At 46.3% G+C, this 144179-nt stretch overlaps 1 protein-coding gene across 1 annotated transcript; it reads right to left on the bottom strand.

Annotated features, from left to right (window-relative positions):
- Positions 1–23784: 23784 nt before the first annotated feature.
- Positions 23785–121764, bottom strand: NOC4L (nucleolar complex associated 4 homolog). The gene is made up of 15 exons (XM_078667887.1): positions 121544–121764; positions 110008–110131; positions 89151–89257; positions 88591–88698; positions 85528–85677; positions 84311–84410; positions 79542–79576; positions 73430–73480; positions 72541–72652; positions 61235–61295; positions 60448–60558; positions 46391–46554; positions 40915–40997; positions 40668–40781; positions 23785–24046 (listed from the first exon to the last, which is right to left on the bottom strand). Exons 1-15 carry the CDS (start codon positions 121691–121693, stop codon positions 23930–23932), a joined length of 1587 nt encoding a protein of 528 aa, XP_078524013.1. The 5' UTR covers positions 121694–121764; the 3' UTR covers positions 23785–23929.
- Between the last annotated feature and the right edge of the window lie 22415 nt (positions 121765–144179).

Here is a 144179-nt window from a genome sequence, read left to right as displayed (position 1 = left end):
TCCACTCTACCATACATCTCTCTTCTCTGTGCCACTTTACACTACTCAATCTACTCTACTCTACTGCACTCTGTCTCACTCCACTCTCTGCCACTAAAACAGATGTTGCACCATTCCACTCTGCCATACTCTGCACCACTCTAATCTATGCCACTGCAATCTACTCTAACCACCGAACTCTATGCACTCTACACCACTTTACTCAAAACAAATGCACTCTATGCCAATCTACTCTGCACCACTGTACTTTACACCACTACTCTCCAAGATACTTCACTACATGACACTCTACTCTATAAAACTGTACTCCACTCTATGCCACTCTATGACGCTACTCAACTCTAGGACGCTCTAGACACATCCCTCTACGCTACTCCATGCCACTTTACTCCAGTCTACTCCACAATTCCACTTTATGCCAGTTCACTAAATGTAACTCTATGCCACTCAACGTCATGCTACTCTACGCCATTCCACTCTACTACACATTATCCCACTCCACAACACACTACTCCAATCTATGTCATTCCAATCTACTACGCTACTACCCTCTATAGCACACCCCTCTATGACAATCTACTACGCTCCGTGACACTCTACTCTAAAATACTCTACGCCACTCTATGCAATATCCTCTATGCCACTGCACTCTGCTCTACGCCACTCCAAGACACTGTATGCCACTCTACGACACTCCACTGCATTTCACTCCACTCCCCGGCACTCTACACCACTGCTCTGTATGACACTATATTCCACTCTATAGCCCTCAACTCTATGACACTCTATGCCCTCCCGCTCTATGACACTCTACTCTCACCAAGACACTCCACTCCACTCCATGCCTCTTAACTCCACTCTATGCCACTCCATGACACTCTACAACACTTCACTCCACTCTCCTTTACGCCACTAAACTTTTAACAATGCTGAGCAGCAGCCATGTTGGTGTACAACGTGGCTAAAATATATTGACTGGCAAAGCCAATAGCTCTTGCGTAGGCAAGACCTTTTGTCTTTGCCAATTCTTGTTTCTTTTCTTTCTTTTTTGTAGTTTTATAAATCAGAAACTCGACCCAAAGGAATTGGAGCACTTTACATGAGCAGCACTAATGTTACACAATGTCCCATTCATTTTTTGACACACAGGTGAACTGATTTGCCCAGAATTACAGGATGTTGAGTGACACCAAGACTCAAAACTGGTTCACCAGGGCTAAAGTTGGCAGTTCTTGCCTCCCACATTCTGTTACAACTTTAAACATTACTGGCAAAGCCAACAGGTACTGGCAATCTGTGAGCTATTGGAAATGTCAATTTCTTTCAGCCATGTTGAATAGCAGCGAGTCGAGCAATACAACGGGGGTGCACTTCAAGCAACACAACGGAGGGTGAGTAAAGCCACACAACACAGTATGGGGTAGAGGGTGGTTGGGGAGAAGATAAACAAGCAAAATAATGGGGGGGGGGGGCAAGTCAAGCAACACAGCAGGGGGTGTAGGCCAGTTGGGATCTTAGAGCCGATGCACAAGTTGAGCCCTGAAAATATTTGCAATGTAAATCATACAACACACATCATGTAAAATATGAAAATTGTCTTTAAAATTCAAAAAAGTGTCTTTGCTTTTACCATGTGGAATGTACGATTTACATGCCTAGATATGTGCTGCATTTACAGGAAGTAAAAAAATGTAGCAGACATGAAATAATGCAATGATTTAATTTAGATACTCGGATAAAGTAAAGTTGCTGAAGTTTAAATACTGTGGACATTAATACTACCATCGCAAGAAGCCACTTTAATTTATATGGAGTTCGGGAAAGAAAAAAAGGCATTTATTTTCTAAGCGAGCCACTGTATTACTATGAAAACGAAGGGCAAACAGCTCAGCAGCAGAAGGATGAAGGATCTACTATTTGCTAGATGGCTGCCGACCCCGGGACCAAAAACGCAGATGCCCCCTATGTATCCGAAAATGACCTGGTTTTGCAAGGGCGTTCACATGAGTTTTTGGTCCCGGGCTTGGCGGCCATCTAGGGAAACCTACTGAGCCCACACATTTCTGAAAACTAGAGACCCAGGGGATTCCAGGGAGGTATGGCTTGCATGGATCCCCCAACGTTTCCGTACCCAGAATCCGCTGCAAACATCACATTTTGATTAAAAAATCTACTTTTTCTCATATTTCTGTGTGGAAAAGTTGTAGGATCACCAGGCTGACACAAATTTCCTACATACCAGCATTCCCCAGGTCTCCCGATAAAAATGGTATCTTACTCTTGTGGGTGGGTAAAGAACCCGGGACAGGCAAGGGCCCAAAACGTACTCTGGCAACATCAAAATTACCTATCACAAAACAATCTGCTTTTGCAAGGGGGGGTCACATGAGTTTTTGGTTCAGGGTGTGAGAAGGTGGCCTGGTATATGCTGGCCACTAAATAAAGTGGGCACCTTGTACCAGTCCAAACAACCCTTATTGATGAAAAGGTTAAAGACAACCTTTATAGAAAGCTATCCTAGTGGTAGCTATGGAGAGCAGCCATCAGGCTAAGTCTCGAAGGAATGTAAAGCAGCTTGTTTTACCAGATCAGAACCTCCTGAATTACCAAATGAAAGGAGAACTACACAAGTGGAATATAAAGTATATGTATTTATTACTAGACACTCTCTCCTAACCTCTTTATGAGATTAGAGCACAAGGCACACAATACTGAATCAATAGAACGGAACTAAATAGCACAATACACAGCGGGCTCCAGGGGAAGACAGAACCATATACTAAAAAAATGGAATAACAACAACAACTTCTCTAGACACAGTGCCTAGAGCACATAGAATCACTGGGATCCCAAAGAACCACCCAAAGGAGTGACACAGAGACCCCACGGAGGATGGGTGCCGTGTGAGAACACAGACGCAAGCTCCGTACAACTCTATGGCTATCGTCCATAAAAAATCAATCCACATCTCTACCAGCTCTGACGTCAACCTCGCCAACTCTGAACACCTTCACTTCCAGATCCACATCGACCCCAAGACCACACTCAGAGGCACCCTCCTCTACAGACCACCAGGACCCCGCGCAAAATTCAGTGAAGACATCACGGACTTCATCACTCCTCACGCGCTCCCCTCCAAAGATTACATCCTTCTGGGAGACCTCAACTTTCACCTTGAAAAGAACAACGACCGCAACACCGCCACCCTCCTGGACAACCTCGCAAACCTCGGACTTAAACAACTGGTCACTTCCCCCACCCACATCGCAGGTCACACACTCGACCCCATCTTCACCTCCAGCAATCATGTCTCCTTCAGCCATACAACGGATCTCCTCTGGACTGACCACAGCTGCGTTCACTTCACCTACAACAAGCCTAAACCCATCATCCACCCCCAACCAACTCTACAAAGAAACTGGAACAAAATCACCATCGACCAGATCTCCTCATCACTCCTCCTAAACACCCCAGCCCACTCTTCTAACCCAGACCAAGCCGCCGCCAACTTCACCCTATGGTTATCCAACACCGCCGACACCTTAGCACCACTGAAAAAACGTCAAAGCAAACCTGGCAGCAAGAAAGCCTCATGGTTCAACGATGATCTTAAGAAATCCAAGAAACTCTGCCGCTCCCTTGAAAAGACCTGGAAAAAAGACCCAACTACTAGCACCAAGGACGCCTTCAAAAACGCCACCCGCTCACACCACCAACTAATCCGAAAGGCCAAGAAAACAGCATTCAAGGATCGACTAGACAACAACGCCCACAACAGCAAGGAACTATTCAACATCGTCAAGGAATTTACCAATCCCTCGGCCAACTCCAACGACATCACCCCCTCCCAAGCCCTCTGCGACTCCCTAGCCTCATTCTTCCACAACAAAATTGCAGACATCCACAACAGCTTCGACAACCAACCCGGAGACCATCCCACCCAACCATATGATGAACATTCTCCCTCCTTGAACATCCTTAACGACTGGAACCCAATCTCCACTAGGACACCATCCGCCTGATGAACTCCATCCACTCAGGATCCCCCACAGACCCATGTCCTCACCACATCTTCAACAAAGCAGACTCCGTCATAGCACCGCACCTCCACGACGTCATCAACTGCTCCTTCAACTCCGCCACCTTCCCGGAAAGCTGGAAACACGCTGAACTCACCGCCCTTCTGAAAAAACCCACAGCGGACCCCACCGAACTCAAAAATTACCGCCCAATATCACTCCTTCCTTTCCCGGCCAAAGTCATCGAGAAAGCTGTCAACAACCAGCTCGCCGCATTCCTCGAAGCCAACAAATCCCTCGACTCCTCACAGTCTGGATTCCGAGCAAAACACAGCACTGAGACCGCCCTCATCGCAGCAACAGACGACATTCGAACTCTACTGGACAATGGAGACACAGTCGCCCTCATCCTCCTCGACCTCTCTGCAGCCTTCGACACAGTCTGCCACAGCACCCTCTTACAACGCCTCAGAAACATCGGAATACAAGGAAAAGCACTTGAATGGATCACCTCGTTCCTCACCGGAAGAACCCAGAGAGTCCGCCTTCCACCATTCAAGTCCGAGGCCACTGAAGTCATTTGTGGCATACCACAAGGATCCTCACTCAGTCCCACCCTCTTCAACGTATACATGAGCCCCCTCGCGGCCATCGCACGCCAACACAACCTCAACATCATCTCTTACGCGGATGACACTCAACTTATCCTATCTCTCACCAATGACCCCAGCACCGCCAAAACTAACCTACAGGAAGGAATGAAAGAAGTTGCCGAATGGATGAAACACAGCCGTCTGAAACTGAACTCAGATAAAACAGAAGTCCTCATCTTAGGTTCATCCCCCTCTGCATGGGACGACTCTTGGTGGCCGGAAGCTCTTGGAAAAGCACCCATCCCGACAGACCACGCACGAAACCTAGGCGTTATCCTGGATTCTTCACTTTCAATGAACAGACAAGTCAGCGCCGTATCCTCATCCTGCTTCAACATTCTTCGCATGCTCAAAAAAACATTTCGCTGGATCCCCACCGAAACCAGAAAAACAGTCACCCATGCTCTGGTCACGAGCCGACTGGACTACGGAAACACCCTCTACGCAGGTACTACCGCTAAACTCCAGAAGAAACTCCAACGAATCCAAAACGCCTCAGCCAGAATCATATTAGACATCCCGCGTAACGAACACATCTCTGGTCACCTGAAAGACCTCCACTGGCTACCCGTCAACAAGAGAATCACGTTCCGAATGCTAACCCACGCACACAAATCACCAGACCAGAATGCCTCAACTCACGACTGTCCTTCTACACCCCCTCCCGCCAACTACGTTCTTCCAGCCAAGCCCTCGCCACTGTACCTCGCATCAACAAGTCAACCATGGGAGGCAGATCCTTCTCATACCTGGCTGCTAAAACGTGGAACTCACTCCCCACCTACCTTCGCCTTACCCAGAACCACCTAGCATTCAGAAAGCAACTTAAAACGTGGATATTTGACAAGTAACCCTCCTCCCCTCCCTAAGCGCCTTGAGACCCTATGGGTATGTAGTGCGCTATATAAATTCTTTGACTTGACTTGACTATGGGAAAGTCCCAGTTGGGAAAATTACAGTTTAAGGTCACTTCGGAGAGGACTTCAAGCAAACCCGTTGGAACATAGAAGGTTCTAAGGCCAGCACCCTTGTGAGTACAGAGGTACCCGTGATTCTATCCCAGAGAAGCCGGGTGCATAGGGGTCAAGTGGTGTCGAAAACCCTCATCGTTTTCACTGGCGTGATGCGAAGAAGTGCTGCTGCCGGGAAGATGAAAAGTGTCCGGTGGAATCCAAGCCTGGATCCGAGGTGAGAAGAACCTGAAAGCAGAGAAGACAGAGTCTGGGTCACTTCCGGCCGACTAGGGGCTCGGTAGACGAATGCCCACCAATGTTGGGTGCTTCAGGTGCGAAGATAGGATGCTTGACTCTGCAGCCACAGGGACCAGGAGACGTTGACGATGACCAAAGTCCAGAGGTGAGCTCTCCCACGAAGGATGTCAAGTGCTGGGGGGGTCAGTGTCCGGATTGAACACCAACAAGCCTTGGCAATGGCAACCCACGCGGGCCGAGGAAGGAGTAGTTTCTTACTTGCAACTCCAATTCTGTAGTAGGGGTTTCTCTGTTAAAGTCATAATCTTGTGAATAGTCCCGCCCATGTGCGTGGACCCCAGAGCTATCGAAATAGTCTCTTAAGTTGTCTTCTTCTGCAGCCCTGCATAGACACTTAAGAGAAAATCAAAGACAAATAATGCAGCCTAAAACTATAAGGCTACATTGGCCAGCACTTCATCTTGAAGTGAAAAGGATAGCCAAATAATATTAAATTTTACACATTTTGTAAAGTTTCACATCTAGAGAAACTCCCCTTCACAAAAATCCTTTGTCATGATAGAGAGGAAGGGTTGGACAGACAAGCCCCATAGGCTGCCATTATGTGTCTGGAAAAGGGATACCGTGCCTTTAAGGAACTCTCCAGAGACCCTCGGTATCCCAGGATGCACAGCCAAAGGCCTTTTACTTTCAGTTCTTTTTGAAGGTGTATAAAGCTAGGCCTGTAGCATTCAGTACATTATAGTTTCATCCACTGGGGAGGAGGGCGGGCGCTTATAACCATAACAGACATACCCCTACTACAGAACTGGAGTTACAGGTAAGAAACTACTCCTTCTGTAGTAGGGGATCTCTGTGTATAGTCATAATCTTGTGAATAGAATGGCAAGCCCATCCAAACAAACCAAACCAGCGGTGGAGGAAACAGATAACACCACTACTATGCAAACAGATTTCTCAACGAAGCCTGCCCAACCTGAGCATCTGCTCTGGCATCAGAGTCCAGACAGTAGTGTTTAGCAAAGGTATGGACCGACTTCCAAGTGGCAGCCCTACAGATATCTGCAAAGGGAACATTACGCAGCAAAGCCGTTGTAGCTGCTTTGCCCCTGGTGCATTGAGCCTTAGGCTTTCCCCCCAAGGTTTTGTTAGCCTTTTGGTAACATAACTGGATACAGGACACAATCCACCTAGAGATGGACTGTTTTGAGGTGGTAAGACCCGTCCTGACCGATCCGTAATTGACAAACAATTGGTCTGACCTACGAATGTCCTTGGTCTTATCCAAGTAGAATTTCAACACTCTTCTTACATCCAGGGAATGAAGAGACTGCTCCGCTGGAGTGGAAGGATGATGAAAAAACGTAGGCAAAGTTATCGTCTGATTGACATGGAAATCAGAAATCACTTTAGGAAGGAACTTAGGGTGAGTTCGCATCACGACCTTAGAAGCATGAAATACAGTGTAAGGTTCTTGGCAACACATGGCCTGGATTTCACTCACCCTGCGGGCCGATGTAATAGCCACAAGGAAGGCCACCTTCCAGGATAAATACTGTAGTGAAGCCTTATGAATAGGTTCAAAAGGTTCCTTCATCAAGCAAGACAGCACCACATTCAGCTCCAATGAAGGCGACGGACGCCTAACAGGGGGATACACTTTCTTCAATCCTTCCAAAAAATCTTTAATTACAGGAATCTGGAAGAAGGATGTTTGTGAAGGGCACTTCCTATACGCAGTTAATGCTGCGAGGTGAACCTTAATAGAATGGAAATTAAGGCCAGATTGAGCCAAATGCAAGAGGTTTGGAGGGATGACATCTTCCTTGCAGGAGGTAGGATCATAGTTCTTGGACGTGCACCAGATGCAGAACCTCTTCCACTTGTAGGCAAAGGAAGTCCTAGTGGAAGGTCTCCTTGAGTATTTCTATGCAATTGTCCGGCAAGTTCAAGTGTCCATATTGCTTTATCTCAGGAACCATGCCACCAAACTCAACGATGAGAGGTTTGGGTGCACCATCTGCCCCCCCCGAACTTCGTGAGAAGGTCCGGCCGACATGGCAGCCGCAGGTGGGGTTGGAGAGACCGTTGGAGCAGGTCCATGAGCCACCACTGTCAAGGCCACTCCGGAGCAATGAGGATCATTCATGCTCTGGATTGAAACAGCTTGATGAGTACTGCTGGAATCAGGGGAATGGGTGGAAAAGCGTACAGAAAGCTGTTCGACCAGCTGATCCATAGCGCATTCCCCAGAGTCCCGGTTGATAAAACCTGGAGTCGAAGTCTCGGCATTTTCTGTTTTCGGCGGTGGCGAACAGATCTATTTCTGGAGTGCCCCATCTTTCGAAGATGCTTCCTAGCACCTCGTCGTTTAGGACCCACTCGTGGTTTTCCTGGACCAGCCTGCTGAGTGCGTCCGCCTGAGCATTCTGCACACCTGGCAGATGGGTAGCTGTTATCATCAGTCCTCTGGTTAGCAGCCAGTGCCAGATCGCCTGCGCTTCCTGTGACAGTGTGCGCGATCTCTTGCCCCCCCTGCTTGTTGAGGTAATACATTGTGGTTGTATTGTCCGTCTGTACAAGCAAGGAGTTGGTCTGGAAGGACAGATGAAAGGCTTTCAGTGCCAAGTGAACAGCCCTGAGTTCCAGAAAATTGATGTGATACGTGGATTCCGCCTGGGACCATGTTCCTTGGATCTGTAGATGGTCTGAATGCTCTCCCCAGCCGTGGAGAGAAGCATCCGTCACAATAGTCTGTATGGGAATGTCCTTGTGGAATGGAACCCCCTTGAGGAGATTCTCTGCTGAACACCACCATCTCAGGGACTGTTGAGCATGTAGAGACAGTTGGTTCCTGTCATCCCAGCTCCCTCGTTTCTGGTCCCATTGATCCTCCAGACATTCCTGCAGCGGTCTCATGTGGAGGCGTGCATGTGGTGTGAGGAAGATGCAAGAGGCCATCGACCCCAGAAGAGAAGACACCGTCCTCACTGTTGTTGATGGAACGGACATGAGAGCCTGAGCCTTCCGAAGGATCAATAAGCCTCGCTCCTCCGAAGGAGACACGCTTGCCCAGAGAGTACTGATGGAGGCTCTCAAGTACTGCAGGCACTGAACAGGAGTCGGAACGGACTTGGACATGTTGATGTGCAACCCCAGCTGGTTCAACAGAATGGCCTTTCTATTGGAATGCAATTGCACTTCCTGGAAGGTGGAGGCTTTGATCAACCAGTCGTCCAGGTACGGGTAGGCAAACACCTTCTTCTTTCTCAGGAGCGCTGCCACCACTGCCATGCATTTTGAAAAAGTCCTGGGTGCAGACATCAGTACAAACGGTAGTACGGTGTACTGATAGTGATTGGTGCCGACTAGGAAGCGCAGGAACTTCCGGTGTTTCCGTGCAATGGGCACATGGAAGTACGCATCCTGCAGAGGATGAATCTGGTGCAAAGACAGCACGCAAAATTTCTCCCGGCGAATCCATTTGTTTGCTTCTCGCAAATCCAGAATGGGCCTCAACTCTATTTTGTTCTTTTTGCGTACCAGAAAGGACCTTGAGTATAGACCCTTTCCCCTTTGAGACGGAGGGACGTCTTCTATCACCCTTTTTCTTAACAAGGTATCGTCCTCCACTTGAAGTTCGCGCAGCTGGTAATGCGAACAAACCGGTGGAATTGCTGGATGAGGGCTTACAAAACGAAGACTGTATCCATTGCAAACAATATTCAGCACCCACTTGTCCTGAGTAATTTTTCTCCACTCTGCCAAGTAATTTTGTATGCTTCCCCCCACCGGAGCGGGTAAAGGACGAGGGGGAAGTAACTCCTCAGGGCTTAGACCCAGCTGGGCCCTTGTTCGCGGAGGAGGCCTGCCGGCCGCCTCTGCGCCTCTGACGCTTCTGGAAGGGCTGTCGCTGGTATTGCTGCTGCTGTTGATGCTGGCCAGCCTGGCGACCTTGCCCACGCCTCTGGGAAGAGTAACGCCTCTGGAAAGGACGGAAGGACTTCCGCTGTTCCTTTGGTTTCTCCAAACCAACAGCCTTCAGCGTCTCTACTTCCGCCTTCATGCGGGCCATTTCTTTATCCGCATGAGTCCCGAAGAGGGTAGATCCCGAGAAGGGCAAGTTAGCGATCCTCTGTGGTTTACTTTTGGCTTGAGAGGTAAGGCGCAACCATGAATGGCGTCTTAAGTTGATGCCATGGCAGTACCCATGAGCAGCCAGGAGAAAGGCGTCTGCCGCCGAACTGATGATCTGATTTGAGACATCATGCCCTCATTCAATATCTCTTGGAAGTCTTCTCTCCTATCCCTCGGGAGGAGCTCAATGAACTGCTGCAGGGACTCCCACAAGGAGCGGTCATAGCCACCTAAGAGCGCTGAAGCACTCGCCGCTTTCATAGAGGTGGCAGCAGTACTGCAGACTTTCCTTCCTGCTGAGTCTATTTGACGGCTCCCCTTGTCTGGAGGGACTGTAGATGAAGGGGCAGTAGAATGCTGCTTCTTGGCCGCTGTCACAGAATCCATGACAGGATCTGACCTTAAAAACGCCGGATCAGAATCCAGGGGCCTATACTTCTTCTGAAGTCGAGATGGCGCTGACTTCACCGAGGCCGGCGTCAGAAACAGCTCCATGGCTGGTTCCTCCAGTCCTGGCACCAAAGGCAGCAGAGGACGAGAGAGGTGTCTGCACTGCAACGTTTCAAAGATCACAGAGGTGGAATGAGTGGGCACCGTCAATGTGATCCCCAACTTCGCTGCCCCCCTCAGCAGCACATCCTGGAATGTCACAATGTCATCCACGGGCGACACTCTCGTAGGAGGAGAGTCAGACAAAGTGGGAGAATACCTCCTGTCACTGGATGAGTCCGTGTACCTGGACCGTGACCTTTCCCTCCGACGACGATGACGTGACCTCGTCGAAGATCTACGCTCACTACGAGAGCGATGCCTCCCTCTGGATCTTGACCTTGGCTTTCTGGGCCTTGCAGGAACCGCCGGCCCAGGAGACTGCGGAAGTGGAAGAGGCTGAGCCAGAACCCCAGGCTGTGGATGTGGAGGCTGGGGCGGCGGTGGAGGAGGAGGCTGAGGTGGTGGAGGCGGAGGAGGATTAGGCGGAGGAGGAGGAGGCGGAGGTGGTTTTTGAGGAGGAAGTGGCGAAAGAGTAGGAGGCGTAGGTGTCCTGGGACTTGAGGGCGAAAAGATACGTGAATAATCAGATCCCGGTGATCCAAGCAAGCACTCTCCTCTTCTTACGAGCAGGCCTCGGGGAGGATGCTCTGGAGGCAGACCTCTCTTGGATGAGTGCCGGCACCGCTGCGACCGGGGACTCTCCGATCAAGATATGAGACTAACCAGAGAGGCACAAGACACTGACCTGGGCCTCGACTTCCTCTTCGACATCGACTTTTCCCTCCTCGACGTCGACCTCTTTGACTTCTCTTTCCTAGACGTCGACCTTCCAGACGTCGACGAACTCCTCGACGTAGAGTATCTTCGCCTTGACGTCGATTTACTTCTCCTCGACGTCGATCTTCACGTCGACGGAGAACGGCGGTATCGCCTCGACAGCAAGCGCCTTCATCTTCGGGGCACATCACGACGTCGATGTTGTGTCGACGCCAGTGAAATCCTCGACGTCGTCCTACTCTCGACGCCGACGTCGCTTCGACCCAGAGCCCTGGGTCGACGGGGAAAATATGGTGGTCATACCTTTCGACACCAAAGCCATCGACGTCGACCGGGACCGGTGCCTTTTCTGGGCCTTTTCTTGACTGGGGAGCCCCCCAGAGGCCGATGCACGGGCAGAGGATGATGACAGAGTCCCTCCATGCCCAGAAGTCTCACCTGGTTCTTGATGTCTCCTCTGCTCCGGGCCTTGGAGATGAATCTTCTCCGTCACGCAGGGTCCTCCTGTAGAAAGAGTGCTGTCACTCTTTCTACAGGAGGACCCTGCGTGACGGAGAAGATTCACAGGAGTCAGGGACATGGGTAGAAGGGAGACAGAGTATGCACACTCTGTGGGGGTCAGATTTTGCCGTCTTCCCACCACACTCACACTTGTCGAATAAAGCTGGCACTTCGACAATATAGAGGTGGCAAAACTGGTCAAAAAAGACAGCAAATGGAAGAGGAAGACCCCAGACGTCGAGTGAAACACACAGAACACTGGAAAGGCTCCAGAAATTGAAGTTATACCCAAAAAGGTAGAGCTCAATGCTCCAGGGTCCTGCTAGCAGGAGCGGAAAAAAAGAACTGAAAGTAAAAGGCCTTTGGCGGTGCATCCTGGGATACCGAGGGTCTCTGGAGAGTTCCTTAAAGGCACGGTATCCCTTTTCCAGACACATAATGGCAGCCTAAGGGGCTTGTCTGTCCAACCCTTCCTCTCTATCATGACAAAGGATTTTTGTGAAGGGCAGTTTCTCTAGATGTGAAACTTTACAAAATGTGTAAAATGTAATATTATTTGGCTATCCTTTTCACTTCAAGATGAAGTGCTGGCCAATGTAGCCTTGTAGTTTTAGGCTGCATTATTGGTCTTTGATTTTCTCTTAAGTGTCTATGCAGGCCTGCAGAAGAAGACAACTTAAGAGACTATTTTGATTGCTCCGGGGTCCACGCACATGGGCGGGACTATTCACAAGACTATACACAGAGATCCCCTACTACAGAAACAAGTTACGGTGGGGACCAGCAAGGTCCTGGGGCCTCTCCAAGTAATGGAGAGTCAGGGCACATCTTGAGCAACCAGGGAAGCCCACGGGAAATCAAACTTACCTTCACAGAGATCAACAGGCCAACGGACCAGGGATCGCAAAGGGACCTTGAGCTGAATCACGAAATACCAGCCCACGGAACACTTGTGGCGTGTAGGCCGGAAATCTTCAGTGGAAATACTGCTCAGGGTCAGGACTACACGTAGCCCAAAGCACAGCCTCAGGGATTGCCAAAAAGCATATGCTGCTGCAAAAGTACACGGTGCACAGGGGTTCGGGTTGCACGGTCCCCACGAGGGATACTGGTGTCAGGATTGCTGAGAGGTCAGATCAACCTCAGGGACCCTCGGGAACCCACCTCCTGTGTTGCAGAAATCTTCAGAGTCCTCAGGAGCTTGGAAGATGCGAACCGGTCAGATGCGTTAAGGTGCCTGCTGCAGCAGGGGAATAACTCCTTTACTCCAAGGGAGATTCTTCTGTCATCCAGCGGAGTGTAGACCGTCTAAGTACGTGGTTTCTGCTTACAGAGTTTAGTCCAGGTAAAATCTGATGTCCTGTAGTCAGGGTTCCTACTTTATACCCAAGGAAGGGGTTGGACAAACTCTGGGGACCCACCTATGGGAGGGTCAGGACAGCAGGGTGGCTACACCCATGTCCTTTGTCCAGTTTCATGCCAAAGCAGGAGCAAATGGCTCCTTCAACTGGTTTGAGCTGGACTATGCACAGGGACACCAAATGTGCCCCCAGTACAGACTTTCTGGCACTCAGAGTGCACCCACCCAGCCGCAATACACTAAAGCCTGTCTGGGAGGTGGTCACACCTCCCTGTGACAGGAAACCTATTGTCAGGCCTTCCTCTGCTCGAGCTTGGCTCAGCCGTAGGAGAGCAGACTCGTGTCTGTGGCTGGTAGCATCCATTTTGTGATGCCCAGGTCGAGAAAGCTGGTACCGGGTGTACCGGTGTTTCACATAAGTCACTCTAGAAGGGTTGAATCATACCTCTCCCCCACCAGTTGCTGGCGGGGAGGTATGATTCCAAGGTGTTTGACACCAAACATGACATGTTTCTAAGCAGCTGTTTTAAAGTTAGCATTTACCACGCAGTTATAATGCACTTAAATATATATGGGTGGCTGCATCACAGACAACCCCGGAAAATAGGTTCAGAAGGCTGCAGAGGGGCTCTGCTCATGCAGGGGCACCCTCTCACATAAAACTCAGCATCCTGCCTTCAGTATTGATAAGGCCCGTCATAGGGGTGACTGATAGGTTTATACGTGCAGTGATCTAGAATAGATATAGGTAACCTATATCTAAGTAAGGGGTGCATGCACCACCTTACACAGGCCCTAGTAGCAGACCAGTGGTGCCATTTTGAATGATCTGTCAGGGGTGGCACAATACAGGCTACAGCCCCTGAGAGGCCTCTAGGATACCTATGCCCTGGGTACATGGTGTACTATATACTAGGGACTAGTAAGGGTACTACAGTATCCAATCTGGAGTGTACCTAAAGTACATGCATTGCAATTTAAGGGAGAAAGCAGATAGACTGGGGTAGTGGATAGCAGGATCCCAGTCGGACTAGTCAAAAACCAGCAAAACACCAGGAAAAAAGTAGGGGTAACCATGCAGTCAGATTCCACCTTCCTACACAGTGCTTGGCGGCCATCTAGTGAAACCTACCAAACCCACACATTTCTTAGAGACCAGGGGGAGTCCAAGTAGGTATGGCTTGTGTGGATCCCCCAAAGTTTCCCTACCCAGAATCCCCTGCAAACCTCAAATATTGATGAAAAAAAAAACCTTTTCTCAAATTTCTGTGTGGGAAAGTGGTAGGATCACTGGGCTGACACAAATTTCCTATTACCCAGCCTTCCCCAAGTCTCCCGATAAAAATGGTACCTCACTCTTGTGGGTGGGTCAAGTACCCGTGACAGGCAATGGCCCCAAACGTATTGTGGAGACATCAAAATGACTTATCACAAAACTATCTGCTTTTGCAAGGGGGGGTTCACATGGGTTTTTGGTCCCGGGCTTGGCGGCCATCTAGGGAAACCTACCAAACCCACACATTTCTAAAAACTAGAGACCCGGGGGAGTCCAGGCTGGTATGACTTTTGATTCCCCCAACGTTTCCCTATCCAGAATCCCCTGCAAACCTCAAATTTTGAAGAAAAAAAATCAAATTTTCCCAAATTTCTGTGTAGGAAAGTACTGGAATCTGTATGGGTCCACAAATTTCCTACCACCCTGCGCTCCCCCAAGTCTCCCGATAAAAATGGTACCTTACTCACGTGGGTGGGTCAAGTACATGCGACAGGCAAGGGCCCAAAACCTAATGAGGAGACATCAAAATTACCTATCACATAACAGCCTGGCTTTGCAAGGGGGTCACCTTGGTTTTCGGCCCCGGGCTCGGCGGCCATCTTGGGAAACTACCGAACTCACATTTCTGAAAACTAGACACCAGGGCGAGTCCAGCAAGGTATGGCTTGCGTGGATCTCCCATCATTTTCCTACCCAGAATCCCCTTCAAACCTCAAATGTTGCTGAAAAAAATTACTTGTATAGGTTTGCTAGGGTTCAAAATCAACAGCTAGGGTCTGGGGAGTGGTGATTCGGCCAGAAGCCAAGAGGTGCCTTTTAAACGTGTGGGAACCCACGGATCTCAACAGCAAGGGCAAACTCTGGGCGACCCTTGGTCAAATGGTGGCCAAACGAAATATTGCCCGTTTATGGGGAGCGACTGCGCTGTCAGGACTAGGTGCCTGGAAGGCAGACATGGACTGGAGTATTTTTAGGGTAAAAACTATGTTGCACGGGACTGCCTCCAAATATGATGGCTGTATGGGATAAATGGAATGCATATCATGGCAATATTTGTGAACCCCCTCTTGTCCCCTCCCTCGACGAACAATTATCGCCTTGATTTTCGCGTTATGAAGCTATTCTTCACTGCTGTGTATAACATCCAATGACCTGTATTTCTTTGAATTTTCAGAACTGTACTATTGCAACCAATCTCTTACTGTAATGTCGTGACCCGAATTTTTTGTTAATAAAAATAGATGTAACATTTTTTTTAAAAAATCAACAGCTATGTACTTTGCAAAAAAAAGGTCAGTTTTCTCAGTGAAAATGTGGTGTGTCCACGTTACGTTTTGGTCCGTTTCCTATCGCGGCCACTACACCTACCCACACAAGTGAGGTATCATTTTTATCGGGAGACTTAGGGAAACACAAAATTGTAGAGCAACTGTTATTACCTATTGACTTTTCAATGGATTTCTGTCTTCCAAAAGTAAGACAATGTGTAAAAAAAGAAGTCAATTTGATAAATGACCACAATTTTGGAGATGTGCAAATAGCTACTGTTTCTAAACTCAATATTTTGTTCCCATTTCAGAAATACATAGGTGACTTTCATACCAATTTTTTCCTGTTTATATTTTTCCAAATAAATTGCTATATACCCGGTACACAATAAAAAAAAACATTGCAAGACGCTGCTCAGTTATTGGCTCTGGGTTCCTAGGGTTCTTGGTGAACCTACAAGTCCTATGTATCCCCACAACCAGAAGGGTCCAGCAAATATTGCTTTCAAACATCTGTCATACTTAGTAGAAGGTACAGGTGAAAACTTTGGCACAAATGGCTGTTTTCTTTTCAACTCATTTTCAATTTTTCTATATATTCAACTGTTAATGTCTATACGAAAACCTTGAAGGATCTACACAAATGACCCCATGCTGAATTCAAAATGTTGTCTACTTTTCAGAAATGTATAGCTTTCCAGGATCCATCATTGTTTTCATACCCATTTTTACCATTAACTGGAAGGAGGTTGAAAGCACAAAAAATAGCAAAAATAGGCTATATCCCAGAAAAATGCCAAAACGGTATGCAAAGTTTGGGGTTTCTTATAAAAGTCTGCTTGTCCCTGAAAGCTGGGAAGATGGTGATTTCAGCACCATAACCCCTTTGTTGATATTATTTGCAGGGGAAAAACAGACACTTTCTTCTGTAGCCCTTTTTTTCCCCAAAAATTTAAATTTTGCTGTATTTTGGCTAATTTCTGGGTCCCCTGCAGGGGACTCAACAAATCCTGGGTACCTTTAAAATCCTCATGATGGTGGAAGAAAAGGACGCAAATTTGACGTGGATACCTTATGTGGTCAATAAGTTACAGGGGCCTAAGCGTGAACCACCCCAAATAGCCAAAAAAACAGGCTTAGCACAGGGGGGGGAAGGTCTAGCAGCGAAGGGGTTAAGGAATCGCCCACCTATAGTCAGTGGTAGTATGCTATTATGAAACCGCTAGTCTCATGGCTTAAATTGGCACGGCCTCTATCTTTTTATAAAGTTGCAGTAATATCCAGCTGCAATCACTAGGTGGCAGTATTTCCACAAAATTTGAAACCTAAAGCAATTGCGCAAATGTATGGCAGACGGTTCTCTGCACATCACAAAATTACATGGACTTCAGACTTTCCAGTTGTTCTGTAAAATGTATTTGTACTCTTATGAGAAGATACATGTATTTGTTCAAAAATATGATTATTGTTTAATCATTGATTGTAAATTCTTATTTACAGCCTAATCATGTCCAGTTTTGGAGGAGACTGCAGTCATTCTTCACTTTTCCAGGCCCTCTATTATATATTTTGTTCCTTCTTCATTATAACGGACTCTTTCATAGTGCAGATTATTATTTACTCTGGCGTGTAAATTGTGCGTTTTTGGTATGCTCACAACGGAGGCCGCCATCTTGGATGCACCTCTTTGAGTCCGGCTCACCAGCTTTCTGTTCATGCTACACAAGCGCGGTTACTTCTCCTGACTTGGGTGCGTTTTAACCTCTATGGTATGAGCACTCCATTGGGGAGAGGGTAAAACAAAGGGTACAGGAGCAGGGAGGGACTAACCAGTCCACACTAAGGGGGCCTATTCCGATGTCGGACAGACCCATCGGTCAGGAGCCGTAACCGACCGACCTGCTGTCGTCGGTTACGGCCCCGCTAATATGATGCAACCAAACAGGGTTCGGTCGCACTCGTATACTTCACAATGCAGGGATGCATTCCGATACTGTTGGTGGTTTTCATATTAAGGGAGGCTGTGATTCCTACCCATACACCTACAATGCTCAACAAAATAAACTGCACATTAGATTGTTTTTTTGACTTAAAGGTAAGAGCTCACATGCCCAAGGTAAAGTTAAGAATATATGGGGAATACACACGTGCCATGACCAGGGAGGTGAAAACAGTGAATGTGAATCTACAGAACGTAAAGCCGCAAACTGTCAAGTAAAGAGCGATTGGTTTGTCATTGTTATCAGAGTCTTCAGTCTTGAAGAGTAGAGCAGTTAGGCCCAAAAAGCTGCGAGGAGCATGTCGCTCTTGGAGCCCTGGCTGAAGACTGCTGGAACAGATGGCAGAAAAGAATCTACGGTGGGATCAGTGCGCATGCCCATTGTGGACTAAGGGTGGAGTCACAGAACATCCTGTGACTTGACGCGTCTGATGAAAAACTATTTGTAATGTCCAATGGATGGCTGGATGAATAAACACACAAGAAGAAAGTGACTCAAACTTACTAAAGAACAAACATCTATTTATGCTACAAGGTTTCTGCCTTCCTCAGGAAGTAAAAGATTGTTTTCTCAGTGGCGGCACAGCTGACGCTGCTGGATTTTCAAAAAGTATAATGAGTAAAGTTTCTATTTGGAATGTGGAATAAATGCAGTCCTGAGACCTCTTGAGATACGGAGTAGTCAGGTGGGATTGACGGATGTTCAGCCCACCTGGAAACAATGATTTTAACCGTAGTTTATACATACAAATGCTACTTACCCTCTAAGCAGCTGTTCATAGAGTAATGCTGTAGATTCACATGCTCTGCATACTCCGGACATTTTCAGTTTTCAGATAAGACGTTTGCAGGTTGTTTTTCTTTGAAGAATTGTTTCAAGTCATGAGAGTCAGTGTGACTTCTTCCTTAGGGGGCAATGCTATGGGCACTGATTTGAAGATACTGTTTTTCAACAGTGAGTTAGATCAGTAGGGAGTGGTGAGTAAATGATGTATGGTGTACATAAGTATTGCTAAAGGAAGGTAGCTAATAAAGAAGAGTTCAGTGATCAGAGCCACATGCTTCCGGGAAGGAGAGTTGGTGCGTGGGAATCTTCAGCACTTCATGCTACAAACAGATGCTTGCAGGGTGAAGTAGCATTTTCAATTCCTAGCATGTGTTGCTGTAGTTACACATGCTCTGCACAGCCTGTAATGCAGTACCTCTACCCAACATCCCCGTCAAGCAGTGTTTTTTTTTAAATGTTTTTTTTTTAACTTTATTTAGCATTTTCTTAAAGACAAAAGCAATGCACTGAGTTCAATCAAGTATCGACACAAGTACGATCACATGGTATAACTGACGTATTTTCTCACAAGCACAGTTATGGACACGAAGTATGATTTACAATGCAATTCGTTCCCGTCAAGCAGTGTTTAGCGAGTGAATGATACAGATGTATAAAATAAGGTCTTTAAAATCATTTGGCCAACCAACCGCTGCGGTCTGGCTAGGATATGTACACAATAATACTTAGTGTATGTGTGTGAGGTTGACCAAGCAGCTGCTTTATGTTGGCATGGGGAATATATCCGAAGGCGGCTACGGTTATGGACCGCGTGAGTGTTGTGGTAGCAAGTTTTGACTCGCTGGACTATCCATCTGGCAATGCCTGCTTTAGATATGGGATGGCTGTTGTGAGATTTAGCAACGGCTACGAACAGTTGGTCCACTTTGTGAACCGGTTTGGTCCTATCGATGTAGTATAATAAAGTGCGCTTGACATCTAAGGTTTGGAGGGCTCTCTCTGCTGTGGAGTCTGGATGTCGGGAAAAGACTGGGAGCTCTATAGTCTGGTTGAGATGAAAAGGGGAGGCCACTTTAGGGAGGAATTTAGGATTAGTTCTGAGTACCACCCTATCTTTATGAACCTGAATGGGGGGTTACAGTATTGTGAGGGCTTGCAACACACTTATACATCTGACAGACATTAGAGCAACAAGGAAGGCCACTTTCCAGGAGCGGTACAGGAGAGGGAATGCATGCAAGTACTCAAGGGGGCGTATCAGTCTAGGTAAAGACTACATTAAGATTCCACTTCAAAGGAGGGGGAACTCTGCGAGGAAAGACTATTTTAAGGCCTTCCTTGAAAGCTTCAACAACTGGAATGCTAAAGATGGAAGAATGTTCCTTGTTTTGTATGTAGCTGCTTTGGAGGCTAAATGGAGCCTTGAGGAGGTGTAGGCTGGGACTGATTTTTAGAGATGGAGCCAACAGCAGATGATATCCTGGACTGCAGGCTTTTGGTTTGACAGACGACCACGAAGGAAAATTAAATACTTTAATTTCCCCCTCGTTGTCGACTATCAAACTCCCAGGCCCCACCACTCTTACCTGCACAGGACGCGGATGGAGTCTCCGCCGACACATTTTCTGTAGGTAGTTCATGGCAGTCTGTCCTGATGAAGACTTATTTGCCGTGATTGAGTGGAAGGAAGGCTTTGAGGGTGAGAATTATGGCGCGAAGCTCAGGCTAGGTGATGTAGTACCCCTGCTAATGAGGGGCCCACACTCCCTGCACAGAGGTACGGTCGAAAGACACCCCCTCACTCAACCTGCTTGACAGGCATCCGTGACTAATGGTAACTTGGAATTACCACAAGGAATGGCCTACCCTTCAACAGGTTGTTCCACCACTACAGAGGGGAAGTAGTGTGTAGTAGTGAAGTAGTGTGGCTCACTGGTTAGAGGCGGCAGACCCGAGAGCAGAGGACGGCCCGGGACCAGGGTTCGATTCCCGGCGCGGCAGGTTTCTGGACCAGGGTCAGCGGACTCGATAATTCTCTCGCCTCGGTGCCCACTCTGATCAGCGTTCACACTCGGCAACTCTGGGCATTAGCTTGCCTCATCTTCACTAACGGCCCCACCAGACCGCAGGGGATGCCTGGTCTCACCCTGGAGATACCCATTAAGGGACCATCTCTCAGGGAAGCCAGGAAGGGTTTCGCAGCGGTCGAAGCGCCTTGGGACCCTACGGGTAAGTAGTGCGCTATATAAATGCCTATACATTTACAATGTGCAGTGGCCTTTATCATCACTATATCCTCTGTCTGTGACCACTGAGCTGAAAGGCAGTGCTGCAGCAGCTGCATGGTCAGTCGAGATGGAGGCAGCATGAGAATGCATGAGGCCACCATGCCTAGGAGGCGCATAAAGGCGCTCTCTCTCTCCTAGATGACAATTCGGCTGAGACACAAGAAAAAGATGCTGGAATGACATGACCCTCCTTGATCCTTCCTAGGGGAAGACATGGCTGCCCTCTCCCCCACCCTGACCCCCCTCCCCCACCCCCACCCCTAAGTGGGCAGTGACCACTGCTAGGTACTTGGTGAAGACCCTTGGGGCAGTGGTGACGCCGAATGGAAGTACTTTGAACTGATAGTGATGGCCCTTTACCACAAAACATAAGCCGCATCGGTGGGCAGGATGAATGGGGATTTAAAAGTAGACGCTTTGGCGGCCCAACGCTGCTATTTACGTGTCTTGTTGAACAAGAGGGATGACATCCGGCAGAGTTATCACATTGAAGTGTTCGGAGAGGATGTACCAGTTGAGGGACCAGAGGTCCAGAATAGGCCTGAGGGAACCACCTTAAGGGATCACAAAGTTGAGAGTGTAAACCCCCTTACGCCACTGGTTGTATGACTTTTTTTGTATCCCTTACTCTAGAAGGTTGAGATGTTCTTTGCTGAAGGTGTGCTTGAGTGACTGGATGTTGGGAGCGTGTGTGAGAGACGTTCTAGGCAGTATCTGTGGTGAACCACTGCTAATACTCACTGTCTGGCAGGATTTCCTGCAAACAAGGGAGGAAATCTCGTAGTCTGCCCCGACAGGTGATGTATGATCAGGGGGAGTCCACGTTTTGAGGTAGATCTTCTGGAACCTCTTATGCCCCTCTTCTTCTTGTTGTCACCCCTATAGGCATCCATGGTGTACCATTGTGGTGTCTACTCGTGGTGCGACTGCTGCTGACACTGGTAGGGGGGAGAAGGGACTAGGAGGCGGCTTTGGAACCGGCCCTACACTGGTGTCTGAAAGGAGCCTCTACGGGATGAAACCTAGAGGACACTCATGGTTTTGGCAGTATCCAGGTCTATCTTGATTTTTTTCTGCAGTCTGCTCTTAGCCGAAGTGATGTTCGTCATCGTAAGGCAGGATGAGCAGATGTTGTTGGACTTCAGGTTTACAGCCCAAGATATGGTGCACAGCGTCTGAGAAGGATGATAGTGTTGAACCCTCGAGATGCTGTGCCAGCAGTGTCTAGAGAAAAGGAGATAGTGACACTGGAGAAGGTCTTCCATTCTGCGACTGTTTCCTACCCCCTCTTTCTGGACTCCTCTGTGAGATGCTTAACCACTTCCTGCATCTTGTCCCACTGAGCCCTAGCATGACAGGAGAGGAAGCAGACTGAGTTGGCTGTACTCCAGTGAGTGGTGGCTTCTATGGCTCTTCCCAGCAGCATCAAGCTTCTTCCTCCGCTTGTCCGGAAGGGGGATGTCACCTGTGGCCCGAACAGAAGCCTATTTGCGTGCGGCATGGATTACCTGTGAGTTGGAGGGGCTGATGTAGACTGGGTCACTGGGAGTGATCTTATATGTCTTTTCTCAACCCAAGAGGTTACCATGCTCTCCCTGACAGGGCAAATTCTAACATGCCACTTAGCACGGGGAAGAATTGTCCCGTCCTCGCTCACCTAGACAACATTTCCACTGAGAAATTGTGTTCCTCCTGTAGGACATACATGTCCACCTGATATCTTTACCAGATGGTGATCCATGACTGGATTTCCCGGAGACAGACAACACAGTTGTCCCTCGTGTCATGGTTGGGCACCAGATCAAATGATGCATCAATGGGTCAGCGAGATTCAAAGGGGCTCCTGTGCAGGGTTTTTTGTTTTTTTTGGCAGAGTTTTTTATATAGCGCGAACTTGACTCGAATGGGGTATCAGAGTGCTTTACATAGCACCAATTACGTTACATGAGGACACATTCATTTTTTTTGTTGGGCACGGGGCGATTAAGTGATTTGCCCAGAATCACAGGATGTTTGGCGTCGTTACCAAGACTCGAACCCAGATCCTCAGGTCCGAGGTCGAGCGCCCTAGCCATTAGGGCGCTCGACCAACAGTCAAACTTGTGTTACAAGGAACTTTCTGCGTACAGTCCAAGAGCTTAATTTTAATGTGGCAATGTTCCAGGCGAAGTACTTGGGCAAAATCTTCTTTGCCCATGGATGTTACAGTGACACCTTACTGGCGCATTAAACGGACTCTGACTTCCATGGGCTTGAAGAAAATCAATTTTACTCCTGCGTCTAATGCTTGACCGATCTAGTAAGTACATTTTGCCGCTCTTGCCAGGTGGTGTGTTTTTATTTCTGAAAAGCACCAGTCTGATACCTTCTTGCAAGTAAGTTCTAATGCCAAGGGCTCTGCATGACCCTTGTTCACTCAACCACATAGTTGGGTTTCATCGTAGGCTTTTGCCTTCCCCCAGCTTGTGGTCTGAGATGAATTCTGAAGAGTGGAAATTGCCCTCAATGAGCACGCTGCAGGACAATGAACAATATAGCCGAAGTCACTCCTCTCTGAATCTGTAAATAAACAGGGGGTCAAAAGGCATCTCTACACTACAGACCCATCAGCTGTTCCACTTGAAAACTTCAGCACTGGCCTAGCTGATCCTAATGAGTAAACCCATCACTTAGCTGTATCGCTCTATACGTCCAACTCTTAGCTGTCCAACTAGAACATCATGGGATACCTGTATCCTTCTCCCAGCTGTTGACTTACAGCACAAACATCCATCTCTTTGCTGGGTCCCTAGCATCTCACGTGCCAGTTTGTTCATATGCCAGGAGGGTTACCCATACATTTATTGCCCATAACTGGTAGCACATTTGACATTCCCTCTGTTGGCTGGTTTTCGAAACACCACCCAATACCACCAGGACCTCCACTTGCTGGTCTAAGCACCTTCCCAGCGCAGATATATTACATATGTAATAATCAGAAAATAACACTCAAAATAAATCAAACCACACTGGTGGATAAAAAAAACACATTTAATTTGTTTTTTGGCTGCAATGATCCAAAACTGCTCTCAACAAATTGATCCTCCTCTCGCCTTCAAGCACTTGACTGAATCCAGCCTGGACAATCTTCATATGCTTGACACGAAGCATGTCTAACACACCTACTCCAACACAAAATGCACTGAACAGATGTCACCCTTCTTCCCAAACAATCCTCGAAAAGGTTCAAACTCCAATGGTACTCGCTTCACCTTTTTCTTCAGTTCTCTTTCAAACAGCTAAAAAAAAGAAAAAGATTACAGGAATGTGAGATGTGGAACGGTGTGTGCTTAGGAGATGAGACACTTTTGAGGCTGTTTTATAACAACAAACAACTTAGAACATGTGCATACTTCATTTGCACAGAATGTATTCAGTATACCCCATTTATAGACAATCCGTTCAATAAATACAGTTTGTGTAATTTAGCTGCCTTTCCTTTATTACTATACAAGTGTGTAATAAAATTCTCATCAACTTCAGAGATCTGTGCTTAACCATCTCATTCCTCACCTTATAAGCAAACTCTTTGCACTCATAGTACAACGCTGTTTTGAACAGTGGTTGATGAATCTACATAAAGACTGTAGCTTGCCATACTGGCATTACTTCTGTGTCTGTGGCTCAGGGCAGATGATTGCCACTGCCACTTTTAATTCTGAGGCTCATGGCAGAGAAAAGCAAACAAGGCCCATCCGATTAATCTTACAGGTGATAAAAATACTGTGTATAAAAGTTTGAGGTGAAAAATATGCTGCCCAGTCGTGCACTATAAATGTGGATAAGTAACACCCAGAAGGCGATTGTGATCCAAGGTTTTGAACAGAAGCAGTTAATTAGTTAGAATGAACATGACTCAATAACAGGTTCAATGAAGTTACACAATACTGGGACTGTGAAAAACAACACATAATCCAACATTCGCCACATAATTTGATACTTTTAACAACAATGGATTTACATATGAACTCTACATCACAAAAGAGGACAATAATGGTCCCTAAATAATAAAGACGTTACCCATTTCCTTTCTATAACTCATTACTTTCAGTTGCATCTTTTGTTAAACGTGGCCAGAGTTAAAAACCTATGCACAGCTGAGGAAGTGTATTAATGTTTCATATCAATACAAAAGCAAAAGACAAGTGCCTGAAGGCATAAAGGACAGTGAAATGGAAAAAGTGGAATCGAAAATGCTACTTACAAGTATGAATCTGTTCTTGGCATGTAGAGCTGCAGAATAACATACTTGTGCATAGATCGCCATCTGGTGTTGGGCTCGGATGTTTGCAGTTTGTTGTTGTCTTGGAAAAAGTCTTTGTAGTCATTAGATAGGGGACTCCTCCCTTGGACTACACTGCGCATGGGCATCGTCTCCATGATCAGATAGTTTTTCGCAAGGATGGGAAATGATAGAGTTTGTAAGAAACAGAAAAGATGTCCATGTGGAATGTATCTAAGTAAGATAACACTGGAACAGATAGAGGCACCGGGGGAGACATGAGACTCCTTTGGACGTGATATGTGCGCAATACAAATGTCCAGACTAGACTAGACTAGACGGGTGGGCCTATGTTATTCTGCAGCTCTACATGCCAAGAACAGATGCCTACTGGTAAGTAGCATTTTCTGTTCGAGGCATATGAGCTGCAGAATAGATTTTTGTGCATAGACTGTATAGCAGTGTTTTCCCCTAGGGGTGGTCACCCGTATCTGTTGCAGTTGTCTGAAAAAGTGTTTTAAGAACAGCCTGGCCTACAGAAGCCTGTTTTGCCTGCATGTCTACACAGTAGTGTTTGGTGAAGGTGTGTGTTGTAGACCATCTTGCTGCCTTACAAATGTCATCTAAGGGAATGTTCCCTAAGAATGCAATGGAACCCCTAGTTTGCGTGTTAAGTGCGCTCTAGGAGGAATTGTTAATGTGTGTTTTGCTTTCTGGTAGCATATTTGAATACATTTGACTATCCACCTGGCAATTCAAGCTTTGGAGATGGGGTTTCCTTTATGAGGTGGCGAGAAAGCTACAAACAGTTGGTTTGTTTTTCTAAAGGGTTTAGTTCTGTCAATGTAATAAAGTATAGCTCTTTTGACATTAGTATGTGAAGCCCTCTTTCGGCTACAGAATCTGGTTTTGGGAAACAAACGGGCAATTCCACAGATTGAATAAGATGGAAAGCAGAAATTACCTTGGGAAGAAATTTTGGATTTGTTCTAGGAACCACCTTGTTATGATGGATTTGTAAGAATGGTTCTTGTATGGTTAAAACCTGGATCTCATTTACTCTTCTGAGAGAGGTGATTGCAACTAGGAAAGTTACTTTTCATGTAAGGAACTGCAATTCGCATTTGTGTAGAGGTTCAAATGGGTGACCCATGAGCCTAGTAAAAACAATGTTTATATTCCACACTCGAGAGGGTGGGATTGTGGCTGGAATTATCCTTTTAACGTCTTCCATGAACGCTTTGAAAGCAGGTACCCTAAACAATGAAAAATGTTGTCTGTCTTGCAGGTAAAGGGCAAGGGCAGCAAGATGTAGACTTATGGATGTGTATGCTAGATTACATCTTTGTAGAAGCAGTAAATAGCAAATAATGTTTTGAATTTAAGCATCTAGTGGGTCAATTTTGTTATTGCAGCAAATAACAAATCTTTTCCAATAGGCTGCATAGCAAGCTCTAGTAGGGCGTCTCGCTTCCTTAAGAATGTTCATACAATCCGGTGGGAGGTTGAGGTAACCAAACTCTAGTACTTCAGGAGCCAGATTGCCAGGTTCAGTTGAGCTGGATCTGGATGCCTTATTTCTCCATGGTTCTGTGTAAGAAGCTTTGGGGAGAGCTGTAGTTTTTGGTGAGGAACTACTAAGAGTTCAAGGAGTGTTGTGAACCATGGTTGTCGGGCCCATGTTGGAGCAACTAGGATCATTTTGAGAGACTGTTGCTTGAGCTTCCGCACTACTAATGTGATGAGCAGGAGTGGCGGAAAAGTGTTTGCAAATTTGCCTGACCAGTACACCCATATCGCATTGCCCTTAGACAATGGGTGTGGATACCTGGCGGCGAAGGTTGGGCATTTTTCGTTTGCGTGTATGGCGAACAGACTTATGTCTGGGTGGTGCCACATGTGAAAAAATGGATGAAGAACTTGAGGATGAAGTTCCCATTCATGTATCCGCTGTGTCTTACAACTGAGCAGATCCACAATCTGATTGTGTACCCCTAGAAGATGTTCTGCTAGAAGGTATATTCTTTGGGGGATGGCCCATCACCATATATTTTGCACTAGTTGAGAAAGCTGCAAAGAATGTGTTCCTCCTTGTTTTTGTATATAATACATTGCTGTCATATTGTCTGTGCGGACAAGGACAGTTTTGTTGATGAAATGTGTTTGGAATGATTTTAACGCTAGAAAGATTGCCAATAATTCGAGGTGATTGATGTGGAGCAGCTTTTGTTGAGGTGTCCACCTGCCCTGAATTGTAGGTTTTAGGAGATGGGCTCCCCAGCCAGTGAGTGATGCGGACGCTGTTAGCACTATCTGTCGAACTGGGTCTAGGAACGGCTGCCCTTTGGAAAGGTTGTGTGTTCCACCACTACAGAGAGTGATGTGTGCGGCTGACCACCAACACCAAATCTGAAAGTTGACCTTGAGCCTGGTTCCACTGACATTCTTGTAAAGGGTGCATCGGAAGTCTTGCATGAGGTACTATGAAAATGCAAGAGGCCATCATTCCTATGAGTTGCATAAACACTCTAGCTGGTAGTGAGTGTTGGGGCTGAAATTGTGTTATGAGCGTTTGCATACTGGCTATCCTGACTGGACTGGGATATGCAAGGGCTTTGGAAGGGTCTATTGTGGCCCCTAGATACTGATGTATGTGAGACAGCTGAAGATGTGATTTGGTGAGGTTTATCATGAGCCCCAAGTTGTGTAGCAGATGAATTGTTTGGTGAATGTGGTGAACACACTGACTGTATGACTTGGCTTTTATTAGCCAGTCGTCCAGGTATGGAAACACATGAATTTGTTGTCTGCGCAAGTGGGTGGCTACTACCGCCAGACACTTTGTGAAGACTCTGGGTGCTGTGGTCAATTATAATGGGAGGACCTTGAATTGATAGTGCTGACTGTCCACTACAAACCTTAGATATTTCCAGTGAGCAGGGTGTACAGGAATATGGAAGTAGGCGTCCTTGAGGTCTAGAGTGGCAAGGAAGTCTCCTTGTTGGACCAGTGGGAGGACCTGTTGAAGAGTGATCATGTGAAGATGATCTGATTGTATGTAGATATTGAGAGGTCTGAGGTCTAGTATTGGTCTGAGAGTACCGTCCTTTTTTTGGGATGAGAAAGTAAAGGGAGTAAACCCCTGTGCCTTGATGCTGGAGGGGAACTGGATCTATTGCATGCTTTTGAAGAAGTAAGAGAATTTTCTGTTTGAGGAGCGTTGCACAAGTTACTACTTGTGTAACGATATATCTGTAAGAGACATTAGTTAGTGATAGATTCCTTACCTTAGAATATCCCCAGGCGTCAGACTGGATCTGGAAATTTTTGAGTTGCAGTACCCTTGCGCGTCGGTAGGCGTCGTCTGCGGCTCCGCGTCCGTCGTGGGCGCCGTGATGACGTCGTCGGAGTACTTAGACGCCGCCTCCGCGTGCTGACGTCAGTTCTTAGACACAGCTTTTCCTCGCCAGAAGCGCTGAGCCATGTTAAAAACCAACACTGGTTCCATTGAAACTAGGGCCCTGAAAGGGGATGACCTTAACCCTAGATATCGGTTCGCAGAACGGGGAGGATGGGTGGGTCGGTAAGGAATCTATCACTAACTAATGTCTCTTACAGATATATTGTTACACAAGTAGTAACTTGTGCATCTGAAAGAGACACGTTAGTGATAGATTTCTTACCTTAGAATAGATACCCCAGCAATACCAACCCCGGTGGTGGGTCTGCGAACCAATAATCACACCAGAAAGTCCTGGAGGATGGAACGGCCAAAGAAGCCATCCCTCCGGACTTGACTGTCCAGGCAGTAGTGTCTTGCAAACGTGTGCAGCGAGGCCCACGTAGCTGCCTGGCAAATGTCCTGCAAGGGCACTCTCCGGCCCAGGGCAGTTGTAGTCGCCGTGGCCCGGGTGGAATGAGCCCGCAATCCAACAGGGGGCTCCTTCTTAGCCAAGGAGTAACATGCCTGGATACACAAGATGATCCACCAAGAGATGGTCCGCTTGTGCACCGCTTTTCCCTTCTTAGCGCCCACGTAACCAACAAAGAGTTGGTCATCCACCCGGAACTGGCGTGTGCGATCCAAGTAGAATGAAAGCGCACGTTTTGGGTCCAGGCGGTGGAGCCGCTCTTCCTCTTTAGAGGGATGCGGTGGCGGAAAGAAGGTGGACAAGGTAATAGACTGCCCGATATGGAAGGCCGTGACAACCTTGGGCAGGAAAGATGGCTTAGTACGCAACACAACCTTGTCCGGATGGACAGAAAGGAAAGGGGGTGTACATGAAAGAGCCTGGAGCTCACTCACTCTCCTGGCCGAGGTGACGGCAACCTGGAAAGCAGTCTTCAAAGTAAGAAGACGGAGAGGACAGTTGTGAAGTGGCTCAAAGGGAGAGCACATCAGAAACGTAAGAACAAGGTTCAAGTCCCACTGAGGCATCACAAACGGAACAGGAGGGAACATGTGTGTGATGCCCTTCAGAAAACGAGTTACAATAGGGGACTTGAACAAAGAAGGTTGATCAGGCAGCCTTAAGAAAGCTGAAAGGTCAGACAGGTAGCCCTTGATAGTGCCCAGAGCAGAGCCCTGCTTGGCAAGAGAAAGAAGGAAGAGAAGAACCTCAGAAAAAGGGGCAGCAAGAGGATCCACAGCCTTTGCTGTGCACCATGCCACAAATCTGTTCCACCTGCAGGCGTATACCGACTTTGTGGAGGGACGCCTGGCTGCCAGAATGACATTACAGACTTCAGGAGGCAAGTCAAATGGCCTCAACTGTCGCCGCTCAATCTCCAAGCATGGAGCTGGAGACTGGACAGGTTCGGGTGGAGTACCGTCCCATGCTGCTGCGACAGAAGGTCCTCCTGAAGAGGCAGACGAACCGGGGGATCGACTGACATACTGAGTAGCTCTGGATACCAGTACCTTCTTGCCCAGTCCGGAGCCACAAGGATGACTTGGGCCCGGTCGCGCTTGATCTTCTTCAGCACTCTGGGCAGAAGTGGTATAGGCGGAAAAGCGTACAATAGACCACAACTCCACTCGCGACAAAAAGCGTCTCCGAGCGAGTGCCGCCTTGGAAATTCCAACGCGCAGAACTGATGACATTGCGCGTTCTCTTCTGTGGCGAATAGATCTAACCAAGGCTCTCCCCACTGCTGAAAGAGGCCTTGCGCCACGTCCAAGTTCAGACGCCATTCGTGATCCATCATGCACCGACGGCTGAGTTTGTCCGCCATGGCGTTCAGAAAACCTGCCAGGTGTTGAACCACCAGGGTCACGCCCTGATGTTCCAGCCACTGCCAGAGGCGCAGAGCCTCCTGGCAAAGGGTCCACGACCCCACCCCGCTTTGTTTGTTGCAGTACCACATGGCGGTGGTGTTGTCCGTGAACACCTGCACTACACTCCCTCGAACAGAGGGGATGAATGCCTTCAGTGCTAGATGAATCGCCCGCAGCTCCAAAAAGGTTGATATGGAGCCGGAACTCCGGCGGAGACCAAAGGCCTCTGATCTCCGTCTCTCCCATGTGGCCTCCCCAGCCCTGGAGGGACACGTCCGTCACAACTACGTGCTCCGGTTGAGGAAGGGAGAGGGATCTGCCGCTGACCCAATCGCGGTCCGTGAGCCACCACTGCAGCTGTCTCGCAGTGCCCTCCCAGATCAGGACATGGTCGGATAGGTTGCCCTGATGCTGGGCCCACTGAAACTTCAGGTCCCACTGCAGAGCCTGTATCCGCCACCGGGCGTGATGCACCAGAAGGATGCAGGAGGCCATCAGCCCCAGAAGCCGCAGCGTCAACCTGACCGAGACCCGGGGCAAAGGCTGAAAGAGTGGAATCAGAGCCTGAATGTCCCGAACCCGCTGTTCGGGAGGATAAACCCGAAACTGCGCTGAGTCGAGAACCGCTCCGATGAAGAGGAGCTTCTGAGAGGGGCACAGGTGTGACTTCGGCACAGTGATGGAAAACCCCAGCAGGTACAGGAGGTTTGCCGTCGTCTGGAGGTGGCTGACGACTGTTTGGGGCGAGCCCGCCTTCAACAACCAGTCGTCGAGGTAGGGGAAGACTGAAACCCCTAACCTGCGCAGATGAGCTGCGACCACCGCCATCACTTTCGTGAACACCCGTGGGGCGCTGGTAAGGCCGAAGGGGAGCACGGTAAACTGAAAGTGCTCGTGGCCAACCGTGAACCGCAGGTAGCGCCGGTGGGCCGGCAGGACGGGGATGTGGAAATAAGCGTCCTGCAAGTCCAACGCTACCATCCAGCCTCCTGGGTCCAGGGCAGCTAAGACCTGAGCCAGTGTCAGCATTTTGAACTTCTCCTACCGGAGGAAGCCGTTGACGTTCCGTAGGTCCAAGATAGGGCGTAGGCCCCCTTTGCCCTTCTTGGGTACCAGAAAGTAGTGGGAGTAGCAACCACACCCTACTTCTGGCCCAGGAACGCGCTCAATGGCCCCCTTGGCCAAGAGGGCCGTAACTTCCTCCTGCAGAAGTCGCAAATGATCCCCCGATACACGGTGGTTCTGCGGTGGCATGGCTGGAGGGGTCGCCTCGAAGGGGAGGGAGTAGCCCCTTCGGATGATTTGCAGCACCCACCTGTCCGACGTGACAGTGCGCCAGTGGAGGAGGTGATGGCAAACCCTGCCCCCCACTGGCGACACATGGGCCTGAAAGCACGGACTAGGAGGGTTTTGAGGCGGATGCTGCGGGGGAAGGTGTGGACTGTCCTCGCCGTTGTCCCCGACCGCCGCCACGGCGGTTTCCGCGGCCGCCACCGCGTTGGGTATGATCCTGCGGCGCGTGGCTGGCAGCACGTGTGGGTACACCCCTTCCTTGGCCACGAAAGGAGCGAAAAGCAGCCATTTGCTGGCGCGGGGCCGAGAGCCCCAAGGACTTGGCCGTAGCCCTAGAGTCCTTAAAACGCTGAAGCGCATGGTTTGCTTCGCCAAAAAGGCGACGGCCATCAAATGGCATGTCCTTAAGTGTATTCTGGACATCAGCCGAGAAGTTGGCGGACCTCAACCAGGCGTGGCGACGAATCGCCACCGTCGTTGCCATCGCCCTGCCCAGTGAGTCGGTGGTATCCAGTCCACACCGAATAGAATAAGGTGTCGCATCTCGGCCTTCCACAAGGGCTTGGCCGAGTTCAGCCCGTACCTCCAACGGGCCTTCTGGCAGCACGTCCGCGACCGTATCCCACAGGGAGTGGGTGTAGCGGCCCAAGAGGCATGCGGTGTTGGAAGACCGCAGTCCCAGACTTAGGGAGGAGAATACTTTCTTACCGTATTGCTCAAACCTCTTGGATTCCCTGTCAGGGAAGGCCTCATTAAACGGCAGCAGAGGCTCAGCTGAGCTTGACTGCGGTTTAAGGACCTCAGTGAGGTGGTTAGTCCTCACGGCCGCGACGGAGAGTTCAAGGCACAAGGCCTTGGCCGCCCGCGTCAGCACCACACTATAGGTAGCCCCCTCCTCCGTAGCCACGGTAGGAGGGGAGACAAAACCAGTGACTGGCGAAGTGTCCAGATCACTGGCATCCCCAAGTCCACCTGTCCAGTCCTCCTGGGACTGACACTCCCGTGTCAGAGGGTCCTCAGACCCCTCCCAATACTCCTCATCACCCATCTCCTGGTACTCAGGGGGATCAAATGATGGGGACGGTTCATGGAAGACAAACTCTCTGAACGGCGTCGAAAGCGGCGCCCAGCGGCACCGTTCCGGCGCCGGAACCGGATCGAGGGAGGCATCGGTGGCGACACCTGAGGGACCGGCGTCGGGGAGGTCGTGAGGTCCACCGGCGACGACCCGGATCTGGAACCGGATCCAGTGGGGGGCCTGCGGCACCGTGCCCGAAGGCACCGGCGGGGCTGAAGCACCCGACTGCGTCGGGCCGAAGCCCCGACCCGCTAGGGCCCCCAGACGGGTCTGCTGGGCCCGAAGGCGCCGCGGAGCCCGCCGGGGGAGTGAGGGACCTCATGGCCATGAGGAACCGCTCGATCTCCTCCGGCGTCACGCGCGGCCCAGGGACCGGAGGGTATGGGGCCGGACGCGACGACTCCGACGGAGCCGTGTGGGCGGTGCCACCTGAACCCGCGTCGGGGGGGGGGGGGGGGTCGGAAGAGCGATGACGTCTCTTCGACTTCTTATGCTTACCTGACGACTTCGACCCTGAAGAGTGATGTCGACTTCCGGAGCTCCGATGGCTCCGCTCCCGCGACCGGTCCCTCGACCTCCGTCCGGACCGGGACCTCTCCTGGCGCGGGGCCGACTGCCGGAGTTCGAGTCGCTTGCGGGACCGCTCCCGCCTAGCTTTCGAAGTCAGGGCCCGGCAGTCGGAACAGGTCTTGTCATCGTGGTCGACGCCGAGACAGTGGAGACACCGACGGTGAGGGTCGGTGACCGACATCAGTCGGTCGCAGTCCTCACAGGGTTTAAAACCTGGCATCCCTATCGGCACCGTTCGGAGTCGAAGACTCGAAAAAGAAATGATCAAAAGGGATCAAAAAAGTTTAGTAAAAAAAGACTAAGGTACCACTTTTTCCGGATCTGCGCTGCTGGCGTGGAAAAAAGAAGAACTGACGTCAGCACGCGGAGGCGGCGCTCTAAGTACTCCGACAACGTCATCACGGCGCCCAGGATGCCGACGACGGACGCGGAGCCGCAGACGACGCCTACGGACGCGCAAGGGTACTGCTACGCAAAAATTTCCGGATCCAGTCTGACGCCTGGGGATATTCTAAGGTACGGAATCTATCACTAACGTGTCTCTTTCAGATAGATGTTCCGTGGACATTGGGGGGAGTTGTGGTAAGTTCCAGGCAGTAATCCGGTATTTGTAAAGCGCAAACTACTCACCCTTACGGCTCTCAAGGCGCTGGGGGCCGTTGTGGAAATTAAGTGAGCTATTGCCTAGAGTCACATGGTGCTGAGCGGATCTGCCGCCGGGGATCGAACCGTGAGCCCTGGGCTCCAAAGTCAGCTGCCCTGGCCGCTGCACCACACCTCTCCACCACCAACCATACTGGATAATTTGTCTTATCCACCTATCAGTAGTGATGGAGTTCCAGTTAGGTAGGAACTGTGATGTCTTCCTCCGACCGGAGTGGAATGGTCTGGAGGGAGCAGAGGGAAGTAATTGTTTAGTAGTAGGGGAGGTTTGGTTGTGGTTACCTCAACCTCTCCCCTTGTTATTGTTTCCCCTGTACCCTCCCCTAAAATATCCCTTGTTGGGGGTGTTTGCGTGGGACTCTTGTAGGAGGAGGTAGTGTCTGTGCTAATGTTTTTGGATCTGCCCCTATAAAAGGAGCGAAGAAAGGAACCTCGTGGTGTCTGAGATTGTAATGCTCCCATAGATTTTGCAGTGTCGTTTCGTTTTTCATTTTTTCTAGAGCTGTGTCCACAGCTGGGCCAAAGAGGTGTTCTTGATCGAACAACTGATTTAAGATAGGTGTTTGCACTTCCTGTTTAAAACCAGAAATGCACAACTATGCATGTCTGCCAAGTAAGACACTGGTATTAATAGAACTAGCTGCTGTGTCTGCTGCATCAAGAGCACATTTGATGGATGCATTTGTAATTAACTTGCCCTCTTGGACCATTTCATTAGCTTTAGCTTTGTATTGGTCAGGTAGATGTTGAATAAGATCTTCTAGCTCATCGTAGTAAGCTCTGTCATATCTGGCAAGCAATGCTTGTGCATTAGCTATTCTCCAGTGATTGGCTGCTTGGGAGGCAACCCATAAACCTGATGCATTCACCAGTTTAGACTCTGTCTGGGGGTGGAGCATCACCAGAGGTTTGGAAAATAGCACATTTTCTTGCATTGGAGACCACTAAAGAATCTAAAGGGAGTTGTCCTTTAATGTAGACTGGGTCGTTAGTGGCCGGCTTATACTTTTTATCAATTCGAGGATTGAAAATCCTGGTCCTGACAGGGTCTTTAAATAGGTCTGGTGCATGTTTAATGACACCTTTAAGCATGGGCAATGTATGTATTGTTTTTTGTGACTGAGCAAATGTGTCCAGTAGGAAGTCTTCCTCCATGGGGTCTGAATGTAGTACAACGCCATGGTACTGCGCAGCCCTATTAATGAGCCGACTAAACTATATTGTCATCTGGGGGGATGGCTTAGATGGGTATGCATCTGGATTAGGAAGGTCTGGAGGATCTATGATATTGTTGTAATTGTTCCATGTATCCTGTGGTGGAGTAGTATCATCATCATCAGGGTCATCTAAGGGATCCTTATCACGTCCACCTCCCTCCCCTAAATCATACTCATCCTGTGGTGGTAAGGGTGAGTATGGAGAGAGTCTAGGAGAGTGTATAGGAGAGTGTATAGGGGACAAAGGTTTGGTAGGAAGAATAGGAGAAGAGGGTCTTAGGGGTGAAGTTGCAAAGTCTCTCTTCTTCACAGGTACCTCAGGAGAGTGTGATGTTATGTTATGTTATGTTATTAAATTATTTATTGTGCGCACTATCACTGATTAGTTTCTTGGCGCTGAGATCAACAGTAGCACAGGTCAGGGTGAGTGGTGGAGAGTTAATTAAAATGCTTGTCTAAATAGCCAGGTCTTCAACGCTTTCCGGAAAGATAGGAGATCTTGGCAGTACCGGATCTCCAAAGGAAAGGTGTTCCATAGGCAAGAGTTGCAAACCTACGGCCACCAGCACGTTTGAGTTTGAAAGGGAGGGTCTGGAGGAGGCCTTGGTGGAGTTAGCGAAGGTTGCGAGAAGGAACGTATCTGGTGATTAGTTGGTTGATGAATTTAGGGCTTTTGCCGTGCAAGGACTTAAAGATCATGCAACCTACTTTAAAAGCACAGCGTTGCGTGACCGGAAGCCAGTGCAGTTTAATGAGTAGGGGAGTAGCTGCATGCCACCTTGGTTGCTTTAGAATCAGCCTTGCGGCATAGTTCTGAACCATCTGGAGACGCTTGAGTAGATAGTTGGGAAGACCCAGGTAGATGGCATTCGCGTAATCCAGATGGGACAGAACAGTGGCGATCACAACCTGAGTGATTGCTTCCGACGTTAATAGTCGCCGGACCTTCCGAATTTTTTTTAGCTGAAAGAAGCATTTGGAAACCATCTTGCCCACTTGTGCTTTTAATGAGAGATCGCTGTCCACGATAACTCCAAGCGTTTTGGCCGATGGTGATGGTGGCGGAGCTTGACCCAGATCTGATGGCCAGTAGTGGGGGCCCCAATGCTTGGCGCTGTCCCCAGTCAATACCAATTCGGTTTTACCTGGATTTAATTTCAGCTGGTTTTGGTCCATCCAGGATTTAATAAACCTCATGGTAGACTGGAAATGGAGAATGGAGTTTTCAGAGTTATCGATGGTAAAGAGTAGCTGTAAGACATCAGCATAATTGAAGACTCTCACCTGTTTGTCTCTGAGGGTTTGAATAAGAGGGAGTATATATATGTTGAAAAGGTGAGGTGACATGGAGGAGCCCTGTGGCACTCCACATAAGATGGGCTGTTTAACACCGGTTAGGTCTCCCAGGCGAACCGCTTGAGAGCGGTTCTCCAAGAAGGACCTCAGCCAGCATGCCGCCGTGTCCCGTATGCCGGCCTGTCCGAAACGGTCGATCAAGATGTTATGGTCGACCATGTCGAACGCGGCTGACAGGTCTAGGAGCACCAAGGCCTGGGGGGAGCGTCTATCTGCACAGTCTCGCAGTGTGTCCAAAACTGTGGTGACCACTGCCTCTGTTGAATGTGCTGGCAGGAATCCAGCCTGGTGGGGGTCAAAACAGGAAGACTCCTCCAGAAAATTAGAGAGGCATTTCGCCACGTGTGCCTAAAGGACTTTTGCCAAGTAAGGCAATATGGAGATGGGCCGGTAGTTCGCCTTACAGGCAGGGTCAGCCCCAGGTTTTTTCAAGAGAGGTATGACCGTGGCTTCTTTAAAGGCAGATGTAACTATGCCTGAGGTGAGGGAGTCATTTAAAAGTGCAAGGGCAGGGGCTGGGTAGGTGGAGAAACACTCTTTTAAGATGCGGGGGGGCAGATGTCCAATGGGGAACCAGATTTGACTCTTGTCATTAGTTCCAAGAGATGGACCTGAGTTATGGGCTGAAAATTAGTGAAGGTGGCAGTACTGGTCTTAATTGCCATACCGGTCGTGATTGGGGTCACAGGTTGAGGAATGCTGGTTTTAATGTCTGCAATTTTGTCACCGAAGTAGGTGTTGAGTGAATCACACAGACACTGGGTAGGAATTACCTTGGGGCGGACATTCTCCAAATTCGTCAGTTCATTAAAAATAGAGAAAATATCCTTAGATTTGTTTGAGGAATCTAGGATTCGGGAAGAAAAGTAATCCGCCTTTGCTGCGGAGATGGCATTCATGTAGTCCTTTCTAGTCCTGACATATTTAATTTTTAGCTCAGGATCATATTTGCGGCGCCAAAGGCGTTCTAGATGCCGTAGGGCCAGTTTCCTAGTTTTTAAGTCAGAGGAGAACCCTCTATTGGCATCCGTGCGCCGTGCCAATCTAATTCTTTTGTACGGGGCATGAAGATTACTAGCTGCTTGTAGCCAGCCTGTGAGAGTGGATACTGAAGAGTTTATATCGTTGTCCAGGGGAGGGATGGCATTAGCTAGTGACTGTAAAAAAGTAGTTTTGTCCATTGCATTCCAATTTCTAGCTAGCCCGCCGGCGATTGGCGCAGTGGTCCTAGTGGGGGTGATACATATTTTAAATTTAAGAATTAGGTGGTCTGACCAGAGGCATGGCAAGGTTATCGGGGTTGTTACACATGTGGTATTGGACCACACATGGTCTAGGATGTGACCTTTGCAGTGGGTAGGGGAGAGCACTAGTTGATTAAAATTTAGGTTGGACAGAAGATCAGTCAGTTCGGCCGATTGAGGGCCCTCCGAGGGATCTTTGTACCAGTAGTTAAGATCACCTACTAGGAAGATCCTGGCGTGGTCAAGTGCCAGATTAGCAACTTGGTCTCTTAGGGCCATAGGGAATGATGGCATCGAGGTAGGGGGTCTATACAAGAGGACACATGCTATTGTCATGTGGGGAGTAGCAATTTTTAACACTAGGTTGTCTGTGTTGACTACCGTCAAACAGGTGAGGGTGGTGACATCCAGGCTAGAGTGGATAATTGCCGCGACTCCTGCTCCCCCTTTCCCCGTGACACGGTCTGCCTGAATAATATAATAGTTAGGTGGCAGAGCCGCTATTAGGTCGGGTGCGGAGGTAGGAGTTAGCCACGTTTCTGCCAGTAAGAGAATGTCTGGTTTCTCCGTGTCTAGTAACAGAAAAATGTCCATCTGGTGCTTGACAAGGGAACGGGTGTTTAAGTAGAAAATAGTAAGCGACTGGAGGGGTAGGTCAGGCGGTACCTGGTTGTTTGCGCGGGTGGTCAGGTGACAGCCCTGACTCAGGATACCATACTTACAGAGCCGACTGAGTGTTTCCCTTGATAAGTATGTATGAGCTTTGTTATTGCACTCCAAAAGATCGGCCCTGGAGTAGTGGATGGGTCGGGCGGAATGGTATGCCCCTGGTCTTGGCTGGTCGCGGACGGGCGCAGACGGGCTTGTCTTTGGCGCGCCATCGACGCGCCCGCTGCGCTCATCCGCTGCGCTTCCGGGGAGGGGGTTTCATTATATGACCGTAGAGGTGGGAGGGGCCGAGCACTGTGCCGCTCGCCTGCTCCTCACCTAAGATGGTGTCTTACACTCTAACCTCAGCAGCGCCTAATCGGCTGCAATGGGGCGAGCAGAATTAGTGGGCGGGTACAGAAGCAGATAGAATGTGTGCCCAGAGTGAGCGATCGGTAAGTGGAGCACAAATACACTTTTAAAAAGTAATCTTTTAAAAGCTATACGAAGTACACAATTACACAGTAATCTTTAAAAGCAGTTAGTCCGCTCTCTCACACAGCAGTCCCGGCTTCCGCCTCAGGACCCAACACCCGCGAGCACACTGACAATCCGATCCAGTATCAGATTTCCTCTTCTTTGATGGAGACTGACAATATGGCCTGTTTTAGGGTCCACATGTAATGTCTTTTGTTTCAGATCGACAGGATCTGATCGAAACAGTTCTTCCTGCTTGTTGTCCCATTTCGGTGCCTATTTTTTCGGTTCTGAACGTGATTTGGATTTAGTCTCTAGAGCCAAAGGAGGGGTCTTGTGCTCCTCTGGCTTCGAAGTTGGTGCAGAGTCTGGAATTTTCTTCAGATCTGAAGACTTTCGGTGTTTGTGCGGTTCCGAGGCTTTATGGTTTTTCGATGCTGAAGGGTTTGATACCAAGGCCTTTCTGGACGTAACGGGAATAGGGTGTATCCTCGATTTTGGTAACAGGGTGTTTTATGGGTACTGATATGCGGCTTGCTCGGTCCCGAGCTGCTGGAGGGCTTTTCCTTTGTCTTCAAAGCCGGGCCCGGAGGCGGGGCTTCTGAAGTTTTCCCTCCGTCTCGACTAAGGGCTTCAGGCAAAGTTTTGACCGGAGCCTTCTGCTTTTTGGGTGGGGCAGGGGCATTTATACTCACTTGTTGACCTGGAGTGATGTGGTCATCGGAGTCTGAGTCATGAGCTTCGGTGACTGTGTCAAGCTCCTCTGAATCTTCTGCCTCTGGAAAGTCGGGCCTTCATCGAAAATGTTGTCTGGTACTGGTGCAGCCTGTTGGGCCAAAACGGGACGTCGAGCCCGGCGATCACGGATACTTTTTTTTAGATTGAAACGAGGTGCAGGCTTGGCAATCCTTTTCCTCATGTTCGGGCGAGAGGCAAAGGTTGCACACCCTGTGTGGAAATGTAGCTCCACACTGGGGGCATTGTTTAAATGGAGTCCTTTCCATTAGCCTTAGGCCCCAATGGTGCCGATAGGCAGAGCGGCCCGCCTCGACGACCGGAATCAAGAATTTGAAAGTTAGCGCGTCAAAGGGCACGCGAATGAAACAATACCATCGATTGGTGATGGGTTGCGCATCGAAAGGTTGGGAAACACAGTACCTAACAGGAGCGCAGCAAGTCACATCCAAACCCGATGGCAGAAAAAAAAACAATCGGAGGATGGAGTCGATGCCCATGCGCAGTATCGTCCAAGGGAGGAGTCACCGACCTCGTGACTACTAAGACTTCTTCCAAGACAACAACAAACTGCAAACATCCGAGCCCAACACCAGATGGCGATCTATGCACAAGTATGTAATCTGCAGCTCATATGCCTTGAACATAAATGCTAAAGCATGTAGAATTACTTAGTGTTAACAGAAATTAAATGTTTAGGGCAGGGATGGGGAGGATATGGAATATCTCACAAGCCTTTGATTAATTAATTCACCTTCACAAAAGCGTAAATTAGAAGCTCACATCTATTCCAATAACATTTGAAGTTATGCTATGCAAATGGAACAGATTTCGCTTGTGAACAAAAAAGTACGGCAACAGTGTGCAGCATTATTTCTCAAGATAAACTGGTACTCTATGCTGAACAATTGCTATAATGCTCAATGGCTTTATTCACTTCTAGGAGCAGAAATTGCACATGAGCAGTAGTGTGCTTGAACAATCTTAGATGAAATGGAGCACTTTTTATCACATTGAAGCATTTGTAACTGCGCATGCATCCAGTTTCAGCCTAGTCCTACATAAGCAGTAACACTTGCCTCAGATGGTGAGATCTCCAAGAGATCGGATATGTCGTCTTCTTTCTCAGACAGTGGTCGGTTCAGAACACCGGCTGCTTTTGCCACATCTGGAAGGTAATGTTTCTGAAGAGCCTGCAGAGGGGCAAGAACAGGAATACCTGATAAAACTGAACCTAGCCTACACACAGTTGTTCAAGACAAGGACAAACACAGAGCAGGAAGCACCACATGTTCCGATATCAACACAGAGCCTATGGCGACTCACCTTCAACTCCCACAGACAGCTCTCCTGTGCTCTGCTCTTAGCAGGATCGTCCTCTTCCATTATGAACGGATCACCAGAGAGATCTACCCACATAAAAAAAACAATAAATGTCGCTGTGTGGGAGGAGTGCGAGATGGACAATATGGCAGATTTGATGGGGCAAGAACACACATTCCTGACTTTACAGTCCACAGGGTGCACTAATGTACAAACTATAAAGCTCATTCGCTCACTCCAAGAGTGAAGCACTGGATAAGCTGCATCTGTATTGTAGAACGTATTTTATGGTACCAGTAGTTTAATAGCAAAGGAAATGCAGCAAAGGAAATACAGCACGGGTTAGTCGCGAGAAGATGTGGTCCCCACATCAGGAATAGGTCTACATAGTATTTAGAAAGAATGACTCTCAGACCTACAACCAAATTTCCAAGCTGAGCAGTAGAATACATTTTGTCAGAGGTGCCCACAGTTGTGCTGAAGGTGCACACAGTAGGGGCTAAAGAGAGGTGATAAACCTGGCCTCAGGCGCCTGGCTCCAGGATGCCAGATGATTTGAATGACTCATCAACTAGCCTTGTTATGCATCATATAGCCTCATACAGTAAACTGTCTGGGGAACCCTCGATCATCCAAGCGTGTCAATCTGGGGAGCTTTTTGTCTCCACCTATACTTTAGTTTTGCTTATAGTTTCTCTGCATAGAGCTCATACCTACATCTTTATTTCAGTGATCAAACACCCACATATACACATGTTCCCCTACTCCTTGCTTTCTCTCCAGAGGATAACTGTGATTTTAATAGAAAAGAGAGTGGTTAAAAATGTGCTTGTTGGAACGGGTCTTGTAGAAACCGTTGCGGATGCCATTTTTATAGTGTTTAAAGTGTTTCGGATTTTACTGTCCCCAACTTGTGGAGGTATAAGCATCCCAAAAGGATGCATGAACCAACCGTGAAATACATGGAGAAGACTCTCCTAATGTTCAGCAAATGAAACAAAAATATAAACAACGAAAACTAAAAATTAGATATAAAAATAACTTTACACTTTTAGAAGAATAAGAAGCAAAACATTAGCAAAATCAAGACACACTCTACTGCAACAGCAAACAACAGCCCCTGAAATGGGATTAAGCATATAGAGCTTTTTTTTTTTTTTAAAGAAAAGCTACTGCCAGAGCAACCTCGAAATAGAAATGCCTTAAAAATATACGTATGTGTGTAGATTTTATATATATATATATATATATATATATATATATATATATATATATATATATATCGAACACACCGTCACCTTCCTCGCGCTCTGGACCAACTCCAGCCAGGAAAAAAGTCAACGGACACGGACCATCTGTAGTGCTCCAATTTTTAATTAAGGTGCAGAAAAAAGCCTCATGACGTTTCGGCTCGCAAGAGCCTTGTTCACATGACAATGTTCATTTGCATGAAACACCATTTTATAATGCCAGTGATTGGATAAAGGTCGTCACATGGGAGGGCAGTGTGTTACAATAAACATAGAAGAGATACTTAATCAGTTTCCCAACGTGTAAATAATTGGAAAACACATTTAAACAGTTTTAACAAAATCGTGCTAAAATACCAGAAACGAAATAAATATAAATTATATTTTCCTTTAGGTGTATACAGAGGTTAATATCAAAAAAGTGTATAAAGTTCATCAAAAGTTCGCAATAGATCTATTTGGACTGAAGATATCAAATCATGGTAAAATACCCAATTGTATATACATTACAGCATTGATTACATATTTCAAAATAAAGTGCAAATGCATACTGATCTAGTATGTGCAAAGTTCGCAATAGTGCAATTTTCAATGTGCAAAACATAACAAATGTGCAAAAATCTGCAACGTGCAAAATACTGCTTGAAAGTGCAAGAAATATATCCGTAATCATATGACAGGTTGCCCTTTCAAATCCAGGGCCCTATCATGCAATACTATATCACTATTAATTTGAATCATATATCTACTTAACTTCAAATACATTTCAAGTATAAATAGAAATATTAAAATCAACAGTCCCTAGCGTATTTTTTGATGAACGAATTAAACCTTTGTTCAACCTCAGGTTGATACTGATATTGTTTTATCTCTAATATAATTTACTGCATTTTGATAATAAACACCGTGAATAAAGTGCATTAAAAGGAGGAGTATGAATGACTACCACGGACCAAGGACCCAATTAGTCTACCATACTCAACCATACCCATCTAAGTGAAATCAGCCTATTACTCAATAGGCAGTAAGTACAGGTCAATGTCAGATTCAACTAATCCAAAACTTGAACATTTAGAATGATATGAACATTCTACGCTACATTGAATGGTTCCCAGCCGGGCTAAAATTATCCTGATATTCCAAATCCTATTTCATGCTGTTTATATCTAGGATAAATTAAGGTAAACACGTATACAGATCCTCCGTAACATTAAGCCCCCCCCGGACTCTTGGTGTTGAGTAAAAGGATATATTTAGTTTCAAGTCTCCTCAGTTTAGTTTCCCTATCTCCACCCCTTCTACTGGCTAGGATGGAGTCAATTACCCAGTATTTGAGTAAGCTGTTATTGCTCTGATGCATTTCTCCAAAATGCCGGGCAACTGGATAAGTATTATCACCATTGGTAATCGCACGTAGGTGTTGTAAAATGCGCTTATGTACCGCAAGTTTCGTGCTGCCCACGTATCTAAGAGGGCAAGGGCATTGGAGTATATAAACCGCAAATTCGGTTTTACAGGTTAAGACCTGTGTTATAGGGTGAGGGATTTCAGTGAAACGGTCCATGTATATTTTGGTATTTACTCCATGGACACACGCCTTACAAATTTTACAGCGGTAGAATCCTTTGTTTTGTTGCCACCATGATGTTTTGTTAAATGGTTCAGTGTCAACAATTTTATCTCTGAGGGAGGGTGCCTTACTGAAGGTCAGAGAGATCTTCTTGGGGAGGGTGGCTCCAATGATGGGGTCTCGGGTAACTAGAGGCCAGTGTTTGTTTACAATTTTGTATAACTCTTTATGTTGCCTACTATACCCTGTTATCATACGAAACTTTTTGTTTTCCGGGCCAACCTCATTGTCTAAAGCTCCCATCTCTGACACTGACTTCCTTTTACTTCCAGTTAGGAGTTCCTCCCTAGTTGACATCATGGATTTTTCTATGGCTTTGTGAATTGTTTGTTTGGAGTATCCACGTTCTAAAAATCGTTTCTCACTATCCTCCTGAGCTACCTTCAAGTCTTCGGGATTACTACACACTCGGCGTAATCGAAGCATCTCCATAGGGGATGCTCGAAATTAGATGCGCCGGGTGGGCAGGAGCTGCATGGAGTATACTGTTTCCAGCAGTTGTTTTCCTGAAAATTCTGCTCTCAAGATGGCCATCATGGATGTAACGTTCAGTGTCCAAAAACGTAATAGATTCTTGGCTAAGGGTGGCAGTAAACCTAAGATTGAGATTGTTGTTGTTTAAAGTATCTATGAATCTCAATGCTTCCTCCTTACTTCCCCTCCATATAATCATCAGGTCGTCTATAAAACGATACCATCTGATTAGGTTGTGAATAACAATGTTCTGGTAATTGGGTTTGAGGACCAGCTCCTCCCAAGCTCCCATGTGCAAACATGCGAAGCTTGGGGAGAAGCTGGCCCCCATTGCCACACCCTGAAGCTGGCAGTAAAGTTGTTGATTAAACAGGAATAAGTTGTTCACCAAACAAAAACGAAGCATGCTTAATAACATAGCATTGTGATCTTCAAACTCAGAGCCCCTTCTTGATAGATAATATTTGACTGCCGCAATACCATCAAGATGGGAGATGCTGGTATACAGCGATGTTACATCCAGAGAGATAAGCCAATCCCCCACTACCCATTCAATGTCCATAATTTTAGTCAATAGATCCCCAGTATCCTTAATGTAGGAGTCTAACTTGCGCACATAACCCTGCAAAAAATAATCAACATAAACAGAGGTGTGCTCCAAGAGACTGCTCCTGGCAGAGATTATAGGTCTGCCGGGTGGATGTAGAGGATCTTTGTGCACTTTGGGTAAAAAGTACAGAATGGGTGTGATAGGATGGTCTACTTTCAAGTATTTGTATTCCGCTTCGGTGATAAGTTTAGCGGCTTTCCACTTGTTCAATTTTTGGTGGTAGTCTGTTTTGACTGTTGTTAGTATTTGCATCTGAGCTTGTTCATAACAATTGCGGTCATTCAGTTGAGCATAAGCTTCCTGATCGTAGTCAGATTTTAACATAAGGACTACATTGCCTCCCTTGTCGCTTCCCCTCACAATGATGTCCTAATCTTGCGAAAGTCTCTTAGTTAACAGTTCATATTGTTGTGTGTGAGCATTGTGTCGCCATTTCTTCTTCTTTTGATTTTTATCTTTATTTTTAGTCATTGTCTCACCTTGTAGTTGTTTAAGGTCCCCCACCACATTTTCATGGAAGACATCTATGTTGTCTCTAGGTAAAATCGGCACAAATACAGAGGGTGGCCTGAAGTGGGTTTTTACCACTAATCTGTTACCCAATTCATCAAATGTTTGTTTTTCAATTTCCTGAATATCCTCGTAGCCGATTCCTTCTGTTACCCGGAGTTCAGTGACAATTTTAGTACCCTGTGTGGCAATCATAGTCTCGCTGTTAGAGTCTGTTATCTGAGCTGTATTTATGTTTTCATCCTTCAAAGCATAGAATTTTCTTAACTTGAGTTTGCGAACTGCTTTGTACACATCACAACGTGTGGCCGCATAGTTGAAATTACAATGGGATGCATATGTCAAGCCCAATTTGAGGATTTCCTCTTCATCTTTTGTTAGTTTTAGAGGTGTTAGGTTGACGATAGTTTGGTTTTTATTCCCCACTAATCCTGTGCGGAAGCAGCTCCCTGCCTCGTCCTTTGGAAACCTCCTTTTTGCCGCCCTGTTTCTTTGGCGCCTTCGGTAGTTTGCCCATTTACGGCTTGACCTCTTTGGTTCCGTGGCCTTAAAGATTTTAGTCCCTCCTGGCACAAAAAAAGCAATTTCCTGCCCAGGTGAGGTGTGTGTGTGTGTGTGTGTATGTATATATGTATATGTATATGTATGTATATATATATATATATATATATATATATATATATATATATATATACACAAATACATACATATATACACAGATTTTTCGCAAAATGCTTGGTACTGAGGTTTATCAACCTAAAAAAAATGGGAAAAAACAAGGAGGCCCACCTGCGATTCAAACATGCGAGCTGCAGGTGAAACAGAGGCCTCTGTAGCACAAGAATCGACTGCACAAACCTTTGTACTGGCTAAACCAGTGTCGTTTTAGAGTTGATGGGCTAATCTGCAGTGCCAATTCAAGCAGATATACACCTCTGATGAGAAACTCTCCCAATAAAGACAGCCAGAGCTCCGTTCAGTTAACGAGCCCGTTTGCATCATTACCTGAGAGTCCACTCGGTCGGTGGATGAGAGTCCGGCAGGCTGGATGTCTTCGGATGAGGTTGTAAATGAAGGGAATGATCATCAGCAAAGCTTGAGGAGGAGCTGTGAGTGAGAGACGGGACAAGCGCTTGGCAAAGGCGCACACCAGGTACGATGGGAGATGCCTGTGCAAAATAAAAGGGAGTTAGAAGTACCCAAAGCTTACAAAATGTGGTCAACTCCAGGCTTCAATGTAGCTGGAAGAATAGGGAGGAAAGGGAAGCACATACTCACTTCAGGTGATTCTACTGCCACCTATTAAGCTCTCTGCACAGTTATATACTCATATTCATAAAGCTTTATTCGGTGCATATAAAAATGACCATAGAAAGCAGATGAGACATAGAAAAATTGCAGAATTTAACAAAATTTACAAACATATGAGTTAAAATATCATACTTTTCCTGGCATTAATTGATTGGTTTAAAAATGTAGCAGTAAAAAAGCATATATCTACAGATTGCATGTTAAAAATTAATTTCATTGCATCATTGATAGATCGGGAACCATATTTGATAAACAAAGGTTTTAAATAGGCAATACGAAAACTCATATAAAGTTTGCATATCATAAGAAAGTGCAAGGTGCTCTGCTTCGATAGACCATCACATGGGCAAGGTCCGGTCGGATAGTTGTTTAGGTGGGGAAATGTCACCAAATGGTGTACCAACCCGAACCTACGTCTAATAAGTACAAATCTATGTGATGGCTTGGTCACCTGAGATAGGTATAGGGGGTAACCTTCATTTGCAATATGGCTATTATAAAACAGGGTGGAAGACAATAACCCATTCTTTACTGACCACCTCCTCATTCTATGCAATAAAAATGTTGACTTCAGCTCATTTTTGGGTATTGCGGCAGCAACACATGGGTCGGCCGTTATATTTATGTCAAAAATTTCCAGAAAACAGTCGACTATATTTTAACCAGGGAATTTTTAGATAATTATCTAAAGCGAGACAGTCCTCTATAACAGATCTATTGAAAGCTGTCTCCTCCTTTACCCAGATTGATCGCCAAACCATAAGGGGCCTGAGGGATAACAGATCTATCAAATAGTTAATCCCCAATTCTCTGTGGATCAGCTCTGTTGGGGCAGATGTAGGCAAACATAAAAGCTTTTTGAGGAAAGAATTTTCCTCCGTCTGCAAACTATTATCACAATGATATCCCCAAACTCTGGCCCCATATAGAGCAATTGACACACATCTGGCTTGGTAGATCTAGAGCAGAGTTCTTCAATCTGTGGGGCCCGCAGTGGAGTGTCTCCTCTGCTGAAACCAAAAGCAAAGGAATAGACCGTCCTGTTCCTTTGCGTTCGATTTCAGTGTACCCAGCGCTCCTTTCTATGTGGTCAGAGCACTGGCTTCTCGTCGGATAGTTAGACCTGCCTGCTTGGTGGTCCCCTACCGTATGTGACACGTTCATCCAGCTACATCGTACCTCGAAAAAGTGTAGTTCCAGGACCTGCAGTTTCATTTGTTACTTTGCGGTTGGACTTAAAATCCCATCATGCAAAGTCCTGTTGGTGTGAGGCCACTTATCGGCTATTTTTCTTTTGAACTATTTTTTACAGCACTTACAGTTGAGTTGGGTCATATTGCTGATTGCAACAGGTTATTTTTTCTGTTAACTCCCTCCTATTGCTGGACATGTTTTACGTTACCATCGACGGAATCTGTCCAAGTCCCATCACGCACATGACGGAAAGACTAGGATGAGCAGATAATGCAACAGACCTTGGGTTGGGGGCATCCCTGCAGCGTGGACAATAACACTCATTTGTGTGCAGGATGTTTTTATAGGCATCTGCGGCATATCTGGGTACTGCCCCCCTCCCCTGTCACCAGGGTTATTTTGAATCCCAAAACACGAAGCATACTAGCACTTGCAGTTTCCCTTTCCCACTATAAAGATGGCTTAGTGGTGTTTGCTGAAAATCAAATCTAGGTGATAGTAACCCCTGTTGAGATACTGCAGCTCCCACTTGCTACCTACCTACCTTTAGTTCAGCAGGAGTAGTGGCACCGCGTCCTGGGCGTAAAGGACACTTTGCTGCCCGAATTTTGCTATATTTGACTCCCTATCTTTGGGTGGGTGGGGACGGGGTTAATTCTATCCTACATTGCTACTACCGATGACGGCCGCAATCCATATTGCACAATGGGAGGCAGTTAGTTTGGTGTACATCACGGACAGTGCAGCTTTTCTGAGTCCTTCAGCAAAAAACACACATAAGCTTTACAAAAACACAGCCATGGGATGACAAAAAAAAGAAAATCACGTTCCAAATTTTACAAATACCAAAGAGAGGAAAAACTGGCCTAGACTGGCAATGCAAAGAGTGAGAATAACGAGTGCCTGATATATGACAAAGCTTGATTGTGAAAGCAGGAATAGCCAAGCACAAGCAGATTAAGACTTCCTTTTAGCTTCCTTTTTATATGCTTCAAAAGTACCTTTAAGTGTTTTTTATATTGTTAAATGATCGAAAACCTAATTTACTTTATGATTTTGATAATGATAATTCTTTATATTTTTTCAGAATGTGTGTTTTAGGTTCTTTGTACCATTATAACAGTAGCTGAGCCCGGCTGTGGCCCGGTAGGCTTGGTCCCTCCCAGTCGCCTGATAAATAACCGCCACCGATGTGCCATCAGTCATACTGCAACCAATGAGCACAGCAGCTTGCTGCACCCACTCTCACTGCGACTGCCCACCCCCCCACCCTTTCCCCCGGCGCTGCACGGTGACCCTGACTCGTGAGCCAGCCAGCCAGCCTCTCTAGCCCTGACTTTGGATGACTGGTGCAGGTGGGATCCGATACCACATTGGAACCATCCATGAGCTATCTTTAGCGCAGACGGTCGACGGTGTCCTGCATTGACAACAGTGAAAATCAGCCGCAGCTGGCATTAGTTACTGTTGGAAATACCACGGTCATCTGCGGTCAGAGCGGCGAGTTCAGGAGGAGCAGGAGCTGCACATTTTAAGTTAAGAAACGCAGGCAGCAGCAGGAGGACCATCGGTAGTGACGCACATAGCCTAGTATTGTGAGTCTGCCGGATATGGCCCGTGATATGTACGCGGCGGTCAATTATGTAGTGTACCAGATTCCAGAAATTTCTGTCAGGTGGCGGGGGGGCCCAACATCTAAAAAAATTCAGCTGGGGGGGGCTCAACCTACAAAAGTTTGAAGACCTCTGATCTAGAGCATATCCCTGATACGTCTGTCTCCAATCTTAGTCGCAAATCTAAAGACCCCATGAGCACTTTTAGCCATCTTATTGCGAACATTAGTAAACTCATTAGACCATGTTCTATCTTTAGAAAAGGTTATTCCCAGATGACAAAATGTATCTACATGTAGCACTTTTTGACCGTCTATAAAAAATGCATTAGGCAACTTTCTTTTAACCCCACAGGTCGCGGTATGTGTTTTCCCTTTGTTGATAACCAGTTTCCTGTCCTTGATAAAGACAGAGAATCTGTCAATCAAACGTTGTAAACCAATGGGGGTTCTTGATAGAAGCACGGCATCGTCCGCGTATAACAACACCGGCACTACGACCCCTTTAACCTGGGGGGCATCGGCATTAATAGATTTTAAAACGACATCGATTTCATTAATAAACAAAGTAACAAGCATTTACAATGCAACGGTTTCGCCTTTGTAAAAGTTAGAGCTATTGGCATTGTAAATGACAAATTTTGTATTTATGTGTTGGTTTTGAAAACAGATAAATAAATGGCATTGTCATTTACAACGCCAATAGCTTAATCTCTCACAAATGCGAGACCTATTGCATTTGCACACACACACAGAGCACAAACACACACACAGAAATGGGGGGGGGGGGATGAGGAGCAAAATCAAGGCCCAAGTGATTGGTTCTTTCTGAAATGATAGTGATGAGCTAAAACGATAGCATGGAATGCACTGCTAGTGATTTAGAGTAATTCAAGCATTTCCACGTGTCACTTTTATTCTCTCCCAGGAATGTACTGTGGTAAAAAAACAAAAAACGAATGTGACCTTTGCACTGTAGCAAAAATGTGTAAATACATAGTTATTAATAAGGTTACTCTAAATAAAGTGTTATTGGGCCACATTTATTTTATGTCACAGCAGTGAAAATAAATATGGCCAAAAATGTACAACAATTCCACTAATAAACGTGCACACATCCACATAGTTATTACTACTGGGCAAATGTCACATTTACACACATTTTAACTCTTGCACCCTGTGGTTTTGGTTAAATAGCTTTTGTTAAACCAAGTACAAAAATGCCATAGCATAAATCATATATGCATATACGCAGATTGTAATAAACTACGGATTCCCAGTGTTGTGGCAGGGATAAGCTTTAGGACTAGCTGAAGGTTCCGTTGGTACATTTTGGAACCCTGTTACTCATGTATGACCTGGAAGCCCCGCAAACTAGTTCGCACAGGCGTTATAATCAGTGACCTGCAGATTACACAAACACATTTATGGAGAAGTACAGAATTTGATAGTGGTCCTCCATAGGGGGCCGTAACCATAGTAACTGAGAACCAAGGGGAAAGGAAAAGAGAACCAGCTTAAATCTAAGTGAGCTGTGGCACAGAGAATGAGTGAAAAAGAGACAGGGTGCGAAGGTAGGTTTAGGGTAGTGGCTATTCGCGTGTGCTACATTGTTTTGTGGTTATTCGCGTGTGCTGCAATGTATAGGAAAACTGGTAGGTGAGATGCTTAGTCGTTTTCAGTGGGTGCTGCACGAAGCAGTAAAAGGGTGGCAGTTGTTACACAGGAAGCATGGAGCAGAAAAAGAAAGGTACTTATTGGCACGCAGTGGGTGATGCAGTAGAACAGAGGAGGTGGTTTTGGCAATCCTGTATGGTACAGCAAAGGGGTGGTGATTATTGGAATGCATCGTCTGGCAGAATGGTGGCGAATAACACCAGGCACTCTCTTGAACACTGGAAAAAGGGGTAGTTATTGGCAGGTGCTACATAGAGGATAGAAAGAAGAAAGAACGGCGATGACTGTATGTGAAGCATGGAGCAGTAAAAGGCTGCTTGTTACCGGCAAGAACCGCAGTGTGGTGAAGTTCTGGTAAAAGTATGGACATTTTTGGAGCGTGTTACATCGTGTTGTAGAACAGTGGTGGTTGTTGGCAGGCACAGTAGGGAGCAGGAACTGTGTGGTTCTTATTCGCTGCCCTGCAGTGGGGAGCATTAGAAGGGTGGTGGTTGTTGGCAGGTCTTGCTTGGAGAAGTAAAGAAAAAGGGTTAGTTATTGCCATGTGCTACACGCAGCAGCAAAAGCGCATTAGCCACAGGAAGGTACTGCACTGGAAAGTTAAAAGGTAGTGGTTATTAGGAGGGAAGTGCCTGGAGCAGGGCAAGGGTCGTAGTAGTTGGGTGGTGGATGGCTTAGTATAAAGAGCGAGGGTATTATAGTAGAAAGATAATGCTAGTCCGTGCTTGTATGTCTATGTGCAGTGAAGAAGGTCGTGGGGTGGGGGCTGCATTGCACGGTATAAGGTGGTGGTGAGTTACTTCTTGTACGTAGTGCTTTTGTCTGTTTGGTGAAATCTGCATGTGAGGAAAGCTCCCACTGCTACACAAATGCTGTATCCTGTGTTTGTGTGAGAGGGGGTGGCTGGCCAGCTGCACATGCTGGGCCTATTCTGTGAGCGAGGCAAGATTACAAAACGGAGACGTGTTCAGAGGGAGGGGCTCTTGCACGGCTGCCGCGGGTGGGTGGATTGATGTTTCCCTCTGACGGCTGGGACTGAATATTTCGCTACAGGCTTGGTCAAAGCGCGTTTTCTCCGCCTGTGTCAAGGATATGCTCACACGTAGGGCTTCTGACTAAACAGCTCGAGGTTTTAGCTCCTCGCCGAGGAGGCAGATTGAAGATTGAAGCCCGTCAGGGTCGCGTGTTCCTGTACTGATTGGGCATGGCTGAGCATTCCGGGCTCTTCTCCTTTTGCGGCAGGGCGAGTAATGTTTTCCATATAATTGGCCCTCTCCTGTAGGGGAGCTTAGTAATTACTACTGGCGGTATGGGCAGATTTTAATATTCCTATCGATCTAAATGTGGTCCTGTCACTAGAAGCAGTTGTGAACAACACGTAATCATGATGGATGCCATCATGTGTGACGGCATCCAGGCGCTATTTTCAGATGCAAACGCAAAATCAATCCCGGCAACAAACAAGCCTGTGGAGAAAGGAGGGTGTGGGTAAGGTTTGCTGACATGTTCCTTCACGGTTTAAGACACTTCTCGTAACGAGAAACATAATGCGCTGGGAGACATGACACAAATAAAAAAACAAGGAAATGTAAATTCTTGATGTATGTCCGGCATTTGTTTTCATCTCATTGGCACAGAAAAATGTATTCGAATGTGTACATCTGAACAGTGAAAATTTTAAAATACCCAGACGAAGCCTACATGGGCGTCTTCCGTCACGGTTAGCTTAATTAGGAACATGATTAATGCATTGTTTCCCCCGTAGATGGTGTTAATTGATAGTGGCAAGTAAAGTCCACATTTTTGTAAAGCGCACAATCACCCGTAAGGGTCTCTAGGCGCTGGGGGCCGTCGGGAAGATTAAGCGAGCTATTGCCCAGAGTCACATGGTGCTGGGCTAACCTGCCGCCGGAGCCGTGGATCGAACCATGGTCTCCAGATTCCAGCGTCAGTCGCCCTGGCCGCGGCGCCACACCTCTCCCTCCCAAGTCATCCCGGGTGTTGCTAACTATGTGCTGTGGCTTTCCCATCCAATGTAGTCATCTCCTTTAGAGGGCTCCCCAGTGGCTCTTGCAGCCTGCGTGCCAAAACGGTTCACACGCATTTTATTAAAACTTAATGATTATCGACAGGCAACAAAATGGGCTGAAGCAGAGTGGCAGGCTGGCGTATTGTGCGCGGATATCTTGGCGTGCAAAAATGCGGTTGCAACCAGGGGTGCAGCCATCAATAGCGCGGGATGGTGTAGTGCCGCCTGAACCTTGAGGGTTGGTGTGTGAGCTGCACTCAGCACCGAAACATCGCCTCTGGTTCCACCACCTTGTAGGCGGTGTAAGAACTATGCATTAATCCATGCAACCAAACTCAGATTGTAGATGCTGGATCGTCACAAATTCAGGGGTCGGTAGCTCCAGATAGTGCAGTTGGTACACTGGTACCGTGTGTAATGGGACAATCCAATCTTAGTTTACTTAATTGCCAACTCTGTGAACAGTGAGGCTAAATCCCTCGCATAATGTAGGGCCCACTGCACCCTAGCTAAGCCCCTGGCTCAAACCTCGTGCAGCTACTGGATAAACAAGCAATAGGGGCTGTGTTGAGACATGTGAATGCTTCCTAGAGGCTTTGTTATTTATGTTGCAGCAGATGCAGTGGCATCGGGGATACAGGTTGTGACCGGGAAACTCATCATCACCCGACACTGAGACATTGGGCCCAATTCCTTGCGTGTATTTGGGCCTCGTGTAAACCATGTTACAGTTTTTTATGTGTGCATTTGCAAAAAGGGATGTATTAGCCGACCGGTGAAAGGGGTCATGACAGTTTAATCAAAAATGTGGTATGGAGCGATTCACTTTGCAAGTAAACTCAAAACGCTCAGCAAACGAAATATACAACCCCCCTTAACCTGCTGCAAAAAAGATGAGCGAACACGTTTTAAATAACGCTGTGCTGTAAAGCTAGCATGTCTTGGTCAGGTTGTTCGTTTTAGGAGGACCGTCTCTCCTTGGCAGCTGGAATAGTAGCTTGGCCAGATTGGGGGAAGGGAGTGTTCCCTGAGATCTTGTGGTAGGCTCTGGGTTGGTTATGTCCTGTTGTTGGTTTCTCGCCCACCTCGAGCAGCAGTACCACATGGCGCTATCTGCCCCATCTCTGCCTGCACAGTGCTCGCTCTGTTCCCTCGGCGCGCCCGCCCTAAAGTGTACATAAACAGTCGAGACGTGTTGGTGCGCAGACTGCGGCGGTGCCTGGCTCCCGGGCAGGCCGAGGCAGAACACACCGGCTGCTGAGGGGGATCAAGGCAGGCAAATGGGTGAACGCCGAGCAGGAGCCGCTTCGCTCTCACGCCAACCGAAGGCTCCGTTCCACACTGAGGTGCCGAGAATAATTCCATCACCTAGTGACGCCGAGTGTGGCCTCGCGTGATTCTTGTGGAAAAACTATATAATAACTAGAAATGAATGTGACCGTCTGCAACACAACCGGTGCTCATGTAAAGCACCCGGATAGCTTCGGGGCGAGTTCGCGCTATATAAAACAAAAGAAAGAAACGAGAAAAACAAGGTCAATTTGAGGTTCGGGGGCGTGTTTTTCGCCCTCTCCCCTTCCCATTGGCTGGAAGGTAAAATTCCAGCCAATGGGAAGAGGAGAGGGCGGGACTTAAAAAAGACCCAGAAACGCCCCCGAATCGCGTCAAGGCGGGCCCTGAACTCAGTGACGCTTCTCTCCTCCAATGGCTGGCCAGCATTTACGAGGTCAGCCAATGGAGAAGAGGCGCGTGTTCAGGCCCCCATACTACTAACAAAAGATTTCGGCTCCGCCCACCCACTGCTTACGCAGTGGGACGGTAGCCGAAACCTAAAAAGCAAGGGGGCAAGAACACAGCCTTGTCTAATACCTCTATTTACACTAAATTTAGGGGTACACTCCCCTTTGACGCCGTAGCGCACGCTTGTTTGTAATTTTTCATAAAGCCAACGGCCAAATCCTTTACAACTTTCATCTGAGTATTATCAATGATGTTGTTATAAAAATTAAGGAGTACATTGCGGCCATGTCTCTCGTGCAACCAGAGAATCTGTACATGAGCACCCACAGTCAGATACCTTTTTACAATTATAGACTGATTGATAGAAACTAAAATCAAAAGGCCACCTTTGGCTCTTCCTGACACAGAACTCTGTGCTAATAAATTATATGAAACATAGTCCTCATAGTTAACAAAGTTCGTGCACCACGTTTCTTGGAAACAAACTATGTCATGTGAGTTGATTAAATTCCTCCAACCCAAAATATCGCCCTTAGAGTTTAGTCCGGCGATATTCCAGCTAACGACAGATATTCCATTTTTACTACAGATCCCAGTCCTGTCTGGGGTGGGCAATTCTTGTTGTATGGCCCCTACGTTATGATCACTATTCAGCATATCCCGATCGTCTGCATCCGTGCTTGGGTTGACCCTATATGGTGGTCCAGGATCTACTGGCTGTTCCCCTTCTTCATCAACCTGACAAGCTGGAGTCACCTCAAAGTTGGTATTACAATCTAGGTTGAGTCAATTGTTAGCATCTAAGGTACTTAGTGCTTGGTAGCGATTCAACACTGGTACCTCAAACACAGGAAATAAGTTAGTACATTTACTAGGGGCAAAAAGACCTCTTTTGTCTTTATCAATGGGTTCATTAATAATGCGGCTGTAAAAGAAGCCAAGTGGGTGTAAACCTATACCCTTGTCCGAATATGGTAGCGAAGCCGCTCTTAACAGGGTAGTTGCAGCGTGTTGAGGATATTTAAAATTAACAATAATACAGTCGCCTTCACTGCTCTTTCGGGAATTGCCGATCCAATTAACCCTTCTTGTGGTAAGGATCTGGTTAGAATAATTCATAGGGAACCCACATTGTTTATGGAGCCAGAACAATGTTTTATTTTTAAGAGAATAATGCGATTCCTGTAGGTTCTGGTTCGTATGTTGTTCAAGGGGTGGCACATTAGTTAGAACAACCACGTATGGGGCACAATCAGGGGGTAAATTAAAGTGTGACTTCGTTTAACTTCATTCGGCGTCGGGCCACTCTCAAATTCTACTGCTACCAGGTTCTTCTTACCTCCTGTCGGTTGGGGATTAGGCTTGCTTGCTACTATCTTGTTCATCTCCCCACTACATTCAGTCACTACATTGGATATACCTGTGGCGGCGTTACTGACCCTGTGTCCTTCTACTTTGTCCCTAGGTCTTTTACCAATTCAATATTGGCAGATAATTGGTCACCTAGCCCAGAGACCTCTCTAGAGATAGTGTCTAGCTTTTCAGTTAAAAGTTTAATTAAATTTTCTATTTTGGCACCCATGATGTTAAATAACTGGTCAAACTGACCAGCATTTAATTTTACTATGCTAGGGTTATCCATTGACTCTTCTCCACCTAATGTGCCTGTTGCCGGTGTTTTGGCTCCCTTTCTATTATTGTTTCCGCCTCGTTTAGTTTGAGCTTTTCTACAGCCCCTTCTTGTTTTAGGGGCCGGGGTCCTCTGGGTAGAAGTATTAGAAATATCAACTAGTATAGTAGGTGTTATTGGTATTTGGGCTAAAGCCTCTGGGGTTGTGCTAACTAGATTGCTTGAATCCCTACTAACTATAGATGGGGCAGCCAGAGGTGTCGAGGGCATTGGTGGCAAACTGTCTAAGCCCAGTGAAAGTCGCTGTTCTGTTTTGTCAATTTCGTTGTTTATTTTATTTACTGCTTTCACCAGGTAATTGGCGAGCCTGGCACTAGCCAGCTCAATAGGGGTATTATTTCCTTTTCGCTTCGACATATTTGCATTAGATAACTATATACAGTTTATTTCAAATATACAAAAGCTATTATGAATGGAATATTAAGTAAACTATAGACCAAAATTCCTCATTAAAAATAAAATTAAAAAGGGATGATAAAAACACTACAAAAAGTTCATCGTCCCATTATACAGCCATTAATGGCACTTATGAGTCTTACTTTGATGCTGTATGGAGCCCTAAAATTAGAAAACCAAGGGTTCAGGCCCAGCCCAGCCACGTTCAGCCTCGGACGGCCTCAAACGGTCCCGCCCTTCACCCGGGCTTAACCCGGCACGACCCGCGCGCGATCCCGCAACGCGGGGGCTCTCCTCAAATTTATGCGCCTCCGGGTGCTGTAAGGGCGGTGGCGGCTACCGCCGCAAAGGCTCTCGTTGGCTTGTAGTCCCCCTCTCCTCGCTGGCCGCGCTACGTTGGTGTGGGGCTGCGGTGTCAGGAGAGGGACCAAGGAAACCAGCAGCGGGGCGAAATTAGGCAGCAACAGACGTGGTAAGTGCCCCCAAAAGGACGTTTTCACTGAGCTCCCGCTCCACCGGGGCTCTCCTCAAATTTATGCGCCTCCGAGCACGGTAAGGGCGGTGGCGGCTTCCGCCGGAAAGGCTCTCAGGGCTTGTAGTCCCCCCCCCTCTCCTCGCTTGCCGCGCTAAGTTGGTGTGGGGCTGCGGCGTCGGGAGGGGGACCAAGGAAACCAGCAGCGGGGCGAAATTAGGCAGCAACAGACGTGGTAAGTGCCCCCAAAAGTAGGTTTTCACGGAGCTCCTGCTCCACCGGGGCTCTCCTCAAATGTATGCGCCTCCGGGCGCGGTAAGGGCGGTGGCGGCTTCCGCCGCAAAGGCTCTCGGGGCTTGTAGTCCCCCCTCTCCTCGCTGGCCGCTCTACGTTGGTGTGGGGATGCGGCGTCGGGAGGGGGACCTAGGAAACCAGCAGCAGGGCGAAATTAGGCAGCAACAGACGTGGTAAGTGCCCCCAAAAGTACGTTTTCACAGAGCTCTGCACAGTCAATTTAGGCAGCACATGAGCACACATACATCTAGGCCACCTGAGTCAAGGCAGGGGCTAAAAACCACATCCCCATGAGCTCCCCTGTTTGGAGCTCCCATGAAGGCACAGACAGCTTGCAGGACAATAGGCAAGTTCCTCTGCCTTCTCTGTGCCAAAGCAATTCCGTGGCTCAGACAGGAGACCAAAATATTTCAGACTAGATGAAGTCAAGGACCATCCATCTCTTGGAGAACTGCTTAACTAGTGTAAACTGCTATTTTACACAACTTCGAAACCCAACCCCATCTGCAGGGTCCTTCAAAGGAGATGTAAGGGGATGTAACATTTGCTGAACAGTCATAAGATCACACCTTCTGTTGCAGGAAAAACTGAAACTCAATCTCCAGCATCAATGCGTTTCATAGTAAACCAGAGGTAAAACTTCCAACACTTCAGTTAGCCAAAGCTCTTTTTTTTGTTCTTATCAACTATTGTTTGACCCACAATCAGAGACCACAAGTATCCCTTGTCTGTTTTCAAGAAGTTAATTCAGTCCTGCTTTTTCTTTTTGGTTCTTTGAATCCTCTACTTTTAATAGGAAGAAATAAAAAGACAAGTGCTATACTGCAAAGAAATCTGAAAGCTGCGATGAAAGAAGCAGGAGTAAAGCACTACCGACACTGGATAAGGGAAAATAAGGTATCGGTTATATGTCCCCAAACAATTTTAGCTTTCGATGGGCTTCTTAATCTGCATTAGCATCCATACAAACCAAAAAGGAAATTTTGTACTCCAGGTGCTATCTTCATGTTAGCATATCACAATCATTCTGCAGCATCCGTATGCTCTAAGCTAAACCCCGGTCTAACTCAAGGGATAACTTAGTGTGTCCAGGAGATGGTTTAAATTCCTTGCAAGAGTGGAAGATGTGGGATTTAGTATGAAGCCACATGGTAATAACTAAACCATGACTGTTTTTTTATTTTTTCCCATTGCTGCGAACATTCCAAACAGATTCTACAATAAACTGCTATATCAAAATATACCACAACTAGATATAATGTTGGGCCTCCTAAACCAGCAAAAGAAAAAGTCATCTCTCTAAAATGGAAGCAATCTCCCATTTGCATGGCGATACGTCTGTAAAACTCTCCTTTGTACATGTTCTTTTTTCCCCTTTAACCTCTCTGGAGGATTCCGAGAGACATTTTATTTATGAAATTATCAGACATAGTGCAGTATCACTGTAATTTCTAAATGTCTGGAAGTTGTGAAGAACCGGGTTTTCAAGTACCCAGCGGCGTCAGGGACACGCCCGAAGTCCTCTAGGTTCCCTTGCCTTGGTATACAGAGACACGGAAACTTCTAGGTGGCGTCAGAGATCAAATTTATTAGCTGCAGCCAGTAGCAGAAATCCCAGTAATACAACACGGTGTACAACTCAAGAAACTGCTCAATTTTACTAAGGTGAGACATCCCTATTTATACACAAAAAGGTACATTTAAAATGCACGCCCCTGCACCAAAATTCAACCAATAGAAAATATATGACATCACACAGTATCATACAGTAAAGCTCATTTTACAGTGTCCCAACCCACAAGTTAATATTCAGGCATATCTAAATAATAATTTGGAAGGCCCGCACAAACCCTTAATTGAAAGCGTAACCCATGAAATGAAGAAACAGTCAAGAAAAGTAGTTTCAGATAATGTGCAAGATAACAGATACGTAAAGAAACTTAAAAGTTAACAAATGTCTTGGATGATGATTGGAAAAGTAAATAACGATCTTGCAGGGAAATTGGCCTGGCAGGGTCAATTCCTAGGTGAAAGGCCAGCTTCTGAAATTAACTCCAATGCACAAAGGAATCCTTGGTTAATGTATATATATATATGATTCACAATAGGTCAGACTGCTTTGTTCACAGACTAACTTCTGAAGCCTACATGAAAAGTAACACCAGATGGCAGTCACGACACATGGCAAAAACCCATGTTTCAGAAAAGAAAGTTTTAAGGAAAGAAACCATTTAGATATTGTTTAAGATAAGATATGCGCAAGGAAATTAAAGGTTAACGAGGTCCTGAACAGTGATTGAAAAACTCAGACAACGATCAGCTAGTGAAACTGGTTTTGCAAAAGGTCAGTTTCAGGTGAAAAGGGTTACTCTCTCTGCAGTTCATTCAGAGCCAGAGAAACCCAAATTAATATATGCACGAACTCAGAAGGCAAGGCCACTTGTTTTGGGCCTACTTCACTGGCCTACGTGAGGGCAAAACTAAAATGCAGTCAGGTTTGAGAATTACAGAACCACAGTTGGAGCCCTAAGTAATTATGATGGACATCTTTATATCATGGGAGGTTCAGCCAATCAGGAGTGCCTACTGAAATACAAAGGAACAAAAGCCCACCAAACAAAGTAATTCAATCACAAGCTTAACTTACGTTGATGACAAAAATAAATTGGCCAAATGGAAGAAGCGGCCTCGGTATTTCACGTGGAAAACTAGTGGATCCAAGAGGGTGTAGAGCTTCTTGTAAAATTCTGGGTATTCCCTGGACAGAGAAGGAAAAATAAATAAATAAATAAGACAAAGATGTTTTTAAAACTGATTATTCAGTATAAACAGGGCCGTGGTCCAGCAGTATGGAGTTGCTTACAACTACCCAGTAATCTAGCTATTTTATGAGGCCTAGAAATTCTAGACACGTGGTCCAAATAGAAAAAAGGAACCGGGCTATAAAATGTACAAATTTAAGAAAATGCTAACACATTTTAAAAAGCCATGGCATGTTAAAAGAATGAGTAAAGGTATAAATAAGTGTTAAAAGACAGACTAAAGTAAAAGCGCAGATTTCTTTGTGGCAGTCTTAACACACCAAGGTTCATCATTTCATAATTTTAGTGATCAATTTGAAGTCGCTAGTAGGAACTGGCTTAGGGACATCCCCCAAACATAGCATGTCCCATTTCACTTCTAGAAACCATAAAAGCTCTAATCGGGAAGAAGAAACATCTACCATTTATTGGTAGATGTTCCACATCCATCAAACTCTTAACCAGGCCCTTAATTGTGTAATACCAAGAAGATTATTTTTTTGAGTAACAAAAGCAGTGACAACTTTTTTAAACCAGAGAGAAAGAGAAATTATTTTATCAACAAACAAGAACTAAAATGTAAAACTGCTATCAAAAACACAAATGCACACACTAAAGTCTGCTTTAACTTACAGGTTATGTTCATGTATCAGCACAAACAATCCATTCAACGCCAGTAGACTGATGGCTCCACCTATTAAAAAAAAACATTAAAACCGATTATTTCATGCATTCCACCGAGGTCCCGTGTTTCTGACACCAACTGAGCACACATTACATGCATTAACTGCTAGGAGTCCTTTGCCAAAATGACTATCACACTAGTATTTGCAGCTATGAATGAAAATCTAAAAGAGGTACTTGCCACTGAGGGCTTCAGGATTTAACAATAATTTGCGCATTACAAATTTCCAAAACAAAGAAAACAACCATTGATAAAGACAATAGATCGCCTTTTGACTTTGACAGGGCTTTCGCCAATGCAGTTTCCAGTTCCAAAACGAAGAAAATGCTTATTTGATGGCGTCGTACAACTCTAAGGGGAAAAAAATGGGATGAGGAATACACATGAATGAATCATCACAGATGTTAACGTATGTATTGTGATGCTGCAGCAGTCCCAGCGTATTGGCATTTATGTGTTTGTCATGAGGTAGAGGCCATTTTGTTTCAATTTAATGCTCCAAGATGGTGGACAACAATCTGTGAGTGCTAAATAAAAATATAAATCAATCATTAAAGTGCATTCACCCCACCCCCAAAAGAACTGTCTAGAAGCCAATCGCAGCAGCCAAGTCCTCCGAAAACTGGTAAAAAAAAAAAAAATCAATTGGGGGAGGGCAACAGTTGAGTTGAGCGAGTGGGGGAGAAAAGCAAATGTCTGAGTAGGGTGGGAGTAGGAGGAGAAGGAGCGGAGTGGGGCAACATTTAAATTTTAAAAAAGGAACAAAAAAAGTTAAGCAGAATGTGGAGGCACGGGATGCAACAGGCAAACTTGTGAGGGAGCAACACAAAATGTGTGAGAGCAACACAGAGTATGGGGTGGGCTTTAGGGAGGGGCAAAGCACTTTACTAGGGAGAGAAAAAGAAAACACATACAATCCAATGAATTGCTGGAAGCAGAATTAAAAAAAGTAATGCCTTGATACTGAACCGTGGAAAGAAACAAATTATCCAATCAAAGGAATAGTAAACAATCTAGGCTCCTGAGGACAAACAAAAGACAATGAAAGACATCGAGTAAGATGCAAGCAAATGAGACTGACAAAAAAGCCAATCAGTGGTATGTAATGGGCTGGCCCAAAGTCCACTGTAATTATTGGTTTTGTCCACAACAGGCCTGCAACAGCAGCCAGACTAAGGTTTACTGTACGCAAGATCTAATAAATGAAGGGGCGACTATTGAGGTACTGGGTTTTTAAGAACCGGCACAGAACCGGTAACCCAGCGGTGCCAGGGGATCAACACCCAGAGACCTCGGGTTCTCCTGAGTCAGACCGACAGAAACTCAGAGTTTTCTAGGTGAAGTCAAAGATTAGTTTATTGGCTGCAACCAAGGTGACAGGGTCCTAGAAGTACAATACGAGTATATTCAGGAGACTGCACACTTTCACGAAGTCAGGCTTCTCTTCTTATACGTAATATTCAGCCTTGGGCAAAACATTCCTTGGATTCGTGGTATTTCATTTATGGTTACTGATTACAAAAGAAAAGCAGAGTCATGATGACATGTACATATTTCACGTCGTGCTGCCCATAACAAATCATCCGGCAAGGCCCAACATTTCATCAGATATCGCTGGACCCCTAATAAAAATGGTCACCTCTCCATCATAAAGAAAGTGAAGGAAAGGAGTGGAGAAAGATGTGAGCGAGATATGGCAGGTGTGCGCGCTGAAATGGTTTTATGGCTGGTTGAGCTTAGATGCTATCTTGCTCGGCCACTGGGAGGGAACTGACCTAACGAGTTCGGCCTGGGGCAATGGTTCTAACTTGTACTGGGGTCAGGGAGAAGTCGATTAAGGAGTATGTGTCCTTGTGGAATCAAATTCAACTGGATTAAGGCCTATGTAAAGGGCAACATGCAGCTAAGGGTTTAGAAGGTAAATGACGATTTCGAGGTGAAATCGTCACTCTAATATGCCGAAAATACATGTACTTGATGTACTCGTCATTCTCGGTCTTTTGATACCAAATTCGTCCTATTTCGACGAAGTTTTTATTCTCGAGTCCAGTACTATTATATGAATCCAGATTTTTCAGAACCACACTATGTTCCTGTGAAAACCCATAAAATTAGTGATCAAGCATAGAAAAAAACTAATTCAAAATAAAAAGTGAAACAGCAAAATGAGCAAGATCAAAAGCACTACATTTTTAAACTACTTCTAATTAAGTAGAACATCAATTAATTGAGACTTAAAATAGTGTATTAAAACTTAGTATTCAGTAGACGTGCAATTAAGATCAGGAAGATGCAAAAAACAGCGATACCCTTTATGAAAACACTACAACACTGTGCAAACAAGCAGCAGAGTGCAGTACAGAATGGTCTAAACAAACATCTTAATGTAGCTAACTAAGTCAAATCCACATGCAGTGTAAGGCACATGGGTTTAGGTCACAGCAGCGAACGTACAGACCAGTAGCGTTTGAAATCCAGTAACAGGTCTGGGGGTACTCTTAAATCCAATGCCCAGAGTGCAGGGGTGCTCATTGATGAAAAAGGCAGTTAGGATGCCATCCTTTGACTTGTTGGAATCTGAGCTAGATGCACTGCTTGCTTCAATTCTGCATTAAGTCTACAAGTGTATATTTATTTATAGCGGCAGCTCTGGACCCTGCATTTGTTTTGTTTTTTAAATCCTAAGCCAACAAGGCCTCAAGACCGAGCCAAAGACCTCATGGTGGCTTCTTGTATTTGGCATTATTTGTAGAGTGGTTCTAATCCTCACATTATTATCCTCTTTCGAAAAAGAAAACATGTGCCACCTATCAAAGTAAAAGCAAATAGGGCGTGGCCAGGCACCGGCGAAGATGGCCGCCTAGGACCCGAGCTCTGCCGGGACCGAGGCTGTCCCCGTGACCATCCGACCAAGATCCTGGCCAGGGCGCTTCTACATCTACGCCCTGACCCCCTTACAGATGGTGCCCTCGACCGGAGCGGAAACCGGCCGAGTCGCCGCCATCTTTCTAGCCACGGCGGGCCTGGGGCTGACTGCCTGGAGCCCACGGGCCGGGAGAAATTGAACTCGAGGCCCCGGCTTGGGGCCTACTTATATCACTTGGGGCTGAAGGGGGCCGCCGGCCCATCGAGACTCCTGCAGACGCGGCGCCCGGGCCACGCCTTTGTCGACCACCCGGTGGGGCCTGGTGGGGTGCGGAGGCGGGGGAGGGGGCGGTGCCCCCCGGGAGCACCAAATTCCATCCTGTTGGCGCCAGTTTGCGGCTCCATGTAGGAGCTGGGTCCTGGGGCACAGAGAGAAGGGAGCGCCTGGTGAGTCATGCGAGGCCCACGAGAGCACCCCCGAGCTGGGGGGGGGCTCCTGAATCGACAGCAAGGCGGCTGAGACCCCGCGGTGGTGAAGTGGTCGGACCGGCCACGCAGGGTGGCATCGGCCGGGTCCTGTTGAAGAGCCCCGGGGGGACGAGACCCCTGCAGCGTGGAACGGGACGTGGTTGGGCCCTAAACAGGGTATTGGCACTAGTAGAGGTGAGGAAGCCCTGAGACAGTGTGAAGGCCTGAGATAACGCCGTATACGTCCAGGTGCAGCGGTGTGGATCTGGAATCTGGTGGCACATTCCCTGGAGCGGTGGCGCACTGGGCCCGTAAACGGTTTGTTTTGGCCTGGTGGGGACCGGGCGAGGACTCCCTTGACCGAGGTCGGCACGCTGGGGCCCAAAGGTGGTGAACTTACTGTCGCAAGTTTGTTTAAAGTAGACGGGTTGGGGTCCTACCAGCCACAGAAAGGCACCGGCCACACGAACTAGGAGGCGGAAACGCCGGAAATCCCTACAGCCGCCCCTCGCTCCCTCGGTCCCGGCGGTTGGGCCGCAGGGGCGCCGCCTGTTCACCATGAGGCCAAAGGGAGGTGTGTCCACCCAGACGAACAAACTGGATAAGTATGCGATGCCGCTGGGCCAGGGACCATCGGGAGCGGCGGATGGGGACCAGGCGGGCCAGATGGAACCATCCCTAACATCAATAATGGCCGCGATTCAAACGCTAGGTACCAACCTCGAAACCAAAATGGACAAAATCTCCATTGAGGTAAACTTGCTTCGCACAGATCTGAGTAAAAAGCATAAAAGCGTTGCAGACCTCTGAAAGACGGCTGGAAGGTCGGATCAACGAGCTTGTGCACCAACATAGCCAAATGGCCCTTCGCCTCGAGGATCAGGAAGGGAGGGCCCGGAGAAGTAACATCCGCGTGGTAGGTGTGCCGGAGGGAACGGAAGGGCAAAGTGTGGAACTGTTTCTTGAAGACCTAATCCTCCGACATTTGAAGCCTAAACGTTTGTCAAAAATGTTTACGATTGAACGGGCCCACCGCGCACCAGTCCCTAAACCTAAGCCAGGGGCTCCGCCCAGGACGATAATTGCCAAAATATTGAACTATAGGGACCGCAATGCTATCCTTCAGGTGGCAAGGCAACAGGGAGACCTGCAGTATGAGGGGGCCACCATCCGTTTCTTTCCCGACTTCACCCTGCAGGTCCAGCAGGAACGGCGCTCATTCTTGGGAGTGAAAGCGGCGCTACGTGACCGGGGCATAAAATATATGATGTTTTTCCCAGCCAAGCTAAAGATCATTGTTGGAGGCAAGTCCCTATTCTTCACCACACCAGCGGTGGTCCAGGAGTAGCTTGACACGGCGGCGCCGGCTGCCCAGGCGCGGCAAGAACATGGCACATGGCGAGAGGATCGGGGCCTTTCCCCCGGGTCCGCTAGGAAGGGATGGAGATGCGAGGCTGTGTGGGGAGGGGGGGTAATGTTTGTTTGGTCACAATTGAGAGGTTTTCAACGGATCCAGTGGAGTGCAGAGGTCCCAAGGTCTACGCAGGGTGTGAACTGTGGATATGGCTAAGAAATGGGACAAGAGTCTCAAGATACTGAGTTGGAATGTAAATGGGCTTGGGGATAAGTTCAAACGCACCATGGTACTTTAGTTCATCAAGCACTACCAGCCTGACGCCGTGCTATTACAGGAGCCTCATTTGTTGGGCAATGCTTGCCACGCCCTGAATAGGTATGGTTACACTTTGGTATTCCACTCTGGTTTCAGCACCAGGTCCCGGGGTGTGGGTATCCTTCTTCGACACACCTTTCCCTTCCTCCCCGACCACACTGACACAGATCAGCAGGGTCGCTTTGCCACAATCTCGGGTAAATGGGAGGGGCGCAGGCTGACCCTGGTATCCACATATGTCCCACCAGGTCTCCAGTCGCAGGCGTACACTGACCTTGGTAAACTCCTCCTATCCCTCCCGGACGGGCAGTTGTTCATGGGGGGGGGGGGGAGGTGGGGACTTTAATGCAGTAGTCTCCGGTACACTGGACAGACACCCACCCAGGGATATACCTCGGGGGCAGAGATGGTTGGGGGATTTCCTAGAGACGTTTGGCCTCACGGACATATGGCGTCTGGCGCACCCCACGGACACACAATACACTTTCTTTTCGGGACCGCACCACTCTTTCTCCCGCCTGGACCACATCCTTACTCCTCTACACCGGGACACAATAGTGCGCACAGCAACACATCTGGCAAGAGGTATTTCTGACCACTCGCCGGTTATGGCCCACCTAACTGTGGGCAATAGGCTAGAGGGGGGCGTAGCACCTATTAATGCCTGGTACCTCCGCAGTGAGTATCTGCGTAAGGCACGGACCCTTTCAATAACCAATTATTTTGATAGCAACGACGGTTCAGTAGGGTCGGCAATTACATTATGGGAGGCCTTTAAAACGGAGAGGCCCTGTCGGCGATTGCGGGTCGGCGAAAGGAGAGGGAGGCGCAACTTGTTGCGATTGAGGCTGACTTGGGGGCGTTGGAGGTGGTAGAGCGTACTGAGGATACGCCCGGGGCGCGTCATCGGCTCTCCCTAAAAACCGCAGAGTACCAGGCGATGGTGATGGAGGCAGCAAAGAAGATGGCTGCCACTAGGGAGGGTAAGATCTACGACCAGGGAGACAAGGGGGATAAGCTCCTGACATGGCTTGACAAAAAACAACAGGTGAGCAAGGTAGTGGCTGAAATCCGGACAATAGATGGCTCTGTAGTCACAGAACCGCACGACAGTCACAGAATTTGCTCGTCATTTTCGGGCAGTTTATAGTAGGGGGTCTGACCGTCCGGAAGAAGACTCGGCCGCACTACTAGCGGACCTTAGGATGCCGGCCCTCTCTGACGTGGAGCGCGATCTCTTGGAGGCGCCACTCACCGCGGCGGAGGTGGAGCGTGCCATCGGAGATCTTCGTCCTGGTAAGGCGCTCGGCCTAACGGACTCCCGATCGAGCTCTACAAGCTCAAGCCGGATGGCATTAAGCTCTTATCTCCAACGCATGTTCGAAGAAAGCAAGTCCAAGGGGATATTACCCCGCGACCAAAGGCTAGCAACCATCGTAGCGATTCCTAAAGAGGGGAAACCTAGGCAGCTGTGCGCCTCATATAGGCCTATCTCCCTGCTGAATGCGGAACCTAAAATACTAGCGAAAGTCCTGGCTAATAGGCTCCAGCCGGTCCTCAGCACTCTGGTCCATCCGGACCAATCCGGATTCATGCCCCACCGTAATACTGCGCTTAATCTCCGTCGGCTGAATGGGGTGTTGGGGAGATGCCATACGATATGTGAAGATGCAGTGGTGGTATCCCTCGAAGCCACAATGGCCTTCGACACCCTCGAATGGCCCTACATGATGGTGGTCCTTCGCGAACTGGGTTTCAGCCCCAGCTTTATCTCTTGGGTGCGGCTCCTCTATTCCAAGCCGCTTGCCCAGGTGGTCGTGAACAATAAGGTCTCAGAGGCCTTCACCCTGGAGAGGGGGACTCGCCAGGGGTGCCCGCTCTCGCCCCTTCTGTTTGCCCTTTCCCTTGAGCCGCTGGCCACCTGGATCAGACAGGACGTCTCCCTTAAAGGACTTCGGTGGGCTGACTGTTGGGAGGACAGGATCTCCCTGTACGCAGACGACATCCTCCTCTACCTCTCGCGGCCCCGGAGGTTGCTGATCGTGGCTCTGGATATTTTTACAAACTTTGGCAAGAACTCCGGATACAGCATCAACTGGAGTAAATCCCTTTTATATGTCCTCCACGGTGCCACCCCCGTACTTCCACATGACTGTCCCATAAAGGTGGTCACCGAGGGCTTCATATAGTTGGGCATTTTTGTATCGAAAGACAAGACCGCCATGTATGATAGAAATTTGCTCCCGCCCCTTACGAGGCTTAAGCGCGATTCTGCTGCCTGGCAGAAGCTCCCGATTTCCCTGTTGGCCGGGTGGCACTTTTTAAAATGATGGCGCTGCCCCGATTTCTTTATGCCCTGCAGAATTACCCTGACTTGATTTCCTCTTCATATTTCACGGCTGTTGAGGCGGCGCCGAGAAACCTCCTGTGGTCCGGTGCACCCAGAATAGCTCTGCAGAAGCTGACTTTGGGGTGGTACGATGGAGGGATCGCCCTACCCGACATACCCAAGTACTACTGGGCCGCACATCTATCGGCCATTAACCAGGGTACCTATTGCGACGGTAACGACCCGGGTATGGCATGGACAGGTGACTCCTGCCGGGTGGGAATTATGAAGCAGCGCTGTACTCACGGCCAGGTAGAGACGTACTTACGGGGACGCCTCTCCACACAGTGCAATTGTGGCACATTGTCCAACGTAATATGGGCTGGCACAATAGGCTCACCCTGGCCACCCCGCTCTGGGTTTCAGAACGACTTGGCCTCCTGGGCCGTACGAAGGGGTTCCGGAACTGGGACCTTATCGGTATCTCCCGGATAGGGGATCTTTGGGACTCTAACGGGGTCAAATCCTTTCCATCCCTACAGACTGCATATGAGCTCGCAGACACTGAGTACTTTCGGTACCTCCAAGTCCGTCATTCACTGCAGAAAAACATCCCACAGGGTACTGTGCCCCCACAAGCATCCCCCCTTGAAGACAGACTGTTGGATGGACACATTCAGGAACACGCAATCTCACTCACCTACAAGAAATTGATAAATAATCTTCCAGATTTGCTCCAGGGCCTTAAGGGAAGGGGGGATGCTGATGGTCTAGAAATCGACGAGGAGGAGTGGAGGAGTGCGCTGGCCTCCCCTAAGGAGGTGGCTATCTCATCTAGGCTGCGGCTCATCCAACTTGAAACTCTACATAGAGTGTACATATCAAACACAAGGCTGAAAAGGATGGGCAGGTGTGAGGGTGACGAGTGTAGGAGGGGGTGCGGAATGGCTGGCTCTTTCCTTCATATGCTATGGGAGTGCCCACTATTGCAGGCCTATTGGGTGAAGGTGGTGCGCTGCATGCAGAATGTTTGGGGGATAGAGTTGCGCCCAGAGGCGAAGCGCTGCATTCTGAACATATGGGAGCCAGCGGACTTACCAGCTAGAGGCAGGCTCTGGGTAACGCTTGGCCAGATGGTGGCTAAGCGTATTATTGCAAGACTCTGGGTGGCAGTCACGTCTCTCTGAATGGAAACGAGACATGGACTGGTGCATGTTGCAAGAGAAGACTGTGTATGTAGCCCGAGGGTGCCCCCACAAATGGGGGAGATATGGGACAAATGGAATGACCACAGAGGCGACATCTGCGAACCCCCCCAGCCTCGGCGATCGGTACTTGAGGTTGACTACTAATTGTTTTGATTTATTGCAGTCTTATTGCCATAATGATGATGTAACACTGTACCCTCTGTATGATCTGCTGTGCGCATTTGTAACCCTTATGTGTGACCATGTTGGACGCTGTTTGGTCTTAATCTCAATAAAAAGAATTTATACAAAAAAAAAAAGTAAAAGCAAATACCCAAACCCCAAACATCCTGGTATGAGAGTAGAACCATACAAAATAGGCTGCAAACCACAAAGATAGCCACTGGTTAAGTGAGGTATTTTGCAAAGAGTACGGCATGCCTTAGCATATCATGTTAATTCGTAAGGTTTTGATGACTTCTGCTGGACTGCTTGAAAATAAAATGTAGTGATGGTGCAAAGTATTACTAATTCAGAGTTCTTGTCCTAAATTTCTTTAGCTGCCACTGGTAGAATAGTTAAAATATATATATGGTGACTATCTAAATAGAACAAAAATCTGCCCCTGCAGCTTGAGCATACAAATTCAAAACAAATGGATGAAGGTTAACTACGAATGGTGTTCTTCCTGAAAGTTAATGTCCTCTCTCACTAAGAAACAATGATTATGACATTTGGAGCAAGAAGAAAAGGATTGTCAAAGTGCATGTGCTCCAAGTCTGCAGGAGCAGAGATAAGGGATAGAAGTGGAAATGTCATCCAATGAGCCCTCGGCCAGTGCCTGGGGATTCTAAGATTGCGCGCACAATCTACCAGGTGCCAGATAAATGTGACCCGTCACAAATATTTGTACGCAGAGGATCTTGCAACATGTAATTTTCTGAATTTGAGACAAGTTTGTCAAAGTAAGCTTGAAATGGCAACAGAAAAGGTAACTGGTGTAATACATCTTAACTTGCATGGTTTCTGAAGTTGTTCTCAAAGAGGACGCTCCTATATTTGGTCATCATTAAATTGTTAATATTTTCCATCATGGCTTGATGAGGCTGCTCCATGCATCTATCGTCCTTTATTAAAACAAGATAATCCTTGCATTCTTTTCTCCTTTCAAAGTGCAAATGTGCCTCTTCATTCTACTCCCATTCCACATTGGTTTACTGGTACTTTGAAATTAAATTGTAAACATTGTTCAGATTAGTACACTCCAGAACATGCCTTATCGGAGAAAATTACCTCAGTTGACACATTAAATGATACCAAAAAAATCACTATTGGGGGATCTACTCTCTCATACTAACACAATTTCCGGATGATTTAGAAAAAACGGCTCAGAAATGGCAGGGGAAACTGTCTATAATCTTGGAAGAATGTAAATATCATATTGTATGTCACAAACAATCCTCCTGTCAACTAAACTTCAAGCTCAGTTTTACAAGACATGTTTTTTTATGTACTATACCCCGGATAGAATTGCTAAATGGGGGAGTGGCAGAGGGACTTGCTGTTTCAGATGTATGTTACCAAATGCCGATTGTATACATATTTTTTCTTCTTTTTTCTTTTTTAACTTCTTTAAAAACAAGGATTGAGAAATTTGTTTGTTCTTCTAAAAACTGAAATAGTTTTGACTAATGAAGTGGTTTTATTGGAGGCCACAAGCCCCAGTAACCCTAGAACCGGCCATGAACTTGTCTTTATTGCAATGGCTGTACTGAGAATATGTATATGCTCGGCTTGGCTTGATCCCATTTCGCCATCGTTTCAACAGTGGTTTGCTAGGCTCTTGGCAATTTTTAATTTAGAAACTGCTATATATTAAAGAAAAGGCAGGAATCTGGTCTCCTCTGATCGAATGGTCTCAATCCCAAGGTAATACCTAGTGGTATATATTGTTATTATCATTTGTATGGTGTTATGTAATCTTTTAAGTTCGCGTTTGGATGTTCTTTGTAACTACTTATTTATACATGATCTGTTGATTTGTATTAAATTTTCTTGTATGTCTTGTCTGACAAGGGTGGGAAGGACTGGGGGGGGGCTTAAATTGTTGGAAATTCAAATAAAGATAATAAAAATAAAAAAAAACGAACATGCCTTATCACTGTAACTGACAGAAAAACAATGTTTTGGAAGGGACTCTTCAGAGCCCAGTGAAGTCAAGCCCCTTCATCTTCTAAAACCAATACCTGCCTGACGTTTAACTCAGAGAGCTCTTCAAACACCTATAAAGATAATCTATTTATCAAACAAACATTTAACCTACCCTTTATTGTGCTCCTAAAGGATGCTTTCATTACCTCAAGGTCAGGTACACAGTCTAAAAGTTCCTGACAAATATTACCATAACCCTTTAAGGAATCAGATGCAAATTTAGTCCAATTCTTTCCCAACAGGAAAAAAAATGTTCTTTATGAGCAAGCAGAACTTTACAGTACCTTGCTAGAAGGCCCAGCACCACCATCTACTTACTTGTGTGCAAACCTACTTCCACAGCCTACTCTCGGTCACTGGGGTTAAAGGTTCCCAGATGCTGCACTTGTTCACGCGGTAGGCCTTGGCATTCCATTTCAAAATGATTTAAGAGTTGGCTTGCCTTCCTATCTCAGCAAAAGAGTGGTTCTAATCCTCACTATTTGAGAAAAATTCCAGCCCACAAGGTGGCCTTAGACTTACCAACATCATAGGCGGCCGTCAAAAAGTCTATCATCAAAGTAGGCTTGCTCATATGAGGCAGAATGGACTCGTGCAAGATCACAAGCACCTTCTTGTACAGGCCAGGGTGCAGCTGTAAACAAAAATACAAACAAACCTATTAAGACAATTTTCCAAGCTCCACAAAGGTAGGTGGTTAACCTGGACTCTTTCTCTTGTATAACTATAGGTTTTAACGTTGATTGTTTAATCTTGTTTAGTAGTTTTATTAGTTGTGAACAACTTTTATTGTGCTAATTTGTAATATTGAATATAGGTCTCAAAATATATTAAAAATAAAAACCCTCCCCCATACATACATTTCATCTTCTCAACAACCAACTAACCTTTTTTCTTTAAAAATTAAAAATGTAGTCGTCCATATCCAGACTGATTACTAGGATTTGCACGACAATTCATTGCTATGTCAATAAAAGTTCTACTCAGTACTGGTTAAATTATACTGATTTCTCTGGAGTAATCCATGTACAATGTGCTTATGTTCAGAGCCCTGTAATATGAGCCTACTCTCGTTCTTGGGCAACCCAGGCCATGACCCCCCTTGACTGCTGAAATTAATATCCAATGGCAGCAGAAGGATGTGAACCAACGATGGGCCACAAGCAAATCCACTACAGGGTCACAAACATATTTACATCCATTTCAAAACAAACACAAAGTTGATGGATGGTGAGTCCAGGTTTAGATATTATAAAGAAAAATGTAAGAAGGGGCACTGTGATAATGGTTAATACATCCATCAGCAGCTGAGCTCACTAAATAGTACCACAGAAAACTATAAATGAAGCCACTAGTGAGCCCAAACTTTCACTAAGCAAGGAACAGCTCCCACCCAAGACAATGAGTTTACCTTGTGCTTCAGGAATCCCAACCACATTTTCTCAAAGACACGCTTGTGTTCCTGAAAATGAAAAAAAAATATGAGCCACACACATCGGTCATGGAGAACCCAGGAAGTTGCAGAAGGATCCTGGAACTCAGATACTGCAAAATATCTACTTCCCCCAACACTTAAGACCAGCATATGACTTTCTTCCTTCCTACATCTTCCTGTCCCACAGCACCATTCAGCAACAGGCAGCAATGTCACTACCCTCTCTGCATTGAGCAGTAATGTCTACTGTGGTGTGTTTGATACATGTAGGAAGCTGGCTCTGTATATACTATACCAAAGTAACGTATAGTGTGCATAGAGTTCAGTGAATCCCCCAACAGCTTACAGAGGTAAAAGTAGATAACACCTTACTCTCCATTTGTGGTAATCTGTGTGAGCTGTAAGGCTTTATCAGAGGGTAGTGTTAAGCATTTATTGCACACACTCAGGCAAGAAATTATGTTGCACACTCAAAGGCTAAACTCAGACCAAGTGTTTGTTTATAAAATATATTTCTTTAGTTGTATTTTATTTTTAGTACCAAGAAGGACTTGGCCCAGGTAAGTAACATTGTACTTTTCAAAACAGGTTGATCAGAATACACAAGCTGGGTGAAACTGATTTTGTTACAGGTTTGTAAAACATTTAAACACAGTTGATACTTTTAATTACTTTATGATTACTTTTTAGATACGTTTTTCTACTAGGTGTGATATGCCTAGATATCACACAGGGACATTTCCTAGACAAAGGTAAGTGAAGTATTTAGATATTAAAACAAAGTTGCTTCGTTTTCCATACAAACACAACTCAACACTTAGAACTTTTTCAGAAGAAAAACAGCCAATGCAAACTTATGGAGGAAAATGTGGTTATCGGTTGCAAGTAAGCAATCTGTCTTTAGTGTTGAGTTTCTGGGGGTTAGAACCAGAGTTCCCCCTGGGTCAACAATGTACTCAAAGAGCACCCTCAACGGCACTAGGGCAGCCAGGTGCAGATTACTGAGGCCCAATGTCAGTCTATGGGGCCATCTGTTGGTGGCTGCTCTCGGGCAAGCCACGGGGTTGAGGGAGCAAAGCTCCTAGAGTTAAGCTCAAGGCAAAGGGGGATCAGAGTTAGCACACACTATGCACCCACAGCGGCATAGGGGTACAGGGGTGGCCGGGTGCAGATGACTAATTTGGCAATTGGTGCCCTGTTGAGCTCTCCGGTCGGAACAAAGACTGCACGTTTGGGCAGAGAGGCTTCCTGGAGGCGACCATCGGTTGGAGGGGTAAGTTAGGAAGCAGGGGGATGCCTGTAAACCGTCAGTTGGGCCGCCCAAGACTGTGGGGCATCTGGTGCAGGGTTGTCTTTAGGTGTCTGGTTTCCTTACCAGCTCAAGTCGTAGTCGGGGGAGGGGGGGTCCTTCATGTAGAGGCTGCAGGCGTCGTCAGGAGGTGTGAGGTAGGTCAGGGATCACCAGTTCCCAGGTCAGGCTCGCTGGGGTACCTTCTTGTAGGGTTGGGCCACTCGAACTTGGGTTGTAGGCGTCGGGTGCAGACTCGCGGATTCAGCTGGAGCCAGAGTCTTGCTCTTGAGCAAGTCTGGTGCTCATGGGAGACCGAGATTGTAGGGAAGGCAGGGCAGGTCCTCTGGGTTCTGGGGGCTGCTGGCTACGCAAAGATTCCGCTGGTGCAGGTCTAGGTCGGGACAGGCTGGTAGTGCTGAGACCAAAGCAGTTGGTGCCCTACTCTTCTTCCTTCAGCACGGCTCTTCGGTCCTTCTTCTTGCTTGTCTGAGATGGCATGGTTCTAGGTTGCCCCCTAAATACTAAATTTAGGAGAGTTTCAGGTAGGTACAGGTTGGGACCAATGGGTCTCTACCTTGGGACGGGTATACCCCCTATTATGTGTGGTGGATGCTCTGAAATCTCGGTCACTTAAACTCCAATCCACTGCCCCGTCGCATCAACGTGGTCATCTTTTAGATCCTGTTTTTGCTAACTGGGAAGGAATTAAAATTGCCACACCATTGCAAATTATTTGGTCAGACCATTTTGTTATCCCTTTCGAAGTTGAGATCGGCCCCCAGGACTACAGTGGGACCAAAACCAGGCCTACGAAATATAGAAACTGGAAGAAGTTTACGCAGGAAAACTTCAAACTCGCCCTTCCTAATGACCCTCCCCCTCCCAGTGACACCCTGCTTAAGGCATGGGATAATTATGAGAAATGGGTGTCTAGGGCCCTAGATACAGTAGCACCATGGACTCTTAAACCTCCCGTTAGGAAAGCTAAAACTGCTCCCTGGTTCTCTAAAGAACTTAAAGAAGCCAAAGCCAAATGTAAAAAACTGAACGGAGTTGGAGGAAAAACTATAATCCAGTGGACACGCTGAACTATAAGAAAGAATTAAAAATATATTATAAACTCGTAAGAACAGCTAAAGGTGCTCATTTTAAAGGACGTACTGAATCTGCAAAAAATCCTACCAAGGAACTCTTCGTGATCTACAAAGAGCTTACGGCCCCATCCAGACTTGAGGCTCAAGATACCTACACCAATACACTATGCGATGATATCGCTGACTTTTTCATTTAAAAAAAGTGGATTTAATACATGCCACCTTCATAGGTAACACGCCAACTAAAGAGGCAGTAGTGAGAAGTGATTCTGCCACTAAGGCCCATTTGACTCACTTTATAGTTCCTGAGAGAGTTGACCTGCTCACCATCATTAACGGCATTCAGTCTGGCTCCCCCCTTGATGTGATTGCCCCTAATCGTTGTAGGGAAGTCATTGACTGTATGATTGAGCAGATTGAACACCTGATCACTCTGTCCTTTCAGGAATGTCATGTGCCTGACGTATGGAAGATGGCACAAGTAATACCACTGAAAAAAAAAGCTAATATACATATTTTCCAGTTACAAAATCTCCGTCCTATCTCCCTTCTCCCCTTCTGTGGGAAAGTTGTGGAGAAGATAGTGAATAGTCAACTCATGAAATTTGTTGAGGAAAACTCTCTTCTCCACTCCACGCAGTCAGGGTTCAGAGCAGGCCACTCTACCGAGTCGGCGGTTCTCTTCTCCACAGAATGTTTGAGACAACTTGCAGATGAGGGGCAGACAGCAGCGTTGGTTTTATTAGATCTTAGTGCAGCATTTGACACCGTGCTGCACTCAACGCTGCTGTCTCGCCTCTCAGATCTGGGAGTTGGGGGGGCCAGTCCTAGATTGGATAGGATCCTTTTTATAAAACAGGAGTTTTCAGGTGCACTGCCCTCCTCACAAATCGTCTCTTCGCAAACTGAGACACGGGGTTCCACAGGGCTCAAGTCTGAGCCCCACGCTATTTAATCTTTACATGGAGCCCCTAGCCCACATGGTGGAAGCTTTTGGTGTGGATATCGTCACATATGCTGACGATACCCAACTAATAATTAAACTCACTCACAATCAGGCTGAGGATGCCATTAATTTTTCCAACTGTATGCGATCGGTAGCAGGGTGGATGAATAACAACTGCCTCCGCCTCAATGGCGATAAAACTGAACTATTGATGGTTGGTAAGTCCCCCTATGCCTGGTCGCAGGCCTGGTGGCCATCAGAACTAGGAGCGGTTCCCCGCCCAGCGTATTCTGTTAAGAATCTAGGAATATGGTTGGATGCGGAGTTTTCCTTTAAACAGCAGATCAGCAAAATTACGGGTTAATGTTTTGGAATACTAAAAACACTCCGTAAAGTTCTCGATCTGCTTCCCATCAATGCTAGGAAGACTCTTATTCATGCCCTAGTGACTCCACATTAGGACTACGGCAACGCTCTTCTCTTAGGACTAAGCAGGAAAGGCCTACACCAATTACAATGCGTCCAAAATGCTGCTGCCCGCCTGGTACTTAATCTCCCGCGCAGGGCATCTGGCAAAACAGCATTACGAAAACTTCATTGGCTCCCCATCGAGGAGCGCATTAAGTTTAAAGCTCTCCGTTTCGCTCACCGCATAGCCCAGGGTAAAGGGCCAAGGTACCTGCGCAACCTTCTGACTATTCACCGCCCTACCCGGAACCTTAGATCTGCTGGAGCAATGCTGTTTCAACTCCCTCGTGTACGCAGGACCAGGATGGGAGGTAGCTCCTTTCGCTTTCTTGCGAGCAAGCACTGGAACAATCTCCCTCTTGACCTGCGCATGGAGCCCTCAGAAACAATATTCAGATTAAAACTAAAAACCTACCTCTTTCCAAGGGAATAACTGTCTCTATAGCCCAGGACCCAGACTGGCCCCGGGCCTCGGCCTCTTCAGGCAGCTGTAGCATTTCTAAGCGCGGGGACACACTGTCTTTAGTGTAACCAGGCGCTCTAAAAGTGGTTTTATTATTATGCCACCCTCCAGTGGTAGGAGGGGCATAAGCCTCCCTCCAGTTGGCGGGTTTCCACCCACCTTAAAGATGGTGGGGACAGAGTTGCGTGTCTCCTCGCCTTCTTCACCTGAGGGGTGGAGTTGGCCAAGGTGGGCACACCTATTCTCCTATCTTGGTTTCCCCGCCGAGTCTTTCTCCCAAAGTGTGGGTTAAAATGGGTGGGAGCCAGTTGCTGGGAGCAGCAAAAGACAGGGTCAGCTAACAAGGGCAGCAAGCCTTTGAAGCTTCCCCTTTGTGGATCCTACCCATCCTGGTAGAGGAGGCTTGTCACCTCTGCCAAGGATGTGCTTTGTTTCAGGCCCCCGAGAGCGGGAGGTTCTTGGCCCAGGGGTCCAGAAACATGTCTGACGGTGGCAGGTGGCGAGCAGTCACTCAGCCAGGACAATAGAGTTAGGTCGTTTTTCAGGGCGCATCTCTAAGATGCCCTTTGAGGGCATTTTATATCCAATCCAACACTGGCATCAGTGTGGGTTTAATGGGCTGAGAAGCTTGATACCATACTTCAATAAATCCATAATGGAGAGTGGAGTTCGGGGTGCCAAACTCCCAGCCCATGGTTTAAAATGGCTTCACTGCATTTACAATACCTGTGAATGGCACATGTACTGTAGGGACCTAAGGCTCATGTGACTGTGAATAAAGAAAAAAAAGAAAAAAGGGAGGTCCCCTATTGAACCAATCCGGGACAGGGGAAATACATAAAGCAAAAGAGTGTTCCTAACAAAAACCCATTGATTGGGGATTCTAAACACAAAATACATATGCTGGTGGTCAATAGAATTATGGAACACAATAGAAACAATCGTTGGTGCAATGCCAGAAAAATACACAAGTTAAAAAATAATAGATTAACAATTACAAATCAGAGTTAAAAAGAATACAATGTATTGCAATACATTTGTATACACCATTAGATAAAAACACATTAAAAAGATTCGGAAAAACAGTTGTCGACGCAGCGTTTCTTTATTGTAATAAACACCTTCTTCAGGACAGTTTTGCTAAATAATAATGAAAAGCATACAAATGATTAAAATGTAAAAAAGTATTTTCTCAAATGAGACATTGCACATAATGTTAACATCCATAATTTGGTTTTTTTGGTTCCATTCTTATTTAAACATTTTTTAATACAATCTTGTTAAACAACCACCAGGTGGTTGTTTAACAAGATTGTATTAAAAAATGTTGGGATGAGGTAAATTATGTGACTGGGGGAGGCGGGGTTCATTGAAAGGGGGTGGAAAATGAATGAGAAGCATAGGATCCAGTCCATGAAAATGACAAAAAAGGAAAATAGTTTAATGACTCTGTTCACAGCAAACTAGTCATTTGTCAGTTTAATTTTCTTTACAAACACATTCAATTCTCACAGGAAAGCCGCACACAGGAGTCACTAAATACATAGTTCAATATCTTATTGGCCCTTCACCATAATTTAAACCCATTATGTGCAACACACAAACTGTGTCCTCCAACTTAGCCCAAAACATAGCTATTCAAGAGCACCCTCCAATTCATTATCACAGGATACAACAATCATAGAGCAACCATGGCCCAGGAAATAAAAACTCACATCTCAGAACACCAAACCCAAAACTACAATTGACCGCAATGTCAAACTCACCCTCAAACCTATTTTCACAACAAAGAGTAATCTCAAAATCCAGCCCACACCACAACCTACCTTTAGCTTGGTCACCTTCCACTCCTCCGGGTTCGCTAGAGATTTAAAACAAAGAGTGTATTGGTCAGATGAAGCACATGTATTCAATGGCATGTTGGTTCAACAACTAATGATGAAGTGGCTGGTTAGGATGGATGAGCCAGCAGTCCTGTTTTTGTTCCATTGATCACTTCCAATATACTAACATTTGTCCCACACTCATCCACAGGACAATCCAGACAGCTGCTTTGCACAGTGATAAATTGAGAGATTTATTTATTCATTGTAAGAGGATGGTACACAGCAGAAATCCTCCGCTTAGTAAAAACAATAGTGGAATCAAAAACCACCGGCAAATTTACAGCCTCACAATGGTGTGACGATAAAGATCAAACATGACACACTCAATTTGTTATAAAACCGATTGAAACACTGTTCACTGCCCAGTTGGCAATTTTCCCACCTATTTTTACCTATTTTCTCTCCCCGACAAGTACACGCCCTTCCCTTCATACATGCACCAGATCTTTGCTCTGTTAATGATAAATCTGTTTGTATAATGGACAGAATAATCTATGCTGTGCATCTGTTTTACTCTGTTTTACTCTAGAAAGTAGCGTTTTCCAAGTAAATCTTATCTAGACTTTCCTGTGTTCAGTGTTTATTATTTGTTAATCCTGGTGGGGGATTTTCAGTGCTTTCAGTGATTTCAATACCTAAAAAAACAGTGGTTATCAGTGGTTACACATTTTAGCGCCACTAAAAACACCAGAAACAGTATTTTCCTGTGTTTATGGAATGTTTTGCTTTTATTGCTTGCTTGCTTTCTGCACTGATAGTGTATGTACATTGTAAATGAGGTCTGAATACATTTTTATACATTTAACTACACCATACAATACTTCTTCTGTGAAAGTCTTTGGTCATGCACGCTCGCTCTTTCCTTCTCCTGTAAACTTTAATCTGTGAAAAGGCCCTCTCAAAATTGTCATTGAGACTAGCAACGTTAAAACAGCTAGTACACAATTTGCCAACTGTGGCCACTGACATAGCTTTCCATGCCAATACTGGTGCACCTGAAGATTGCGATTGTCTAGGACAGGTTCTGCAACATATGCATTGAACAAGGCATATATGCCCTCAGAGTTATTGAAGAAGTAAAAAATGAAGCAGTTCTTTTCAAAGTCTGGAGAAAATTCCCCTTTACGGAAGGGATCAAGAACTCGTGCAGAGTACCACAGTGAGACTTCGTTGACTTCAAATGCTATGGTTGGTGAAGGGACATTCCTAAGCATCATTGCAAACCATTTCTCATGCACTGTAAAATGACATTTCCTGAATAGTTCCTCAACATTTCTTAGCTAACCAAGTGGCAAACGTTCTAACATGGAACATGTTGAAGTGCCAAAGTCACTAAAAGTGTTGCCCAGCCTACTCTCAAGGAGATGTTACACATCTACACCAATTATGCTGAACACTTGGTAGACAAGGGTGTTTTCAGACTCTAGTTTTTTTTATTATGCCCACTACAGCAGTCATGTTTTCCTGTAAAAATCTAAGAATGCAGTAGAGTGTCCTTTTTCACATAACTATCAATATGAGACCGAAGATTCTCACATTTCTTGCCTTTGGCATCATCACTAAGCAAAAATGTTGTAAGCAATCAATATAGCGACTTGGAAAGGGCGACTACTCCCCTGTAAGGGGGGTGGAATGTTGATCTGTGGCAGGCACTGTGGATCAGTTGAAGAGCCAGGTCTTGAGGTCCTTCCTGAATTGGGGCAGTGACTGTAACTGCCTTAGGTGGAGAGGCAGGGCGCTCCAGGTCTTTGCTGCGAGGTAGGAGAAGGATCTTCTCCCATGGTCTTGCAGATACGTGGGATGTGCGAAGTGGAGATCTCTAGTGGGTGCGTGGAATGCGAGACGGTGGTTGAGGTATGCGGGACCCGTGTGGTGTAGGGCTTGTAGGCGTGTGTGAGGAGCTTGACGGCGATTCTTTTGTTGACGGGGAGCCAGTGAAGGTCTCCCAGGTGGCTACTCATGTGGCTGTGGTGGGGGATACTGTTGAGGAGTCTGGCGGAGGTGCTCTGGATGCTTTGCAGTTTGAGGAGTTTCTGGATGATGCCGGCGGAGAGCGCGTTGCCGTAGTAGAGTCTGCTGCTGATGAGTGAGTGAGTGGATGACTGTCTTTCTGAACTAAGTGGGGATCCACTTGAAGATATTTAGGAGCAGGTGTAGCGTGAGGAAGCAGGATGATGAGACAGCGTTGATCTGGAGGTTCATGGTGAGCGAGGAGTCCAAGATGATGCTAAGATTTCAGATGTGGTCTGTGGGTGAGTGCAAGATCTGCGGGCCGCCAAGAATCATTCCAGGTAGAGGGGGTGGAGCCCAGAATGAGGACTTCGGTCTTCTCTGAGTTTAGCTTGAGGCAGTTGTCCTTCATCCAGGTGGCAACAGCCTTCATCCCATATTGGAAGTTGTTCGTAAAGACTGTGGGTTAGTTGGTGACGGAGATCAGCTGAGTGTCGTCGGCGTAGGACACGATGTTGAGTCTGTGGTTCCTGACGAAGGCTGCAAACGGGGCCTCATAGATGTTGAAGAGCGTGGGCTCAGGGAGGTGCCCGAGGCACTCCGCAGCCGATTTCTGTGGGGTCAGAGTGGAATGGTGGTAGCCTGACTCTCCGTGTTCGGTCGGTGAGGAAAGATCGGATCCATTCCAGGTTTCTTTTATCGGATTACTGATGCCGTGGAGTGTAAACAGACACCACATTGATAATTTAGCCTTCATGGCCTCTAGGACTGAAAACCACCGGCTAAATGATACAGTTGGAATAACTCTTTCTTTGATGCCACACAGAGCACAAATGAGAAATATTTGCGTTTTAGGTCCCACGCATTCTGAAAAAGTGCACCAGAATGGACTACAAAGGTAATAGCATTCTTCATTAACTCTGAAGATTGTAAAGATGCTTTAATCATACCATCTAGCAAGTGGCAAGGATCTCTTACAGGGAAGCACTTCAGCTCAGGTACCGATTTTGACATGTCATTGCACAACTTTTTCATATACATAGTTGAATCACTACAAATACAAACAATATCACTCCATTCTTCGTTGAACTTGGTAAGAACTTTATGCAGCAGCATTTCAAGTGACACAGCGTTCCATGTTTTCCAAAAGGCTGGTATCATGTTTTCACCACTATCCCAGATGCTTGGTGACAGTACTCTTTGCACATATACCCGTCATTACACCTAGCATTGAATGATTTTAGCCTAAGGTGTTTGGCAATTCACCTACAATCAATGACTAGCTAGAAAAGGGGGCTGATGTATCAAAGGGTTACACCCATTCTCTGTCTGTGGGTAAATGCGATGGTACATTTTGGGGAAAATTCTAATGAAACCAGCCATTTCACGGATCAGTGAAATAATTAAACATAGCCAAAATATCAAATATGATTTTGATATTTCCAGATTCTCTACAATTTCTAAAATAACTAACTAAGACCTAAAACATACTTCTAAACCCTGAATGTTTAGACCAAAGACCACAAAACTGAAAAAAGCAAAAGGAAGAAGAAAATATTTTAGTGACATCCCTAAACAACAAAACTCAAGCAAAATAATGTTAGCCCAGTGTTTTTGCAGCTACCGTATACAACAAAGTTACACTGTACTGGCCCCTTCAGGAAGAAATTAAAATGACTCTTTCGCTCTCCTTTTCCTTTTTATAAATGGCATTTAGATTGTGGTTGTGCATGTGTTTACATGTTTACACTGGTGAGGGCTCTTTTCCCTTTCATGGGGTTTTATCAGTTAATATAGGTTTACACCTAAAACAGGATAGCCTAATCGTATCTTACTTGGAGCCCACTCCCCTCCCCCACAAGTATCCTAACATACCATTGATACTCAATGCACGGCCCTCTTGACCTTTACATGTGGTCCTCTAGTCAACAGAGCACCGAGCTACTGATTATTTGACTAGGCACTAACAATAAAAAAAATTAATGAGGCAGGCAAGAATGTATTTCAAGGTTAACGTGTGTTAAAGAAATAAAGTAACTAGTCTCATGCATTTGAATTTAGAAACACCTTCATTTTTAAAAGACGTCTTGCAGCAAGAGTGTAAAAATATGCTAAAGTATCTTCAAAATTCTAAAAGTATACTTAATATGCAGAACCTTTTCACCATAACAAAAATCAGATTATACTAGTGTGCCAAGAATATATATTTTTTTAAGTTATAGTTTTCAAATATCAATTTAGAAACATTCATGGGTCCCCCCACCCTGACAACAGCGCCAATAGTGAACTAAAGAGGAAAATCACTTATTATGTGCACAATGTGGGTGCCTTGGGCTTCTATTATATATGAACAACATTATAGTTTATTGTACAGCCCACACCCTGAATTCTTGTATTGGGAGGTCCACTTATATGTGATAATGAAGAAAGAGGCAGAAAAAACTAAAATAAACATCACATACAAGACTTTTGGCACCTGGGAAAATGTTTGTGAGTATCCATATAGTAGACCAAATGATGAACCTGTAAAGTTTTTACATAAAGCCCAATGCATTCAGTTGTTGAGACTGAATTCCCACTTCCTGATCTCTTACATCTTAAACCTTACTCCATTATTTAAACTGAATTTTGAAACAAGATCAGGTGGCAACAATGTGAATTAAGAAAAAGCCTGGAATTTACAAGGAAGGTTAGTTTTTCAAGCCTACTAATGCACAGTTGCTTTACAAAGTTGGATGATCATAAAAAAAAAACCTCACCTTGTTCCACCAAGTAATTGTTCATCTCTGCTGCGTCGCTTGGCATCGTGATGGAGGAAGCAAGTGTAAAGACATTCTGCTGGAAGACTGGAAGCACTGCCTGTCAGAAATTGAAAAAAAAAAAAAAGCATTGGCAAAGCCAATAGGCCTCACCTGTGAGCAAGTTTTTGGCTTTGGCAATCGGATGGGGGTGGCGAATGGGGGCGGGCAGGGAGAACCAGAGGTAAGGTGGAGAAGAAACTCTGGGTGAAGAAACAGTGATGGGAGGGCAGGGGAGATGAAACAGGGATGAGAGGGTGGGTGGAAAGGATCGTACACAGATATTCAATATCACATAAAAGCCCACACCTGCATTTTTCTGTTATTATTATACATTTGAAATAAATGACTACTCGAAACTCAACCCCACAATCGAGTTTTTTTGCCTTTCAAGGCTTAAATTCCCATTATGTACAGGACTAATAAAGGTCCAGGAGAGGAACTTCGTGCCCCGATGACAATTGTCTACGCCACAGACTACAACGTATGTCCCGATGATATAGTTAGTGTTTATCGGACTAAGAGTTGCCTAGACAGCTCGGCAAGACATTGAACAGTGAGGCAACTGTGTTTAAGAAGATAAGAAGTCTATGGTAGCGTCTTGCCTCTGTAAACTGACCCCGCATGCATTAGTCATTGAGCATCTTTTAGCAGAGATCGGCTCCTCTGGCGGGCTCCCTGATCTAATGGCCCAGGAAGCCTCCCTTTGTCCTTGCTCAGCGGTAACTCTGAGCTTCAGTTGTGCTCAGGGACAAGAGTCAGACACATACACAAAGCTTTCTGTAATGTAACTGGTGCTTATGTAAAGTGCTCAAATACCTTTTGGGTCGATTTTGCGATAGAAAAAACTGGAAATCCTTTCTCTGCTAAACCGGGCACTCTAAAAACCAGTGGGATTAGTTTTGGAGCACTCTATAAAAGTGAACTTTGATATTGAGAATGCAGCAACAATTTATTCTGAGAATTTTCTAGCTATTGTCCTAAATCAGCATAATCTTGAATACGGATGTTGTAGATGTAGAATTGAACTTAACAAATTCCACTACAATCGTTTGAGGATCAAGTCTAAGGAAATAACCTACCCTAAGTATCATACTTTAATGATCCAACCCTTAATGTGAGCCATTTAAAGATTTCTGCCTGCAAGAGAGTGGGAGGTTTAGACAAGGTTCTTGTACCTCTTTTGATTTCTGGGTGACCTTGGAGACATGGTCGCTTATGCCAGTCATCACATAGTATCGCACATCGACATAATCCAAGTATTCTTGGAATCGGGAGATCAGAAGAGACGAATCTTTGAGTAATGGCAGAAGACCATCAACAACCAACTGCAGAAGAGATAAAACAAACAGAATGAAAGGCTGTGTCGGACCTGAATGAAGCAACCAATTTTAACAGATATGTTATCATAGGGACAGATTCCTGTGAAAGATCCATGCAGATCTCATTCCTTGAAAACAATTTCAGTGGAATCACGCACTCTTCTGGAGGTGGTAAACTACATGATGAATAAAGGGATCATGCAATATTCTTATGGGATGCTCATCATCACTTCTGAGACATGGAAATGGGCTATGGGGCTCAATAGAAAAAACGTTTTTTTTTATATATAATCCTTATTTTACCAAGACTTTATACATTTTCCAACAATAAAAGTAAAAAAAATATTGCTGTAAATACCTCTTTAAAATTGCATGCATTTGGAAGAATGTTATTTACCACCATTTACCACTGGCCCCACATTCAGCAAGCAAAATGTGTAAGTGAAAGCATTACGGAATGCAATAGGTGTTGTAACCCTCCTCGATCTTCATCTGTGAATTAAAATGGCGCTCTTTCTAAGAACTAGAGGAAGCTTTCTTCTTAAATGTTGCTGTTTCTTGCGTTCTTCCTGCTTGAAATCAGTGGGCTATTTATTTCATAAGTGTCATTGTATTATGTGTAAATAGATTTATATTGTCACAGGAGATGACATTAGGGCAAAAGGGGACTAATTATTATTCATTTAGAGGATGGGGATAGATAATTTTGCATTGTATTCTGCATTGTGTTTTGCTGAGCCTAGGTAACATTTTGTTCACCTCAGGACCACTGTGAATTTTACTGTGTATGTTCCTATTAAAAGAGTTCTTATTTTGGAGGCGATGCTTATAGAGCAGACTCGCACTGATGTATTGTATACTCTGAACATAGAAAATGTACAATTCGATTTACCTACATATGATTTATGAATATATGCATTTTCCCTGATTTTGACACCAACCATATTTTGCGTTCTGTAAGGAACTTAAATCTTTTGATAAACCCTAATAGTTTCTAATGTTTACGAATGAGTATTTGATTAGCTGACAATCCAATATACTTAGGGGCACATAGCCTCATATATTCTCGAGGATGACAGTGCCCCCGATCCTGGGTAAGCCCTTTATCTTACGTTTATCTGATGAGACAGCATCAGTTTTGTGGTCTGCCAGCATCTTGCTTGTATTCTAGAGCTCTGCTGTCCCCGGCACTTGATGGTGGTGCTGTGACCTGTTTCTTCCAGGCCCTCCGCAGCGCTGTACTCTGGTACTTCTAGGGTCTCCGGCAGTGCAGAGCTCTGCTGGATCGCTGGCTTGATGGCTGTGCAGCGCATTGGTTCCAGTAGTGAGGCAGCCACTAATGTTAGCTGTAGGCCAGGCAGCTGACCTTTAACACAGAGGAACAGAGCAGCTCCAAAATGTACCCGAGAAGAGGAGAAGATCAATGCGCACCTTGTGGCACACGAAAAGGCTCCAGTTCATCCTCTAAATATGGATTTATGAAACTGATTGCGACACCAATATATATGCACCCTTTTCTGAAATTCTAATGAGTATCCTGGAAGAAAAAGGTAATATAACCCCTCATGTTAGGACACTTCACAAATACTGGAAGAATACAGTGATGAAAAATGAGAGGTACTATTGGTAATAAGGGCATTAAATGCATGTGTGATATAAAAATAAAGCACTAACCACCTGACAAATACCAAAGTCACTCAACTGATTGGGATCATAACCTGTTACTATTTTTCTTTATAAAGAAATCTGTAGCAAGTTGCATTATCCTGCTATGTTATCTTACAGACTGTGTCTATGTAAGGAGTACACCTTTTTCATCCACCAACATTCATACAAGAAAAGAAATTCAGACTTACAAAACACTGACTGGAGTGCAAGTGAAAACCGATATCACCAAGAAGATACAAACAAGAGTGTTAATAAAGCTGCAAAACCAAAGGGGATGATGGACGGAGTGTTGAACATTGCAAGCACTCACCCCCAGTCAAAAGATCTGGGTTTAATCCATCACCGTTCTTTAGCCCACTCTGCCACCCCAGTTCAGACATGGCCATATGCAAATCAGTCTGACCCTGTGCCTCATGGGAACAGTCCAGCCCGAACTGCCAAGCCATGTCTTCCCTGGACCAGAATCAAGCATCCTGGGACCGGTTTCTGGCTAATCAGCCGTCATCAGCCAGGCTAGCTTGAATCCAGTGGCAAAGTGAGCAAGGGACCAAAGTCTGGGCATACCCTGCCAACTTAGAGCGAACAAAGCCAAACCAAAGGGGATGATGGACAGAGTGTTGAACATTGCAAGCACTCACCCCCAGTCAAATGATCTGGGTTGAATCCATCATCATTCTTTAGCTCACTCCGCCACCCCAGTTCAGACCTGGCCATATGCAAATCAGTCGGACCCTGTGCTTCATGGGAACAGTCCAGCCCGAACTGCCAAGCCATGTCTTCCCTGGACCGGAAACAAGCATCCTGGGACCGGTGAGTGGTTTTGCTTTGTTAATAAAGCTGCAACAAAGTGCCAGCTAATGAAACACACTCTTCTACACCAAACGTTTACACACCACTGAAAAGAGGGTTTCTACATTCAGCATGTGTCCAAGGCAGGGCCATAGATATTCTCGAGCTGGTGTAGAGGCACGGATAGGTCTATGCAACAGAGAGACATATGCGCTGTTGAACTATTCATTCATTTATAATTTTTTGAGTGTGAATATTTCTGAGCACTGTAGAAAATGGCAAATATATTTTTGGAATAACACTGTATAAATATTATGGAGTGGATGATCGGACTCATAAGGAAGCAGGTCTATACCAACAAACAGGGTAAAATTAACTACATCGAGAGAATTCGCTACTACCCGAGGAATTCATAGTTCCAAATCATACAGCAGAGACCAGCATCTTGACCATCAAGCTTACCTTCAAAAGCTCCCGCGGAAAGTGACAGTGGTGCTCCAACCTTGCTTTCTGCAAAGGGTACTTCCCTTCCAACTGCAAAAACTTCATCAGGGTGCACAGGGCCAATTCCTTTGAGAGCAGAAGCGAGAAGGGAAAATAACAGGATCTTAGATTGCTTGTTTTGAGGAGTCCCTATCGTTACTCACACCTCCGCAGTAAATGACACGTCCTAGTAGCATGCACATAGAATGTCTGATCATTCCTACCTTAATAGCACTAAAATGCAAAACTGACAACACCCGCCACTTCGGAGATATGTCAAAATCAGAAAAAAATATTTCTACAGATTTCACATGTACTCTGATCATAAATGTTATCTTCTAAAAAGCAGGTCAAAAGCTAGGTAAAATAGAAATGGTACAACAAACGCCTATGGAAAAAATAGTGACTATGATGGAATGCGTTGTAATTTCTTGGACTGATTCACGTAACAAGAAAGCTAACTTAAGCGCAAATGGAATATCTCATTTTCAGACCCTTCAAAAATTGTACCACAAAAAACTATTAACAGTCAGACACACCTGTACTTGAAACGAATTGTGGTCCAAAAGATCCGTCAGGGAGGCCACACAGCTGTTATATCTATGTCTCACCCACATCTTGTACTGGTCTTCTGCACTGCAGGAAGCTGAAAGCAATGAAGCAAAACAGGATTCAAATAAATGAAACACTTATATCTTTATACTACAGAAAAAAATGTACAGCAATCAAAATAAGTATCCAGGTCCAACTTCACAGACGATTAATTACCCTTCACCGTAACACTAAGCACTGAAATGTGCGATTTAGCATAACACTAAAAAGCCAGTGAATACACCACCTCTACCTCCTTCTCCCCAAAAAAGGAAGGTGCCAGGAAAGGGAGAAGGCGAAGAAGACGAACTTCCAGATTGCTTTCATTTGGGGCATAGAACAGGAGTGTGGAATCCTGGCTACGTCTCTCAATATATTACTGGCTGAAAACAATAATTGTCATACAAAGAGAAACTACGAGACATGGCAGAATTCCAAACTTACTTCTTTAGTGTTACTACTAGGGATGGAACAGAAATCAGACTTGAGGAATTCACAAAAAACGGTATTCCTGCAAGTCCAAGACAGTCACATATACCCAGGACACATTCAATGAACAAAAGCAGCTGGGAAAATTATAGACATGTAAATGGTGCTCAAACCTACATTTGTGAAACAAACGTTTTTCTTCCCCACAAGAAAAATATATTTTCAAAGAAACCTATTCTAATTCACCTCTGCTAGTGGAATAAACGTCATAGTGAGGGCTTGGTAATGCTGTGCCATCCAGCCATTACAGTTCCTTTGTTTTTTTTTTTGTTTTTTACATCAAACCATTATTAATAGAAATATTATAACCTCAATTGTCTTTAAAATTTATAATATCCATACAATTGTATTACCATTCCACATATAAAAAATAAATGGTGAAAAGAGAAAATTATATCAGTTCAGCAATTTTTAATACATTTTTCATAATACATCCATATCTTGTTAAACTTCTTAGATGCACCGATTTGTTTTACATACATTTTCTGCGTGTTATATACTTTTTGCAGTTCGTCTAGCAGGGGAAAATAAGGGCAGTGGGGTTTTTCACTGCCAATGGGTGGTAATTACTGATCGTGTTATAAGAATTGCAGTTCACAACTGTCACGTTATTGGTTTAAGTCTAACTTCTAAGTGTTCGGTTCATCCCAACAAAATAGAGATTGCATCTGTATTTCTCTGAATTTCTAGACAATCCATTACCGGACAACAAATCTTAGTCCATAGTTCTTTAAGGTGTGGACATGTCCAAATCATAAGTATCTAATTCACGGGTTCAGGACATCTTGGGCAATCATCTGAAATAATAGGGTTACGTTCAAGGAGAAAGGAAGGGGTAAAACGCAGTACCCACTGGCCAAATAATTGCTTTATTTTGAAGTTTGCACCATACAAGGCATTGGGTTGTGTTCTGCGGCTTCTTTTCATACTGCATATTTAAATGTGAATGAGATTTCATAGAGCCATTTAAAAAAAATGCGATCTTGCAATAAACTGGGGTTCTTTTTGAGAGAGTGTAAAAAACAGACCTAGTAGCATATCCCGTGGTTGGATTATGCATTCTTTATAAAGATAATATTTCACTTCCCACATTGTAGCAAGGTGCTTCCCAAAATCGATCTGCAATATTTTTAATTATTTAGAACCTCTAAAGTCTCCCCTAGGTGTGGGGGGTCCTGTAGATATAGGCAGGGTCTTTATAAAAGATGTTTTGTAAGCCCTGGTGTTGGAGAAATTGCCCCGTTCATTTTCCTAATTGCAGATCCCCAGCCACATAGGTTAACATGGCATGAAGTTATTAACTAAGAATTCCGGCTAATAAAACCGAAAAATATCACTCAAAGACTTACTAGAATGGGATTGATAAATCCAACAATATGCTTTTGTTGAATTTATCCTAAAATGTACAGACAAGAGGTTATAAGACTTTCTTGTCTGTAAGCCAAAATTCAGCCTTCTAGTGATCTGCACTGATTGGTCAGACTTAAGTAGATTAGCCAGGCTGCTTTGTTGAGGTGATACGCAGCCCCTGGGATGAAAGAGCCATTCTGGGAGGTGAGGGTTCTGCTGTATAGGAATGCCAGAGCAAGTGGGGAGGGGTTGTAAACAATGATCTGCTAAAAGGAGGAGACAGGCAGTTTCATTTACCCCTCCTACTCTCTGAACCCAGCCTGATGTCAGGCTTAAGGAGGGAATGTGCAGATGCCAGGGAGAGGGAGACTTTGGAGATGAGCCATTCTGGGGGTTGGTTTAGCCAGCTCTTGCCTCTCAGCTGGGACTTCAGCAATATTGAATTTTGGAGAAATAGTTTTTTCTGGGAGACCATTGTGCCACACTTTGGAGGAAGTAGTCCAGCTCTGGGGTGCTGCACTGCACCTCATTGAACAGGAGTGCCCTCCTGTGTGACCCCAGAGAACACTGAATATGTATCTGAGAGGGGGCAGCGCCTCTCAGATCTGCTGCTTGAAACTAAAGGAAGAACAAGTCGGATGGGGGCGGGGGAGAAGGGGAGTGAAAGTGGGAGGGAAGCGCTGGCGAAGCGTCACGCTTCAAGAGCCTGGTGGGGGGCGGGGGAGCCAGCGGGTGGGGGGGAGGGAAGGAGCATATGGGGATGGGGTGTGAGGGGGAGCAGAAGCCTTTGATGTAGTGTGTGGTGTGGGAGGCCAAGCGCGTGCTGGAGAAGCGTCACGCTTCAAGAGTTAACATGCATTGTAGGAAATCCGCCTTGTTCTAGAGAGTTTGGTCACAAGTAATAGGTTTCGAGCAATAAATTCCTCGACCTAAAAAAGGTCCATGCTGGAAGTTTGATTCGCACCAACCAGTCCCTGCACTCTTGACTGCACCTGCTGCAGACAGAAACTACAGCCCTGTGGACCAAACCTCTTTGAAAAGGACTATAGAGGGGACTGCCTGCAAGCTACAGGTTAACAGAGCTCACCTGGACCACCACAACCAAGAATCCCCAGCCTGGAACACTACCAGTGGATTTGTAAGGATTTTGTCCAAGTGGATTATGGGAATCAATGTCAAGGACCATCCTGGAGCTTCCACACCCATGGAGTAAGTTTTGGACACTTTCTGACCCTCCAAGGACCTCCAGGAAGACGTTACAGAAGTTCAGAAAACTATGAAAAAACAGTTCCATAAGTGGACTGACACGACCTGGTCAGCCAAGCTGGTTACCCTCGACCGCGAGCCGGCCTGCCCTCCAGGTTTGTCCCGGTTAAAAGCTCCGGAGGTCCGACATCCAGAGTTTGACCAGGAGTTGGTGGAAGCCCAAGCTTGCGAACCCTCATCGAATCCGGCCTGGTAAAGAGCATCGAGGGACACCAGGAGAAAAAGCTCAGTAAAAGTTTTTAAATCCAAACGTAGTAAAGTTGACGAGGCCAACCGTGAGAATCAAGCTGCCCACCTTCAACCACGAGCCGTCCTAGATCTCTGGTTCATACCGCTGGAAAACTCCGGAGGTCTGACTGCCATAGGTTTGACTGGGAGCTCTTTACAAGGGAAGCCAGCGAACCCTTATCAAATCCGGACTAACTGAGAGCTTCTAGGTACCCCGGGAAGAAGGGAAGCTTCAGAAAAGTTTCTAGGTCAGAAGGTAAAAACTTTAACCAAGACCTACCATGAGGGGTAGCGACGCCGGCCTGAAACTTTGACTTTGTCGCGGTCTAGCGTGACCAGATGTCCCAATAGGCGCTATAGGTTTCTATGTGCTATACAGGGCTAAATCTCTAAAAATTCAGAATTTTTTCGCTTTGGTATTTTAAAGATAAAAATTCTTTCCTATTTTTTATAAATTGGGGTTAGATTTTTAATATGTGTTGTGCCTTAATTATTTACTGAATTGGTGTTTTCAAGTGCTTAACATACTGGTCTTTAAAGTTAAGCCTACCGGCTCGCAGCCAAGCTACCAAGGGTTGGGCATGGGAATACTTTTCTGAGACCTATTTTGAGCCCTATATTGTGGTAGTGGCCTTATTGCCAGTTGTAGACATTTACCACTATTAACAATCCACTTTCCAAAAACAAGCTTCAATACATTTGTTGAGAGGGCCTTTTTTCTTCAATCAGCTTCATATACCACTCAAATTAATAGCCCTTTTTACCGGGAGATTCTACCTTCTGCAGGTTTTTTATTTCCAGTTTGATCTCTTCTACCATTACATTTTTATTGTCTGCCCTATGTTTTTCCTTCAGAGCAAAAAGGCAGTCATCACCATACTCTAGTCAAAGGTCTACGCCTATGAAGAGTTACGCAGTTTAATCTACGATGCAGGCGAGCAGCAGGTATTGGAAACCACTTTAAAACTCTGTATATGGTATGCCACTAGGTGTTTATACCATGCACAGAGTTCAGGGGTTACCCAAAAGTGTACAGGTTCAATGTAAAACCTAAAGCGCTCTATTCGTGGTAGTGTGGGCGAGTGGCTTTAGGCCTAACACCGGAGTGTAAGACAGTTATTGCACAACATTGACCAATAATGGACACCTGATTCAAATTGGAGATCCACACCAAATTTTAGAAAAATATACTTTGTTTATATTATATTTCTTAGGCCAAGATCTTCTCAATAAGGTAAGTAAATATTTTAAATACAAATACTTTTCACTTTTAAAAATGAACACCTAGAACGTTTTTTGAGTTGTGCTAGTAACGAGGAGGTCCTTATGATCCCAGAGGCAGACTGTTTATGTGATTTTGTAGTACCTAGCGGAAACAGACTTATAGCAGTGGCAACCAGTATTAAGTCTGGCTCACCCAGTGACCCAGCGTCCCCAAGGATCCTGAGGGAGAGTCTAACTGGGGGTGCCCAAAGCCACACTGGTTGCAGGGGCAAAGCTTTGGGCGTTAGGACCAGCACAGGGTGGCCACTAGCAGCACAAAACATACACCACCAGCGGCACAAGGGCTGCCGGGTTCAGGGTGCTATTTCAGCGTCTGGCGCCCAATCAGGTTCACACTGCAGGCACCGTCATGGAGGTCAGGTGAGGTCAGCCAGCACTGCATTCGGGATCCGAATCACTGGGCTAGCTTCACCGGGCAGGAGGGCCACTCTGACTCAGGGAGTGGGCGTTGAGTTTAGAGTGGGCAGGAGAGCCGCATCCACCTGGATCCGGAGTACTTGTAGTAAATTTATTGTGGCTGCTGTCTTTGGGAGATTGGAGTCTTTTTCCCAGGCAGCAGTCCTCCCAGGATTTTCAGATGTCACTGGCTGCAAGACAGGTCGCAGGGTCGTCAAAGTTGGAGACAGGCCGGTAGGGCTGGGGCAAAGGCAGTAGTCGTCTTCGGTCTTCTCTGTAGGGATGTTTCTTTCTTCTTAGGTCATCTCAGATCTCTGTTCCAGGTCTGGAGGAGCGACCTAAATACTACATTTAGGGGCATTTTAGGAGAGTAGCAGGTAGGGCCAATGAGCACATTACCTGGGGTGACTACACCCTCTATTAAGCCACCCTCCTGTGGGAGGAGGCATAGACCTAGCCCTGATTGGAGGGGCCTCCCCATCTTCAAGATGGCGGGGACTGAAAGATGTGCTTCACCTCGCCTCCTACACCCTAGGGGTGGAGTTGGCAGAGGTGGGTACACCTCCTATTCTCCTAAGTTTTCGTGCCGGTTTTCCAGCCAAAGTGGAGGTGTAAACCAGGGGCTGACATCTGCTGCTAGCAACAGCGGCTGGGAGTGGGGGTTCGCATTACAACGGTGACAGCCCTTTGAAGCTTCCCCTTCAAGCACTGACCCATCCTGAGGGATGATGTGTGACACCTTTGCCCAGGATGTGCATGGTTTCTGGTCCCAGAGAGCATGGGCTCTCCGCCCAGGGGTCCAGAAACATGCCTGGTGGTGGTGGTTGGCTGCCTACAGCCGGTCAGAGACCACACCAGGGTTGGTAGCTTTTCAGGGGGCACCCCTGAGGTGCCCTCTGGGTACATGGTACAATATCTCTCACACTGGCATCGGTGTGGATTAATTTAGAGGATTAGTTTGGTACCAAAGGCTCCTATGTTCAGGGATGCCATCATGGCGCTGTGGAACTCGGGTTTCCAGTCCTTGTACTCTCTATGGCTTCACTGGCACTTACAACATTAAGGAATGTTCCTTAATATTGTAGGGGCAGATCTGCTCATGCAGAAATGCCCTCACCTGTAGTATAGTGCACCCTGCCTTAGGGCTGCAAGTCCTGCTAGAGGGGTGAATTACCTATACCTTCAGGCAGTGCAGGCTGGCATGGCACCAAGACAGGGTGACATGTCGATTTTGTCGTTTTCTACCTCACAGGGGCATGCCAGCTGCAAGGGCAGTGATCAAGATAAGAGGGGTGACTTTTTCACCCCAAACCAGTCGCACAGCTAAATTTGCAGCGCTTTGAATTAATCCATATTTCCTCATATATACAATGCTTTGATCCAGTTTTTCATTCAGCCATGCTCAATCCACACGTGGGGTATTATGCTGTTTTCCAGCTGTGCGACTGGTTTGGGGTGAAAAAGTCACCCCTCTTATCTTGATCAATTATCTACGTGCCACCAGGGCAAGGCGCCATACCAGTTCAGCACGCACTCTTGGACTAACATGGACGATTATTGATAACATTGGTGTGCATCCCTGTACCTGTGTGAACATTGCCATGATTTATTGCCCTACCCAGGGTCTGCACCCAGCACCAAAATGACTCGAACTTTACTAAAATGATTTCAGTTATGTGATCCACACTGATGGCGATAACACCTAGTTCTTTTAAATTTGTTTGGGAGTAAGGGTAACTTTATTTGATGGTGAAGATGTTGATTTCATAGTCGAAAACTGCAGGAGTTAAAAGACACATTCATTACTGTAGAGAAGCGTGATAGTCGGCATAATCGTTTTAGTTAAATCCGTTTTTGTTAAGAATGGGTAACTGCAGGTTTATGCATTATGGGAGGTGTAGTAGTCTCGTAGCTTTTTGGTAACATCGAGGCAGGAGTGGTTAGAACATGTGACCTTTAAGAAAGTAGGACGCAGGGATTCCAATTAGCGCGCTTAGTTTAACAAGCATTGAAAATGCAATAGGTCTCGCAATAGAAGAGTTTGACATTTTTCGTTTTGCATATGGATGAGTGGCGTTGCGTGGGTGAGTGGCGTTGCGTGGGTGAGCGGCGTTGCGTGGGTGAGCGGCGTTGCGTGGGTGAGCGGCGTTGCGTGGGTGAGCGGCGTTGCGTGGGTGAGCGGCGTTGCGCGGGTGAGCGGCGTTGCGCGGGTGAGCGGCGTTGCGCGGGTGAGCGGCGTTGCGCGGGTGAGCGGCGTTGCGCGGGTGAGCGGCGTTGCGCGTGTGAGTGGCGTTGCGTGGCTGAGTGGCGTTGCGTGGCTGAGTGGCGTTGCGTGGCTGAGTGGCGTTGCGTGGCTGAGTGGCGTTGCGTGGCTGAGTGGCGTTGCGTGGCTGAGTGGCGTTGCGTGGCTGAGTGGCGTTGCGTGGCTGAGTGGCGTTGCGTGGCTGAGTGGCGTTGCGTGGGTGAGTGGCGTTGCGTGGGTGAGTGGCGTTGCGTGGGTGAGTGGCGTTGCGTGGGTGAGTGGCGTTGCGTGGGTGAGTGGCGTTGCGTGGGTGAGTGGCGTTGCGTGGGTGAGTGGCGTTGCGTGGGTGAGTGGCGTTGCGTGGGTGAGTGGCGTTGCGTGGGTGAGTGGCGTTGCATGTGTGAGTGGCGTTGCATGTGTGAGTGGCGTTGCGTGTGTGAGTGGCGTTGCGTGTGTGAGTGGCGTTGCGTGTGTGAGTGGCGTTGCGTGTGTGAGTGGCGTTGCGTGTGTGAGTGGCGTTGCGTGTGTGAGTGGCGTTGCGTGTGTGAGTGGCGTTGCGTGTGTGAGTGGCGTTGCGTGTGTGTGTGGCGTTGCGTGTGTGTGTGGCGTTGCGTGTGTGTGTGGCGTTGCGTGTGTGAGTGGCGTTGCGTGTGTGAGTGGCGTTGCGTGGCTGAGTGGCGTTGCGTGGCTGAGTGGCGTTGCGTGGCTGAGTGGCGTTGCGTGGCTGAGTGGCGTTGCGTGGCTGAGTGGCGTTGCGTGGCTGAGTGGCGTTGCGTGGCTGAGTGGCGTTGCGTGGGTGAGTGGCGTTGCGTGGGTGAGTGGCGTTGCGTGGTTGAGTGGCGTTGCGTGTGTGAGTGGCGTTGAGTGGCGTTGCATGTGTGAGTGGCGTTGCATGTGTGAGTGGCGTTGCATGTGTGAGTGGCGTTGCATGTGTGAGTGGCGTTGCATGTGTGTGTGGCGTGGCGTTGCGTGTGTGGCGTTGCGTGTGTGGCGTTGCGTGTGTGGCGTTGCGTGTGTGGCGTTGCGTGTGTGGCGTTGCGTGTGTGAGTGGCGTTGCGTGTGTGAGTGGCGTTGCGTGTGTGAGTGGCGTTGCGTGTGTGAGTGGCGTTGCGTGTGTGAGTGGCGTTGCGTGTGTGAGTGGCGTTGCGTGGGTGAGTGGTGTTGCGTGGGTGAGTGGCGTTGCGTGGGTGAGTGGCGTTGCGTGGGTGAGTGGCGTTGCGTGGGTGAGTGGCGTTGCGTGGGTGAGTGGCGTTGCATGGGTGAGTGGCGTTGCGTGGGTGAGTGGCGTTGCGTGGGTGAGTGAATGGTTAGCTGTTGCTTATGCGACGTATAGCACTTAATACTAAAGTAGGCAGACCTTCTTAGCCTTTGTGAGAATAATAGCAAAATAAAAATAAAAACCAGATCAAGTCAAGGACGCAAACGGCACCATGCTATTGTTTATTTACTCAGATGATATGCATAAAAATGTAACTTGTGAGCACGTTTCTCTAACTCTCCAATAATCCCATTACAACACTTTGTACAAATGAGATTGGGACTCATCCTTCCGAAGTCGAGAAAAATGTGCAACGCTGTGTTGAAGTTAATTTTTTTAATTAACAAAATGCAAATAATGTGGAGAGATTTCAAGTGATTCAGGAATGGGGGCCCTTGTAAAGAGAAAGTATGGCCGGCCTGGGCAGTGATAGGGGAGGAGGGAGGAGAAATGCGAGTCACGGCGGCAGCAGCAGCCTTTGATGTGCCTGCCGGCCGGCCGTGAATAATTAGGGGGTGAGAAATGCGCTCGGAGGGCTGCCTTTGATGTGGTAATGCGAGGCAGGCAGGCAGGCGGCTGGTGGCATTGTGCACGCGCTTTTTAGGGCTTGCGCAAGCGCAATGACCTAAAAAGCACATGCACTTGAAGGAATCGCCAGTGGAATCGCCAGTGGATAAACACTGGATAAGCCCCTATAGAGCTTCGCCAGCTATGCGCTGAAGCGCATCAGCAGGCGAGCCCTAAAAACGGAGTGGCGTCATGAAGAAGGGTACCATTACTTTTAAGTGTGTGAGACGAACTCTGAGCTGTAAAAATCGTCCTGGCAGGTATGTGCGATTGTTGACAGAACGCGGCAAATGCAGGAAACTTGAATTGAGTACAGTGGGAGGATTAAGTAGGCAGAAATGTGTGGTGACGATTTGTGAGCGAATTACGGGACACGCCACGTAAAGGAATACTAGGGTTAGGCGCAATTTAAATAATAAACGTTAAAAGTGGGTTAGGTAACGAGTTCTTCAGCTCCACGTGGTAGAAAGGGTAGCAATGCAGTTGCAGGAGACTTGCAAGGGGTTCTTTAACGTAAATGCATACATGGATTAAGATTATAAAACAGTTTGTTCCAGCAGTTTGGTAAACATGGTAAAATGTATCTTAGGATATGTATAAATAAATAGTAACGAAGTAATGTTTTCACTTGTAGTTACCCCTGAGGAAGGACTCGTGCAGTCCGAAATGCATTGGGTTTAAATAAAGAACATGCCTTGGATGAATTATGCGCTGGTCGTGTTTGTGATAGAAGTCCGGATGGTCACATCGTGAACACTAGAAGCTTGGAAAATAGCATAATACCCCACATGTGGATTGAGCATGGCTGAATGAAAAACTGAATCAAAAGAGGATCAAAGTATTGTATATATGAGGAAATATGGATTAATTCAAAGCGCTGCGCATTTAGCTGTGCGACTGGTTTGGGGTGAAAAAGTCACCCCTCTTATCTTGATCAATTATCTACGTGCCACCAGGGCAAGGCGCCATACCAGTTCAGCACGCACTCTTGGACTAACATGGACGATTATTGATAACATTGGTGTGCATCCCTGTACCTGTGTGAGCTGCAAGGGCAGTGGCATGGTCCTAGTGAGGGGGGCCCCGGGGACCCTTTGCAGCTTTCAGGCCCTAGATACCCAGGGTACCACTTATTAGGGACTTACAAGGAGCAGAAGTACCAATTGTGGATTTGTTTTAGGGAAGGAGCAATGGCAGAGAACCTGGATGGCAGGGACCCTGTGCACTACAAACAAATCTACATCAATGTCCAGGCTAACCAGGTCAAAAGAAGCACTGACCCACACAAATGTTCTCTCTAACTCAGACTGATACTCCACACAAGTTTACAATAGAAATCATTTCAAACGAAGGAATTATTAAAAATCACTTCTTTATTTACAGCCTTTTTGAATCCTGCAACAGCATTTCAGGAACGTTCCTTGCTCTCCCTTCCAACAAGCCTAAAATGGCACTTCAAAGGGTTCACAGCAAAAGGGGGAATACATTTCTGTGCCATTTAAATACCATTACAAATTAGCTAGGTAAAATAGACCTCACTGATATGCATCATTGATCGTCCAATTATTGTTGAGCGTTCAAAATGTCAAATCAACTGCTAAATGTAACATCACCTTCACCATTTGCTTTTCCATCACCTTATTTGAAACATCATAATAGCACAAGAAATTAAGAGCACAAAACAGTACTATTGCACCAGAAAAAAAATTTGTAATAACCTACTAGCCACTACTCTTGGGTTCGGGAGCAGCGTGCTACTCGCCGAAAAAGCACTTTGGTGCCCCATCACGAGTTGTAAGCGATAATATAAATAAAATTACATTTTACATAAACAGAGAATATAGACCAGCATTGGCATAGCCAATAGGTCTCGCTTTTGGGACCTTATAAGTATTTAGTTATGCAGCACAATATCCTTGGTGCAACAACATCAACTGTTGCATGGCTAAACACTTATAAGGTCACAAAGGCGAGACCTATTGGCTATGCCAATGCTTGTTTGTTTTTCTAATCCAATAGTGAAGCATTAGTGCATGTGCTTGTGTGCATATGTGCATGTGCTCGTGGGTGTTGTGTGCGTGCATATGTGCATGTCCGTAACTGCTTGTGTATCAGCAGTCACACTTGCAAAGCTTTCCTCCTACAAGGCCAAACGCATCAATCGGCGCTCGTACCAGCACCACCGCTGCCCCGCTTCATCTTTCCCAGGCACGATAGTTCATCTTAAGGAGTTCTCGCAGGCACCTCTAAAAGTTAAGGTTATTATGTTCTGAAGCTAAACTGTTCCTCCAGTTGCCTTTGACAATTTCACACTTTAAACTGTCATTGACCATCTTTTAAAGCACACCCATTTGAAAGATTAACCCCTTCAGTGCTGCGCGAATTTCGCTGCAGTGCTGAAGGGTTTAAAACCGTATTGGCTCATGACGGAAATGTTCCGTCATCAGCACCGGAGTACCGACGCTGATGACGGAACCGTTCCGTCATGAGCATGCAAGGGGTTAAAACCCATATGGTATTTATAGCCGTGTAACAAGCAGCTAAACCACACTGTAATGAAATAGATTCCTTTGTCTGATAGGAAGAGCTGTGGACAGCGCTAAACAAACAGCACGCCACGAGCGCACTCTCCAGCGGGTCTTCCAAAATTACTTTCAAATGTCAGTGTTCGGGATGAGCAATGTCGAACATGGAGTGATAAAATTAAATTGGACGATCAAGATATTTGTCAGAGTTTGCGCTGCACATTTTAGTGAACAAATGTTGCAAATAAATAACTGTACATTACAAACACTAGTTCTGCAATTAGCAAGTCGGCATTTACTGTTCTAATACGCGCAAACATCGTTGAGTGAGCCTTCGCTGGCATGCCTTAGAACTGTTGGCTTTGCCAATGCTTGTAGGACTGAGAACGCCCGGGAGGCTCACTGTGCACCGTGTCGGACTTCTCAAAGGTACCATCAGCTCCTCACTGACAGAATAGGCACCCAGGAACCAAGGGAGGATGCATGTCTCGTTAAAACATTTTTTAAAGGTTTTATGTTGCCTGACATTTATGCTGAAAACTGACTAGATGTTGGAAAAGCAAAATACAGAAGGGATGCATTCAGCTGAGCCGCGGGGAGAGAGGGATGATTGAGGTTTATCAAGGTAAGTCGAGATGTAAACCAGACATTAAGAGGGTCAGAGGAATGAGTGCCATATATCTTTTTTAGTCTAAAACCCACAAAAAAGGTGCCACAAAGCTGAAAGCCTCGAGACTAGAGTTTAGGTATGACAGTCAAGAGCCATAGGCAAACAGCTGGGGCAAGGGGCAGAGTAATGCTTGACTGTGCACAGGCTACTAAAAACACACAAATGAAGGTTAAATGTCGGACAAAAACACTCTACCTGATCCCTGTAGTTCCTCTAGCAACAACAAAACACACAAGCAGCATCGTGATCGGCGGTCTTCACTTTTCAAGCACTGCACTTGTGCTTGTAGCGGCATCCACCTTGCAGGAGCGAGCAGCGGCCATATGTTTGTAATTAACCTGGCCGTGCTGCTGCGCGCTTCCGCAAGGTGGATGCCGCCACAAGCACGAGTCCAGTGCTTGAAAAGTGAAGACCGATGGCTAAAGCGCACCTAGAGCAGCACATGCGCGCTGCCTAGGCGAGACCTAAAAACATATCGGATCACTAGCAGTTTCAGTTCATTTCAAAGATTCAGGATTATGGCGTTAGCGCCCTCTCGTGGTTATAATGCAAAATGGTTGTTTTACAATTAGTAAATAACGATTTTCTAAACATTTCGACCGTCCCGATTCAGTATTTACACTAAAAATACAAAGTAACAATTGTTAAAATATAGAAAAGCGCGGATGTTTGTTCACTCTTTTAAGACCCAGCCAGTAAATCCATCTGGATTCCTTGCGAAATAGATGAGAAATTCTCTCACACCGTGTTTAGCATCGGGCAATAGTCCGTCAATTGCTTTACTTCTCAGCCCTTCACTTCTCCAATATGTCCGCCAGCGGTGGAACTTAAAACAGTTTCTTTAATTGCCGAGTAAGTTCATAGCTACGTGTTTCAGACTGCGTTTTGAACTCGTAATGTATTTCTTATCACACAGGAATTCGCTAATATAAAATCACAATTGCAGTTAGACAATTAAAAAAGAAACAAATATAATTTTTACAGGTGGCCTCAACAGCTTTAAAAGTTTTCATTGAACTGCATACATAGTTGCACATATGGCAATTGTATCATGAAAAAGAACCTTCTGTAATGGAGGCAGCCAAGTTATGTTATGTTATGTTAATATACACTTATATAGCGCATTATCACCCAGAGGTATCTAAGCGCTATCAGTGGACATACACAACCCACAAGAGATGTAGAGCCACCAAATCAGAGGGGCCCCCAAGCTTCCAGGAAAAGCACAGTCTTCAGAGTTTTCCTAACAGGGAGTAAATTAGTTTCCTTCCGAAGTTTAGCTGGAAGGCGGTTCCAAGCCTGAGGGATGGTACTAGAGAAGGCTTTACCGCCCATGGACGCAAGGTTAAAACCGGGGGCAGACCAAATTGCATGCATCGGCTGACCGAAGGGCCCTACTCGGCGTGTAACTGAGCAGTCGGTCCTTGATCTAGCATGGGGCCGAGCCATAAATGGCCTTGTGTGTAATACAGAGGCTTTTGAATTTATTTCTCTGGGCAATTGGAAGCCAGTGTAAATCCTGAAGTAAAGGCGTGGCCCGAGTTCGCCTAGGTTTTTTAAAGATCAATCTGGCAGCATCGTTCAACACAACTTGTAGCCTGGCCAACAGGTTGTTAGGTCTCGCGACCTATCGATGCGCGCATGCGCATCGAGCGGAGCGAGAATTCAAGTGGCGAAAACATCATGAAACCACCAGCTTTTTGCTGGCGTTTTCATGCCGTTTTCATGCAGTTCATGTGAACCACGTGAGCAACATGCACGCGCATTCACGGCCAGGGCTTCTCCTCCCCTAATTATTCATGGCCGGCCGCAGGCCGGCCGTACTTTCAGTTTCCCGCTTCTCCTCCCCTAATCATTCATTCCCGGCCGCTCACAGCACATCAAAGGGCTTCGCCCAGCGTGCGCTCTGCATTCTCTCTCCAGCCAGCTTCCCCCAGGCCGTGTTCCCTCATCCCTTGCACCCCCTCCAATGATCGCACGTCACGACCAGAAGATTTGTTTTTTTTATTTAGAACAACCTCGTACAGCTCCTGCCTTGACTTTTCTTGCTCCGTCACTTCTCCAGTGTCTTGCTACCTCTTGTATTTTGTTTGCTTTTGGCACATGCACAATTGTCATCTTTGCCTCATGCAATGTAACGTTTGCTTTTGTAACACGTCCACTTGTTTTTGTTGTTTTTTTTAATTGTGCCGTCAGCATCAGATTTGCCAAGCCTTATAGCAAGGGCTCAACCCGCTCCGCTATCTCAGTACTATCTGCAAGGCAGCCCCTTTAACCGACTCCAAGGTCGCAAAATAGATTGCATCCCCCGGGCGCTTCCCCGCCAAATCTTAAAAAATGACACTTCCCCAAGAATTATCACACGTGAAATGCACAAGAGAGAACGGAGTCTCCTAAGCAAGCAAACTGCCCCTCATTGCCGCTCTTTATAGCGCGCAAAGGGGCCGGTGGCTGCAGCGAGGAGCCCCGCTCCAACCAAGGGGCAATAGGACACGGAAAGGAACCGCAGGACGGGCAAGTCGCTAGTGTCCCGAACAGAGACATAGGTATCACAGGTCGTGTCGACAAGCATTGGCATAGCCAATAGGTCTCGCTTGTGGGACCTTATAAGTATTTAGTTACAAGGATATTGTGCTGCAAAACAAAATACTTATAAGGTCCCACAAGCGAGACCTATTGGCTATGCCAATGCTTGTTTGGTAGGCCATAGTATAAAGAGTTGCCATAATCGAGGCGTGCCAGAATCAGGGCAGAGACCGCCAGTCTGAGAGTGGAGAAAGACAACAGTGAGGATAATTTTCGAAGTTGGCGCAGCAGATTAACACAAGTACCCACCACCGCCGAAACTTGCTGTGTCATAGACAGCCGGGCATCAATTTTGATGCCCAGACTTTTTACAGCCCCTGCGGCTACTGGGAAAGGCCCGACTTCCGCTGGTCAGAACGACTCACACCACGGATTAGAAGCTGTGGTGACCGCAAGGACTTCAGTTTTATCAGCGTTTATTTTTAGTGAATTATCCGACATCCAGTTGATGGTAAACTTGAGAATGTCTTGCATTCTCGAGTAAGCCATCGGTGAATGGTCAATCTGGATCAGGATTTGAGTGTTGTCTGCATAATTATAAACCGGACCGGCTCAGTGCTGCTATCAGGGGCTGCAAGTAGATGTTAAAGAGCAGAGGTGATAAAGCTGAACCCTGGGGCACTCCACAAATCAGCTTGGCTGGTTTAGACACTAGATCAGCTAGTTGGACACGCTGAAAGCGGTCTTTAAGAAAGGATGTCAACCAAGCCAGAACCGAGCCCTGGATCCCTTGCTCCTTAATCCGCGAGAGTAGGCGGCCATGATTAACGGTGTCAAACGCCGCGGATAAGTCCAATAGGACCAAAGCACACGGAGTTTTCTTGTCAGCCCTAAGTCGCAGATCATCCAGCACGGAAAGCATAACCAATTCCGTGCAGTGATGAACTCTGAACCCAGCCTGATTGGGCTCAAGAAGATAATTGCCTTCCAGGTGATAGGTGAGAGAATGTAAAACATGATGGTTCAAAACTTTTGCCAGGAAAGGCAGCTGAGAGATTGGCCTAAAGTTCTTTAAATTTTTCGGGTCAGCACCCGGTTTCTTTAGAAGCGGAACCACCCGTGCTTCCTTGAAGTTAGAAGGGACGAGTCCCGTCTCCAAGGACCGGTTCAAAAGGGCAAGCACTTTATCCTCCATACCCAACCATCCAAGCTTAAAATTTTTTGGAGGGCAGGGGTCTGCTGGAGAGCCCGATTTCACCCGGCCCACTAAGGAGACCAAGGACTCCTTAGTAAGGGGGGCACACTAGTCAGGAGATTCGTAAGCGGCCTGGGGGGAATGGAGGGAGGCTCAATAGAACAGAGAAGGGTAGGGGTATGACTAATTTCTATCATCAAATCCTTTATCTTATCCAAGAAAAAGGTTTGAAAAACATTGCAGTACTTTTGGCTAAAAGTCGGGTTAGGCACCCTAACCGTCCTCAAACCTTTTAGGACTTTAAACACTTCTTTCTGCGGGTTAGTAGCCTCAGTGATTGTCGCCTCATAGAATTCGGCCTTCCTCAGGCAGATGGCTTTTTTGTATGCAGCGAACTTCAGCGCATATGCCGCAAAAGCACTAGGTTTGGGAGACTTACGCCAAGCTCTCTCGCATTAGCGGAGGGCTTGTTTTTGTTCCCTAAGAGCATTATTGAACCATAGTGTCCCCTTGCTCTTGTCTACTAGTCTGATTTTATGGGCCGGTGCTAAAATCTCGATGACATCCTTAAGTGTAGACAGCAGGGCAACGCTTTCCATGTCCAAATCGGCCTTCATGGGCGGAGAGTTGACGGAGTGTCGTAAAATAGCTATCAGGTCAGATGCTATGACCTGCCTCCAGCTCCGCAAAGTTTTCCATTCTGGTTTAACTTTACCCTCTTCTTGTAGAGAGAGGATATTGGCCTTCAATCAGATAATGATCTGACCAAGAACATGGGGATGCTACTAAGGGACCTAAAAGTGGGCGGGTTGACCAAACCAAATCCAGAGTGTGGCCCCTCTCATGTGTAGGCCCACCCACCATCTGACTAAGTCCCAGAGATGCTAAAACCTCTTCTAGATCTTTAGTCTGACCGTCCTTCGGGGTTATTTCCCAATGAAAATTAAAATCCCCTAGCACAAGCCAGTCCTTCATAGCAGGTGCGGAAGTCATGAACCAATCAGAAAAGGTTCCATAAACCTAGTTGTTGTGTTAGGTGGACGATACACTAAGAGGAATACCACGCAGTCAGTAGGAGAGCGGAACTTGACTCCTAATACAGGAAAGCAACACCACCCCCCCTCATATTATCCAGTCGGTTAGCATGAATGGCAGTAAAATTGGGGGGCAAGACCGCCACCAAGTCCGGCATAGAGGAATCATTAAGCCAGGATTCAGTGACACAGAGGAGGTCCAGGTTGTCCTCTTGCAGCAGCGAGAAGACCTCAAGGCAGTGCCTCTGTAATGAGCGAGTATTAAGTAGTGCGAACCTGCACCCTTGGCCGTTCGCCTGCTTTGCGGGGTTGGTCGATAAAGGGGCAGTTGTTACATTCATAGGAGTAGCATGAGATCTCAGCAACCCCTCCCGATCGAGTTTAGATATCACCAAGTCGTGTAATGGATGGACTATGCCCCTCAAGGACAGCAGAGTCTGCACAGAGTATACCATGGGTGGAACAGGGGTCCGGGCCCATGGGCCCGGCGCGGACGGGCGCACACGGGCTCGCCTTCGGCGAGCCTTCGGCGCATCCGCTGCGCGTTAGCGCCGGCATTCCCAGATGTAGCAGTCACAGGGGAAGGCCCGCCTGCTCCGTCCCCGGAAGTGCGTCACTCCGAGGGGAGACCCGGCTATTGGTCAAGAAGCCCTCCACTCAAATGGCACAAGCCGTGGTGGACCGGGGCTGATGACCGAAAAACAACTGAGAGGAGTGCCGAGTAAGTTAGCACACACACTACACACAAAACGAAAATGATTTAAAAAGAGTTTTAACTCTTGTATAGTTAAAAACACTGTCAGCGCTGTGCAAATCAATAGAACAGGGAGCACTAGGACAAAGCAGCTAGCACCTCACCAGGGAAGCGCGTCCGCAAGTTTGTTTTGGACATTCTAAGTAACTAGTACACAATTTATCCTTCGAGTCTTGTAATTTTTTTATACATCAAAATCGATTGTACATGCAAAGATGTATCTGGAGGTATAAAATGGCAATGCTGATTAATAATTTTTCTTTTTTGGTGATCACTATTATATTGAACGATTAAGCACACCTTGCTTGTTAACAGCTTTTCATGTTTTAGGTTTCTAATCTTGCTATTAAAATCAGTGTAAAAGACACTGATCTAGCTTCCTCAGTAATTTTAACTTGGCAACCACAAACGCTTTTGGCTCTTCAAAATTCTTCAACTTGTATGCTTTCATTCGATTTCTTAGGGTGGTATGAGGCGAGGCTGTGGTCGGATGACAGGGGTACATCCCAACTTGTAACCCCATTACTAATGATGGGTGTCCCAACACAGGCTGTGCTCTTGCTGGGAGTAGCAGCAGCTAACATGCTCGCCTTTGTGGCTGATACTACCCCCACAGTATACTGTCCAGTAGCCACTTACTGACCTTGGAACCTCAAGACAAGATCATCTCACATTCAATACATAAGGGGGCACTGGGTAGCACAGCTTTACCATCCCGCAAAAGAACTCATTCATGCCTTGGGCTGGAGTAAATTTGTCTGCATTACCAAGGTGGATATCCAAAAACATAGATTTGTAGCTGGTTGCTGCAATAGGAAGTCTCGACCCGCCTGCAACTTCTATAATCTTCACCCCGACATAAAGCTTATAAATGCAACTTTATTAAAACACTTTGCAAAAGTAAAATTCCAGTAATCCTTTTTCAGAATGTGAAAATTACCCACGCCAATTATCTTTTTTGAGCACTCGGCTTCCAATTAGGCATGCAAAATAAAATTTGAGAATGGGCATATGAGGCTCATGAGTGGCTTGCATGCTTGTCACAATAGTCTATCCTTTGCAATAGCAGAAGTGATAAATCAGATACCAGTTTAATATGAATGGCAGAATCAGGAGCACAAATTGAGGCAGATCGAACACAAACTATCAAGGATTTTGTCGTAGTCCAACTAGAGAGGGTCAGTGGCAGGAGACTGTTAAAATGATGGAATAGTGCACCACACAACAGCAAATTTCTTCCATGCAACACTGCAATAGCCATTCTGTCTGTGAATCATTGGATTTCAAGGTCTCAAGCTCAGGAACTTCTACAAGGCTTTAAAGGCCGTGGCAGAATGGAGGGCAGAAAACTGCCAAACTGAACTCTGATAAGACGGAGGTGGAGCCTTTTGCCATTGGACTACTGACGGGATGGTCGAAGATTTTTCTCACATCCCCGTGCCAGTAAGAGCTCCTAGGAATCTAGTGGTAGTATTTGATGAATTTCCTCACTGAACTTAAGAAGATGGGAACCACCTGAAGGTCTTAACCGCATGCGCGCTGCGGCGATTTTCGCCGTACGCGGCTTTTTTCAAAAAGCTGCGTTACATGACGAGCTCAGCTCGTCATCAGCGTGCGAGCGGCGCAACTGATGACGAGCTGAGCTCGTCATCAGCGCCGAAGGGGTTAAAGAACATTCTCCCAATCATTCCCAGGCTTTCAAGAACTAATGAAATCTGGATTGGGCTAACAAATACACTGGACTAAGGATTTCCTTCATGTGTTCTCAATCATCCCCAAATTGTGCAGACTTGGGCTTTGTTGGGTTCCCACAGCAAACTCACATTTCGAACCATCAGTAGACATTGCATTGATTCACAAGAGAAAAATAGGAATCATTTTCAAAAGCCTGTGAACATGATCCAAACACTGCATTGTCAGGGGCTGGAATCCATAAAGCGGTACTCTCCTGGTATTCTCCGCGGCAGCATCAAGATCTGCAACATCTACTTTTTACAGGCCTGGAAGATATGAAAAACCAGACAAGGAGGTAGGCCTTTCACCTACCAAGTAACCATTAAGTAGAATTCCCTCCAGAGGATTTCAGAAGGAAAGAGAATCTGCATAAGTTTAAGAAAAAGCTCAAAACTTGTCAATTTACTCAGTAATAATGTATCAAATAAAATAACCAAAAGAGAATTAGTAGAGCACTTCCATGTTTGGCTTATGCCCAAACTCTACTTTTAGCCACATAACATGGTACAAATAAGACAAAATGAGAAAAGAAATAAAAATTTGAAAAATTGAAGTGTCAGCTTGACAGTCTTGATGGGACACGATAGCTGTTTTGAAGCAGTTCACACGGTGATTTGTCAGAAAGGATACTGCTGCTCAAGTGAAGCAGTCCTGGATCACTGCAGCCTTGTTGAATTTCTTTCACAACTCATGACCTGAATCTTTCGATCAGACACATAGTTGGGGAGACTTTAATGCCAATGATTTGTGCAGTATCCTCAGACCTATACTCCAAGGAGGTCGATAATTATGATAAGAGACTGTGCTGGTGTACAGCCAAGTGAACAGCTGCAGCTCTTTCACGTATTACACTTAGAAACAGAAATCTAGGATTGTTTATTATTAAAATCCATATTCACACTTCAGCAAAATAACCTGGAAAGTCCTTTTTTACTTCAATTAAGCATCTGGCACAACTATTTTGCCAATTCTAGGCCTAAAGAGGATCCAGCAAGAAGGTAGAGTTGTGGGTCCTTTTCAAGCAAAACTTATTTTAGATCACTTCTTCAGACCCAAACGTTGTCTCTTCCATTCCAGCTGTATCCATTACAAAAACAAAACTCCATTTTGTACATAAAGCAACGCAAAAGTCGAATGAATTATTTCCTGCAGTGAGCATCTACAATCTGTGAGACACGGCTGCTCGAAGAGTTTCTGACAAGCAGGAGGGCAGATGTGATATCAAGAAACATTCCCCAGGGAAGGCGTAACACCCACAGAAGCAAATGGTGAATCATGAGCACTTACCTGCCTTGGTCTCATCCTCCTCTTCAGGCAAATGGCCAACATAAAGCTCCCCCCTCTCCAGCAAGGTACCGAACAACCTGCTGCACGTTCGAACGGCACAAAGGAGGTCTTCTTCATTGTCTGCCTGGATGGAGAAAATTACATAGCAGCATTAAAGTTTGTAAGGAGAAAAGAGTAAACAATCACATCCAGAACTTGTTTAAGCCAACTACTTTGATACTCATTGATTAAGCAGCAATCGTAGCAGACCAGAAATTCAGAGACAACCGTTTTGATCAGCATTTGTGGAATTAAATATCCATTGTGAAGAGAACATGGTACGAGAGGTCACCATGACTAGGAGTAGAGATTTGAAGTTGACCTCTGTCAAGTATTAGTAGTTCATGCAGCCCGCCTTTCAGTTGCATCTTGGTAGTTGTAGTCATATGCTTACAGTGAGAAAAGCCATCTACAAGGACCAGGATGTAAAGGGGAAAAAAAGCAGGAATTGCTAAACATTTGCACTAAATATGGGAGAACGTTATACCTGTTGCATGCATCTGCTACAGGGGTGTAGAATTTAATAAAATATGTGCTTGTCCATGGAACTGCTTGCTTCATAAATCTACTTGTCCTGTGAATAAATGCACTTGTCCCTTCGGTGCTATGTAGTGCAGTGACAAATTATGGCGAAATCTCCTTATATAAAAGCTCTGATATTAGCCTTTCTGGTTATGCCAGGGATCATACCATAGTAGTCATTAAATTCTGAACATTTCCTTATTCTGCAACCTTTCCACAGATCTTCATACTGGGGATGGAGGTAGCATTAAGCAATACTTCCAGGGTTGGAATGCCCTTTTGAGTGGGTGCAAACCTAATAAATTACATTTTTTATGTGTTTCATCAGCTCTTCTCTAATCTTTTACCATATTGAGAAAGGTTGGAAATGTGCTCCTAACAAGGACAAAATTAAAACTTCTTCCAGGGTTGTGAAAAAAGTGGTTGGAGGGAAAGGGAGTTTGTAAACGCTGAACAGATTTTCGCACGAGCAAATCTGAACCTGCAAGCTTTACTCCTGTTTCTAGGAGTATGATTTCCTGGCCTACTTCTGTAAATGCTTTCGAATTCGTGAAAGCTGTAAATCTGCACTAATGCAAGGACACATACCATGGTGCAATTTAGTGATTTTCTTTAAGATTTGTGCCCCTAATTAGGTCTGGGGTTAACCAAGACCTCTTTGTTTTTATAAAAATTCTATCTCTTTCTCTCTCGATCTATCTATCTATCCATCAACTGGCTTCCGCTGTTTCATAAGGAACATTTCAGCACAAAGTAATTTTGTTCAGTGCCAGTGACTACTGTGGCAATGTGTGCTTTTTTCAGTCCCAAGTTAATATTAATTTTTGCCAATGTTTGTTATAATGATATGGGCTTGCCAGCTACTACAAAGGTTTACAAAAACTATATCAAAACAAAACTCACATTGACAAAACCAAAAGGCTAACCACCAATATCAGACCTTTTGGCGTTGCCAATCCTTGTTTATTTTCATGTTTCCCATTATCTTGTTGAAACTGGTTGCACTGATTTTCTATGATGAATATATTTTTTAATCCAAGCATGCATCAACACATTATACTAAATGATGCTCGAAGAAATGTTTCATAATTTCACAGTAGTTTAACAAAACGTTTTTTCTTACCTAGTTGCATTTTTTGGGTGGATATTTTATTATGAAAGCAAAAGGATCATCAATCTTGCTTTCAAGCTTCAACATACATTTGCAGCTTATTAGAGAGCATTCTAGGAGTATTGTATGTAGCCTCATATTGTCAAACTTTGGAAACGTGTGTACTCATTTTTACACCGGAACCATTGTCAGTAGTGCAGTCCAAATTTCATTTTCCTTAGAGCACTCACCCTCATAAGAAAGGCTTTGAATTAATGAACCATAAATACAAGTTTGAACAGCATTAACATATGGACACAAATATTACCTTTAACTACTGACAATGCCCTTCCCTGATCCATAATGTGGTACTGTAAATTGGCAGCCAAAGGGTTTGTGCTGCAGGGGGTTGGGCCTACTTGTCCCAAGGACAAAATAAACTTAAGAACTTGTTGTCCTTGACTCCAATCATATGTCCTGGGAGTCGGGCTATAGAATTCCACACCCCTGTGTTATACTTAAATAAGGAGGTATACTCATTGGCACGGATTAATGAATGCTCTGCAACGTCATTTCTGTCCCAGCAAAATCTTATGTTTATTTTAATTCAGTCAGGAATGGAACATGTACACTGTGATATGTATGCTAGCACATTTGGATAGAATTAGACTATTACATGCAGTTATTTCCATGTTAGAACATGGTGAATGCTGTACCAAACCAGAGACACAAACATTCTCACCAGTGGTTAATGGGTCTCTCGGATATCCTTTTATCCAAAAAAAAGGTGTAATTAATGGTCTTATACAACTGACGTATCAAGTCCACACTTTCCCACAAAGATGAATAAACTTTCTCACCCAAAGAACATATGCCATAGGTTTCCAATTCCCTAGCCAGTTGTTTTTTTAACTTTTGACGTCTGCGAACCCTTTGTCAATCATTACTGGAATCCGGGTACCCTTGACAAAGCATTACTAGAGTCTGAGGATCCTCACTGACTCATTAATGGAAGCCGGGCTCCCGGACTAAGCAATTTTGATTATTTGAACCTCAAAATAAACTAGTAATTTGAACCTCAAATCACAAAAATACAGAAACAAGCATTCATCAGACATATAAGAAAATGAAAATTTTCATTTGAATAGGAAGGTTGGGGCTTTTCTAAATTCAACTGAGGCCACCCATAGTCCGCGATGTATTTCGTTTGATGCATTTGTTCTGCTCCCACTAATCAACATGAGGACACCACCTTGATTTTTAGTCTCCACTTTCAAATTACTTCCCATTTATGGAACATTTTAAAATGTTTGATTTTGCTTCATTATTTACATACGTTATTAATCAGTTAATATGATTTAATTGTCTAGGCAGAGGTGGGCCTCCTGAGTAGGGGTCGAAGACTCTCGGGGTGCCTGGACCACAGGTTAAGAACGGCTGCTCTAGATGCACTGAAGGGATGGTGGGAGAGCTAAAAACGAGAATAACGTGTCTTCTGCAAAATACTGTTTTGTGCTGTTGGGGGATCCCTACGCAGGAACTCTTATGAATGTTGTTGGGCTTTGGCAGCGGACAATATACTCTGTTTAGTCTCCAGGGGGTGCACGCAACATCAAATGGCATTAGAGCCCTGAAATAGCCACTTCCCGGAGTACATTTATTAAGATGAAATTCTTTGTGTAAGTAAATCATTTTATAAGTGCAAAACCATATTTTATGTGTTTGGAACAAATTTATAAATTAAAAGAATAGGTCACAATCTTTTGATTAAGACAGCACTTCGCACAGTTAATTGTGTTGTAAAATGTAAATTTCCAGCTATTTGTATCCCACTTGGTATATGCTCACAATTTGATAAACAAGGGAACTGAGGCACAATGAGGTGAAATGATCTGCCCAACACTACAGTGCGGTCAAGTGGAGATAGTGAGACTGTGGGCACTTTCCTTGATACTCGGTTGGCAACTTGTGCACTGGATCCAATATAAAAGCCAGAGCAACGCACAAGATGACTCTTCTGAAATTCAGGTAAGACAAGAAAATTATGGCATCATTAGAACACAGATATAGAAAGCGCTGATGTATTCAGTGTCAATTCTGTAATCTGAAAGTTGGCACAAACAAGAACCCACGGTCTCTGAATATGCACAGAATGCAAATATTCAAAGACATGACATAGAACCCTCCTATGTTATATTAGCAGGATTTGTAGAGCGCATTACTGCCCGGAAGCGTCAAGTCAAGTTTGAAATTTGTATAGCGCACTACTCACACAGAGGGTCTCAAGGCGCTTGAGGGAGGGAGGGTACTTTACTTATCGAATATCCAAGTTTTTAGTTGTTTTCTTAAGGAGAGGTGGTTCTGTGTAAGGCGGAGGTGGGTGGGGAGAGAATTCCAAATTTTGGCCGCTAAGTAGGAAAAGGATCTTCCCCCCATGGTGGATCTTTGGATGCGTGGAATTACGGCGAGGGCTTGATTGGACGATCGTAGTTGGCGGGTGGGGTTGTAGAAGGACAGGCGTGTGTTGAGGTATTCGGGTCCTAGGTCGTAGAGGGCTTTGTGTGCGTGGGTGAGGAGACGGAACGTTATTCTCTTGTTGACGGGGAGCCAGTGGAGGTCTTTCAGGTGACCGGAAATGTGAGCTTGGCGGGGGATGTCTAGGATGAGTCTGGCTGAGGCGTTTTGGATGCGTTGGGGTTTTTTCTGTAGTTTGGCTGTGGTTCCGGCGTAAAGGGTGTTTCCATAGTCCAGTCGACTTGTGACCAGTGCATGGGTGACCGTCTTTCTTGTTTCGGTGGGGATCCAACGGAAGATTTTTTGAGCATACGTAGGATGTTGAAGCATGATGATGAGACGGCGTTGACTTGTCTGGTCATCGAGAGGGAGGAGTCCAGGATGAAGCCCAGGTTACGTGCGTGGTCTGTTGGTATGGGTGCGGTTCCCAGGGCCGGTGGCCACCATGAGTCGTCCCAGGCAGAGGGGGATGATCCTAAGATGAGGACTTCCGTTTTGTCCGAGTTCAATTTTAAACGGCTGTTCTTCATCCACTCGGCTACTTCTTTCATCCCTTCGTGTAGGTTGGTTTTGGCGGTGTTTGGGTCTTTGGTGAGGGAGAGGATCAGCTGGGTGTCGTCAGCGTAGGAGATAAAGGTGAGGTTGTGTTGGCGCGCGATGGATGCGAGGGGACTCATGTATACGTTGAAGAGGGTGGGACTGAGTGATGATCCTTGTGGTACGCCGCAGATGACTTCGGTGGCCTCTGATCTAAAAGGGGGGAGGCGGACTCTCTGGGTTCTTCCGGTGAGGAACGAGATGATCCAGTCCAATGCTTTTCCTTGTATTCCGACGTTGCTGAGGCGTTGTATAAGGGTGCTATGACAGACTGTGTCGAAGGCTGCGGAGAGGTCAAGTAAGATGAGGGCAGCTGTTTCTCCGTTGTCCAGTAGAGTTCGAATGTCGTCTGTTGCTGCGATGATGGCGGTATCGGTGCTGTGTTTGGCTCGGAAGCCGGACTGTGAAGGGTCGAGGGATTTGTTGGATTCGAGGAAGGCGGCGAGCTGACTGTTGACGGCTTTCTCAATGACTTTGGCCGGGAATGGGAGGAGCGAAATGGGGCGGTAGTTCTTAAGTTCAGTGGGGTCTGCTGTGGGTTTCTTTAAGAGGGCGCTGAGTTCGGCATGTTTCCAGCTTTCCGGGAAGGTAGTGGAGTTGAGGGAGCAGTTGATGACGTTTCAGAGATGGGGTGCGATAATGGAGTCTGCTTTGTTGAAAATGTGGTGGGGACATGGGTCGGTTGGCGATCCTGAGTGGATGGTGTTCATCAGGCGGATGGTGTCCTCAGTGGTGATTGGGTTCCAGGCGCAAAGGTTGATGGAGGGGGTTTTAAGTTCGGAGGTGGGTGGGGTGGACTGGTCTCCAAAGCTGTTGTTATGTATGCCAGCAATTTTGTTGTGGAAGAACGATGCTAGAGAGTCGCAGAGGTCTTGGGAGGGAGTGATGTCGTTGGTGCCGGCGGTGGGGTTGGTAAACTCTTTGACGATGTTGAATAGTTCCTTGCTGTTGTGGGCGTTGTTGTCGAGTCGATCCTTGAATGCAGATTTCTTGGTGGATCGGATCAGTTGGTGGTGTTTGCTGGTGGCGTTCTTGAAGGTGGTCAGGTTGTCAGTGGTAGGGTTTTTTCGCCAGGCTTTCTCGCGGGTGCGACAGATCTTCTTGGATTTCTTAAGGTCATCATTGAACATGGGGGCTTTTTATGCTGCCTTGCTTGATTTGATGGTTTTTCAAGGGTGCTAATTCGTCAGCGCTGTGGGTGATCCATTGTGTGAGGTTGGTGGCTGCTTGGTTTGGGTCCGAAGGTTTGGCAGGCGGGTTTTGGTGAAGCGATGTGAAGAGCTGGTCGGTGGTAATTTTGTTCCAGTTTCTGCTGGGAATTGGTTGTGGGCGATTGTGGGTCGTAGTCTTTTTGTAGTTGAAGTGAACGCAGCTGTGGTCCGTCCAATGGAGAGCTGTGGTGTGATTAAAGGAGATGTGCTTGCTGGAGGTGAAGATTGGGTCGAGCGTGTGCCCGGCATAGTGGGTGGGGATGTCAATAAGTTGTTTGAGTCCGATATTGGCGAGGTTGTCCAGAAGGGTGGTGGTGTTGCTGTCATTGTTCTTTTCCAGGTGGAAGTTGAGGTCTCCCAGTAGAATGTAGTCCTTGGAGGGGAGGGCGTGTGGGCTGATGAAGTCAGTGATGTCTTCGCTGAATTGTGTGCGGGGACCTGGTGGTCTGTAGATGAGGGTGCCTCTGAGTGTGGTTTTGGGGTTGGTGTGGATCTGGAAGTGAAGGTGTTCAGCGGCTGCGAGGTTATCGTCGGAACTGGTTGTGATGCAGATGGTGTTCTTATGGACGATGGCGATGCCTCCTCCTGTTTGGTTGATGCGGTCCTTTCGGATGATCTTGTAGCCATCCGGGATGGCTATGGCGATGTCGGGTGTTGATGAGGCGTTCATCCAGGTTTCTGTAAGAAAGGCGACGTCCGGCGATGTGGTGTCGAGTAGGTTCCAAAGTTCAATGGCGTGTCTGTGGACCGAGCGGGTGTTGAGCAGGATGCACTTCAAGTGGTTAGTGTCGGAGCTCTGTTTGGAGTTTGTGGATTTGGTGTGGGTCCTGATGCAGTCAAACTTGCAGGAGTGGCAGGTGAAGGGTCCATGGGTGTGTCCTGGGGCGGATTGGTAGCAGTGTGGGAGTCAGCCGGTGTTAAGTGCTGAGAGGGTTGTGGCGCGTACGTTATGCGGGTGGAGTGGATTTTGCGGGGGCCAGGGGGTATGGCGCTGGGCGCGGTCCAGGCGCGGACGGGCGTAGACGGGCTTACCTTTGGCGCACCTTCGGCGCGCATAGGGCGCGCATAGGGCGCGTTCGCTGCGCGTGAACGCTGCACGCAAATGCGTCTGATAAGTGGATAGTGGAGGGGGGCAGAGGGAGGGGCAGCTGGGAGCGGGGTGGAGAGCCGGGCTGGGAGGCACAACAACAAACAACAAAATGGCAGCAAGCCAAAAGCCAAACAGGACGAGATTGGGGCACAACCTTAATAATGGCTATGAAGTGGGCAGTGGCACCGGCACAATCAGGCACAAATAAATTAAGCAGGCAAAGGCAGCAATGCACAATTGAATAATGATTAATGCGCAGTTTAGCAGTATAGCGCTATGATATAAATATAATCAGGCACAAATAATTGCAGGACCAGTGCGAGCAATGCGCAATTGATTTCAATGGCAAAGAGCAGTCTGGCAGTATAGCGCTACGATACCCAATTCTGAGCAGGGAGCAACGTGAGGAGCGACCGCTTCTGAGGAACTCAGGACGGTCACAGCGCTTGCTCTGGAGGGTAGAGCCTAAACTATCAACGGAGGCGTCTATATTAACAGTCTGGGAACAGCTTGCATAATCACAACCTGCTAGAATTTAAACCAGGCCATAATATGAGCAGGTTTTAGAAAAGCTCTCTTATAAGGACAAAGCAACACAATTTGTCAAATCACTTCTTGGCACCCAATGTGACAAGTTGATTTCATTTGGAAACAGATTACTAAAGCATTTGTTGAGCAATAAGATATTTGATAAACTTCCACATCACTGACTGGCCGTGAAAGTTTATGCCAGAAACTGGTCCTAGGAAGCTTGTTTCCGGTCCAGGGAAGGCATGGCTTGGCAGTTAGGGCTGGACTGTTCCCATGAGGCACAGGGTCAGACTGATTTGCATATGGCCATGTCTGAACTGGGGTGGCAGAGTGGGCTAAAGAACTGTGATGGTTTAAACCCAGATCTGTTGACTGGGTGTGAGTGTTTGATTGGTTCAGATGCTCCGTCCATCAACACCCCCTTTTGTACAGCTAAGATATATTTTACGAGGCCTACCAAAAATCAAGGTAGAAAAGAAACAATACCAGCCAGGAGTCCTTCAATGTGATAGGTGGAGAAGAAAGCTTCATTATAGACAAAAGTTCATATTATAGAAATTCAAATATGAACAAGAAGTATAGGAGATTACTTCTATGTCCCTATAGACCACTTTTTTAATTCTGGGCATGCACGTGAAAAGTAAAAAGGCTTTCTTTGAGTATTAATTCACACTGATTAGGCTAACACCAAAAGCAGTTATCTGAAAAGCTACAACCCAGGATTAGACTATGTGTCTTGGGTGACACAGAGCAAATGGGAACTAAATGGGTAAGAGGAGGCAATAGTCCCAATGACAAACACCTCACAACTTCGAAAAAAGCGGGTCAAAGTTAAAAACAAAAACATTGCAGCTTGAGTGAGAGACGTGAAAAACACCAGTGCAGCATTGGCAGCTATCTGAGTGACACAGGTTGTTTCATTTATTATGTTTCTTTTGTCAAATGGCCTTTCACAAAGAACAGTAACAAAGAAAATACACAAAAAGATAATTAGAATAAAGGGTCAAATAGGACAATAATAACCAATCAAAAACAAAACAGCATTGTGAATAGAAGAAATCTGGGGCTACGACTCATGGAGGACATTGTGCCGAATTCCCGTGGGTCGAGTGTCAGTTGGCACTTTCCAAAGCCTGGTCCAAACTTGTATCTAGTCCTTTCCCATACATGGACGATTCACTTGTTTTTGTAATACAGGCATCATGGACAACAACGGGACACAGATATGTTTCTAAGCAGACAAGTGATTTGCCCAAAAGGTTAGTGGAAAAGCAGACACAGTAAATGTTCAGAAAAGACTTCTGTTGTTTATCTAGAGTGCGAATCATAGTTATCGACAGGAGTAGCACGTTTGGCCACGTAAGATCCAAAATTGTCCAATCAGAAATAAGATTTTGAAGGTAAAAATCATGGTATAAGGCCATTATTCAGTTTTAGGTTGGTGAAAGGACAGTGAGAATAACGAACTCTTAGATGATCTAGATGGCAATTAAATGCTGTTTCACTAAAATCGGTTTGTGGCAGACAAATCAGCACCAATCATCCAAAGGCAACTGAATAACTCGAATATCGAAGATCAAATAGGCACTCCAGGTTAAAGATACCTTTCTCCCTGGTTTGCTTGTGTCACAAACTTAAACTGGGGTTACGTTTACAAGTCATAAAGGGCACTGTGTGTAGTCATTGTACCCTTCAGTTGTTCCAATTGAACTACCAACTGACAAAAAATGATTCGTAAAATAAAAGTCTAAAAATGTAGTATTGCTTCCTTAATGACAAACAACAATCTGTAAATCGTATGTGGGGTCAACAGTCCACATGACATCAACAACGGTTTAAATGAGAAACAGGAGTTGTTGGTTCTTCACTGGATCAGAGAGGTCAAAGACTCCAGTGGCCCATCACAAATCTTCTATGACCATGAGGTCAAAGGTCCCAAAGTACAGATTTCAAGAGTCAAAGATCACAGTGTCACAAGCAACGTTTCCATAAGTGAGAAGGATCAACCTAACCACTGATCCGCACTACAGCTTTCATGAGTGCGAAGGATCAAGGATCTCAGTACCACACACTGCAGCTTCAGTGTGCATGGGTGTCAAATCGTGCAGTGACAAACAAGGCTACTTCTATGAGTGAGGGTAGTCAGGAGCTGCAGTGAGTCACACTGTAGCTCCCAAACGTGACAGGCGTCAAAGGTTCCAGGGACCTACACCTCTCATCCCATGAGTGAGGAGTCAAGGGCCCAAATGATGCATGATACAGATTCAAAGAAACATATCAATGGCCCAGTGACACACCAGCTGAAGTTTACAAGAATGACAGGAGGGTAAAGGTGACATTGAAGCATTCATGAGAAAGAGTACAAGTGACCCAGGAAACACGTAACATTCAAAGGCACCAATAACAAATACCACATCTTCAAAGAATGAGCTCAGTTGTCTCAGGGAGAGAACTCCCTCAATAACAGATACCACATCTTCAAAGAATGAGCTCAGTGGTCTCAGGGAGACATCTTCACGCATTATGGGGGAGGATGGTCCCAGTGAAACACCAGTTTCCTTGAGAGACATCATCACAAGAAATGCGAATGCATGTGGTCAAATGCTGCCACGTAACCGAATATGGGGCAATCTAGGTGTAGCATTGTGTGTCACAATTCCATATATGTGAATGCTGGTGTAAGCTGTGAAATAAAATAAGGATTAGGGTGACCAGACGTGGAAAACCAAAAACCGAGGCATTATTTATACAAATATAGAAGTAGTACAATTTGAACCGAGGGTGCATTAAATTAGCCTAATTCTGTGTTCACTCAACCCTCTCTGAAAAACAGGAAACGTGGAGGAAAAAGAAAAACAATAATAAGGGCTAACACACTATTGATAAAGATCTTAAATTTCCCCAGAACCATGAGCGATCACATGATTCAATTCAGGTTCTTTTTACTTTGCATCCTAGTGACAGCTTTATAATTGGATAAACAGAACTACACGTCGAGATGCAAAGTAGCAAAAATATGGCCTAAAAACCGACTCGTACTTTCAGGGTTGTGAGTTCTGAAATAAATAAGTTATCATCCTCCAAGTGGCTCCCAACTCCTGCATGAAGACCCTAACCCCTAGACCTAACACTAACGATCCAAATGATAGGCACATTATTGGTTCCATTATTAATCTATCGGTCAAAAGCAGAGTCCTCAAGCTTTGTTGATACACAGACAAGTAGCTTAGCCAGTTGAGTTTTTTTTAGTTTGTTTTTTTACACATTCAGGCACTTGTAGTCCTGATTTTTTAATCTACTAAATAATAGCATCACAGCTAACACAAAACAAAATCAGGGCTTGATAACCTGCTTCACTTATCGAAACTGGAAGTTCGAGGGCTCAGAATTTGCAAACCAAACCACGTGGATGCGTTTTACTCTTCTTGAAATCATCTCATTTAGCTCAAACCTCACACGCCTCCTTTCGATTTATACAGTCAATGGTCGCCCACGAATAACTGATCCATCAGTATGGACCTCAACTGATAACACTTCTATAAAAGAAATTGTAAGTGGTACCCTTCTCAGTCAATATATTATTAGGAATCCAAAATTGAATTCTCATTTGAATGTTATTTTTCGACTTCATTATTGGAAGGCATAACGAGAATACATAAAATATATTACTGGGATTACATGCTTAGATCACAGTAGAGTTAATAGGATAACACTTCTACCACAAAATAATAAAAACTGTTGATTATCAGGAACGAGGGCGAACTGACGAGTACGTCCAAAACCTAAGTCAGTTCTCGTTGGGGTGCATACCAATGTTCATACAGTACACTCCATTTCAATATGGCCGCAGTATTAGCAGATGTAAGGGCGGAGCCACTGTGCGCATGCGCTCGTTTCTTTAGCCCCATGCAGGGGTAGCCATAGTCAGTTGCTTGCGTTTACCTGCAGGTACTCCAAGATATCGAAGACGGCGTTGGCGTTCTTCCGGCTCTCCAGCACCGCTTCCAGGCTCGTGGCCAGCTTGGTGCGGGTGTCCGCCGTCCCAGGACGGTCCCCGGTACGCTTCGCTTTCTTATCCACGCGCGGCGCCATGCCTAAGGAGACGTACCACGTGGGCAAAAAGCGAGCTGGAGCCTGGAGAAGCTACAGGTCACGTGGGCGGAAGTGGTCGTGTCTTAGTCGTGCTTGTTCTGAAACGCAAAAGAAGGCCAACTTTCCTTGAAAAGAAATCTAAACATAGTCAATCTCACAGCAGTCATAAACAGAATGTATTCCAAATAGAGCCCAGAATAAAATATCAGCCATTGGTTCACGGAGGTTTCTATTATGCAGTCTCTTGCTTTATTTTCACAGCAGCCAAGAAGAACTACGTTTCCCAGAAAACTAATGTAAACGAGCATTTGCAATGCAATAGGTCTCACATTTAGGCGAGTTTGAGCTATTGACATTGCAAGTAACAATGCCTTTTATTTGTGTTTTCGTTTTCAAAACATAAATAAAAGGCATTTTCATTTACAATGGCAATAGCTTTAACTCACGGAAATGCAAGACCTATTGAATTGCAAATGCTTGTTAGAACTGCCGGTGCTCTGGACCGCTAAGCACCGGCAGGACCCGGCCCACTTAAAGCTCTGGATGGGACATTATGCCTTCAATAGATTTGGACCCTATGGTTGGAGCATGTACATTGGAGGAGGGAAGGGGGCGGACGGGGTGGTAGGCTGGCAAAATGACATTTATACAACCTTCCAGTCCAGCTAATTATCACGCGTGACGCTAATGCATTTCGGTGTGGTATTCCGCAACACCGCACTGAAATGCATTGTCACGCTCTGCTGCCACACTGAAAGTTGGCTAAATTAACGCCAGGGTGCTGACCACATGACAGAGTGAGAGTTATCGCGTGAGGAGACTCCCTGCTGCCCAATTAAATTAGTGGGAGAGGCAGGCGTCCGAGGAGCATGTCAGTCACCCCGGCCGTGCGGCTTAGTCCTGGGCTCACCACCGTGGCTAGCAGCCAGAGAGAGAACAAGTTGAACTCCCGTCTCAACACACTCAGTAACTTACTAAGTAAGAAATGTAAGTACTTCTAACGCACGTCACGTGACAGATTCTGTGTCTGAGAGGCAGGCTGCTCACAGTCACGTCGCTCAGTGCTGCCAGTCTAAGACTAACTGTGTTGTGTGTGTTGTACTGTCGTCGGCGGGCAAACCTTTTGTGTTGCTGCGCGGTGGTGTCTCTTGTCTGTCACACAGAGCTGCACGCACTGTCCCACCAGCTCAAAATGTGTTAGTCACTGAGTGACTCACACATTTGATCTGGTGTGACTTACAGTGCGCCGTTGCCCGTTGTCATTGGTGGTGTTTACTTTTGCCAGAAGGGCTCTCTCTCATCTGTCGGGAGGGAGCAATAGGGTTAGCACCCTTCCATTTCTGATTCTCTGGAGCAGTTTCAAGAACTTCTTGGCGATTCTTGTTGCTCAAATGGATGTAATTTCTGATGTTAAGAAGTTTCCCTCGTCTTCATTGAATGATTTTTGATTGCAAGAAAGTGTCACTCATTGTCGCTGAAATGTCACTCATAATTTAACTGAAATTATGGAAATGTCACACATAGTCAAGTCAAGTCAAAATTTATATAGCGCACTACATACCCAGAGGGTCTCAAGGCGCTTGAGGAAGGGGGGGAGGGTTACTTATCGAATATCCAGGTTTTAAGCTGTTTTCTGAAGGCTAGGTGGTTTTGCGTAAGTCAGAGGTGGATGGGGAGGGAATTCCAGGTTTTGGCCGCTAAGTAGGAGAAGGATCTACCCCCCATGGTGGCTTTGTGGATGCGCGGAACAGCGGCGAGGGCTTGGTTGGACGAACGCAGCTGGCGGGTGGGGGTGTAAAAGGAAAGGCGCGTGTTGAGACAATCAGGTCCAATTTCGTATAGGGCTTTGTGAGCGTGGGTGAGGAGACGGAACGTTATTCTCTTGTTGACGGGGAGCCAGTGAAGGTCTTTCAGGTGAACGGAAATGTGGTCTGTGCGGGGGATGTCTAGTATGAGTCTGGCTGGAGCATTTTGGATGCGTTGGAGTTTTTTCTGCAGTTTTGCGGTGGTACCGGCGTAAAGGGTGTTTCCGTAGTCCAGACGGCTTGTAACCAGTGCGTGGGTGACCGTTTTCCTTGTTTCAGTGGGGATCCAGCGGAATTTTTTTTGGAGCATGCGCAGGATGTTGAAGCATGATGATGAGACGGCGTTGACTTGTCTGGTCATCGAGAGTGAGGAGTCAAGGATGATGCCCAGGTTCCGTGCGTGGTCCGTCGGTATGGCGGCTTTTCCTAGGGCCGTTGGCCACCAAGAGTCGTCCCAGGCGGAAGGGGATGAACCTAAGATGAGGACTTCCGTTTTGTCCGAGTTCAGTTTCAGACGGCTGTGCTTCATCCACTCGGCTACTTCTTTCATCCCTTCATGTAGGTTGGTTTTGGCGGTGATTGGGTCTTTTGTGAGTGATAGGATCAGCTGAGTGTCATCCGCGTAGGAGATGATGTTGAGGTTGTGTTGACGTGCGATGGTTGCGAGGGGGCTCATGTAGACGTTGAAGAGGGTGGGGCTGAGTGATGATCCTTGCGGGACGCCGCAGATGACTTCGGTGGCCTCTGACTTAAAAGGGAGGAGGCGGACTCTCTGAGTTCTTCCAGCGAGGAACGAGATGATCCAGTCCAATGCTTTTCCTTGAATTCCGATGTTTCTGAGGCGTTGTATCAGGGTGCTATGGCAGACTGTGTCGAAGGCTGCGGAGAGGTCAAGGAGGATGAGGGCAACTGTGTCTCCGTTGTCCAGTAGTGTTCGAATGTCGTCTGTTGCTGCGATGAAGGCGGTCTCGGTGCTGTGTTTGGCTCGGAAGCCAGATTGTGAGGAGTCGAGTAATTTGTTGGTTTCGAGGAAGGCGGCGAGCTGATTGTTGATGGCTTTCTCGATGACTTTGGCAGGGAATGGGAGGAGCGAGATGGGGCGGTAGTTTTTGAGTTTGGTGGGGTCAGCTGTGGGTTTCTTCAGAAGGGCGCTGAGTTCGGCGTGTTTCCAGCTTTCTGGGAATGTGGCGGAGTTGAGGGAGCAGTTGATGACGTCTCGGAGATGGGGTGCGATAATGGAGTCTGCTTTGTTGAAGATGTGATGGGGGCATGGGTCTGTAGGGGATCCTGAGTGGATGGAGTTCATCAGGCGAATGGTGTCTTCTGTGGTGATTGTGTTCCAGTCGAAAAGGTTATTCGGAGGAGGAACAGGTTCGGAGGTGAGTGGGGTGGACTGGTTTACGGGTTGTTTGTCAAAGCTGTTATGAATGTCGGCAATTTTGTCATGGAAGAATGAGGCGAGGGAGTCGCAGAGGACTTGAGAGGGGGTGATGTCGTTAGAGCTGGCGGTGGGGTTGGTGAATTCTTTGATTATGTTGAAAAGTTCCTTGCTGTTGTGGGCGTTGTTGTCTAGTCGGTCTTTGAGTGCTGATTTCTTGGCTGTCCGGATTAGTTGGTGGTGTTTGCGGGTGGCGTTTTTGAAGGCGGCTTGGGTGATAGTGTTTGGGTCTTTTTTCCAGGTTTTCTCAAGGGAACGACAGAGCTTCTTGGATTTCTTAAGGTCATCGTTGAACCAGGGGGTGTTCTTGCTTCCTTGTTTGATTTGATGTTTTTTCAGGGGTGCTAGTTTGTCGGCGGTTTGGGTTAGCCATTGTGTGAGGTTGATGGCGGCTTGGTTAGGGTTCGTTGAATAGGCAGGGGGGTTTTGAAGAAGCGATGTGGAGATCTGGTCGATGGTGATTTTGTTCCAGTTTCTTCGCAGAGTTGGTTGAGGGTGGTTGTGGATAATGGTCTTATTGTAAATGAAGTGGATGCAGCTGTGGTCCGTCCAGTGGAGGGGTGTGGTGTGAGTAAATGAGATATGCTTGCTGGAAGTGAAGATAGGGTCGAGTGTGTGTCCTGCATAGTGTGTGGGGGTGTTAACAAGTTGTTTGAGTCCGAGATTGGCGAGATTGTCCAGAAGGGTGGAAGTGTTACTGTCGTTGTTCTTTTCCAGATGGAAATTAAGGTCTCCCAGTAGAATGTAGTCCTCAGAAGGGAGGGCGTGTGGGCTGATTAAGTCAGTGATGTCTTCGCTGAATTTTGTACGGGGTCCTGGTGGCCTGTAGAGGAGGGTGCCTCTGAGTGTGGTATTGGGGTCGGTGTGGATCTGGAAGTGAAGGTGTTCGGTGATAGCGAGATTGTCTTCTGAGCTGGTTGAGACGCGGATGGTGTTCTTGTGGACGATGGCGATGCCTCCTCCTGTTTGAATGGTGCTGTCCTTACGGATGATCTTGTAGCCGTCCGGGATGGCTATGGCGATGTCTGGAGCTGAAGAGGCATTCATCCAGGTTTCTGTTAGGAAGGCGATGTCCGGAGAAATGGTGTCGAGTAGATTCCAAAGGTCGATGGCGTGTTTGTGAACCGAGCGGGTGTTGAGAAGTATGCAGTTAAGGTGGTTGGTGTTGGAATTCTGTTTGGTGTTTGTTCGTTTGGTGTGGGTCTTGATGCAGGTGAATTTGCAGGAGTGGCAGCTGACGGGTCCATGGGTGTGCCCTGGTGCTGCTTGGGCGCAGTTAGGGAGTCGGCCGGGGTTAAGTGCTAAGAGGGTGGGGGCGTCGTATGTAATGCGGGAGGGATGGGTGAAGCGGGGACCAGGGGGTCTGGCGCTGGGCGCGGTCCCGGCGCGGACGGGCGTAGACGGGCTTACCTTTGGCGCACCTTCGGCGCGCATGGGGAGCGACCGCTGCGCGTGAACGCTGCGTGCAAATGATTCGGTCATATGAGGATGGTGGAGGGGGAGGGGCGAGGGGGGATCAGCTGGGAGGCAGGATCGTGTTGGAGGGGCCGGGCTCCTATTCACAACAACAACAAAAATGGCTGGCGATTCTGAACCGGGACAGGCTGTGCACGATAATTAATTAATGCGGAGGCAATGCGAGTCAATGAGGGCACACAAAGCGAGCACCACACCACAGCAGCTGAGAGTATTCTAAATTATGTCGGATGCAGCTGAAGAGGAGATGCGAGCAGCGCAGGTTCCAGGAGGAATTATAGAAAGTTACAGTAATAAATAATAAATAAATCGGCAGCAGATTGCAGCGTGCAGCGCAGGCACCAGAGTAAATAGTTATGAGCAGGGTAAATAGGCAGCAGAGTGCAGTGAGATACGATACCCAGGTGGGAGCAGGGGTCGTGGGGAGCGTCCGCTTCCAATGATATCAGGGCGGACATAGCAATCAGAAACCTTGGCAGCTATGACCTTCATTGTGGTCAAACCGCAGTATTTCATGGTTACTTTGTATGAAATGCCAACATATTGTGTGTACACTGCACTGATCACAAAAACAACGTGCCATCAATGATCATGACGTACTACTGAACATATAAGGTTGCATGCCTATTGTTAATTAGCACTTGTATTGTGCTAAACATGCCATTAATGGGGCATCGCAGCGACTTTCTATGGTCCACAAGGGGCTTTGCAGGCTTTTCCATCCTTCGCGAGACTGAGTGTTGTTTGAAACATACGGAATGGATGTTATCCCAGACAGAAGTCTTCAGTTCTGAACGGGCCTGGGTCTCAAAGAGAGACCCCCCTCCCCACCCTAGCACTGGATCATGGAGGGATCTTGTGCGATAAAGAGATGATGTCACTGCTGCCTGGGCCTGAGGTAGCGAGAGCTACCCCTCCCCAGCCCCAGTATGAAGTGTGTCCTGGTGACGGCGAGTTCACACGTGCTAGAGAGATGGCGTCAGTGCTGAATGAACATGGGGGTCACAAGAGTTACCCCTTGAGTTACCTCTCCCCATGCCCAGTATTGAGGGTGTATCTGGTCACGTGGGGGGAAGAGAGGAGGGGTGTGGGGAGGGGGGGCTGGTTTGAACATGCAAGTACAAGCCCCAGACTCAAGTGCACTAATAGAAGATGGCCGTACCGAGTGCAGCAGCAGAGCCAGTTTGCTTTCCTGCTCCATTTTGTATTTCAACTGTGTTGCTTAGTTGAAGAGAGGTACATAGATTCAGCCACATAAAGGGCATGTAGGGACACCGAGTGGAAAACCTGGATATATTTATCAAAGGAACCTGATTGATTGATAACAAAGTTTATTTAGACAATAGTCTATAAACCATACATAGAACAATGGATCATACATAGTGATAAGATATTTAAAACCACAATTCATTTTACACATTTACAACACTTGTGAGAACCATACGCATAAAATTGGGATACTCTATAATTTTTAAACTCTCCCATTCTCCTTTGTTGCCTCCATTACATATTCTCTTGTCGCTTTCAGGAATTTCCCCAACGCAATTGTAATATCCAGAAATGACATTTCTGTAAGGAGGTCGATAGCATCCACCCGTGAGGTCACCTCATATTTTAAAAAAATTGGACGTAAAAAAGTTTTCAGAATTGCTAAAATACAAGTACAATCAAACAGAATATGTAAAATATCATTTCTTACTCCTAGACCACATTTACAAGTACCATCCGGATGGATCAGGGCCACTCTTATTTTTCTTTCAATCTGCCATGGATTTAGGCCCACCCGAACCTTCAAGATTTCATGTCTTAGCCATCTACTAGGCAGTAAATCCAGGTATGGGAACCGGACCTCCTTTTCCCATTCATTTTTTACCCAATTCACTGATTTTTTTAGCCTCATGTAGTCCATGTCTTTTGATCTAGAGTATTCAAACCCTTGGTCTCTAAGCATTTTTTTAGTGCAGACTATATTCAACAGTGGTGGGGAAAGGCTCAATTTCAAGTGCGCAGCTACCGTCTGGAGGGTTTTCTTCAAGTCTCGCGCCCAGCGTAAGCTGCTCACTCGAATTTCCTCTCTACACCAAATTGAAACCTTCTCATCACCACCAGGCTCCAGTCGGTTCCAAAATCTTATTAGAGACAATTGGGTCTTCACTTCCCATGATGTTAAACCCACCTCCATTCTAATTGTTTGTATCATGGAGCTATTTGGTAAGGACAACAACATTTTCACAATTTTACCTTCTTCCCGGTCCCACCCTCTTTTACCACTCAGGAAAAGCACCTCTGCTCCATAAAGCACTTGTGGGGGGATCATAACTTCAAAAGCCTTCAAAAGCGGTCTGTGTGACATATCGCCATAATCTTTATTGAATTTTTTCAGCCCACAGACCGAAGAGTAAGCCTTTGCCGTCTGTGCCTCCAAGTGGGTATTCCACTTGAATACGCTATTAAACCAGAGGCCTAAGTATTTATATTCATATACTATGTCTAATTTATCCTGTCCTAAAAACCAATTAAAATTGTTTACCCTCTTTCCAAAACATAGGATCTTTGTTTTTTCCATATTCACTGTTAGGAGCTTTTTATCACAGTACGTATTGAACAAGTTTAGTTTCCTTTGGAGGCCCATTTCTGTTTGATCCAAGATCACAAGGTCATCGGCGTATAAGAGACATGACACTTTATTATTATTCATACGCGGGCTCGCACTTTTTTCAACTTCCAAGGTCGCTGGGAGGTCTGCCAAGAAGATTGAGAAAAGCAAGGGTGCCAAAACACACCATTGTCTCAAACCATTCTTTACTGGAATTTTCTAGGTTAGAGAGCCCTTTATATCTCTAATGACCTGGGCCCAATTACCACTATGTAATTCTTTTAAGATGTTCAATATACCCATTCCGTAGTTTTCCAGTACCTCCCAAAGGCTATTTTGGTCTACTGTGTCAAACGCCGCTCGGAAATCGACGAAACAGCAAAATAATTTGCCATTTTGTTCGACCGATTTCCTGGCCAGGGCCCACAGTGCAACAGTGATCTATCATAGAGTTTCCTTCTTTGAAGCCTCCTTGTTCAACCGGAATGATAGATCTATGTTCCACCCAAGCTTTTAGCTTACTAAGGATTATTTTAGAGAAATATTTTTCTCCAATATCCAATAGGTTGATTAGCCTATAATTCTTCGGGCATATACATCCCCTTTCTTGTGTAGCGGTCTTATTATGGCTCCCTTCCAGTTTGGGGGCATAATCCCTTGGTCTAAAATTAAGGTAAACATTTTCGCGTAGAATTCTGCCCACCAAGTCTGATTTGAATTTAATATCAGGGCTGGTAGATAAACTGGGCCTGCAGCCCTAGTTAGGTTCAGTGTCTTTATTGTTCTAAGGACATTTGTTGTTAAACATTCTTGTTTTAGATCCTCTACTAGGCCATGCCAGTCCCCAGCTGCTTCATTTCCAGTCCCTCTCCTCGGGGCATATAATTGCTGTATATACTCTGTCCACGCCCCCTCTTCCACTACGCAAATCATTTGAGCAACCGAAGGTCCCGTTGCTGACTGGATTAGCTTCCAGAACTGCCGTGTATTTTTGGCTTCGATTGCTTCCAATAATTTGCCCCAACACATTTCTTTATAGGTCCTTTTAGCATTACGGATTAGGGTGATATATTCCTTCTTTATTTTTATTAGGTTTTCTGCCCTGATTTGCACAATGTTTTTCCGTAGGCTACGTTCTTCTCGCCTAACTTCTCTTTTCTTTAGTAGACATTCCTGATTAAACCAAATTTCTCGCTTTGCTTGTAACCTTCCGTTGTTCTTATTGGCGCTTACATCATACCTTAATTCTACGCTTATGCTTTCCACTACTTGAATTTTTTTCTCAACATACCAAGGTAAATTTTGGCCGCACAAGTGACCTAATTGCACCTTTTGTTGCAGACTAGTTAACCTCTCTATATATTTTCAGTTAACCGAGTGGTTATCCGCTTTGGATAATCCATCTCTTGGGGGATAACTATATCACATGCTAAATGTTGGGCGATTACAAGCTCTAGTTTTAACATTTTATGATCACTACATTCCGCAGGGACAATCCTAAAATCTTTTATCAACTCAAAATTCCAAGCCAACATAAAAATATAATCTATCGGGCAAATTTGCGTCCCATAATTAAAAGTTTTCTTTGCGGGACAATCTACCTCTGGCCGCCCTGCCGGGGGCTTGCTGACTTTGATTTCAACATGCTTATTAACTACGGCTTTTCAGATACCCGTGACGTCTAAGTGGCTTTTGGCTTGTAGAATACAAACATCATTTGCTGATAAAAAATATGAAAGTATGCTGATCCTAAATGTGTATATGCACTGGAGCTCAAGGAAGGAATATGGGGATGAATTGTTCTATTTTAAGAATGATATGGATACACTGTGTGATAAGTATGGAAATGATTTAATGTTGTTACTGGGAGATTTTAATCACAAATTAAACCCAAAACTGACTGATCAGTTGTATATTAAAATTCTAGAGGCTTGTGAAGTGAAAAAAGCAGAATTCCTGGAAACTAAAATAACAACTGATGCGGCCAACTTGAGCAATTTCCTAGCGACAAAATGTTTATTTTGTCTAAATGGGAGGATAACTCAGGTTTTTTCTGCTGGGCGGTAAAATTGTTTAAACCCCTCCACTACCGGGGGTTCTCCACAGAGCCAGGTCTCTTGAATACAAATGATTTCACACTTTTTTGCGAGTTCTTTCAGAGTTTCCTGTTTTACTTGGGTACCCATCCCATTTATATTCCAAGAGACCATATTTGTGCTCCGAGGTTGCCCCCTTACCTATTCTACATTGCTTAGGGGATCATTTATTTCTGATTCTTCCCTATAGCTTTGTGAGGGGCCTGCCGGGCTTTCAATATTGCTCCAATTTTTCCAGGACTCTACTAGGTCCGAATTATTTATCACTATATTGATGTTTTCCCGCCCTTGTTCCATTTCTCTTCCTGGTAGCTTCACTTGTCTCTTACCTAGCCCTGCATGGTACTTTAAAAAGGTTCTCTGTTGGGGCACCATCAGGCCGTGTGCTAGCTCTTCTTTAGGCACTAGTCTAATCCCCTCTTTTTGGATCTCCTGTTCTGCATTTATTATTGCCGTTAAGGCCAGGGCAGAATAGAACTGTACCGTAGTAACCTCCTTGCCATCACCATTTACCTGAAATCCCACCTGTTTCAAGTCTTCTGTGCCTATGCTTTTTAGGTTTGGGCAAAGTGCGAAAATATTAAGAAGGTGGGACCTATTTAAATAAGCGTACTTTTTTGCTTTTTTTTACACCCCATCCCAGTTTTACTCGTTCGAAATAGAGTGACTTGTTCCCTTTATCCATCTCCTCTCCAGAATTACCCTCTCCCTGGTGTAGTTCTGTATTAATTCTACAACCCTCCTCCAGGCTACTTTCCCAGTATACCTTCTTTTTAGCTGTGGCCTTCCGGGCGGGTGCACTCACTTGCTCAAGGGCCACCTGTCTCTTATTTTTTGTCACCTTTTCCTGGTGGGTTTGCTTTCTGCAACTGCTTTCCACTTTTGCTAGGCTCCCGCCCCAATTCTCTGATCTTGTTCTCATTGAACTGGATTCTCTCGCCATTTTATGAGGCTGGGGCTTGGGATCATGCACTACTGCTTCTATTAACTCATGCAATTCAATTCAATTCAATTTATTTGCATATGATTTGGAACTCAACAGAGATCCACATATTTACAAAGATAAAAACATACAATTACAGCGATTTTTTTTTCCATACAATTAATATAAAGCCAAAAAACATTTGAAAAAGTTAAAAATTCTTCATCATTTTTTGTCACTCTTTTACTTATCTTTGCTTTCACCCCCCTTCTTGCCACTCTTACTCTTTTTGGTAAGCCATGATTCATAAATTCAATTCTTCTTTTTACCAGCATTGGCCATCTTGACACATACACTTGTTTTTTCCCGGAATGGGCTATGTCAATCTGACTTGCTGATGGAGGTTTAGTTGTTCCACCTTCCTCTTCCCCTTCCCTCCCTTGACTCATATCCACCAAATCTGCGACGGGTCTTAACATTGAGGGCATTTGCTCCCTAATCCCATGTAATTCTCCCTCAATTTTAGACAGGTGCATTTTTTGACTTTTCAGAATGTCATGGTTTAGCATTGTTACTTCTAACAGGCCTTGTAACGATTTTTGCACCATTAACATCAGTTCCAGGATTGAAGATGCTGGAGTTTCAGACGACTCCAAGTTTATCTCAAGGTGCTGGTTTTCCCCATTTGTGTCGCCATTTTTGACCAGGCCCACAAGGTCATTGCTGCTTGAAAATGCCAGCTTTCCTGATCCATCAAGACTTCCATCTAAGTTTGGGGTTCTTTCATCACTGTGCCTCGAGCTCAGGCTAACTACCTCCTCAGGCGTCTGTCGTAAAAATCGCGGGGAGGAAGAAAGTCGCGGTGACATTATTGTCCCCTTTTGGCCTAGCAGGGACTGTACCGATCAGTCAACTAGATCTATTGAGTCTGCCAAGCAGTCATCAAAAATTAGAGACGTGCCCCCTTTCCACGGATCCTCCTCCTCTTCCTGTAGCATTGGCTTTAGCCGGTGAAAAAAACATTTTTAAATGCTTTCCCACAAATTCTTTGATAGTATGGGTTGCTACACTCCCCTTACTTCCTCCCTGTTGGGCTTCTTTGGGAGTTTTCTCTTTGTTCTTTTGGGGGCGTTTTGTTTTTTCCTTGACCCCAGGTGATGTCGGGCTCTCTTGGTCATCTTGTTTAATTTCGCTGTTGGGCTTTGCTTTCCTTATTGTTCCTAAAGTGCTTTTATTTTTCTGTGGGGCCAATTTAGTCCTTAAGCACTTTCCCTCATGTGCTTCAATTTAAAAACAGTTTAATTGAATTAAATTAGATATTAGTACGAAAATTCTTTCCACTTACCTCTGTTGTGCCTTGCACTTGCGCTCGTGCCCCATGACCTTCTCCACTTTTTCCTTAAAAAGAGGTAAGTCCTGGGGTGGGCAGGTTATTCTGCCAAGTAGACCAAGTTTTTCTACCTCCACACCCTCAGTTTTAACTCACATGAGGGGGATGTAGTCAGACGGGGTTCCTCCTTTTCAGCTTTACCCCAGGAGTTTACTCCCTTAACCTCCACTTATCCCGCCACAGCTTCCACCGGTTTCCACTTGCCCCTCTCTGCCTCCACGACACAGTTAGCTTTCAGGTGAGGGGGGGCGAAGTTTTCCAACTTGCCCACTCAGGGCTGTGGCCAGTTTTACAGTTTTTTAAATCCAGGCTTTTCTTGGTTTTACAGGGGCTTGTTCTGCCACTCCTGGCCGCCTGGCTTTATCCCGGGGCTCCGGGATCTACTCCGAGGGCGAGGACGCTGCCTGAACACACGGGTCCCACAGGCACCGCTTGCCTCGCTCCTCGCTCCACTTGCTCCTAGCGCCTTCTTTTGGGCTAGATATTGTGTCCGCGTTCGACTCGCGCCGAGATTTGCGAGTTTTTTAATACGGCCCGCCGCTCGGCTCCAGCAGCTTCACCTCGCACACTTCGCGCCATTGCGCACTGATTCACGCGTCACGTCGGGTCACGGGGTCACGATTCTCGGCGGCAGTACGGCAACAACAGAGACTCAGAGAGCAACTGCACTTGGATCGAAAATAAAGTCTGTGGGTGGGTAAGAGGTAAGTTGAGGTGTGTGCATACAACTATGAATTTAAACAGCTAGCGAATAAAAGCAGTGTTACATTATGTTAAGTGTTCTTCTAGAGCGATTGATTATCAGAAAGGTGTCTTGGCGCTGGCTGAGATAGCAGAAGAAGCAGCTCAAGAGGAGTAGTGGGGGTGGGCACACGGAGACAAGGGGGAGTGGTGGGGGCAGGCACACAGAGACATGAAGACACTGCAGCTGCCGCCCTGCGCACCGCTTTTCGTTCCCGTGGCAAAACACTGTGGGAGTGAACATTTTCGGAAGAGGTGGGACATGCACCCACCTTTAGCCATTTGCAGGCTACGATTAGAAAAAGACACACAAAATAGCCTACCCAATGCGTGGGAGGAGTCAGACCCACACAGAGTAGAGACAAGAAGCCTCGCAGCGCATGCGCGCTGCGCTAGGCTCGACCTAAAAACTGCAGAATGACATCACAATGCATCCACCAATCAAATGTTGAGTACACCAATAATTATGTTGACTTCAAACAACAAGTTCTCTTTTCTTGCTGCTCGCAGTCACGATAAGTATCTATGTTTTCTTTTTCCCTTATTCAAATTTGTGGTTTGCGCTTAATTATAATAATGATTTCCAAGCAAAATGGGAAAAAACACTGGTGTATTGGAGGATATAGATTGGGAGGCCGCTCTCATGCATCCATGGGAAGTGGCAATCAAATTAAGGTTGTGTCTCATCCAATGCAAAATACTATACCGCACTTACTTTGATAGAGCCACGTTGTATACAATAGTGAGAGCCGAGAGCACGGATTGTCTTCGATGCCACACAGAACATGGGACGTTCATACATACCCTTTGGGAGTGTAATGAGATACAGGCCTATTGGGGAAAGATTGTGGGGGAACTCAGTCATATACTGGAAGTCCAAATAGAACTGGAGCCAAGGTTTCTCCTTTTGGGAATTCCGACAGATGTAGCCAACACGAGGCGCAGACTTGTACTAGTCAACTTGGGGCTGCTAGTAGCCAAATGGGATATAGCTAAATATTGGGGGGCCCTGCAAATGCCTACCCTTAAAAAATGGAGAGCTAGTCTTGACTTGTATATGGTTGTAGAGCACGTGACATATAAGGCCTGGGGCTGTCCCAGGCAGTTCCTGAAAATACAGGCCCCATGGATAAAATACTACGATCTGGAGGGAGAAAGAAAGGGTGGGAGTCCGCTGTTCGAAGGACTGGGGGAAGAGCCTTGAAAGATGTCCTTTTTGTTCCTTCTGTTTGTAACCATGAGAAATGTAACTGTGATCCTGTTTCTTTCTGCGCCCAGGCTGCTCAACCCCATTTGCAGATTCAATTCAGACAGTCATTTTGTTTCTATAACTGCTCTACACTGCCAATATGGAATGCCCTGCGCTGTGTATTGAGTATTCGTGCTTTGTTTGATGTTTTGTTTTATTATAGAAAACGAAGGGAAATATTTATTTTAAAAAAATTATAATAATAATTATTTGTTATTATATTATATTGTTGAGCTGAGTCTTTCTTTTGTTTATGCCTGTTAATGCGTTTCCCTTCACTCGCGCTTGCATGCACTCGCCTGACTGTTTTTTTTCCAACGGTTTTACCGTTAAGCGAGGCTTCAGTTAACCGCCTCCGCAGTGTGCGCTGGTTTCCTTTTCACCTTGCGGTTCTCATTCCTTGTTGTACCTGATTCCAGTCATCAGGCGTTTTTCTCCCCTCACGTCGTGGAGACGTTGTGTGAACTCTGCCTTCTGGTGTGGCTTTCTGTCAGTCTCTGCCCATATGTTTTTGAGTTTTGCCTTCCAGACACTCCCCCAGTGTTCCGATTGGTATTTTTACAATTATTAACCCCTTGTTTGTCGATTTCTTTTTTCTGTTACCTTTTCCTTTAGAGAATATTTTTAATTTTTTATTTTTATAAATCAGCATGGCTGAAGAGGAAGATTCTCAACATTTCAAAGATAATTTGAAGTCTTTTATCAAAGATTCTGTACAAAAGGCTGTTTCTGTTCCTATGTTGGACATTTCTAAAAATTTGGAAGCTTCCTTGGCCAGGATGTTTGCTTTTCATGAAGGGTCTTCTATTAAAAGGAATAAACGCCCGTCCCCTTCTGATTCTTTTAGGGGTATTTCCATTAAAATTGGTCCTCCCACCCAAGAGGTGTCTAAATCGGGTCCTCCCTCTTCCCCTATAGTTATTTCTCATTTAAGGGATATTGATGATGATGGTGATAGTGCTATGGTTGATGACTCAGATGTTTTGGACGGATCAAATGACCTTTCTATTCATGGGCCCCCAGAGAAAAGGCGTAGGATTTCACCTGATGACGGTGTGCATTTCACCCTGACTCTAATGATTTAGTGGACTATTAGGGAGAACCTATGTTCAATCCCTCCCTTATTCACCACCCTAACTATACTGAATGGTTCCCTTCTGAACATGTGGCTGAATATGTTTCTTTTTATTTACGTAATGCACTTTATAAGTCTACGAGAAATAAACTTAAATCAGAGTGTCCCTGTCCTTCCTTTCCTAATAATGTGACTAATACTCCTGTTATTGATCCTAACATGTTGATGTTTTTTTACCAAGTTTGGCAAAGATCCCTTGAAGGGAGCGGATAGAGCCTAGTCTAATTGCCAGGATAGATTGTTGGATTTGGTGGGTCCTCGCACCAGAATTTTCGATCTGGCTGAAGAAGCCAAAATGGAAGGTACTACTGGGGACCCTGATACCCTTTCTAATTGGGCCCAATGGGCTGTTTGTATTTTGGGGAATGCTAATACCCATATTTCATTGGAGAGAAGGAAAAGCCTTCTACTTAAGATTGAACCCGAATTCATTTATTTAGCTTCTAAGGAAGAGCGTTCTTCTGCTAAAGATCTTTTTTTTGGCAACTCTTTTATTAAAGAGATGGGTAAATATGTCTCCACTTTTGCAACTATTGATAAAGCCCAAACTTCTCTCAAGAAGATTTTTACCCCTCAGGTTTTTGCCAGGGCCAGCAAAGGTCGGAGTCGCTTTGCTGGCCGCTCCATCAACAGAGGCTCCTTCAATCAGCAGGGTCAATCTGACTCCTATTCTGGATACAAACCCCAGTTTTAACCTCGACGTTCCAGAGGCTTCCGGCCCAGAGGATACAGGAACAAAGGATAACAATACTCTAGTAAGTGTTTCCAATTCTGGCCCTCCTTCCCTAGGGGGCAGATTGTCTTTATCTCTAGATTCACGGATTTCTCTTTCCACAGATCCCTGGCTCATTCAGTCGATTTAAGCTTATCTCGCATAGTTTTATCACGCTCCAGTTCAACATTACCTACCTCTTCCCTTGCACTTTTCCCTAGATCAGAACAATATCATTCATAACAAAATTGCATTTCTCCTTTCCAAACAGGCAATTCAACAAGGACCCTTCGATCCTTCAGGTTTTCTCAGCAATGTTTTTTTAGTTCAGAAAAAAAACAGGAAATTTTGTTTGGTTTTAAATCTAAAGGATTTCAACAATTTTGTAGTTTATCATTATTTCAAAATGGAAACCATCTTACATCTCAGAGACATTCTTATCCAAAGCGAATGGTTGGTAAGACTCGATCTTCAGGACGCTTACCTAACGGTTCCTATTCATCATTCAAACAGGAAATATCACCAGTTTAAATGGAAAGATATAGTTTATCATTACAAGGTGCTTCCTTTCGGCCTGTCTTCAGCCCTTTGGTGTTCCACCAAGATCTTACGTCCGGTGGTGGCTTTTCTAAGAGCTCAAGCAATTTGTCTCATTATATACCTCGAAGATATTCTTATCATGGTCCAAAACAGAACCCTTCTACTATCTCATGTTCAATTATGTCGGAATCTCCTATTTCGACTAGGTTTTCTTGTGAATCTTCAGACATCTGTCTTGGTGCCTAGGTTTTCTCATAGATACCTCCCGTTCCATCCTCCAACTTCTATCTCACAAAGTTTCTCTTATAAAGAAGGAGATTCTGAAGAAATAAAAACCTTCTAAGGGGTTCTCTGATACACCTGGTCCTTTAAACCAACAAAGAAGAAATTGCCACGGAAGCTGTAATATAAAAACAATGCATTTATTAACCTCACATGAGGGAGACTGCATCATACGGTACCCTCAGGCCACTGTAGGAGCCAGTCTAAGGAGTACAGAGAACAGGGGCCTTATATATACATAGGTTACATAGTCAGCATAAAACCAAGGGAAGGTCCTGGCACATACAAGCATGCTTATTGACTAATATATACAAAATTTGCTTGCTCAACAAAGTGGGATGGTAGAAATTTCTCCTTACATCAGCAAGAATAGACTGACAGTTATAACATAAGAGCAGATGCATTCTGACAGCTAGGCGTTTCTGAGCATGTGCAAGGCTCTGCCAGAGAGAGAAAGCACATGGCGAGCACATGGCTAACTAAGATGGCTGGCAAGTACAAAATGGCTTTCAGCTCATGCTAACAGCAACCTTTAACAGATGGTCCTTTAAGCATAAGCTAAAGACATTCCTATGATCTAGTAGGAACATAGAAAATATTTTGCACATTTATTCTCATAAATTCATCAATATCCTTATCCATTGCTAGGTGGGTATTTTTCATTCTAAACATTTCATTAAGCGGGTATATATAAGGTATAAGCAGGAGTACAAAGGGAACAGATCATTGGGTCATACAGATAGCAGGAGATAGTAATGGCTATTATTACAAACTGAACCATCAATATTTTTCAACCCTAAACAGAAAGCAAATCCTGAACCATCTAGTCTAATTCTATGTAAAAAACACTTTCAATAGACTTTTCCAGTGTTCCTTTTATAAGGGTTAGGGTATCAATTAATATAGTAAAAAACACGGGGCCATAGGAATGAGGACGAGGAGCTGCAAAGGGCTGCTCCTCCTGAAAAATGGGACGACTAAAGGGGTACATTACTAACAAAAAGAAGTCCATGGGAAAATGAAGCCGCTGTACAACCAGCCAGAGGGGAGTCTTCTCCCTGTGTCCGTTTGAGCCTCACAGGCAGGTTCTTGTTGTTCCCACGGTGGAGGTGCACAACTCGCAACTCAGGAATCACGGCCCAGTTTGAGAAGAAAAAGTCTTTCAACGATCCTGTCCAGTGTCTCAGGGAGTGCACCAGTTTTCTTCACTTCAATCTAGCAGGCACCAGAGACACAGCACCTGTACCCTTCCCTAACTCCTGTATTGCTCCGCTGGTGCACTGCTCTTTTGTTGGGGCCACAAATTATATCCAGTGTGCCCAGGAACCTCTTGACCAACAAACAAAGGTGAAAACTTGCATTCACTTTGATACCAGGATTCAGAGGCCTGATGCTGGGATCTCTGAAGCAAGCCTCGTTTCAAAAGGGGTCACCTCAAGCAAAAGCCTCCTTGTCATTCTGGTCAGTCTGTAACTCTCAGCTCGGCATCAAAAACTTGATCCACGACTTCTCCTTTCTGATTTGTGACCCCGTCTTTCACCCAAGACAGTGGCAGGGGTACACACTTCACATCCCAGTGCTTCCACCTTCACTGAGGTCCTAGTTGCTAGCAACGCCTGTGCTGGTTACCTTCACCTTGGCTTCAAGCTGGGCTGGTGCTGACTCCCCAGGCTTGATCTGATGTCCGGGCCCCTCTGGCAATGGTTGTAAAGCAGCAAATATCTATTGGTGGACAGAACAAAAGGTCTTTAGACAAGGCATACAAATAATCTTATCAACAGAGAGGATAGTCTCAGAATACTTCCTAGTCTCGGGGCATCCCATATATTAGCAAGGCACCCAAGAACCACTTTCATCAATCTGGGAGTAAAAACCCTGGACCTATTACACTATTTGAAGCAGCTAAGGAAGACTGTGTTCATTTACTAAATTCTGAGGAAAAGAGAAAAACAATACAGACATACTCTAAATCCTTACATTTGTATATTCCTATATTATTCATCTGAAGACCCTCAAGAAAAAAGGAAACGTTCTACACTTTTACTCATAAACCTTGCATTACTTGGAGCACGGGGTGGTGTGGCTTGGCCGGCAATGAAGGTGGACGTGTAGCCGAGGAGCTCCGTCGGTGGCTCCCTTCTCTGGCCGTTCTACCCTGCTAATTTAGGAGTTGACGGGACCGCTGCTGCCCGTGGTTATTCCGGAGGTGGCCCAGTGGCCCTGACGGATGTTGATGTGAGCGGAGACAGGAGATTATGCTGTGGACCCCCCCTGCCTATAACGCTGCTGAGGACAGCTCCAGGGCGCTGGGCGCCATAAGGTATGCGGAGCCGGGGATCGGCCCGATCTGTGCTGTGGCTCCGCTCTACCTCCTGAGCCCCTGATAGCTGTCATTAATTACCCGAGCGGTGTTGGGGGAAGAAGCGGTGAAGTTTCCACTTTGCCATGAATTGGCCCCCGCCACCCTAGGGGCACCGGCATGAGGAGCGACATTGCTGGCTTTGGAATCATACAAGAGGCCAAGGTCTGACCACGCCCACTAGGCCTGGTCGGAAAAGTGCGGCAGAGTGACGGCGAGCTGCGTGTCTGCTGCGAGGGCCTCTTCTCTGCTTCAATGCAGTGGCTGGGAAGCGAAACATTTAGTAGGAAGGCTCTGGCCTGCTTCTCTCTGAGGTGGTCATGCGAGATGCCCCGGGGTAGAGTGCCGGACTTGTGGAGTCATTGAGCAGAGTGGTTGCCCCACCTTCATGCCTAGGTTATAATACAGGCGCCTCCTCCTGAACATGGCTGACCATTGCATCTGTGGAGCTATTGCGCTGCCTTCCTGCGCTGCGAATTGTGGCCGGTGTTGACTATATGTGTGGCCTTTTGCGGCAAATCAAGTCTCCGCCCTGCCTGTGTCACGCGGGGCGTGTGAAGCCAGCCTGGGAGTCCTGGAGGGTCCCAGGTGAAGGTAACCCTTCCCTCTGTACTCCACTTGGGAGAGTCCTCGTTGTGTGTACCACATCCCCGGTCATTGTGCTGGGCAGGTCTGCTGTGGCTGCAGTTGTAGATGTTAATTGGGGTGTGTTGGTGGCGGACGCTGTGCCGCATCTGGCGCACCCTATTTTCTGGAACCATGCTGCAGAGACCGTGGATGGTGAGCTTCACCTAATTATCTCTGCTTCAGCGATTGGCGGCATAGCCGAGGACGGCACTGGTGTGGTGTGCTAGTTCTCCTGGATTGAGCCTGGGCGGGCTCTGCGTCCTGTGGATGGCGGCTGAAACCCAGGCGCTGCTCCACGCATAACTGCGGTGTGGTACATCCAGCCTAGTGCTTGCCACCAATCGTTCAATGTCGCGCGGGGGCCGTATGAAGACGGGCACTGGGGGTGCGGCGGGCCTTCACCAGCAGACTCGAGCGCAGTCTGACAGAATGACGGAGGCGGAGACGGCAGATCTATGTGGCATAAGCTCGATGCAGTGCTGGCGGCGGTTGAGAAGCTTGGAGAGACAATGAATCAAACACGCACCTCTCTGGAAGGTAAAATTGACACGGTGGCGCTTGGCCTAACACTGCTGCGTACCGACCATCGTAAGCTTGCAGACCGTACTACTGCCGTCGAAGGGGAAATTGCGGATTTTTCACCTCAGATGTCCTCGGCAGAAAAGAACATTTGTGACCTGCTCAACCGGGTTGAATTTCTGTAGGACAGGGCGGAGGATGCAGAAGGCAGGGCCCACCGTAAAAACGTATGTGTCGTGGGCCTTCCGGAGGGAGTGGAGGGAAGGAACGCAGTGGGCTATGCCGAGGATTGGATCCGGTCACTATTGCCAAAAGAGGCCTTGTCCCCACACTTTGTGATTGAAAGAGTGCATAGAGTACCTGCCAGCCCCCAGGCTCGAAACCAAGACCATTTTTAACCCGTCTGTTAAATTACAGAGACAGAGGTGCAATTCGCAAAGAAACAAAAAAATTACAGGACATACAAGTTGATAGTCATGGTCTTCCCTGATTACACGCTCCAGGCTCAGAAGCAACGTCACTCCTATTTAGCGGTGAAACGGCGCCTGAGACAATGTGATCTTAAATATTTGTTGTTGTTCCTTGCGCAAAACTGAGGGTAGTGGATAATGGAAAGACCCATTTCTTCACCACGCCGGAGAGTGTGGAGGAATGGCTAGATTCTTTTGACCCTTCGAAAACTGGATGCAGCGATGAACCTGCAGAGTCTACTTTTTTTTTTTTGTAACTTGTTTTTATTGTTGCATTAGTCAGCATAAGGTTAAAGGATTCATCTGCCGGCGCGGCGTCAACATTCAGCCGCGGTCAGCCAATTACGCAACTTTTCTACACATAAAACTAGGCAATGTGGCATTTCTTCCATAAAAAATAACACAGGCTTCACAAACAGGTAAATAAGCAGGGATACAGGCAGGGAACCCCACCTGGGGGGACAAAGAGGAACAGTGGTTGTAGTAGTCCCTGCCGTGGAGGTCGTTGGGATAGGGCCCGTGCAGGTCGTATAATGGTGGTGTCGTGCAACTGGGGGGACAAAACTATGGGGGGGAGCACGGTGGCAATAGCAGGAGTGTCGCCAGAAGAGATAGGAGTCGGGCAATGGGCTACAAGAGGGGTCCACAATATCCATGCACGTTGTGGCCGCGCCGTCAGTAGGCTAGGTCAACCCATGTGTGGGGGCAGCCGGGCAGTCGGTGCGAGGGGGGGGGTCATGATGTCCCTAATAGGGCGCGTGGCGGCGGGACCTGGCACAGGTAGCACGGGAATCAGCTAGGAGTCTTAGGTGCGCCCGGACGGGCGGGGGGGGGGGGGGGGGGGGGGGGGGGAATGGGGATTAGGTGTGGGTGGGGCACTAGCGCGCAGGGATTGCCGGAAGCTGTGGAGGAGCATGGCCCAGTCTATCGAAATGGGATGTTTACGTGTGCCCTTAGCTTCTTCCTCTCGAAGGGCATCTTCCTCGGCTGCCGCCCACTTACAAACCGCCCCCGACCATGCCGCTATGGGGGGGCCCTCCGGGGATCGCCAGTGCATGGCTATGCAGCGGTTCGCCAGTAGCAGCGCTAGGGATACAAAGCGCCTGTGTGCTGGGGCCCGTTTGGTAACGTGAAAGATGCCTAGCGCACTAGCCTCCCATGAGGTCAGGGTTGTGAGGCCTGTGAGTTCCGTCAGTGTGTCATGTACCGTCTGCCACAGAGAGTGGAGGGTGGGGCAGCTCCAGAACATGTGTCGGAAGTCCGCAGCTAAGGAACGACATCTAGGGCACAGGAACGTCCTCGCGGGGTAGAACCGTTGCAGTCGCGCTGGGGTAAGGTATGCCCTGTGTAGTATGAAATATTGAATGTTTTTGAAGCGGGCGTTCCTAGAGACTCGTTTCGGGGCCTCGAGAGCCTTGGTCCACTCTGAGTCATGCAAAGCACGTCCGAAATCTTCCTCCCATTTGGCTCGTAGGGTCGCCAGTGAGGTTTGTGATAGTTCTCGAACCGACTTATAGAGCCAAGTGACTAAATGGAGCCCCACACCCATGAGTAGGGCAGTGTGTATGACTGGATGCGTGTCCGGTTCGCCGGACTGAAAATTGTGGTAGGGACGAAAGCCCTCAAGCAACTATCGGTGCTTGAGGAATTGACCTGGGGGGAGTGCATACTCGGCGGTCAGCCGGTCGAACGATTTCAACTGGCCGTCCTCAAAAAGCGACTCCATGTCCGTGACGCCGCAGCGAGTCCACTCGGCCAACATGGGAGCCGAGAAATAGAGTTCCCGTCTGGGGCAGCCAACCAGAGGTAGCGACGGGGAGTACGGGACTCTCCCGGGGGAGATCCGATGTACCCGCATCATGCATTGACGCGCTATCGTAACCTGGAGGGGATATGTACGCCGCGGTTTGGTGCCCGGAAGGAGAAGGCGGAGAAGCTCCGGGTTTGTAATTCCACCAGTCGGAGTACTGGTTTCCTGGGTGTATCGGTCCGCAGTCCAATATGATAACCACTGGAGCTGCGCCGCCAAGAAATATGATTCGAAGGAGGGAGCCCCCAGCCCCCCTTGTGACGTGGGGAGTTGGATGGTTTTCAAGGCCACTCTGTGCCGGCCCGAGCCCCAGACCAGG

Source organism: Lissotriton helveticus, chromosome 11 (assembly GCF_964261635.1).
Source record: "Lissotriton helveticus chromosome 11, aLisHel1.1, whole genome shotgun sequence".
NCBI lineage: Eukaryota > Metazoa > Chordata > Amphibia > Caudata > Salamandridae > Lissotriton > Lissotriton helveticus.
This window is presented reverse-complemented; position numbering and strand designations above follow the sequence as displayed.

Bases quoted from the DNA above. Each gene is read 5' to 3' on its own strand.
- NOC4L (XM_078667887.1), bottom strand. From the start codon at position 121,693: ATGGCGCCGCGCGTGGATAAGAAAGCGAAGCGTACCGGGGACCGTCCT. The intron at 110,132-121,543 runs GTAAACGCAAGC...TTCTCCATCCAG, and splicing joins ATATCTTGGAGTACCTGCAG to GCAGACAATGAAGAAGACCT. The intron at 46,555-60,447 runs GTAAGTTAAGCT...TATTTTGCACAG, and splicing joins AATTTATTTTTGTCATCAAC to GCATCTCCCATCGTACCTGG.